The sequence below is a fragment of the Rhinichthys klamathensis genome, unplaced genomic scaffold, assembly GCF_029890125.1.
Source record: "Rhinichthys klamathensis goyatoka isolate OS25496 unplaced genomic scaffold, OSU_Roscu_1.1 h1tg000336l_1, whole genome shotgun sequence".
NCBI classification, from domain to species: domain Eukaryota; kingdom Metazoa; phylum Chordata; class Actinopteri; order Cypriniformes; family Leuciscidae; genus Rhinichthys; species Rhinichthys klamathensis.
This window is the reverse complement of record NW_026606850.1, coordinates 605,290-749,468: the sequence shown is the minus strand read 5'-3', so window position 1 is coordinate 749,468 and position 144,179 is coordinate 605,290. Positions and strand designations below refer to the sequence as shown.

Sequence of the window (144,179 nt, the reverse complement as noted above, 5' to 3'; positions counted from 1 at the left end):
GGAGGTACCCCGTAAGAGAGCATCACCCTCCAAGAAGATTTTCAGACTTTGTGGACAGGGGGAAAGGGGTGTAATGTATTGACTGTATTTGTATTTCATTCGAAATGGTGAATTATTGCATGATACCGGGATGTTCAGTCAGAACATATGCGGTGCGAAACTAGGATGGTCCACAACATAAACGTCCGTGTTCTCGTCTGATTCAGAGATTTCGTCCAGGAGAAATTGGCATCGTTTAAATTCTTTGCAGCAGACAGACTCTATCTGTGTCCGTAGGCACGAGAGCACAAACACCACAAATCCGCCCCAGCTCGAGCCAGTCCGGGCTCCTTGTCCTGCTTCCGCCTCCTGTTCCTCCATTAGCCTCAGCTGCTCTTCGCTATATTGCGACTCGTAAAAGTAGCCACGAACATCTGATTCGAGCATCAGACTTTCGAAATCTTCTTCTTCCATATACATCTGGCGCTCCACAGCGCCTGTTAGCTTAGCTTCCAAACAAGATGGAGGATATTGCTTTTAGTTTCAGAAAGTGAAGTCCCACCCACTGATCTGTAATAGGTCTGTAGCGTGAGTGGGTCCCACCCCCTGGGAAAATAAGGAACGAGTGTTTGTAGTCTCAACCATGGGCGTAGATTACGCAGGGGACGGGGGGGACGTGTCTTTTATACAATGTAAATTCGTCCCCCGCACTTTTTCATAGGGCAAGTGTGTCTACGACAAGCTGAGGTTTTCGTGGGTGTGTATACATCGAGATTTAAAATCCAAAGAGTCAAGGATAGTCTATCTACATACGTGACTTTCACGTTTCCATGGTAATCAGTCACTCGTGCATTAGCCTACGACACGCCCGTGCTCGCACCCGCGTCGAATCCATCAGTTTCATAGAGTTCAAAATGGCAAAAAACTCTTCACTCCTTTTTCACGAAAAAGTCAAGCACTGTAAGTAAGATGTCATGTAGTATCCGAATTGCAGAGGTGGAAAGTCCAGGGGTCAGAAAGTAAAAGTCCTGCCATATTTTTATTCCACCCATGAACTCACACAGCAAAAACTTCAGTTAAATTAACTTTCCTAAGAGGTCATTTGGCTCCAGACTCAAGAGTGTTAAAGTGTTAAAATGAGTGTTAAATTAACACTCAATAGTGTTAAAGTTAATGAGCTAATTAAGTGATTGATTGAGTGATGATTGACCATTATTGAAGACACCTGATGTTAACAAGCAGAATCACTGAAGGAGAAAATCTCAAATTGTAAGCCACCGTTATGGCGATCAATGTTTGCTTTAGTTGGGCTCTTAACCTTTATACATTCACTTTAAATTTGTTTGTCTGCTGTTATTTAATTATAACAATCAAATGAACAAAGAAAAGTGTGATCTGATAGTGTTGGTTGTGTTCTGGCATAATCATGCTGTGATCTGAAAATGAAACTTATTGAAATAGATTGGTTTAACTTATTAGCAACAGTTTTGTGATTCTACAGCATATATGAATATCAGTATGTTTTTTATAATCCAAAATATTTAATAAACATTGTTCTGATCAAAACACTTTCAAATTAATTTGTTTAGAAACACAGACATCAATAATCAGCCTGTGAATCTCAACAATGGTGACAATAATAAAGCATGTTGCAGTGGCTGCCACCAATCACAACTCATTAATGGCTCCCATCATGCATTGCGATATGAAGAAATTATGATCTGAATTGTCTATGTAATTTACTTTTCCTAATTGAATATTCTGCTCGTCACCATTGTTGAGATGCATAGACTGAATCTTGACGTCTGTGTGTGCCTAAAAGAACGATTTTTTTTTTTTTTTTTTTTTAGAAAACAACTTTTAAGATTATCCTGTAGATATCCTTTTATATTATATCTAAAATTCTGGATATTTTTGCAGAATCACAGTTATGCTGTAACCAACAACATAAATCAAAAACATAAAGTTCAAATGATGATTGTCATAATATAACCAACACCATCAGATCACTTTTTTTCTTTGTTCATCTGGCAGTTATAACTCATATACATCAGCCAAACAAAATCTAAAGTTAATAATATAAGGGTCAAGAGCCCAACTAAAGCAAACATTGATCGCCATAACGGTTGCTTACAATTTGAGATTTTCTCCTTCAGTGATTCTTCATTGATTAACATCAGGTGTCTTCAATAATGCTCAATCATCACTCAATCAATCACTTAATTATCTCATTAACTTTAACACTATTGAGTGTTAATTTAACACTCATTTTAACACTTTAACACTCTTGAGTCTGGAGTCAAATGAACTCTTAGGAAAGTTAATTTAACACTGAAGTTTTTGCTGTGTGAGTTCATGGGTGGAATAAAAATATGGCAGGACTTTTACTTTCTGACCCCTGGACTTTCCACCTCTGCCGAATTGTGTTGCACAATGATGAATAACTCCGCCTATTTCTCTTGTTGAATAATTAACAGGTTTTGTTGTAAATTCACTACCCGAACAAACATGCAATATTTTCAATCTTTTTTTACTCGTAATGCATTTTATTTTCACAGATATGTTATCAAAGCCCTTCAAATTAGATTAGAATAAACATAGTGAATGTTAATGCTGAATTTGTATTTTCATGCATTAACAGCCAAAATCTGCTTGAATCAGGCAGCGTTGTAACATGTGGCCTACATGATAATTTGGTAACACTTTACAATTATAAAAAAGTTTTTAGACAAACTTTAAGTTCTCTTGAAAAAGCCTAACTAGAAAGTTTGAAGTAGTTTTAAAAGCTTGAAGTTTGAAGGTTTTCAATTGGAAAGTTTTAGTTTAGTAAGACAGACTTTGTTTAGGCTAGTAAGAAAATGTAATTTTGCCAAAAGAAGAACTTTTATTTCAAGTAAATGTTATTTTTAAATCAGCTTCAGTGTGATATTTAACCATATTATCATGCTTAACACTGAAATTTGAATAATTGTAATGCGATGATCAGATATCTAAATCAGAGAATATCATATGTTTGGGCGGTTGACGGGTGGATTATTTATTTTTAACAGCGGATTCGTGGGACTCAAAGTGCACCAGATTAATGAATTTATCTTTAAAATGTACAAAATTTTCTTACGTGGGGGGCATGCCCCCGGACCCCCCTAGAGGTACCGAGATCCACCTACAAAAATACTGTGGGTAACACAGTAGACTATATGATGGTCTACGAAAAATACACATTTTATTATCTTATTAAAATACATGAACAGGATTTTACCACCTCCGCCTCATTTTAAGCCAGGAAAAAGCCTGCATGTGCAGTATAAAGTAGCTACTGCACTGTAAAAAAATGTTTGTTGACATAACTCATTATTTTGTGTTATCTTTTTGCATGGGTTTTTTTTAGTTTAACTAACTTATTTCGAAAAGTGTACCTGACAAATTTGGAAAGGTTTACCTGACAAATTATAAAGTACAATGAACTGATTTAATTTAGTTAAGTAAACTTTGAATCTAAGTTCGGCCAACTAAAGTTAAGTTTTCTAAACTACATCCAATAAGTTCAGCCAACTAAAGTGTTTTTTTGAAAATCGAATTTTAAGCCACCATTATGGTGATGAGTGTTTGCTTAGTTGGGCTCGTGGCCCTTAAACTGATAACATTAGATTTTATTTGGGAGTTGTTTCTGAGTTATAACTGGCAGATGATCAAAGAGAAAAGGTGATTCCTATGGTGTCGGATATATTTTGACATAATCATCACTTGAGAATTTTTTGTGATTGTATAGCAAACGTTTTTCAGCATTTTCAATATAGTCCAAAATATTTCTTAAAAGTTTTTCTGATCAAAACACTCTGAAAAATCATTTTATTTAGACACACTGACATCAATAATCAGCCTGTGAATCTCAACAATGGTGACAATAATAAAGCATGTTGCAGTGTATTTTGGGTGCCACCAATCAAAACTCACTCATGGCTCCCATCATGCATTGCGGTATGAATAAATTATGATCTGAAATGTCTTAGTAATATCCTTTTCCTAATTAAATATTCTGTTTGTCACCATTGTTGAGATTAATACACTGATTCTTTATGTCTGTGCTTAAAAAAAAAGAAGTTTTTTTAGGCACAAAATCTTTTTCTTTTTTTTTTTTATTAAAACAACTTTTAAGAAATTCTTTGGATTGTGTAGAAATTTCTAGATCTTGTACTGTAGAATCACTGTGATGTTGTAATCAACATTACACATTTAAAGTCAGAGATTAGGCTCTAAATGAGTTTTGTGATGCAAGTCAAGTGATGATTATGTCAAAACATAACCAACACCGTCAGATAATCTTTTCTCTTCGATCATCTGGTAGTTATAACTCAAGTACAACAGCCAAAACAAAATATAACGTTAACAGTTTAAGGCGAGACCAACTAAAGCAAACACTAATCAACATAATGGTGGCTTAAAAAATAGATTTTCTCCTTTGGTGAATCTGCTTGTTAACATCAGGTGTCTTCAATAATGGTCAATCATCACTCAATGAATCACTTAATTAGCTCTTTAACTTTAACACTCCCAACTTTAACAAGCCATATAAACTCCCAGGAGAGTTCATTTAACACTGGAGTTTTTGCTGTGAATAATTCTGAAAAAAATAATTTTACTAATGTTCATTTGCACTTATGAATTTAATGTATGATTTATTTTGATATTATTTGTTAACACAAGACTATAAACGCTTATTATGAACTAAAAACTCGCAATATAAAATGTCACAATTACTCTGTATCAGTCTATTTCTTCTGAAGACACGTGTAAGGTCCAACATGGAAAATCATCCGGTTTCCACTGGCTTCTCTCGAAAATTCTCAGAGAAAAAAATGATTCAGCGAATCATCTTGAGCGGTTCATTTTAACGAATCGCTCAAATCCGCCCATTATGGATTAAATCTGACCATGAATAAAAACTAAAGCGGCTAGAATTTTTTTTTTTTGTGTAATTTAATGAATCTGTGCTCATATTGTAAAAACATTGTTGAAGTTGAGGATTTATTTTTGAAGCGGTTTTAAAAGCTTGAAGTTTAGGTTTTAAGACCATACAGTCTACCAGACAGCAAGATAGATAGATAAATTAAGTTTAGTTTAATATCAAAGCATTAGAGTATAATTGAAGTAAAACCTGCAGAAATTGTAGTGCAGTTGTTTCAACTTACATTTATAAGTTAAAATAACAAGTATATTTGTTAATTCAACAGAAAAGCTAGTGCAGTTGTTTAAACATACATTTTTGAGTTAAAATAACAATCTGACTTGTTCATTCAACTTTCAGTCTAGTTGAGAACAAGAAAACTTAAAATTTCTTGTTGTCTGGACAATCTAGTTATCTCTACTCAAAAAAATAAGTTGAAATAACTAAATTGCTAAAATATTTTTTACAGTGTGGACAACTTTCTGTTTCTTTCTTTCTTTCTTTCTTTCTTTCTTTCTTTCTTTCTTTCTTTCTTTCTTTCTTTCTTTCTTTCTTTCTTTCTTTCTGTTTTATTGCTTTTAAAATAAATAGCATATTAAGCCAATTAAGCAAAAACCTGTCAACAAAAGTCTGAAGAAAAAGAACTGGTATTACACTTGACATTCTGTCCCCCTCACTTTTGAAATGATGGCTACGCCCCTGGTCTCAACCCCATACCAAGATATGGGACTTCCTGCTGAGAATGATGCAAAATGACGATTTTTACATCATTGTAAGCAGGAACTGCAACACTGAAATCCTTATTTCTCCCGTCTCAGGGAAAATGAAGGAATAATGCACTACCATTTTACTCTGAAAGCTTCTTTCACGGTTTGAAAGCGATTACAGCACAGAAACTATTTGTAGTGACATGTCACTTTGAATAAGTGCTAAATGAGGAATAATGTAATTAATATCACAAATGTTATCAGTCAACAAAAGTAAAAAGCAAAAGTGTCCAATTACACAGGGTTAAAGAGATTGAGTAGCATTTAACTGATTTAAATTTAATAATTTGAAACGCTTTTATCCAAAGCACCTAATAAAAGAACAATAGAAGCAAATGCAGCATAACTGCATTCATGAGACCGGCTACATGCAAAATACAATAACTTTAACTAGCCTCCTAATATGAATAAATCTACAGTGAATGGATGTGATTTGAAACAAATCGTGATATTTTATCACAATAAACGGCATAATACAATAATGCATAAAATAATGCAAATAATATTATTTATAATATTTTTTTTTTTTTAAATACATGATTAATTAAATAAAAAACTATTTAATGAGGGGAAAAAATTAGGCCTACTGAGCACACCTTTAAAAATCTCTGCATGTGAGCGCATTAAATGACCACATGCTTTGATGTTTTTATTATCAAGTGCAACGAGTTTCAGACCTTTTTAAGTGTGACTACAGTGTCTAAATGATATTTGAGGCTGCTGCTGCTGCTGTATACTTGACATATGAATGCTGGAGCAGAAAGGGTTAATGTTGTACCTGTACAGTGACTAAGACGATCTTCAGCAGCTGAAGGACCAGTTTGAAGGGTTTGCGGCCTTTCGCGTGGTATTTATCACAGGGGCTCATGAAGAAGTACTTCAGCTTCCTCCTCAGGGCTTCCTCCTCTTCCTCCGGCCCCCGAGGGCCCGTCACACACACGTCCAGGGAGGGGGGGCTGCGGTGACACCCGCCGTTCAGGTCGCCGGAGCCGTATCCCATCACGGGACTCAGCAGCCGGTCCTTCTCTGAGGAACACACACAGTGCAACGGGTCATTGGCTACAACAACAACTAATGGGTAACCTAAATATATATTTTTTATTATCTTATATAAATATAGTAGGGCTGTGCAACGATTAATCACATCCAAAATGTGTGTACTGTGTATAATTATTTTTTATATATAAATACACACACATGACATGCATGTATTTGAGAAATATTTGCATGTATATATTGTTTATATAATTTATATCATGTATAAATATAAATATTTGATATATCAATATTTTTTTCTTAAATATATGTGCATGTGTGTGTTTTATATATACAAAATAATTATACACAGTACACACATATATTATGCAAACACAATTTTATTTTGGATGCGATTAATTGTTGCACAGCCCTAAAAAATAATATTAATAATAATAATAATAATTATATAGCCTAATTATTACAATTTTGCCATTTTGTTTCTTCACTGCTCTTAGTTTTTGTTTTACTGTTTATGAACCTGCTGCTAAAACATGACAATGAGGCTCGATAAATGTAGTCGAAGCAATCATTTAACCTCAGACACATGAAAATTAAAACGACAGGCAAAGTACAAACACCTTCATCAGATGCTCTCACCACAAGCGCTGTCAAAATAAAAGTCCCAAAATGACCCAAGCAGGAAGCATGTATTTTTGACTGTCCTTGCATATAAAAATACAATGTATTTAGTACCATAGAAAAGCAATTTAAAATTATCACTTTTTATTTAGCATTAACCCTACATAACGAAAACATTCATGATTCATAAGGAGGTTTTGTTGAAATAAGTAAAAACACTGTCAGTCCCACTGTTTAACACAGATCCCAGATAGCAACATTGTTTCGGCCCAGATCCGGCCCACATCTGGCACTTGTGGGATGCGGATCTGGCCCACATGCAGCGTGGAATGACGGCCCTTGGGTGGCCCACTCCTGTTTGCCAGATCTAGGCCACAAGTAGGCCATAGCAATGCCACATGTCAGCCAAGAGCAAAGAAATAAACCAGAACTGGGCCTTATCTGAGCCACAAAATCTGTGTATATTAAATATTAAGTAATTGCAGCCTTAATAAGCCTGTTAACAAGCAGAATCACTGAAGGAAAGAAGAGAACAGAAAAAGAGACGAGCAGAAACACAAGAACTACAACTGACTTCAGACACAGTCTTAGATGAAATCACTTGAAGATAAAATAAGACATTAAATCTGTGAAGATCTCAGCAGAGGAGGATTAAACAACTCCACAAACAGCATTACCAGCTTCACTTATTACTAACCAGACTGACTTTTATGAGAAATAACAGAGGTTTAACTATAATGTGTTTAATTTGAAGTCACCATAACAGTGATTAGTGTTTCCATTAGTTGGGCTCTTAACTCTTAATATATCTTTTGTCTTTTTTTTTTGGCCGTTGTGACAGTATGTTTAGTCAAACACATTTGCAGCAGCAAAGAAAGATAAGGTGAAATAAGATCAGGTTATAATGGTTACCTGTTGATGGTTTAATAATCATCATGGAATAACTTGATTCACTGATGTCTTTGGAATCTAACAATTGTGTTGATCCATTAATACACAGCATAATCCCCAGTTTTAAATTAACACTGCTCAGTGTTTATATGAGTCCTCACTCAGAGAGTGTTAAATTAACACTGAAGCGGTGCTGAAGTTAATGAGATCATTAAGTGATTAATTAAGTGATAATTGAGCATTATTGAAGACACCTGATGTTAACGCAGAATCAATGAAGGAGAAAATCGTAATTGGTATGTTACCATTATGGAGATCAGTGTTTGCTTTAGTTGGGCTGTTGCCCCTTAAATCATTAACTTTAGATTTTGTTTGGCTGCTGTACCTGAGTTATAACAGCTGGAATGAACAAAGAGAAAAGGTGATATGATGGTGTTGGTTGTGTTTTAACATAATGATCAAATCAATTACAAAAAAAAAAAAAACTTCTGAAAATATTTCAGGTAGCCACATACAGACATCAAGAATTAGCGTATGAATCTCAACAATGGTTACAAAAAGATCACCTCTGAACATAAGCTCATTATTTATTCATGCAGCAATGCATGATGGGAGCCATGAATGAGATTTGATTGGTGGCTTCCAGAATACACTGCAAAATGCTTTATAATTGTCACCATTATTGAGAGTCACAGGCTGGTTCTTGATGTCTGTGTAAAAAAAAAGAAGAAAAAAACAGTTATGTATGTGATTAAGTTTTAAGAAAGTATTTGGATTACATTGTAAAAGTTACAAACATTATGCTTTTCAAGGACAGTGCTGCTATAATCAATAAAGCAAACGTAACTCAGTAATTGGGCTCTATATGAGTTCAGTGATTCAGGTCAAATGATTGTGAAATAATGATAATGTTAAAACACAACCAACACCATCATATCACCTTTTATCTTTGTTCATCTGGCTGTTATAACTCAACAGCCAAACAAAACTACAGTTAATAGCTTAAAGGGTCAACAGCCCAACTAAAGCAAACACCAATCTCCATAATGGTAACATACCAATTACGATTTTCTCCTTCAGTGATTCCGCTTGTTAACATCAGGTGTCTTCAATAATGCTCAATTATCACTCAATTAATCACTTAATTATCTCATTAACTTTAGCCCTGCTTCATTGTTCATTTAACACTTTCTGAGTGAGGACTCATATAAACACTGAGGAGTGTTAATTTAACACTGGGGGATTTTGCTGTGTATTAATGGATCAACACAATTGTTAGATTCCAAAGACAGCAGTGAATCAAGTTATTTCATGATGATTATAAAACCATCAACAGGTAACCATTATAACCTGATCTCCTTTCACTTTAGCTTTCTTTGCTGCTGCAAATGTGTTTGACTAAACACACTGTCACAACGGCCAAAAAAAGACAAAAGAAATATTAAGAGTTAAGAGCCCAACTAATGAAAACACTAATCACTGTTATGGTGACTTCAAATGAAACACATTAGAGTTAAACCTCTGTTAATTCTCAATAAAAACTTCTGTAGAAGTCTGACAGAAATAAAGTCAGTCTGGTTAGTAATAAGTGAGGCTGGTAATGCTGTTTGTGGAGTTGTTTAATCCTCCTCTGCTGAGATCTTCACAGATTTAATGTCTTCTTTTTTCTTCAGTTGATTTTATCTAAGACTGTGTCTGAAGTCAGTTGTAGTTATTGTGTTTCTGCTCGTCTCTTTTTCTATTCTCTTCTTTCTTTCAGTGATTCTGCTTGTTAACAGGCTTATTAAGGTTGAGATGACTCCATATTTAATTTACACAGAATTTGTGGCTCAGATAAAGTCCAGTTCTGGTTTATTTCTTTGCTCTTGGCTGACATGTGGCATTGCTATGGCCTGCTTGTGGCCCAGATCTGGCAAACAGGAGTGGGCCACCCAAGGGCCGTCATTCCACGCTGCATGTGGGCCAGATCCGCATCCCACAAGTGCCAGATGTGGGCCGGATCTGGGCCGAAACAATGTTGCTATCTGGGATTCCTCACTTTCCTTCTTTTTCACTGATGAGTGATGTTTAATGGTATATTTATCACATGTAATAATCACACACACACACACACACACACACACACACACACACACACACTTAATATATCAAGATTTAGGACAAACAAATGTAAAAAATCCACACTTACATATATGCATTTGTCAGACACTTTTATCCAAATGTATATATTTTATCAGTTTATGCATTCACTATCAAACCCATGACCGACTGTTTGAGATGCTTCTAAATTATAATTATATTTCCAACTCCAAACATTTCAGCATTTCAGTGAAAACTATAATCTAAAAATGTACATGATTTAAGAGCGTCTCAACAAATATATATTTTGTTTTAACAACAAGTGTTTGTTTCTTTTATTGCCATTACTGGTGTTTTTTTTATCATTCCTGCTTCTTATTAGTCTTTTTGGGACTGATCTGTTGGGAATGTTAGCTATATGTAAAATAGGCACCTAAAACACTTTAAAGATAAAAATCGCGAGCTAACCAACACCCAAAACTACCAACACCCGCCTTTTATTTTGTATTGAATGCCAGTCACATACAAATAATAAACATGATAATAATCCAACATTTAGTGTAAAAAAATATTAAACAAATATAGACTACAACAAATAGGAAAAGAAAATATACAGTGTAATTTATCAAAAAATAATACAAGTAAAAATGATATCATCATATAAATAGCATAAAAGCTTCACAGAGACCTCGTGCATTTTGCTTTATTTTTCAACCCAAGTAACTCAATATAATTTTTCATATCTATCTGAAATAACAAAAAGTTGGGTTTTCCTTAAGCCCATTTTGTTTATGTATATGGTATTTCCCCATAATCAAACAAAAATTAACAATAAAGGCCATATTTAGTTGTAATCTTTGTCTATTCAAATAAAAAAAACATATTTTTCAGAAAAGTAAACTTTCATCCCTAAGCATTTACAAAGAAAACATTCCAAATCTACCCAAAAAGTTTTGGCTAAGATAATACACTCAGCTGAAAATTGCATTTTTAAGTTCACTTATCTGTTCTAAAAATCCGTTCAAAAAATGATGACGTCACATTTTCATACTGCATGAGGTGCTGCTTTAACGTTACGTCAATTCACTTCAGCACCAAGGGGGGAAATCCATCCGCCGGACACTGAAGCCTCTGGCGCCGCCCACTGTAATAAAAAAGATGCCTCTCCAACATAAATATTTGTAGTGACCCGTTGCACCTAAAATTTTTAGTTGGCCCAATTTAAGTTGCGGAAACCAACTTTTTGTGTTGTGCTGATACCCCTGCATGTAGACTGAACTTGAAATAGAATGTTGTGTCAATTAAATATTTTCTGTTGACTAAACATAGCTTGTTGGGTTTGGCCAACTAAAGTTAAGTTTTCTAAACTACATCCAATACGTTCAGCCAACTAAAGTGGTGTTTTGAAAATCGAAATTTTAAGCCACCATTATGGTGATCAGTGTTTGCTTTAGTTGGGCGTGTGACCCTTAAACTGTTAACATTAGCTTTTGTTTGGCAGTTGTATCTGAGTTATAACTGCCAGATGATCAAAGAAAAAAAAGATTCTGATGGTGACATAATCATCACTTGAGAGTTTTTTAGTGATTCTATAGCAAATGATTTTCAGCATTTTCAGTATAGTCCAAAATATTTCTTAAAAGTTTTTCTGATCAAAACACTCTGAAATTTTTTTTTTTAGATACTCTGACATCAATAATAAGCCTGTGAATCTCAACAATGGTGACAATAATAAAGCATGTTGCAGTGGCTGCCTCCAATCACAACTCATTAATGGCTCCCATCATGCATTGCGATATGAATAAATTATGATCTGAATTTTCTATGTAATTTACTTTTCCTAATTGAATATTCTGCTTGTCACCATTGTTGAGATGCATAGACTGAATCTTGAAGTCTGTGAGTGCCTATAAGAAAGATTTTTATTTTTTTTTAGGAACAACTTTTAAGAAATCCTTTTTGTTATAGCTAAAATTCTGGATATTTATTCAAATTCACAGTTATGCTGTAACCAACAACATAAATCAAAATCATAAAGTTAAAATGATGACTGTCATAATATAACCAACACCATCAGATCACTTTTTTCTTTGTTCATCTGACATTTATAACTCAGATACATCAGCCAAACAAAATCTAAAGTTAATAATATAAGGGTCAAGAGCCCAACTAAAGCAAACACTGATCACCATAATGGTGGCTTAAAAATTTGATTTTCAAAACACCACTTTAGTTGGCTGAACTTATTGGATGTAGTTTAGAAAACGTAACTTTAGATGGCCGAACCCAACAAGATATGTTTAGTCAACAGAAAATATTTAATTGGCACAACATTCTATTTCAAGTTCAGTCTACATGCAGGGGTATCAGCACAACACAAAAAGTTGGTTTCCGCAACTTAAATTGGGCCAACTAAAAATTTTAGGTGCAACGGGTCACTAGAAATTTTTATGTTGGAGAGGCATATTTTTTTTTTACAGTGTGTAGCAGACCATCACCTGCTGTTAGCATTACATTGACTCCCATTCATTTTGGAGTCACTTTGACAGCGAATAACTTTACATCTGAGGCGTTTAAAGACTCCATTTGTCCATTATTTATTTCTAAAGAAACACGACAATGTATAAAAGCCTCCATTACCTTGTATCTTACATTATGGCCCCGTAGAAGCAGTTTTTGTAAAAATAGGCTAACGATTGCGTCATAACCACTCGACTCTCTGTCGCACAGTAGAGAAATTACCGTATAGACAGAAGTAGAAGCTCGCAGGCAATCAGGGGGACGTGGAGGCATAAAGTCTGATAAAGTCGAGGGAGAAGCCCATAGAGAGTCATAAAGTTGCTCCTGCTGCTAGAGCTCATGGACAGCTAATACTCACTCTCTCCATCTCTGCGAGATTCGGAAGGGAATTATTCAGATTTATCTCGGCACAGCTACTAGAAGACAGACAGGTTGCTCACGTGACATTACATCGTCATTACGTTTGAGCCTGCGCAGTACGCCTAGCGATCAGCTTTTAACGGGCTTCAATTTTCTCCGTTGAAATCAATGGGGTCGCTGTGTCCATTTATTTTACTGTCTATGTTCAGCACTTATATAACGATGTGAAAATAAAAGTGCCTGCAGGAAAATATAAATACAGTAGGCTACACAAAAATTAACTTCGACAGAAAGTCCTCCTTAAGATAATGTTTCTGATTCTGCTTTAGCTTCAGGTGCCATCAAACGGGGTCTCTGGTCGTAATCAGTCGCAAATCCGTCTACACTCTTAAAAATAAAGGTGCCAGGAAGAACCAAAAAGGGGGTTTCACAGCGATGCCATAGAAGAACCTTTTTTGGTTCCCCAAAGAACCTTTCACTGAAAGGTTCCTTGAAGAACCATTCTCAAAGGTTCTTTAAAGAACCTATAACAGTTCTTCATGTCACTTTATTAGGTTCTTTGTAGAACCATATATGAAAAGGTTTTTTGACACCCATGGTAAACAAACATCACTAAGCAAAATGATGTCCAAAAGACGTCTTTTCAACGTCTTTGTCACAAAAGTCGGACGTTGAAAAGACGTCCACTGAGGAGCCAGAATGAAAGTTTTTATGACGTCTTTTTTTGACGTTTTGTGCACGTCCGATATAGACGTTCATGGACCCTCTTCGTACAAGTTTAAAAACTAGTTCAAATGTGGTCATTGTGGACATATTTTTTTACATCATTTATGGTCTCATTTAGACATAATTACTTTGACTATTGCTGTCAGATGATCTTAGTGAGAATTAGCAGAGGTTTAGATGTTGATATTTGTTTCATTTGAAGTGTCACCATTGTGGTGATCAGCGTTTGCTTTAGTTGGGCTCTTGGTCCCCTTTTTTTTACTTTAACTTTTCTTTGGCTGCTGTAACTGTGTGTTTGTATAACACAATTGTTGTGGCAGAGAAAGCCAAGATAAAGTAAGATCAGGTGTTATCAGCTCATTGTTGATGATGATGAAATCATCACAAAACAAGCATCTAATGTTGTCAGATACTTTGGCATTTCTAGTCGCCTATATCTTTTGGAACTGTAATATTGGCACCAATAGTGTTTATATAACTTATTTAGAGGTGGATAAAAATTATGTGCATACAATGTTTAGAGCAAATGTATCATCTTATCACACAGACATCAAGATTTTGCATATGATTCACAACAATGGTGACAATAAAAAAATTATTGTCATGCTGCAATGCATGATGGGTAGCTTTCATAGTTCAAAACTCATCATTGATTCCCAAGAATTTTTGTTTTTATTGTCACCGTTGTTGTGAATCATATCCAAAATCTTGATGTCTGTGTGTGACTACATGATACATTTGCTCAGAACATGTGCACATGCTTTTTATACTTTCAAAATATGTTTTATTCTATTGGCACCAATATTGCCGTTTCATAAGGTTGGTGTTTATGAATGCCAAATATAAAAAAAATTCAAACTAACATTTGTTGCTTGTTTTGTGATGATTATGTCATCAACAACGAGCTGATAACACCTGATCTTACTTTATCTTGGCTTTCTCTGCCACAACAATTGTGTTATACACACAGTTACAGCAGCCAAAGAAAAGTTAAAGTAAAAAAAAAGGGGACCAAGAGCCCAACTAAAGCAAACGCTGATCACCACAATGGTGACACTTCAAATGAAACAAATATCAACATCTAAACCTCTGCTAATTCTCACTAAGATCATCTGACAGCAATAGTCAAAGTAATTATGTCTAAATGAGACCATAAATGATGTAAAAAATATGTCCACATTGACCACATTTGAACTAGTTTTTAAACTTGTACGAAGAGGGTCCATGAACGTCTATATCGGACGTGCACAAAACGTCAAAAAAAGACGTCATAAAAACTTTCATTCTGGCTCCTCAGTGGACGTCTTTTCAACGTCCGACTTTTGTGACAAAGACGTTGAAAAGACGTCTTTTGGACATCATTTTGCTTAGTGATGTTTGTTTACCATGGGTGTCAAAAAACCTTTTCATAAATGGTTCTACAAAGAACCTAATAAAGTGACATGAAGAACGTCCTGGTTGCGTATGCAACCCACCGTTCCCTGAAGGAGGGAACGGAGGACGTAGTCGACGTCGACTGAAATGGGATCACGCTAGGGAGCCTATTGTCTTCGAGCAATTTAGAACGAGCCAATGCACATTGGCGTGCGAGATATGCATCTCACACTCCGCCCCGCGGCGCGGGTACAAATACGGAAGTAGATGCACGCACCATTGCTTTTCGCTGAGGAGCCGAGCGTAACTCGGAGTCAGCGGTGGTCCAGCGATAGTGGCAAGGGGACTACGTCCTCCGTTCCCTCCTTCAGGGAACGGTGGGTTGCATACGCAACCAGGACGTTCCCTTTCAGTCGTGAACGTCAGACGTAGTCTACGTCGACTGAAATGGGATCAACCATTGAAAACGCCACTAAAGCTGCCACCTTCCAGTGCCTAGACAAAAGCCTCCTGATCCTCCCGACCTTTTTACCGGAAGAGGATAGGGCTTAGGCCAGGAAGTCACTGCTGTTCCACAAGACCCACTCAGTTAGACTTGGATAACACTGGGAAAGCGTACCCTGTACATGGAAGGAAGGGACGCTGCGGAAGCCACATCCTGCCCGAAGGGAGGTAACCTGTGGAGAATACACATATGAACTGGGCAGAGACCGGGCAGTGCAACATATGGAAGGTCACTGGGGAGGCTCCAGCCTATACAAGGGGGGAGACTCAACCAGCCAATGACAGCAGAGCAGGCTCTGCCGAGGGAAGACACGGGCTCACCGTAGGGAGCCGTACCGTGGAAGAATACACATATGGGATCACCGTAGGGATCACAACATATGGACCCAGCCTAACACAGGTTCCACACTGCTTACGAGTGGTAGGCCTAACACCGGGCGTTCCGCCACGTCTGATGTCGGAGGGGTGCGGAGGAACTCAACAGGGTTCGGATAAGGGAACTCTACTGGAGCAACATGGCGCACGTATCCAGTCCATAGGAGGGGAATGGCGCAACAAGCCGACACTTCGAACCGGGCTCATGGTGAAACTGGCTTCATATGAAGGGAGCCCACGGGAAGCCGCGGTTCGACTTAGGTGTTGCCCAGCCCCCAACTCTAGAATATCTGTCAGCGAAGCACTCTGTGTCAACGCCTAGGTGGGAGCAACACTCATAAAAGAGGAGCTCACCACGTAAGTGGACATGAGTATCTCGGGATTTTCACCAAGATAAGGCAACCACATTCAGTGGGCCAACCTCGCTTGGAAACAGCCTTCCCTCTCTGCTGACTTCCTTAACAGATAAGAGCTGGTCTGAGGTCCTATGGCTTGCATTCTGTACACGTATAACCGCGATGAAGCGGACGGACAGAGAAAGCCAGGGCTGGGTCTGCCTCCTCCGGGGCAGTGCTTGCAGGCTCACCACCTGGTCCCAGTTTAAGGGAGAGGTAGGAACCTTGGGCACATATCCAGGCCGGGGTCTCAGCTAATGAGAGTTAGCCGGCCCGAATTCCAGGCACAAGTCATTGACCGAAAGCGAGCAAGTCCCTACCCTCTAGTAGAGACAATGCGAGCAGGAGAACTGTAAAATACAGATTTTTAACTCACTGCCCGCAGTGGCTCAGGGGTGGTCTCTGCAGTGCAGTAGCACCAGAGATAGGCCCAAGAGGATAAAGAGGGACGCAGGGATGACCCTTGCTCCCTCAGGAACCTGACGATCAGGACGTGCTTCCCATGCTTCTGCATATGATGTTCGTCATCATATTGAGGGTGAAGGAACAGCCTACTCCAACCCAACTTGCAGGAAAGAGAGCACTGAAATGACCGAACGCTCTCAGGATCTCCTCAGGAGAGAAGACTCATTCAATGAATAGGTTCCACTTCTAACTTAGCGAAGCACAACTGCCTTATCTTAAGGGGGTGCTTGCAGAAGTGATGGTCACTACCACATATCCTTGTGGTAACCACCTGAACCTCCACGTCCATTTTTTTTTTTTTTTTTTGAACGCGGGTGCCATCATGCCCCATCCCCAAAAAATATTCAGGGGAAGTCAGGAAGGCTGTCGAGGGAACTAGATCTGGTTGGGCCAATAAGGGGCAACTATCAGACCTGTTCCACTCCTGACTTAGCACAGTAGGTGCAAGCGACCTGCGCACTGCTCAACACTAGATGTGAAAGTCACTGAGCTTCAGGAGCATCTCTGCTCAACACTTGAGTGTGATAAGTTCACTGAGCTTCAGGAGCATCTCTGCTCAACACTTGAGTGTGATAAGTTCACTGAGCTTCAGGAGCATTTCTGCTCAACACCTAAGTGTGATAATTCACTGAGCTTCAGGAGCATCTCTGCTCAACACTTGAGTGTGATAAGTTCACTGAGCCTCAGGAGCAACTCTGCTCCACACCTAAGTGTGATAATTCACTGAGCTTCAGGAGCATTTCTGCTCAACACCTGAGTGTGATGAAATTCACTGAGTTTCAGGAGCATTTCTGCTCAACACCTGAGTGTGATGAAAATCACTGAACTTGAGCAGCGCCAAGCGATAATGAATCGCATAGTCGCTTTCTTAGAAGGCTCACTGGGGAACGCATTTCTGCGGGGCCCCGGGGTCAGCTGAGAGCTAGTGTCTGTCCAAGGGATGTCTGCTCAGACAGAAACACAACTGGCAGAGGGACGAGTCCGGAGAGGCAACAGATGTAACTGTGCGGCCCCGAAGTGGTCCCTGCCCAGCTGGACCGCCAGGGGATGGAGTCTCCACTCTCCCTGGCCATAGCTGTCGTGAGGCTCGTTGGCGGCACGATTGAGCAGGCCGGAAGAATTTTATAGTGGAAAGAAGCAACCTCAGAAGCTTCTGACTCCAAGGAGGAGGTGACAGGCGAGTTATGACATGCGAGGGAAGCTTAGCGCAACGGTCGCGATGTTGTCTTTTCAGACCAGTACCAGCTAGCTGAGCAGTGGTGGCTCAAAGCGAGGTGAACTGACAACTCGAGGTAACAAATACCAATGCAGTCGGAGGTCGCCCAGGCCTCCGTTAAAGCATGCCCTTTGTACATGGCTCCTCAGTCAGTGTTAGTGGACCTGAAGGTCTAAACACGGGCTGAGAGTTTGGCGGCAGGCCGGGGTGATCTTTTAATCACACAGGGCGTGCCGCTCTGCCACGGTCACCCCGGGACTCGATCATAAAACTAGTGCTGAAGCGGTCTTCATATGGAGGAAGCCAAGCGACTGCGACTGCCACATGCCCCAGGAGCCTCAGAAAATTCTTTCAGTTGAATCCTTTCTCACTTCTAGCACTAGCCTAACACACTCTTTTGAGAGACGTGTTGGACCGAGTCCCTCTCCTGAACTGAAAAGAGATACTCAGCCCGTGGGCGAGATTAATCTCTCCCAGTTGACCTGAAGACCCAACTGGCTATGGAGCACTCGAAGGGTAGGACCTGTACGGATACTTCGTACCCTCGACGCCAGACACAGAATGTTCTGTGGAGCGGAGGATAGAAATCTGAGTACTGTCCTTCAGGTCGAACGCCGCAGGCCATCCTTGGGGACGGAGCATTTGAAAATGCAACTCTGTGTTAGTAATTGAACGGAGGCTTTCGAAAAAGGGCCCGTTTCAACTGACACAGGTCCAAGGTGGCCATGACACACCACATATCTAGGGTACAATAAAAAACAGGTTAAAGAAACCGGTCTTCATATCGGCTGAGGAAGAGGCTACATCGCGTCCTTCGCCAGTAGGGCTATGACGTGCGCACACAGGCCAGGAGCAGTGCTCAACACGTAGGTGTGATAATTATCACTAATTCTAGGAGCATTAGCTGAACACCTAGGTGTGAAAAATATCACTGAGCCAGGGCGGAAGCCAAGCGAAATGAATCGCAAGCCGAGTCTGCTGGTAACTCAGGGCCGATGGAGCGGTAGGAAGCACTTTAGGCTTACACACACCATACCAGGGCCCAGAGACCACAGACGTACCCGAGGTGAGGCAGCGTGGTGGAGGACAGGGACCCGGCTCGGAAGGCCCGTGGGCGGCCCGAAGCGGGGTCTGAGTGTGCAGTGCAACACCTACCTGTCTCCACGGGACAGCAGGAGATGCGTGAGAAGGCGGATGACCGGGTCCTCGAACGCGTCGTGCTGCCGGCTGGCGAACAAGAGGGGGCTGAGGGGTGCAAGGCTGTTCCACAGGGTCGCACACCGCCAACCTCGCGCTCTTGGGACCCAGGGACGGAGGAATTCGCTCTTTGACAATTTGGGAACCACTGGACTCCGGGGAGCCAGTGGTGGAACGGTAACCATCTGAAGAGCTCGTCCCCCCAACCCTGGGTGGCCTGTCTCAGGGACGCTTCGTCTGACACTCGCCCCCTGGCTGGGCAGTGCCTGAGACAGACCGGGCGACCTGCCTGCTGCTGGCTCTACGCTGGGGCCTGAGTGAAGGCTGTTGCGGGGGCCCCGCGGAACCGGAGGCAGCGGCAGGGGGACGCCCTCGGCGACGGGCAGGCGGAGGAACTGTCACTGGCGGCGGGTGGAGGCAACAGCAGGCCGCCAGGACAGGGTGTGTCGAAAACCCTCCGTCTGCTCTTGGGCTGTGAAGAGCTGTTGGGTACAGCTCTCCACCGCGTCGCCGAACAGCCCAACCCGGGAAATTGGGGAGTCCAGGGACCGAACCTTGTCCGCATCCGCCATCTCAACCAGGCTGAGCCAATGATGGCGCTCCTGGACCACTAAAGTGGACATCGCTAGACCGACCGCGCACGCTGCGACACTCGTGCCCCGTAGGGCGAGGTCAGTGGCAGTGCGGAGCTCACTCATGAGCGCACGATCTAGACTACCCTCGTGCATGTCCATGCAAAGAGGAAGCAGCTTGCACGCCAGCTTTGTGAGCTCTGACCGTCAAATCTGACGCGAGCTCACAGGCCTGCGAGGGGAGACGAGGATCCCCCGTCCAAAATGCAGCGGCCGTTGGACACAGGTGTGTCGCAAAAGACCGCTACACTGGAGGGATAGCCTCATAACCCTTCACCGCTCCTCCGTCAAGGGTAGCGAGGGGGGGAAGAACCACTCAGGCAGTTTTCAGCAGTAAAAGGTGCCGTCCACGACCTAGTAAGCTCTCCATGCACTTCAGGAAAGAAGGGTACTGGGGCGGCGGGCTGAGAACCAGCACGGCCCGCCCCGAGATACCAATCATCCAACCGAGACTGAGCAGGACACGGTGGAGGGTTCTACTCGAGCCCGACAGCCTCGGCGGCCCGTTTCAGCATAACTGACAAATCTGGATCCGGCTCGGGCAACGTTATGCTCCCAGAGGAAGACAACGCAGTCGAGTCGTCATCTCCAGAGGCCAGCTCACCCTCCGATGCTGCAATCGGCGTCCTGTCCTCTGGGGGAGCCCCGGGTGAAACGGCTGGCCCACCCATTACAGATGGACCAGCACGCTCCACGGGGGACTCACACGGCTGCGGTGGAAAGGAGGAGTGAGGAGCCCACAGGGAATGGTTACCGGGCGAGATATCCACCACTATCCTCCTATCACCCATCTCACGCAGCACCCGAGGGCGGGGCGTGGTAATGGGGACTCGCGCTTTGCGGACGAAGGCGAGTCTCGATCTCAACACCGCGACAGTCATATTCCCGCAATGGAAACATGAACTGTCCACAAAAGCTGCTTCAGCGTGCTGTAAGCCCAAACACGTGATGCAACAATTGTGACCGTCAAAGAGAGACAGGGAACGACCGCATCCAGAAACGCACGGGCGGAATGACATCTTGAAAAAGACGCAAACGCACCCGTGTTGTTCTTTCAGGAAGTGAAAAACTCTCACCAGTGCCGGAGCACACAGGGGAATGACCGCGGCAACACTGATACAGGAATGGTGCAGCCTGTATCAGTGAAGCACTCACTTTCTTCGCCCTCAAACGGCCGTCAGACAAACAAACACAAACAGAAATTTGGTTGCTGTGACAACAGCAGTTGAGAGCTCGGAAGCTCGCGATCACCGCTGCACTCGCGCTGTAAACACCGACACCAGGAGAGACTTCCAGAAGAAGCACGACACACTCGCTCGTTGTATAACAAGACTCTACAGACCTGAACATGAAGCTCGGCTCCGAAGTGAAAGGCAATGGTGCGTGCATCTACTTCCGTATTTGTACCCGCGCCGCGGGGCGGAGTGTGAGATGCATATCTCGCACGCCAATGTGCATTGGCTCGTTCTAAATTACTCGAAGACAATAGGCTCCCTATAGCGTGATCCCATTTCAGTCGACGTCGACTACGTCTGACGTTCACGACTGAAAGGGAACTGTTATAGGTTCTTTAAAGAACCTTTGAGAATGGTTCTTCAAGGAACCTTTCAGTGAAAGGTTCTTTGGGGAACCAAAAAAGGTTCTTCTATGGCATCGCTGTGAAACCCCCTTTTTGGTTCTTCCTGGCACCTTTATTTTTAAGAGTGTAGCAGAATGATAGTGCACAGCAAAATCACCAGTGTTAAATTAACACTGCTTAGTGTTTATATGAGTCCACACTCAGAGAGTGTTAAATGAACACTGAAGCAGTGCTAAAGTTAATGAGATCATTAAGTGATTAATTGAGTGAAAATTGAGCATTATCGAAGACACCTGATCTTAACAAGCAGAATCACTGAAGGATAAAATCGTAATTGGTATGTTACCATTATGGAGATCAGTGTTTGCTTTAGTTGGGCTCTTGACCCTTAAGTCATTAACTTTAGTTCTTTGTTTGGCTGCTGTACCTGAGTTATAACAGCCAGATGAACAAAGAGAAAAGGTGATTTGATTGTGTTTCAACATTATCATTACTTCACAATCATTTTGACCTGAATAGAGCCCAATTTCTGAGTTACATTTATTTTATTTGGTTATAGCAGCACTGCCCTTGAAAACCATAATATTTGTAACTTTTACAATGTAAACCAAATAATTTCTTAAAACTTAATAACATACAAAACAGTTTTTTTTAAAACAGACATCAAAAACCAGCATGTGACTCTCAACAATGGTGACAATTATAAAGCATTTTGCAGTGTATTCTGGATGCCACCAATCAAATCTCATTCATGGCTCCCATCATGCATTGCTACATGAATAAATAATGAGTTTATGTTCAGAGGTCATCTGTTTGTCACCATTGTTGAGATTCATACGGTAATTCTTGATGTCTCTATGTGCCTACCTGAAATATTTTTAAGGTGTTTTAAAAAAAAATTTTTATTTGGATTTAATTGAAAAGGCTAAAAAATGCATATTCCACAATGACAGTGCTGCTATAATCCATAAGGTAAACTTAACTCTGAAATTATGAGTTTCGCTTAACGCTCTCAATGAGTTCAGTGACTCAGGCCAACTATTGATTATGTTAAAACGCAACCAACACAATCATATCACCTTTTCTCTTTGTTCATCTGGCAGGTGTAACTCAGGTATAGCAGCCAAACAAAATCTAACGTTAATGACGTAAGGGTCAAGAGCCCAAATAAAGCAAACACTGATCTCCATAATGGTAACATACCAATTACGATTTTCTCCTTCAGTGATTCTGCTTGTTAACATCAGGTGTCTTCGATAATGCTCAATTATCACTCAATTAATCACATAATGATCTCATTAACTTTAACACTGCTTCAGTGTTCATTTAACACTCTCTGAGTGTGGACTCATATAAACACTTAGCAGTGTTAATTTAACACTGGTGATTTTGCTGTGTAGTGAAAATGTAATTATTGATATCAAAAATGAACATTGTTACTAGTAGCAATTCAATTGTTGATATCAAGAATAGACATTTCAACTAGTAACAATTGAATTCTTGATATCAAAAATAAAGGTTTTTACTAGTAACAATTTTATTTCTGATATGTGAAATTGGAATTTCAACTAGTCAGAAATCAATTCTTGATATCAACAATTGATTTTGAATGGCAGCCTATGGTGACATTTCACTAGTGAAAATACAATTACAGATATCAAGAATTGTAGTTTTTACTAGTTGAAATTAAATTGTTGATATCAAGAATTATCATTTTAAATAGTGAAAAATTTATTGTGGATATTAAGAATTAGCATTGTTACTAGTGGAAATTAAATTTCTGATATCAAAAATTGCCATTGTTACTAGAAGAAATCTAATTCCTGATATCAATAACTTATTTTAACTAGTGAAAATTGAATTGTTGATATCAAGAATTCATATCCTGGAAATGAATAAAAGTTAAAACGGCTTGCCATACTCGCGGACATGTCGAGGACAACGTGCAATGCCAGGTTTTTTTCTCGCTGCCCATTAGCTGGCTTGCCAGTATAGATTTGCATATTATATGCATAACTGGTCTTAGCATCACAGGCTGCCCAGATTTGACTGGATTGCTTGGCATGCTTGAAGCTACAGCGTCCTCTGAAAGGTACCAGGCATTCATCTACTGTAACTTCTTGGCCTGGGTTGTACATTTTAGGCAGATTTTCGACCCATTTGTCCCAGATATTTCGTATCGCAGCCAGTTTGTCGTCTCTCCAACGGTCAGGTCTTGTGTCTCGATTGTCAAACCGGATGACCTTTGTCATGACTTCAAATGCACCCAGAGACATTGTAGCCCGAAAAATGGCTCTCCCTGTGTCTGCATTCCACAAGCTCCTTGTGGCCTCGTTGTGAGAACGATAAACACCGGCCAGCAATAGCAGACCAATGTAGGCCTGTAAGTCCACCCAGTCCACCTCTTTCCATGACTCCCCATACATTCCCCTCTAAATTTGTCATGTCAATCAGTGTCTTCTGAGTTTCCTCAGGAAAAAAGAGCTCAAAAGCTGACCTGATGTTCTCCACACATGAACAGGCATATCTGGTTGGCCCCGGGGTCCTCTTCATCACGGGAAGGTGTCCAGATGATTTCCCCATTTTTAGATGCATAAGTTACTACACCAGGATCCTCTACCTCAAGAGTCTTCCCCATCGGTGTCCTCATAATCCTGGTCAAACTCTATCTGACTATCCCTTTCAGATCCTTGATCACCTGATGACTCCAAACCACAGTCTGGCAGGCCTCCTTCCTCCCCACTGGACTCCAGTCGAACATCCAGGGTTTCTGCTGCACTAAACCTCTTACTCATTGTGCTGCTCGCAGTGAACTGATAAAATAACTGCCACTGAGATTTAGGTAGCATATGCTGCAGAAACGTTTCGTTTCGAAGTATCAACAAACCTTGCAGTAGCACTTTGATCTGACTCTGAAGTGTGTGTTTGCGTGTGTGAGAAAGAGTCTGATGAGCCAAGTGGATGATTGGATCTTACCAAAAAAACATGGTCAGACATTGGCTCAAATACAGCATCAAACCAGAGGAAGGGATGTGATTTCTTAAAACACTGATGTCTGGTGGGTGCAGTATGGACTGGATGAGCGGTTCAGTGTTGCCAACTTAGCGCCTTTGTCGCTATTTTTAGCGACTTTTCAGACCCCTTTAGCGACATTTTTTCAAAAAAGCGACTAGCGACAATTTTAGCGACTTTTTGGACAAACCTCAGTAACCTCCAAATGTTGCCAGTAGGCCTACTGTCCTGCGAGCGCGAGGTCTTGCTTTCTCCCTGTCGTCACTCTCTAGCTGCGTCTCCCCTGTTCAGTGAATGGCTGAGAGGAGCGCACGGCCGCTGACAGACACGAATGAGCAGTGTTTTTCCATGGACTTATCACTTATGCTTCTCTTTTTTTTTATATTTAAAGAATTTAGTTTGACCATTTAAATTGAATTTCTTTTATTGTGCTTATTACTTGTAACACTATCACAGAGCTTAGTTCATCCGGTTCCCTAACTCTCTCAATTCAGATAATGTTCCACAAGGCCTATACAAAATGTAATCATTCACTATATTACAGCTACTCGTTCAATTGTCTGACAACAAAAAAATAGGAAATGAGAACAGCTTTATTTGACATTCGGCTATATTATATTGAATAGACAGAGCATTAATTTAGAGAGAAAACGTACTAGGCTGACAGAACGCAAGTACGGCGCGATGACGTCATTAATATGCTAATTGACGTATGACGTCATCTAGCGACATTTAGCGACTTTTAGGGAAGGCCTTAGCTACTTTCCTTTGAAAATAGTTGGCAACACTGGAGCGGTTTGGTTTCCCTGTGAAACAGAAGGTGTGTTTGACATCGGCTGCGGCTGGATGTAACTGATCGGCGAGAGTAGCCGCGTGCAGGCGGGGAGGAGCTGCAAACGGAGACGTGAAGTCGGACACTTTCTGGTTCCCGTAGTGACCGCTCACGTGGTGTTTGTATACTTTACCACAGCTGAAGTGAAATAAATTCAATATTTGCCAAATGCACAGATGTTTCAGACACATTTTCATTCAATACTTTATGTACTGCTTCATACTGCATCTGTTTGAACAAGAATAAAGTTCAAAATAGCCACTATCAATGAAGTGCAGTCGACGTTTTTAATCAGTTTTATTTTGATAAACATAACACAAAACATCGCGACTACATGAAAAGAGTGTTTACTGTTATAAAAAAAACTGATTTGTGAGCATTAGTGGAACTAAAGGTGTGAGAATAAACCGAATAAACACGAAACGCACGTGATCGTTGTCATGCGGTGAATCCGGCCAATCGTGGAACAGCTGTGTCGTCATCAGAGCTCGTGCAGCCCCGAGCAGCCGCTCTTCAGAAGCTGCGCTGGCTGAGTTCTCCGGCTGCTCTCGAATCGCTCTCGCGGTATTTTGATGGCATACGTCACAGTCACGTGGCGTCGGCGCTGTATTTAGGCCCTGTCCCAAATCGCACACTTCATGAGCACTTTCGGTCTTGTGGACTTACAATGGCTGCCGCGTGCGCGTGTCCGTTAAGTCCGTGAGACCGCAGTGTGTCCCATTTGTCATTTTTAGATCTCAGAAGGGTGGTCGATTTGCGCCCTTGATGCGCACTTTTGCCGAGCCCGCGCTGATGCGGACTCCACAGCAGACTTCTTCCCGACATTCAAAGCGGCGTTACGTCGCGAAAGTGCGGACTCAGAGGAAGACCGCGAGTGCTTAGGGTTCCATTTGGGACAGGGCACAAGTCGGACAAAATTTCTAACCGGCATGCACTGCTTCAAGTCTGCCGCCGATCGATCTGCGCAGAGCTGCATGAAGTCGAACAAGCCTAGAAGGTTGAGCGTGTGAGAGTTGATCTGGACTGTGACAGAGGAATGGTGTCATTCTCTGATCCTGTAACTAACACACTTCTACACACATTCACAACCACCTTTAGGTCTGGATTGACCTGCTTTCTTCTTTTACAGTCATCATGTCTCCAATGTTTAATTCATAATATCTGATTCAAAAAACGCTGCTAGTCCCACTGTTCATCATAGATTCCTCACTTTACTTCTTTTTGTCTTTTTCACTCTTGTGGCGCGCTGTCAAAATAAAAGTCCCCAAACGACCCAATCCTGCAGCATATGCAATGCATTTTAATGCTATAGAAGGGTAATATAAAATTGTCACATTTTATTTTGCATTAAATTACGAACACATTCATCATTCATAATGAGTTTGTGTTGCTGCAAATTCCACTGGGTGATTTTCAGAAAACATTCCTCGCTTTCCTTCGTTTACACTGATATATGAGTGATGTGTTTAATGGTATATCACACACACACACACACACACACACACACACACATTTTAGGAGAAAACAATTGTAAAAAATTCACACTTACATGTGTGCATTTGTCAGACACTTTTATCCATGTTTATATTTTATCTGTTAATGCATTCACTATCAAACCCATGACCGACTGTCTGAGATACTGGAATGCTTCTAAATTATAATTATATGACCAACTCAAAACATTTCAGCATTTCAGTAAAAACTATAATCTAAAAAATGTACATGATTTAAGAGTGTCTCAAAAAAATATCTCTTTTGTTTTAATAACAACTGTTTGTCTATTTTATTGCCATTACTGGTGTTTTTTTCATTCCTGCTTCTTATTAGTCTTTTTGGGACTGATCCGTTGGGAATGTTTGCTATGTGTAAAATAGGCACCTAAAGCACTTTGAAGATAAAAATAAGTTGTAATCGCCTCCTAACAAATGATAACCTAAACATGACAACAATCCAAAATATAGTGTAAAATATTAAACAAATATAGACTACAACAAATAGGAAAAGAAACAGTGTAATTTATAAAATAATAATACGAGTAAAAAGAAAGAAAAAAGAACAGGTATCAGATCATCATATAAATGGCATAAAAGCTTCACAGAGACCTAGTGCATTTTGCTTTATTATTTGTCAGCCCAAGTAGTAACTCAATATCATTTTTTATATCTATCTGAAATAACATAAAGTTGGGTTTTCCTTTAGCCCATTTTGTTTATGTATATGGTATTTCCCCATAATCAAACATTAACAATAAAGGCCATATTTGTTTGTAGCTAATCTTTGTCTATTAAAAAAAAAAAAGATATTTTTCACAAAAGTAAACCAATAGCATTGCCATCAAGCCTATGTAAGCTTATGCAGAGAATGCTAATGTCAAGGTTAGTATATTTTATTGAGAATAAGGTTTTAGGAAGGGGCGTAGTGGATTCTGTAGTTAGTCTGGAGAGAGTGATAAGGAAGGCTCAAGTAAAGAAAGAGGTAGTTGGAGTGTTCTTCCATATAGAGAAGGCTTATGCTATGTTGTGGAAAGAGGGTTTGTTAATGAAACTTGATCAAATGGGAATCACTGGAAAGATGTATGATTGGATCAAGGATTTCTTATTGAATAGGGCAATATAAGTTAGAATTGGGACAACATATTCACATAGAAAATTGAACTCCCCAAAGTAGCGTTTTTTAACATTATGATTAATGATATTTATACACAAATTGACACAGGAATAGGGAGGTCACTGTACGCAGATGATGGCACACTATGGGAAAGGAGAAGATATGAAATATGTGTAGTTAAAAGTCGGCAGTGGGCAGTAAATAAGGTAGAAAACTGGGCAAATGAGGGGTTTCCGGCTCTCAATTGCAAAAACGAAGGTAATTTGTTTCACAAGAAGGAGAAAAAACATTAAGTATAAAAATGTATGGTCATGTTAAAATGTTAATATTTTCAGGTGGATGGACTTTTAAATTAACATTTGGTATTCACATTCAAAAGCTAGTAGATAAATGCAAAAAAGGAATAAATGGAAAGAGGTGCTTGGCTGGGGTTGAGTGGGGAGCGAGTAGACAGTCTTTAATGGGACTGATCTGGCTCTATATCATGCTCTATATACTTACCAAACTTTCTTTGCTCTCATCACTTCATCATTGTGTATCAGACATTGCCATCTTGTGGAATAAAGGTTCATTGCATTTATTCCATCATCAAATATTAAATTATTGGTTTGCAGAAAAAAATATATGAATGCCGGTTCGTGAATGGGAAAACATGCATTCTTTTATAATTGTATGCTTTTTTTTTTTGTTGTTATATTGTTTATAAGGAATTGATTGAGTAATAGTTAGAAGGTTGATGTCTAACAATGAAAAAATAATGAGGAGGAGGGTAGTGAATGACACCCCAGGTTGATAAAGTGTTAAAACTATATTCTTCGACCCAGTTTCAACCTGCTATACAAAAATGTGCAATACTGTAAACGGAGCAATTCCAATATCTCATCAGTGCAAACATAGAGAGAACTAGATATGATATAAATATGAACAGAGAGGCACAAATACAGTACATCAAAAACTAGTGTTACACATTACAAACACCTGCTCATCAAAATACAAAATAATAGAGTGAGAGATTTAATTGTTACATTTATTTAAAATAGAAGAAATTTGAAAATACAAAAATGCATTCAATAATATATTAGCAATAATTTTAATTGAAAGAGACATTGCCATTACAGTAGGATATAACACATTTAGTTACAGTGGAGTTAGATACTTTCCTCTCCTTGAACAATTTATAAAACAACATATTATCTAACCCTATAAAAAGGGATCGATATAAGCATTAGCCAAAATTGAGTAAAAAGTGATTAATACGTAAAAATGCTTGCATAAACCCTAAAGCTTCAGTGAGCAATATCTGACAGTAGATTTTACTGCATACTTCAAAGCAAAGCAACTTCTTTTATAGTTTTCTTTTTACATGTTGGATCCAACCATGGATGAATTAAGATTATGATTAATCCGCATATAAATTCAAAAAAGATGTGTTACATGATTTACTTGCATCTAGCAAAAAAAAAAAAAAAAACTGTGATAGGATATGGTGATCCTGTTAACACTTGTGGAAAGAAATACAGTTATTGAATTAATTGATAATAAAATGGCATATCTGATTAAGCCGTTTAAGTATTTCAAATGCAAAATACAGCCTCTCAATGTACATAATTACAAATTACATCTGACAATGTTCTATGCAGCAAAATACAAATGACAAAACAACCAAATGTTTTTTAATACATAAAAAACTTTTAAAATTGAATTTTAGATTTACAGTAAAGTCATAAAAAATGTCATAATATTTCCACATGATATTTTTAAACAATATTGTCATAATCTAATTTGACTTCTATTGTAGCAGTACGTAACACTTCTTCTCGATCTGTTCCCTTCAATTCTATCTTTCTTGTTTGAGTATATGTCACATTGGGTCTGGGTTTTGTGAAAGTCAATTTAGAGACTTTCTCAATCTCTTTAATGCTCTTCTTAAATAGTGCCAAGTCCGGACTGGGATTCGATGGGTATTCGACATTGGGCATCAGATAGCAATCCGGCTCTTCTACTGTCCCATTCTTATTCTCCACAATTATCACCTTGAAGAAGTCACTTGGCACTGTTTTCTCTTCAATCTTCTCAGGATTCATAGGTTTTAGGTAAAGTGGTCCAGAGTACACATGGACATTGTTAATCCTGTTTTGTTTTCTGATGAGATCTCGACACCTATTCTCCGCCGTTTTCCACAGGCCTTTGTTTAAGGTCTCATGCTGTGGTACTATGTTACTGTTCAGATTAACATCATCAAGGGCTTCCCGACACCACTTGTGATTGGCAACCGCAGCAAGATGACCTCTTTCATAGGGATATCCAAATGCTGTTTGCTTCATTTTGTCAGCTATTATTTCCTTGTTCAATATCTCATACACCCATTCGGCATTATTGGTTGTTTTGTTGAATGACATTGTATACGATTTTGTTTTCTTTAAAACAGCATTCTTAGCTGAAGGAAGTTTAGCTGAAGGAAGTTTATCTAGTAATTTATAGTGAGCTACTGGTTGAGCTACTGGTTGAGCTACTGGTTGAGCTACTGGTTGAGCTTGTCTTGTTTCATCGTGTAACTCACTGAATGGGATGCATATGTAGAGGTTTTCATCTTCATTTTGTAATGCTTCACCAGGCCTGTCCTGGACATCGGGAGCACCGGGATAATTCCCAGTGGCCTGACTACAGCCTGGATCAGTGTTGTATTTTGGGCATTTTTGTGGTGCAGCTGCCTCCTGTTCAGCATTGCTTTGACCTGAACTCTCTTTTGATTTTCTTTTAGTATTTTCAAGTTTACACAAACCACAAACAAAACTTCTTTTTAATATCTGCAAAATTATAACAACTGACCAGCCTTTTCTTTTATCTGAGTTTATATCCATTCTTTGTATTTCCTCCCAAGCTCGTTTGATATCATCCTCCGGCCAGAAATTATGTTCATGCTCTTGTTCAATGCCATATTTCTTTTTAATCTGTTCTTCAGATTTTTTTAAGCACAAAAATGATAACAAACCCTCAGCTATTTCATCTAAAGTGACATCGGGTGGGTCTCTTCCCCCTTTCTCACGAGTGGTTTTGGCATTTCTGTCAGATGCAGGAGTACTCATATTTAATGAGATTTAAGAACAAATAAGGAACAAATCACTCTTGACTCAGTGTGGTGTTATTACTTCTTCAAGGTCTTCTCATCAGGCAGGGCTAATATAATGTGCGGTTCTGGAAAAACAAAATCATTGTGTAAAAATTTGGCTAAGGTGAGTACATAAAGAAAGACTCATATCAACATAAACACACACAAAGTGAATTTGTTTAATAACTTATCTAAACAGAACTATTTCAAGACTTTTTTTTTTTTTTTGTAAAATGTAGTTTAAAACAAAAGCCATTTGCTTTTTGGCTACAATATGTCCAACTGCTAAAATGTCACTGTAAAAATGAATACACTATATCTACTCAATAAAATTGTGGCAACAGATTACAAACAATATTAATTAAACTTAACAAATATAGAATTGAGTAATAATTAATCAAATTTATTCCTTAAAAGTTAACCATTGAAAATTTACAAAAAAATGTTTTAAAACAAAAATATCTGAATAACAGACAGACGTCAAAGATTAAGTAAGAACTTTTTTCTTTTTTATTGGCAACATCAGAATCACTGAAAGAGAAAACTGTAATTGTAAGTCACCATTATGGCGATTAGTGTTTGCTTTAGTTGGGCTCTTGACCATTAAATCATTAACCTTAGATGTTGTTTGGCTGCTGTACCTGAGTTATAACAGCCAGATGAACAAAATAGAAAAGGTGATCTGATGGTGTTGGTTGTTTTTTAACATAATCATTATTTCACAATCATTTGACCTGAATCACTGAACTCATATAGAGCCTAATTTCTGAGTTAGGTTTACTTTATTAATTACAACAGCTTAATATTTTTACATTTAATTAATAATATTGCATGTAATCTGTTGCAACAATTTTATTGACTAGATACAGCGTATTCATTTTTGCAGTGCAAGAAATACATTTAATGTAAATTCTATTCAAGTTTATATAACTTTCTTATATAAAACTATATACATATATACATACTTCTAATGCTTAGGGTATGTTTACATTATTTAGCAATTTATGGTTTCCTTTTATCATCGGGAAATTATTGTTCTGTACTATGCACTGTATTATTAATTACCAGGATATTTTTACAGTGTTCACGTAGCTATACTGTTATTATGTGTTTAATATGAATCATACGAGTTTGGCTGTATGGCAGCAGATTCGAGTGTCGCTGCTGTGGTCTCATGAATGTCTGCAGTAGTTTTCCTAAAGGCAAAGTGATTTGTACATTTTTTTTCAAAAAGATAAAGGCAAGTACAAAAAATCCCACGTGTGAGTGTGTCTTTTCCACATGCGTTACAAACAAAGTAGATATTATAGTCTTTGAAAAATACAAATGGAATTAACGTGTTATTAAAATACCTAAAATACACACATTATTAGGATTATACCTCTGCCTCGGTTTGAGCCAGGAAAAACCCAGAATTCATTTTTGTATTTTTTTTATTTTGCTTGTTCTATTCGCATTCAGTTTGCGTATGCCAAAATGAAGCAAAGCACAACTAGTCCACACATTTATTTTCGCCGTTTCTGAATTTGATGTTAACAGAGGCAAAATGCAAACACAATTGCATTATTATTTTTATTTAGGCTACTTTTGAACAAAGTCTTATTTAATGCAAAGTGATAATATAATTACACTTTCTTTTTCTCTGTTCGAAAGTATTTAATTCTGTTATTTGATATGTTTTTAAAATGTGATTATAATAAAATGCATTTTAACAGTTAAGTTTAAAGCCTAGTTTATTTTTAAAAAATTGGGGCGATTGGGTACAGCTGGCGCTCTGAACACTTCCCTGCCTCCAAAGTGAGAAACACTGCTCTAACATCAAGAAAACTGGACATTTTTTACATCCCCAGAACCAACACTAAGTATTTATAACATTCTTATAACAGAACTCTGTTAGCTGGGTAAATCATGTGACATTAAGGAAACCGCTGTGGTCTATTTCAGAAAGCCACCAACTGACAGGAAGTGTTTGATGAGAACAGAAAGTTTCAAATATGAGACAATTTGAACATCATCTTACATGTTTGACAATATGACTAACTGTTATGACACATTATTGATGAGTCCACAGTCCCATCTGCATATATTCAGTCAGATCTTTGTTAATACATTTGCAAATAAAAAGTTTTTTTTTTTTTTTTTTACACATTTTGAAGAACACCTAACTCTGTAAATTATATTAATATCCTGTCTATGTAAATTCAAAACACTAGAAATTTCCTCATAATAAATTACAGCTATAATATGTTTACATTTATTTAGTTTATAAAATGTGTTTATTCTGTTGTTTTTATTATAAAAAAGTTGCACCTACAAAAATAATAATAATACTTATTATATTATATATAATAATGATATAATTATAAGAATAATTATAATTATTATAATTCTGAACTTTAAAATATATACAGACATTAAATTATTGAAAACAAACTAATAAATATCTTATTAATTAAGTCAAACCTTGATGTTGTTGATGTCGCTCTCTGTGTGGCATCTGTCCATTTCCTGAGTTCTCAATAGGAAGTGAATCTTCACTGCATGCCTTTATATAGACAGAAAAACAATGTCTGTTTTCTGTGAAATCACATGACATGCCTAAAAGTAAAAATGTCTCTTTTTTTTCTCTCTTCTTTTTTGTACACATTTAATTAATTAATAATTGCATTCTTGTGTGTGCAAACTTCAGAACTGATATTTTTGTCAATAAATTGGTTTTAATTTTGTTCTAATGATGACTCTATCTGATGTTGGTGAATCTATCGACGCTTTCCACACATTTCTAGACAGACATGTTCTGCAAATATACTTGCTACCATTGAAGCGTGTGCTAAAGACCTATAATGACTGGGATTTCAGGCACCTTGACCTCAGTGAGAAGTTCTTTCTGATGTCCTTTTAAAGATGCTAATGATGAAAATAGTTATATAAAGATACTTGTTTGTGTTTTTTTTTTTGGCTGTTTTTAACCCAAACTCATGCATTCTGTGTTCAATGGTTTTGGTCTTAACTGGCACAAGAACACAAAATATGAGTCATGGCACAATCCTGTGGTGTAAGTGTGACTGACGTGTTATGCCTGTTTCACACACAATCCGTGTATGCGGTGCAGTACCAGCTCACGCTATCGTGCTTTCACATATGCTGTGTTTGCAGTGTGCAACTGATCCGCGGCTGAGCCACAAACACATTTACTCACTGTTTGCATTTCAAATCCAGAAGTTATCAGCAACTTTTATTTAAAAAAGGTTTTGTCAGCATTGCGATTCTCTTTGTACACATGCACTCTTTAATAGACATATTCACGTTTAAAAACAATTTAAACAACGTATTATTCAATGCATTACTTCTAGATAGATTTATATATTAAGAAAATGGTCAAATATTTAACCATGTACTTATGGGTCAATGATGTGGCATGTCAATTCTAGTGTCCAAAGCATATTCATAATATTGAATATGCACTTCATTAAGTGCAAAGCACTTCATTAAGTGACTCAACTTCCACCTCTTTAATGTGAGAATTCATTATAAATAATTAATCTTCAAGGAACTATTGAGCTCAAAAGTCCCAAAATGTCATCAACTGTCCCGGCTTAAAATCTGAATACAAAAATACAACAAGAATTTAAAAACAAAAGTATTTAAAATCTACTTGGGCATAATTGTATCGATGTTTTCAACGACACCTACAAATAAAGTGATAACAATAACATTTTTATAACAGAAAGACGTTTGTCTCCTAATTGTGATTTCTCTAATGTCATTCCAGGATAACAGACATCAATGACCATAATGCATTTTAGTATGTCATGTGACATAATATTGTATCAAAAAGAAGACCCTGAAGGAGCAACAGAACATGTGCAAAGGTCAGTAAGCCTCTTTCAAAATGATGATATTTTGACCTTTTTGGTCACTAATAAAACATTTATAATGTTTTTATATTAAATCTATTTGATCTAAAAGATTACCTTAAGTGATGATAGCTAAGTTGAAGTTTTCCATAGGTGGTTGATTATAAAGATTCTTTATTTTTTTTTTGTCATTCATGTCTCGAAACTCTCGAAGGTGATTGGCCAATTTCAATTTACGCACCCCTGCAAACAAAGTCTGTTTTAACTACGACCCACATAAAGCACATAAATGGCAAATTTCCTCTTCCAAACACCTGGGCGGCCGGGTCCCCGATATACGGTGGTCCGCCCCCAGACTTCATTCAACCCCTACACTGTAAAAAAAGATTAGTTGACTCAACTTAACTAAGTCAAGTCATCTTTTTGCTTTGACTGAGTTAATTTGAGTCAACTTATAGTGTCAAGTTTATTACACTTCAAAACACGAATTGATGCAACATGCAGTCTGTTGAGTCAACTTCCTGTATCAAGTAATGTGGACTGGAAAACATTACTTAAGAGAACTAAAAAAAAAGATGTTGGTTGAACTTATGTTGGTAAATGGACTGCATTTATATAGTGCTTTAAACAGACCCATGGCCACCAAAGCGCTTATAGACAATTATAGCGGTTAAATGATCATTTGTTCATTGAAGTAAATGGAAGTAAAAGGTTATTTCTAATCCACAACAATGTTGAATAAAATATTATTACACATCTGATTCATAAAAACAAATGCTAAGTGTCTCCGGGAATCACTGAAATCTTTTAGTCTGACAGTTTCAGACCAAATTTTAATGATCCGTCTATAAATTAACAAATGTGGGATTGCTTTCATTGTCATTTAAAAAAAGAAAGATAACATGTTTGCCTTGATAATTGTTTTAAAGCGTGGTAAAAAAAGTGTAGGAACCCTGAATTTTGTTTATTTTTAAATATTGATTCGTGTATAAAAATAGAAATAAAAAAAATGAATGAATTCATGTCACCTCAAGTGCCATTTCATAATACACCACGATTATAAAACAGAACATGCATGTTACAGCTATACATTGAATTTCCATGTTTGCCTGCATTCCCTAGTTTATTCCCTTGGTTACTGATTATGTTCATCTGTCAATCATTATGTCTCCGTGTATTTAAGCCTTGATTATCTCTAGTTCTGTGTCCTGTATCATCAATGTTAATGTGGTTGAGTTATTTTCCTGGGATCTCCTGAGTTTTCGGTTTTTGATTTGTGCGCTTTATTACACCCACACGTGACATCAGAATACTAAGCAGAAATGTACATTTTAATGCACTAGTACCTATTAGGTTCAGGATATCTTTGGTCTAAAAAGTTACTAGGAACTAAAAAATAAGTAGGCTTACTAGTTCTAATTTGTCTTAAGTTTAATTAAATATAAACTATTGGAATAAGAAGTAGTATCTAATGAATAAGTAGGCTACTAGTATCTTTAAAAAGGCACTAGTACTTAAAGAATAAATACTAAGCACTAGTAGCATGAAAATAGATACTAGTTATGAGGGTTAAATGTTAAAACGGCTTTAAAAATGCAGGGTTGTTTCAACCCAAATTTGGGTGAAATATGGACAAACCTTGCAACTGGGTTACATTTTTTTTAACCCAACAGTTGGGTTTGTCCATATTTGACCCAAATTTGGGTTGAAACAACCCTGCATTTTGAGAGTGTAATGATAGTGGTGAGACCCTCACACAATATTTATGCCCTATATGCCTTAACCCTTTTAGTTATTCTTTGTGGGTGTGTAATTTAAAGGTGCTCTAAGTGATGTCACGCGTTTTTTAGGCCAAAACATTTTTTGTCACATACAGCAAACATCTCCTCACTATCCGCTGGCTGCCTGTCCCCTGAACACACTGTAAAGAAACACGATCTCTGTAGACAGCCCAGGCTCCACAAACAGCAACAAAAACAAACTGGGCTAACCCGCTCCACGAAACATAAGAAACAGTTCCAGCCAATCACCGACAAGAAGGACTTGGGGGCGGGGTTTGGGGGGTTAGTGCACGGATGAGGAGGAGGGAGGGTCTAGCTAGCCTCCGTTTTGTTTGACAATACTTAAAACGTCAACAAGAAATGACGTCACCCGACATCACTTAGAGAACCTTTAAAGGGATACTCCACTTTTTTTGGAAATAGGCTCAATTTACAACTCCCCCAGAGTTAAACTGTTGAGTTTTACCGTTTTTGAATCCATTCAGCCGATCTCCGGTTCTGGCGGTACCACTTTTAGCATAGCTTAGCATACATAATTGAAGTGGACAAGACCATTAGCATTTCTCATTAAAAAATGACCAAAGTGTTTTGATATTTTTCCTATTTAAAACTTGACTCTTCTGTAGTTACATCGTGCACTAAGACCGACGGAAAATGTAAAGTTGCGATTTTCTAGGCTGATATGGCTAGGAACTATACTCTCATTCCTGCGTAATAATCAAGAAACTTCACTGCTGTACCATGAGAGCAGCAGGCGTAATGATATGACGCAGCGCCTGAAAATAGTTCCGTTGTGTTGACGGAAGGTGGCCTATTTTCAGGCGCTGCGTCATATCATTACGCCTGCTGCTCTCATGGTACGGCAGTGAAGTTTCTTGATTATTACGCAGGAATGAGAGTATAGTTCCTAGCCATATCAGCCTAGAAAATCGCAACTTTACATTTTCCGTCGGTCTTAGTGCACGATGTAACTACAGAAGAGTCAAGTTTTAAATAGGAAAAATATCGAAACCCTTTGGTGATTTTTAAATGAGAAATGCTAATGGTCTTGTCCACTTCAATGATGTATGCTAAGCTATGCTAAAAGTGGTACCGCCAGAACCGGAGATCGGCTGAATGGATTCAAAAACGGTAAAACTCAACAGTTTAACTCTGGGGGAGTTGTAAAATGAGCCTATTTCCAAAAAAAGTGGAGTATCCCTTTAAGGGAGATTGCATTAACTACATTCTGATACGGACATAGAAAACTGGATTCTGCCAATATAAAATTGCCCACATAGCTTTAATATTACTTTTATTGATTTGCAATTCAGCAATTGTTACTGACAGACAACTGACAGCAAGTCATGAACAGATTAAAGCACACAAACCAACATCGAACCAAAATCAACATGTTGCTGAAATAAAAAGTGTAAAATCTTACATATTAAGATAAAGTAAGCGCCCTATTTAGAAAACTTGAGAACAAAGGGTCCAATACAGTGATAATAACAAATCAAACTGCTCTCATAATTCGCAAGATTATCATAATGGTACATCTGAATGGAAAACCCTAAACAGGCGTTTCCTTAATCTGTGCCATGCGATATTCCTTCACAGCCTTCTTTGTATTCAGATCTGGCTTTAAGTGGGATATCTGTAGCACATCTTCCGTCAGTGGATCAGTACTTCCATGCCTGAAGTAATAATGACAGTCAAAAATGTCACATAAAACCATCCATTTTCCCTCCACACACTTATATTATATCTGGTAAATTCATCCATTTTAATCCTGAGAGAATTTTTTTCCAGAATAATCTGCTTTATATTTAAAGATAATGCTATCGTTAACATTTTAGTTGTGGATAACTTACAGCTTCAAATGATCCTCAATAGCGCTGCGCTCATACACCATCCCATCTGTAGTTTTCACTGGATCAACAAACAACTTGTGTGACAGAGGACAAGTTAAAGTAGGAGGAGTGACAATTTTCTGCAACTCTGGACCTACATATTTCTAAAAAAAAGAGAGAAAGAAAATTATTTAGAATATACTTATATATATATATATATGTGAGTAAACAATTTCAATGAACTCAAAAATTAAGGCAACAGGCAACCAGGTTAACTTGCCTTTTTAAGTTAAACCAACAGTACTTTTATACAGTGTAGGAAGGAGGCGTTTGTAAACTTCATGAAATTACCTTTTCCAAGTCATCCAAGGAGGAACTGGCATACATCTTTGTACTTTTCTTGGCTTCTTCCTCATATTTGTGTTTGTTGGACTGGAATTCTTCAGCCAAAATGCTTTAAAAACATAGCATAATGTTTACATTATGACTTTTTGACTACTTTATTAAAAATCTAAAAATCTCAAAACTAGAAGACTATATGTTCTGTTTACCTGTCAAGAGGATCCTCTGGTTCTGGAGCGATCAAGAGCCCGAATATCGCATCCAGAATCTCTCTCATGGTAATGTGGGCCGAGTAATTTCGATCAAATATGTTGTGACAGATTCTTCCCACATTGTTCACATTGCAATGGTAAACCTTTGTAAAAAAGTAGTTAAGGGACTAATAAAAACGAAATGTGGAGAAAAATGCAAGTAATTTATGTTAATTTATTGTTATGCTTCATTGAAAATTCTCATTTTGTGGTGTTTAAACTGGGTGAATGTCTATGTCCCCTATCTGTAACTGCTGAAAGACTCAAAATCAATCTATTAGTTCATCAGATCTAGAATGGATGAACCACATGTGAGGAGAGTAGTGAAAAAAAGGATACAGGGGTGACGAATCTCATGAGAGGTGGTTTCACTGGGTATTCAGGACCGAACTCACAGTACAGCTCAAAGACTCCGTCTTCATACGGGGTATCAGGTGGACCTTTCATGAGCATCTTCCAGAAAGCTGAAGAACAAAACTATTATTTAACAGCACACTAGCTGATATTGAAGGTATATGAATACAAGCATTTGGTGGCCTGTCTGGATATTGTCTTTTTGATTTGACACATTAAAACAAAAATTGTTAAAGATCACACACTGTGTTTATTACTGATATTGGTTATCTTTACACAGTGTTTGAGTGAAAGCACACACATTTTTTTTTATTAGTCGTTCTAGAAAAAGACTACATGGTGAAGACACCTGATGGTAACGAGCAGAATCACTGAAGGAGAAAAACTTAATTTTAAGTCACCATTATGGTGATCAGTATTTGTTTTAGTTGGGCTCGTGACCCTTAAATCATTAACTTTAGATTCAGTTTGGCAGTGATTACCATAATGGTGATTTAAAATTATGTTTTTCTCCTTAAGTGATTCTGCTCGTTACCATCAGGTGTCTTCAATGTTGGCACTAAAAAATAAAAGACTTCTTACTAATTTGACGTTAGTCTGTTATTCAGATATTTTTGTTTAAATTTGTTTTTTTAAATTTTACTCATTTTAAATGGTTAACTTTTAAGGAATTAATTTGGCAAATTTTTACTCAATTCTAATTTGTTAAATTTAATTAATAATATTGCTTGTAATCTGCTGCCTCAATTTGATTGATTAGATATAGCTTATTCATTCATATTCATTTTTACAGTGTATGTGAAGTCACATTACTTATTTTTATAATTGATATTATTCAATCATTTAATCCATGCAAGCCATAAGCAGTAAATTCATTATTATCAATATTAAACATTAATTTCTTACCCACATCTGCCTCGGAGGGCAGCACTGTGCAGAACGGATGAGGGTCACAGTGGAGATTCTTGAGCTCTTCCAAGATCCTCTTGTCCTTCTCCAGAAAGATGCCCGTCTTGGACTCCAAGATCCTCTTTTTCAAAGCACTGCAATAAGTTTTGCATAGATGGTGAGACACTTACATTTTCAATATTATTAAAACAATATTATTTGCAACCCATGATGAACATCGCAATCCCATTAAGTTTATTTGACTCAGTGTAAAGAAATAAATCACTAAATTACAGTAGTCAATGAAGTTTAATGTTTGGTATCTGAACAGCCTTAAATTTTTAATTAAAAGAATACATTCAGACAAAAAAAATCTAAGTTTTTAATCAAGTAAAGTACGTTTAGTGCCTTTAAATGTTGAATGGACTTTTTCTTTAACAATTTCTTTCCAAATTTTTTATTTTAACTTGTTTCTAATTTAAAGGTATTGTAGGTAGGAATTTTATAAAAAAAACTTTTCCAAATTTGTTTAAACTTTCTGTATATATCCATGCATAATTAAAATGTAAGTACTCTGAAAAAGAAAGTATAAAAATCGAGTGTCTGTAGACCTCTCACGACTGTTTTAAAGACAGCTCATTATTTCCATTCACTCCACCCCCTCCCTTCTGGGCTCCTTCCAAAGCCACGCCCCCAAAACACATGAACGCGCGACTCCGACCGCTGAGCTGAAGACGCATTATTTACCTGAGACGAGCGGAGAGGAAGGAGCGCAGTGCATGTAGTGACATCATGTCAGAATCACATGTAATAAAAAAATCTAACTTTATCATTATGAAGATAAACAAATAAGATGTATTTTAAAATATATATTTATTGATTCGCTAACGAGCTAGTTATCTATAAGGCAAAGCTAAAAACAGGTTGCATGATACACGTTTTTCCATTACCATCATTTACACTGTGATGAAGATGAATTTCGTGTAACATTCATAACATGGTGTTCTGCATGTAAGAGTTTCCATGATGAAAGCATTGTGGACTCTGATGAGGACTACACTCCAGAGACAAGTACCGCATCGTCAGCTCGAGGACAGATCCGAGGTCGAGGGCGAAGCAGAGGAGGTCGTCACAAGGCGTCACTTTTAAGCCCCTTGAGGTCTCTCAGTTCTCGCCATCGCTGGAAAGCCACGCCGATATTGACACGCGTTTTATTTCGTTGGTTATCCAAAGACTTTTTGTTCATTACCTTTTCTAGTAACATTACTGTCTTCCTTTTTTTGCCTGGTTTGCCTTCGCGAACTGCATATGTGAATTTTGATTGGGCTTTCTCTGCCATTGTTTTGCTATTCCTAGGGTCCGTGCCTCTTGAATTCCTCAAATCAAACGGGTACGCGCAAGTGGGCAGGTCCTGTGTGTCAAAAGGGTGGTTGCCATGGTTGCGAGAGAGTGATAGTCGCCTAAGCCAATCCTTTGTTTCGTCCCGGATGGAAATAATGAGCTGTGTTTAGTGCAGATTAAACGGTCTAGAGTCACTCGGTTTTTATACTCTTTTTATCAGAGTACTTACATTTTAAAAATGCATTGATATATACAGAAAGTTTAAACAAATTTGGAGAAAAGTGTTTTATAAAATTCCTACCTACAATACCTTAATTTAATACTGATAAATCAATGTCCTTGTATATTAAGCTAAATTCTCCAAAACATCCTAAAGCTCTTACTTCTTTGTCAGTGTCACTTTGTTGTGTATCTGTGGAGGTAATTTAACCTCTGGTTTGATATCATAACCACAGGTCCCAAAAATGTTGAGGTCATCCTATGAAATACAGCAATAAAAACAATCGGTGACAGCTTAAAATTTTACTTTTTTGCATCATGTTTTCAGTCTATTGTCATACTTTTCCCACATTTTAGCAAACTACATGACAATCTATGACTAACATATAATCTTTATGACTCAAATATATACAGCGGGGGAAATAAGTATTGAACACGTCACCATTTTTCTCAGTAAATATATTTCCAAAGGTGCTACTGACATGAAATTTTCACCAGATGTTGATAACAACCCAATGAATCAGTACATACAAAGAAACCAAAACAAATAAGCTCAGAAATTAAGTTATGTGTAATAATATGAAATGACACAGGGAAAAAGTATTGAACACATGAAGAAAGGGAGGTGCAAAAAGGCATGGAAAGCCAAGACAACAGCTTAAAACTATTAGTAATTAAAAAGCAATCCAACCCCCTGTCCGTGCACATTAATAACAGCTGGTTCAGTCCCAACGGATGGCCTACAAAAAGGTCTCATTGCCAAGGTGTCACACAAGACACATCTCATGATGGGTAAAAGCAAAGAGCTGTCTCAAGACCTTCGCAACCTAATTGTTCCAAAACATAATGATGGCATTGGTTATAGGCACCATTCTAAGCTTCTGAATGTTCCAGTGAGCGCTGTTGGGGCCATAATACGGAAGTGGAAAGACAATCATTTCACCATAAATTTGCCTCAACCACTGCTCCTCGCAAGATTTCAGATAGAGGAGTGAAAAGAATAATCAGAAGAGTTGTCCAAGAGCTAACACCAAGGTGTATGGCGTTTTTAGGGTAATGTGCAGTGCCATTTCTCCTCCAAACATGGTGTGTATTATGGCATCCAAACAATTCAATTTTGCTCTCATGTGACCACACTAAATTCTCCCAGTATTTCCCTGGCTTTTCCAAATGTTGTGCAGCAAACTTTAAACGAGCTTCAACATGCTTTTTTTCTTCAGTAATGGAGTCTTGCGTGGTGAGCGTGCATACGGGCCATGGTGGTGGAGTGCATTACTTACTGTTTTCTTTGAGAACACAGTACCTGCTATCTGCAGGTCTTTTTGAAGCTCTCCACAAGTGATCCTTAGCTCTTGGACAACTCTTCTGATTATTCTTTTAACTCCTCTATCAGAAATCTTGCGAGGAGCAGTGGTTGAGGCAAATTTATGGTGAAATGATTGTCTTTCCACTTCCGTATTATGGCCCCAACAGCGCTCACTGGAACATTCAGAAGCTTAGAATGGTGCCTATAACCAATGCCATCATTATGTGTTGGAACAATTAGGTTGCGAAGGTCTTGAGACAGCTCTTTGCTTTTACCCATCATGAGATGTGTCTTGTGTGACACCTTGGCAATGAGACCTTTTTGTAGGCCATCCGTTGGGACTGAACCAGCTGTTATTAATGTGCACGGACAGGGGGTTGGATTGCTTTTTAATTACTAATAGTTTTAAGCTGTTGTCTTGGCTTTCCATGCCTTTTTGCACCTCCCTTTCTTCATGTGTTCAATACTTTTTCCCTGTGTCATTTCACATTATTACACATAACTTAATTTCTGAGCTTATTTGTTTTGGTTTCTTTGTATGTACTGATTCATTGTGTTGTTATCAACATCTGGTGAAAATTTCATGTCAGTAGCACCTTTGGAAATATATTTACTGAGAAAAATAGTGACGTGTTCAATACTTATTTCCCCCGCTGTATTATCCAAAATACTATACCACTTTGTTAATTGATGATACATCAAAGCATTTCTTTTCCTTCCTCAGCTCCATTGACAAGACCGTCTCCATCTCGAAGAGTTGCAAGGCAGCTTTACTCGTTTCAGGCTTAAAACAGCAACCACCTCAAAACAAAACATTTAGCCAATGAAAACAATATTAAGTGCAGTTGTATAAAAAAAGCCTAGTTACACCAAAGTTACCTGTAACATTGCTGATCCCATGTAACTCAGTGTTATCCACTGCACCGATCAGCACAGCATCAACAACAATTTTTGAATCCATCAACCTTTTTGCAGTGGCAACCGGCATACACATCGATCTGTATTTTGTAAAAATATGATGTCATTTAAAATATTATACTTGTTAAATTCATTTTAACATCTTGCTCTTCAAAATGCATCTTATTCAGTTAAATGTTGCTTATTGCATACAGAATAATTATATAAGTAGTGCACACATGAACTGCAATGTGTTTCGATTTCGACCTTCCCCCATGAGATTCTCCATATGGCTTTAGGAAGATGATTGGTAACACTTTAGAATACATCAATAATTAATAACTACACATGAACTAATGAGTGATGCACTATTAAAGGATGATTCCAGTATTTAGCACTTTGAGTCTATTTTCTAGTTTGTTTTGGATGAACTAGAGTGGTGGACACAAATCTTGACGATGGGTCCTGTCTCGACTTTTTGACTCTTTTAGGATCGCCTCTGACCGCTTCAGAGTGGCTGTCTATGGGCATACTCAAACATCCTTAAAACAACCCTTAACGGTTGTTTTCAAAACTGTGCAACTCACCGAGTGGTTAGTGGTGTATATCGGTGCAATGTATGATTTCAATCCGTGTTATTTGCTATAGTGGAACTATTTTTTCAGATACCTCACAACCGCGTATAAACTTCCGCTCGATATTTGAGTCTGAAGCGTTAGCCCACTCCCGACCACTTGATGGCGACAACCAGTGGTGGAATGTAACGAAGTACAAATACTTTGTTACTTTACTTAAGTACATTTTTCACATATCTTTACTTAAGTACATTTTTCACATATCTTTACTTTACTTAAGTAGAATTAATAGTGCATACTTATTACTTTTACTTCGTTACATTTTGCAGCAATTATTCTACTTTCTACTCCACTACATTTCTACAACGTTCTGTTACATTTTCGTTCCATTTTCTGATCAGTTTTCCCCTGCCAAAACGTCACCCTGACCGTCCGTACGTCGCACGTTTGTCTCACCAGTGAAGTTTGGTTGCCATATCAACCCGGTCACACTAAATCTAAATGCGTCTCTAGCACGCAGTGTGTTTATCGTGCAATTTATAGGTGGAAATTTGTTTTTACGTGCATAGGATACGCATGGGTAGGTTTAGTAGTGGTGTGGGGTGCGTGTGTAGCCTATTATACGTTTGGTTAGGATTAGTATGGCAAGCCAAGAGGTTCAGAATTACGCCATAAATTAATCGCGTTTACAGCCAAGCCCCGTCAAATTAAGCTTGATGTGTATATTGCCTAATTGCAAGCTTGTTCAGAAATGGTGACAAAAACTTAAAAAATAACGGCTTTTCCATCATTATTGAACATCATTATAGGATTATGAGGTTGAATGAGTTAGGATTAACTGTTTTATTAATCATTAGAATATAGAATAAATTGTTATGCAAGTACTTTTACTTTTAATACTTAAAGTACATTTAAAATCAGGTACTTTTTACTTAGGGTTGTCATTGTGGTACTTCTACTTTCACTAAAGTAAATATGTCTCTGGTTATTTGTACTTTTACTTAAGTACTGAGATTCAGTACTTCCTCCACCACTGGCGACAACCACTTTGCCGCAGTTGCTCAGCTCACGCTAGCCTTCTGAGAGACGGAGAACCGAGCGAAAAGACTACAACCAAATGTCCAGACCCCTTTCCGTTTCCGGTAGCGCAGTAATATCAATGAGCACTGAGTCCTCCAGCAGACATCAATGCGATTTTTTAAAATGCCAAATAAAACACGACAGAAACTGTATTTCACTACGCGACTTGTTTTGGAACATCAACAAACACCACAAACCACTCGGTGAGTTGCACAGTTTTGAAAACGACTGTTAAGGGTTGTTTTAAGGACATGTTTGTGCATGCCCATAGACACCCACACTCAAAAAAATGATATGTTGGCTTTACTTAACTTTTTTATGTAAACAGGTTCCACCGGTTCCACATAACTATGTTTCGTTAAACAAACATAATATGTTCATGTAACTTCAACATCATGGAATTTGGTCATTTTAAGCGACCCAATTAAACTCTGAGCTAATGAGTTAATTAAGTGAATAATTGAGTGATGATTGAGCATTATTGAAGACACCTGATGTTAACAAGCAGAATCTCTGAAGGAGAAAACCGGAATGTTTAAGTCACCATTATGGAGATAAGTATTTGTTTTAGTTGGGCTCTTGACCATTAACTTATTAACTTTAGATTTTGTTTGGTTGCTGTACATGAGTTATAACAGCCAGATGAACAATGAACTAAGGAGATCTGATGGTGTTGGTTGTGATTTAATATAATCATTATTTCACAATCATTTGACCTCAATCACTGAACTTATATTGAACCCAATTTCTGAGTTAAGTTTACCTTACTTTCATTGTAGAGCTTACTATTTTTAGGCTTTTCAATGAAATTCAAATGATCAAGTCAAGAAATAAAAAATAAACTTCTTAAAAAATATGTTGAGTAGGCACACACATACATCAAGAATCAGCATATGAATCTCAGCAATGGTGACAAACAGATCATAAGCTCATTATTTATTCATGCAGCAATGCATGATGGGAGCCATGAATGAGTTTTGATTGGTGGCACCCAGAATGCACTGCAAAATGCTTTATAATTGTCACCATTGTTGAGATTCACAGGCTGATTCTTGATGTCTGTGTGTGCCTACTCAATATATTTTTTAGGAAGTTTCTTTTTTATTTATTGATTTGATCATTTGAATTTCATTGAAATGTCTAAAAATAGTATGCTCTACAATGACAATGCTGCTATTATTGGAAAGGTTAACTTGATTCAGAAATTCAGTTTAATATAAGTTCAGTGACTCAGGTCAAATGATTGTGAAATAATGATTATGTTAAAACACAACCAACACCATCAGATGACCTTTGTTTATTGTTCATCCGGCTGTTATAACTCATGTACAGCAACCAAACAAAATCTAAAGTTAATAAGTTAATGGTCAAGAGCCCAACTAAAACACACACTTATCTCCATAATGGTGACTTAAACATTCCGGTTTTCTCCTTCAGAGATTCTGCTTGTTAACATCAGGTGTCTTCAATAATGCTCAATCATCACTCAGTTATTCACTTAATTAACTCATTAGCTCAGAGTTTAATTGGGTCGCTTAAAATGACCAAATTCCATGATGTTGAAGTTACATGAACATATGTTTGTTTAACGAAACATAGTTATGTGGAACCGGTGGAACCTGTTTACATAAAAAAGTTAAGTAAAGCCAACATATCATTTTTTTTAGTGCACTCTGGAGCGGTCAGAGGCGATCCTAAAAGAGTCAAAAAGTCGAGACAGGACCCATCGTCAACATTTCTGTGTCCACCACTCTAGTTCATCCAAAACAAACTAGAAAATAGACTCAAAGTGCTAAATACCGGAATTCTCCTTTAACACTCTAGTAACTACTAACTAACAAGAAACTCAGATTAACGAATTAGTAACGCTGCTATTGTAACAAATCGAATCATCTGAGAAGGATTAATAAAGTATCTGTCTGTCTAGTTATAGGACTCAGTTGAATGTGGTAGTTAATAATTAATGTGAATAATGCATATTTCATTAATTCTAAAGTGAAGGTCATGGTACCCACTAGTAATGCCTCAAGTATTACCAAATCTATCAGAAGGAATAACTATTCAAAACCTTACCAAAAAAAACTCAAAAGCACTTAAAATGATTTCAGTAGAGTTATGTTTTTCACATTAGAATACTGATCCAAATAATTAGCAATTCATTATGAAGGATTTGGTAATATTCGAGTCATTACTACTGGGTTACCATGACTATCACTTATAATTCATTAAATATTATGCATTATTCATATAATATATGAACCTGTATATATAGTCCTCTGGGAGTTATGAAAACAATAGTAGTTATTGATTAGTTAATAGTGAACTACCACATTCCTCTGAACGCTATTACTTACTAATTTATCAATCAGTTTCGTGTTAGTTAATAGTAGTTACTAGAGTGTTAATAGTGCATTACTCATTAATTATTCATTAATGATGGAACAGTATCTAAAGTGTTATATGATGAAGTATATATTTAAGGTACATAAAACTGGTATCAGAGTTCCTGAAAACGCACCCACAATCATTTCCATCTGTCAGGCATAAAATGCGACATCGGCAACCTGGAAATTTCTGTCTGATCTGGTTCAGTTCTTTGCATCCACGATTTAAAGCATCATACAATAAAGTGGCTCCAGACGGCTGAAGTGCATGAACATGCTCCTAAAAACAAGGAAATTACAATGTGTTAAATGTAATTAACTCAGTTTATCCTCAAAAAGGGCTTTTCACACCTAGTCAGCTGTCTAAACAGTTACACTTTCCTGTGTAGATTTATTTTTAAAATGAATATTTTTTTTTTAAATCAATATTTTCCTTTGTATTGTTTTGCTATAAAATTTTTGTTCAAAATGCTTCAGTTGTTACAACATATGGGTGTTGACCCTTTCAAATATATGGTGATAACAAAACAACTAAGATCTAAAACCACTGTACCTTGAAGGTTTCCACTGTTTCTGTGAATGTATGAAGAGTTTTCACTATGGAGTCAAACTTCACAAGGCAAATAACTTGCTCAAAATTATAAGCCATGCATCGGTTGGCAAAGCAATCAAATATTTCTTTGACGGCTTCAATTCTCGTCATTTTGCAGTCTTTGTCGAAACACTCCTCACCCATGGAGGAACTTGAATCAAGAAGTACCTTAAAACAATAATAATTAAATGTCACAGATTACATTAAGAACAATAATATATGAAACATTCTTTTTGACATTTCTATACAATGGTAAAGATACCACAATAGCTTCTTTTGGGGTCTTCGTGACTTTGAAGGTCAGATCATCTCTGACATCTCTCAGTCTAGGGAAACATAATCAAACCAGTCACATGGATATATTTGTAAAGCTTGCATAAGATTAACATTTACGCACGTCAGCACAGTATTGAATGTAGTATTTCTACAATGGATTACAATTTGAATAGGATTATGCATTGTTCAATACTATTGTTCCAAACCATTATAATATCAAAGGTTTACAGATATTTTTATGACCTTGTTGACAGTTATTGAATGTATTAATAGCGCATTATATATATATTAGGGGTTCAGACATCACGGTTCGGTACGATTTCGGTACAATGGAGGGAAAAGCAAAACAAAAATGCGGAAGGCATTGTATTTTTTAAATAAGTTTATTAATAAAGGCATAGAACCAGTTTATTTGTAGTGCACTGACAATAGTTTAATATAATTAGTTTATTAATTAAATTAATAAAAAGACCAAAACACCTTGCGATATGTTTGGTAACTCTACCTGAATTAATTTAAAATTATTTTGCTATTTTTAAGATCAATATATTTGTTTTCCTTAATTTTAATTAACATTATTAATTAACAATGTAACATTATTCTCATGTGAATTATAAATAATTGATTTCTGTATAAAATAATACTACCATTAAAAACACATTCGATTTTCTTTTTTAATCAATGTAGAATGTGTAAGATTAGTGCTCCGAGGACAAGAAATGAAAACCAATGTAATATGACGAATGTCCAAAAGATGGGACCCACAGACTGTTTTGAAATGGAGTTGGATAAATATGTTGTGCTTTTAAAACAGTGTGTGTGTGTGTGTGTGTGTGTGTGTGTGTGTGTGTGTGTGTGTGTGTGTGTGTGTGTGTGTGTGTGTGTGTGTGTGTGTGTGTGTGTGTGTGTGTGTGTGCTTTTGGTTGGGTGACAGTTGTAGTAGCTTACACTTTGACAAGAGTTTACAGTGTGACAAAAGCACAATGTTGTGTTTTATCGTCAAATTCGCGTCTAGTTCGACGCTAGTCCAAAGCGAGCTAAGCCGATGGTACATATTATGTGTCCCTAGAGAACCCGCGTATCTAACAGTAGTTCTGCATTACATTAATTAATTTGCACGCGAGTTTTATTTATTTTTATACCGTGTATTCTCCGTGTAAATTCGTGCACCGAACCATGACGCCCGTACCGTTTCGGTTCAATACGAATACATGTACCGTTCCACCCCTAATATATATATATATAAAATAATAATCATTATATGTATTTGTTACACAGCTCTTTTGAATACTTGATTCTGATTGGAAGCTGCTGTATTTAGAATTATTTTATTAATACAAAATTCCCTGTTAACAAATATGACCCAGCAAGATTACAGTACAAAAATGAGCTCTGGCAATATTCAATTGTGTGACTTTTTATACTTGCACAAAATATTAGATTAAATGAAGATTATATCTTAGATTAAAAGATTAAATGAAGATAAAAATTAAGATAATATGAAAAATGTTTTTCAAAACATTTCATTTATGTGACCATTGAATTCCATTTGAATGGACAAAGAAATTCTCAAAATATCTTCGTTTTGGAACGACTTGTTTGTTTTATAAACAATTTTTGGGGTGAACCAAGGACTATTTCTTGACTAAAATGATGAATAAAGAAGAATACTTACTTATTAGCCAGTTTATCTACGTTCACTGTGATGTACTTTCCAGCAAGAGGGTCAAAAACAACAATCTTTTGAGGACCCCCTTTATCTTTGCCTCTGTACATACCATATTTTTCTATAACAATAAAACATTAGTATATCATTAGAAGAACTGATAATATTCCACACTATATTACTGGTAATACTATTAACTAATAAATGTGACATCAGTTACCGTGACTGAGGAGGATCAAGCGTGGTCCGTCAACTCCAAACTCCTTGAGTTGTAGCGGAGGAGTTACAACCAAATGAGAAAACTCTTCCACTTTCTTGTTCATTTCGGCAAATGTTTCCTCTGGATTGATGTTAAAACTAAAAGAGCATATTTGTCATCAGGATTAGCATTATAGATACCAATAAATCTTTATTTTGCTGAAAAACACAAACTCAATTTCATTAATAAAAAGACAAGGCAAGATAATGTTGACATGATTGATAATGTTGTCTTGTTTTATTTGGAGCATGTTCAAAAATGAACCAATGAATTCAAAAGGGAGATTCAAAAACTGCATTTATTGTGAAAAAAGAACATGTACAAAAAGTCAGTCTAAAAAGAAAACCAGGTCTCAGTGGGATAGTCTCAGGCATCCACAATTTAGTCCAGAAGTGTCTAATCTGCTCCTCGAAGGGCACTATCCAGTGTCATTAAAAAACGACTTTACATTACATGTAAGTGCTGCATTGCTGCATGTGGCCAATCAAATAGAAGCATAAAAGTGGGGCTCTTACTCCATAATTTACTCTCATTTTATTTCACAGACATTATTTTTCTACTAAGTACAAGGGATTTTAATATCTGAGTGGAATTGTCTTTAGTAAATTTGACTCTTAGGTTTTTATAGTGCATTGCTTTTTTCTTCTTGATATTGTGGGAAACTACTGGCAACACTGTTTTTGCATTAAATGGGAGTTTTTATAAAACTGACATGTTTCCATTGGCCTAATTTTCTATTCGCAATTTGTGCAGTTTGAAGGGTAATGGAAACACAACTAGTGACGCCTGTGTGACGTCTTTAGAAAACAATAATTAACATTAACTACTAGGCACTAGCTTAATAACTGCTGAAATGCTGCAAAATAAATGACTTTATTCTATTTATGTATAAATAAGTTAGCATTAGTAATGAATTATTAAAATGTTGGTGTTGCAAACTTTCCTCTTAGGATTGTTTCATTATTCCAAATAAATAGATTTAGATTCACAAATAAATGTAAAGAGATTCACAAAAATGTATAAAATTCACAAATCAATAGATTAAGATCCACTAATAAATGTAAAGAGTTTAACAAAAATGTATAACTCACCAATAAATAAAATGAGATTTGCAAATAAAAAAAATATTTATAAATGTGTGTTGTCAAAAACTCTCTCCCTGGCATATACTTGTGAATCTCTTCTTGTGCATTTGTAAATCTCCTCATGCATTTGTGGATTTCGTAACACGTCGACGTACAGACAAATCCACAAATAAGTGGACTCCACCCACCGTTTACCCAAGCCAATCAGATAACAGCCACATTGAGCTGACCAATCGTAGCACGTTCTCGCTACAACCAATCACGTTAGGCTTTACACTCGGGGCGGGAACTGAATCTGATCAATTTTGCAGATATTTTCACCCCTAAAAGGAGATTCATTCAAATTGGGCTGTTTGTGTGGTTAAAACACCGTTTCCAAAAGATTGTTGGAGTTTAAAGGGATACTCCACTTTTTTTGGAAATAGGCTCATTTTACAACTCCCCCAGAGTTAAACTGTTGAGTTTTACCGTTTTTGAATCCATTCAGCCGATCTCCGGTTCTGGCGGTACCACTTTTAGCATACATCATTGAAGTGGACAAGACCATTAGACTTGACTCTTCTGTAGTTACATCGTGCACTAAGACCTGCTGCACTCATGGTACGGCAGTAAAGTTTCTTGATTATTACGCAGGAATGAGAGTATACCCACATAGCAACATTATTTCGGCCCAGATCCGGCCCGCATCTGGCACTTGTGGGATGCGGATCTGGCCCACATGCAGCATTGAATGACGGCCCTTGGGCCCTTCTCTAGAAGTCTGACAGAAATAAAGTCAGTCTGGTTAGCAATAAGTGAAGCTGGGGCCTGTACCATGAAGGTAGCTGAACAAACTCGGAGTTACAGGATTAGTTTTGAGTTGACAAAACCAAACCGATGCAATCAAGCTTTATTGGTACCATGACGCAGCTCATCAACTTTCTCTGTCAACTCAGGCTTTGATCTTAAGCTATGATTACTCCACGAGCGCGTGCACATCATCATTCAGAATTACGATGAATTTAAATATGTATTAAAAGCTCGAAACAATACGGTCTCTGCTGCCAAAGCAAGAGAAGACTGTTGGAGAAAGATTGCTGATTGTGTTAATGTGTAAGCTAAATAAATACGTTATTTATTCATGTAAAATGATGTATATATAGGCTATGAATGTATGTGTGTGTGAAATATAGCCTATATTTTTATAATATATAAAAAATGTGCATGTATATACTAATAAAGATTAATATTTATTGATTTTTAGATGCAACTCCAAACGTTCTTGGCAGCTGATAAAGACAAATTATAAAAATATAATTCAAAGTAGCCTAGTAAGTATTTACACACAACCTTTTATTATTTTTTTATTAACACTTGTTTGAGGCAAACCGAAAAAAGAGTGAAATTCAGAAAACCAGTGGAGGGCCACTCCTCCAGAATACACTGAGTTGGCTCTGATAGGAATAAGGGACGGCCGATTATGGATGGGATTACAGGTGCTGTACAATCTGACCCTGGTGCCGGCTCCTCGAAGCAAGTAACACTGGGTACGTGTGCGATACATTACTATTTTAAGTTTTAAATATTGCTGACTGTCTCTGCAGTCGAGGGAAATGCAGTGTCCCTGTTGAAGCCATCACACACACACACAGTCTCCCACACAGAGGTCAGTATGCAGCAGACAGAACACCAGAAACATATTGGCCTACTTTTATTTATCAGGGAGGAGGAAATGATGTTCTGGGACAGTTGCTGAGGTGAATGCACTGGGCTTTTTATTAAGGCAAACATTTGAATGTGTGGCATAAAACAGGGACTGGCCCAAGTTACACATCTCTTTTATTGTAGGATTTTTCACAACCTGTCCCAGAAACTGAAGCCTCTACTCAACAGGCTTCAAAAGAAATGTAAGGATTTAAAACCCTTGACATATATTACAGGTGTTTGTCAAGGAACTTTCAAGGAACTTTTTGTGAGTTGATTAGCCTCCCAAAAACTTGTAATGATGCTTGTGGTGGAATTATGTTTCAGGTGGAAACAGACTCAGTCAGGGCCCTTTACAAAAGGAGCCTATGGAGCTAGACTGCACACTAAAGGAGCCTATGGAGCTAGACTGCACACTAAAGGAGCCTATGGAGCTAGACTGCACACTAAAGGAGCCTATGGAGCTAGACTGCACACTAAAGGAGCCTATGGAGCTAGACTGCACACTAAAGGAGCCTATGGAGCTAGACTGCACACTAAAGGAGCCTATGGAGCTAGACTGCACACTAAAGGAGCCTGACTGTGAGCCGAGGAGGCTCCACATTTAAAAAATAAATGCAACAGCTGGATTAAACTGATCTCAGCATGTGAACTTATTTAACCAAGTAACACTTTAGCATGAATATTTATTAATGCAACTTTCTATTGCTTTCAATGCTGCATGTGGGCCAGATCCGCATCCCACAAGTGCCAGATGCGGGCCGGATCTGGGCCGAAATAATGTTGCTATGTGGGTAGTTCCTAGCCTAGAAAATCACAACTTCACATTTTCCGTCGGTCTTAGTGCACGATGTAACTACAGAAGAGTCAAGCTTTAAATAGGAAAAATATCGAATTTTTTTTGGAAATGCTAATGGATTCAAAAATGGTAAAACAGTTTAACTCTGGGGGAGTTGTAAAATGAGCCTATTTCCAAAAAAAGTGGAGTATCCCTTAAAGGCTTCTTTATATTTCCATCAGAATAAACTCAGGATTACACACAAATTATGTTCACTGATCCCGAGCATCCTAACACCCTCTTTACACCGGACTCAAGCAGCGTAAAAAGCAAATAGCCCATTATCTCCCGGCTGCCGTAGCGGTTTCAAGTGTAAATCTAACATGTTTGCAATGTTAACACATTTTGCCCATGACCTCTCATTTCTTACCAAGACCACCCTGACTGTAAAGCCAAACGTGATTTAGCTTTTCTAGAAGATCTAGAAACATTGATGATATGTTGCTTTATTTAACAGACAGTGAGTGTGCAGTTGCTGATGATTTGATGATCTCTTTATTTACAATATTTTTAGGTGGACTCAAATCAAATCAGTTCACAGTAATACTATGCTCACATTATAAATGGTTTTTAAGTTTAAATGGCAGTTGGTCAATTTAGGCAGTCGGTTTCTGCAAATGAAACAAATTAACTCGTTTTAATTTAGTGCATGGTATTTTTACAGTGACACACACTGCAGTGCTAAGCTTACAAACCGACATGAGTGTCATTCTTGTCTTGTAAAATGTATTTGTACAAGGATATCATTGTATAATGTTACCGGTTGTTAATGTTCTTAGGTTGTTGTTTTATGATTAACAAAGTGTGTTTATTGGGTAAAAGCCTGTTCTGGAAGAATGAGTTGATTTGCGACATGAATTAAGTGTTTTTGGTAGTTTTAGTGCATTTTTAAAGTGAAATTAATTGCTGTGCCGAGCTGAAAGTTGGTTAGGAAAAACTTCTGAAGAGTCTTGAAAGTGACCCAAGTATTGAGAAACGTGTCCCAGCGATTGTAAAAATAAATAAATAAAAAGCTTCAGCAGGTGAAAAGTGTGATACCTGGACTCGGGTGTAGTGCCATCATAGTCAGTCCAGAGGGGGACGTATTCAAGGAACGGCGGGAAACTGAGCAGAATCTTTTCAACATCACTGGCTTTTTTGATTGAGGTCTCTTTAAGATTCAGTTCAGTGCAGTTTGGAATAATTCTTCCCTCTAAAAAAATACAAAAATAAAAACAGAATAACACACAAGTATTGTGATAGGGTAGACTGAGTTTACAGAGTTGGGACTATTTTCCTCATTAAGCAAGTTTGAGTCCATATGGCTCCAGGAGTTAATAAAGGCCTTCTGAAGCAAAGCGACATGTTTTTGTAAGAAAAATAAAATTTTATTTTAATTTAAATTCTTGATGCAATGTGTGAACTAGGTCCCTATTGTGTTGAAGAGTAGAGCCTGTGCTTCAGTCCAGGATGAGCAGAGAAACACTGATGATACGCTGCACGATGATTTATTTCTAAAGTTCTTTAAAATAACCCCAAATACTGTAGATGTTTTGTTTAAAAGTAAAATGTTCTTTGGGGAGCTTAAAGGTTAATTCCACCGGTGGAGAGGAGACATGAATTTGTATTGAAAGTGGGTCATATATGTAGTAGAATAGTATCATACATTTCTAATTTGGGTCCTTCTTGGCCGATAAAAGGCAGAAAATGACTTTAGTGCTTGTGGATTGTAGACAACAATCCCCATAGTGCATTGCAATGCTCGGCTCCGCAGGCCACTCCCATTACTCCGCCCATCAATGTAGACTAGAGTGGAGCTCCACTCTACGCTACCGCCTGGAAATCATTTCGCACAATGAAATCAGATAATGCGCGCTAATATAATATGACGACGTAAGAGCGTCAAGGCGGCGCCCGCGCCATCAGCCAATGGATTGGCGTGATTCTATATGGGCTTCAGACAATTGGCACACTTACTCTGACGTGTAATTTTACACGTGAAATGCAGCCAAACCATGGAGCGTTTTGTCTTCGGCATCTTCATTAATCCCCTAGCTATCAGACGTTCTGGGAGTCTCCCGCATATTGATAACGGCTCCCTGATGCGTAAATGAGTTAAAATCTCCCGGAATCTAGAGAGAGTGAGCAAGAGCGCGCATGCGAGACAGATCAGACGAAGGTACTGAATACGCAGACGGATGCATTATGGATAGGGTTGGGTACCGAAACGCGGTGCCAATAGGGAACCGGTTCCGACATAAACGGTAATAACCAGACCGAATAAGAACGAACATTTGGGTGCCTGAGTCTCTGTGTCATGAGGCGCACACACGCAGTGTCTCTCGCTCTCTCCCTCTCTCTCGTGCGCGCACTATACGGTTTGAGGCACAGTCTCCATATTTTCAAAACTGCCGGTGAAATCAAACGCAATGGCACTGATCTGTGATAGGTCTGTTAGCGCATTAGGTCCAACCCCCTATGGACGGGTTTGAAAGGGTGGGATCTAGTGCTTGTAGTCTTTACAGAAATCCCCCCCTCTTACACTTCCTCCTACAATGTCTGGTTATTACCGTTTATGTCGGAACCGGTTCCCTATTAATGTTAAAATTACAAATGATTTACTTTTAGCTTCTGATCAAGGCTGTATCTCAATACTAGTTCTACTCGATCTTAGAGCTGGTTCGACACTATAGATCATAAAATACTCTTGGATCGACTACAAAACTACACTGGTGTTCAGGGACAGGCATTAAGCTGGTTCAGATCGTACTTATCGGACCGTTACCATTTTGTCTGTTTAAATGGGGAAAAATCGAAGATAACGTCAGTAGACTATGGAGTGCCGCAAGGATCGGTGTTAGGCCCTCTGCTATTCTCAATATATATGCTGCCACTTGGTAATATTATAAGAAAACATGGAATTGATTTCCACTGCTATGCTGATGACACTCAAATATATATTTCATCACGACCAGATGAAAACACTAACTAATTGACAGAGTGTCTTAAAGATATAAAATGCTGGATGACCTGTAATTTCCTGCTATTAAATCCAGATAAAACGGAGGTATTACTTATTGGTCCAAAAAACTACCCACAAAATCTCTTACAATACAACTTTAATTAAGAAGGATGTCCTGTTACCTTATCCGCTACAGTAAAAGACCTGGGTGTTATAGTAGACTGCAACTTGTCTTTCGAAAATCATATTTCATATGTTACAAGAACTGCCTTCTTCCACCTTAGAAATATCGCTAAATTACGTAACATGCTATCAGTTTCTGATGCAGAAAAGTTAGTACATGCATTCATGACCGCGAGACTAGATTACTGTAATGCTTTATTAGCTGGTTGTCCTGCATCCTCAATAAACAAGCTACAGTTAGTCCAAAATGCAGCTGCTAGAGTTCTTACTAGATCAAGAAAATATGATCATATAACACCGATTTTATCATCTCTACACTGGTTACCTATTAAGTTCCGTATCAATTACAAAGTACTACTACTGACCTACACTCACCTAAAGGATTATTAGGAACACCTGTTCAATTTCTCATTAATGCAATTATCTAATCAACCAATCACATGGCAGTTGCTTCAATGCATTTAGGGGTGTGGTCCTGGTCAAGACAATCTCCTGAACTCCAAACTGAATGTCAGAATGGGAAAGAAAGGTGATTTAAGCAATTTTGAGCGTGGCATGGTGTTGGTGCCAGACGGGCCGGTCTGAGTATTTCACAATCTGCTCAGTTACTGGGATTTTCATGCACAACCATTTCTAGGGTTTACAAAGAATGGTGTGAAAAGGGAAAAACATCCAGTATACGGCAGTCCTGTGGGCGAAAATAACTTGTTGATGCTAGAGGTCAGAGGAGAATGGGCCGACTGATTCAAGCTGATAGAAGAGCAACTTTGACTGAAATAACCACTAGTTACAACCGAGGTATGCAGCAAAGCATTTGTGAAGCCACAACACACACAACCTTGAGGTGGATGGGCTACAACAGCAGAAGACCCCACCGGGTACCACTCATCTCCACTACAAATAGGAAAAAGAGGCTACAATTTGCAAGAGCTCACCAAAATTGGACAGTTGAAGACTGGAAAAATGTTGCCTGGTCTGATGAGTCTCGATTTCTGTTGAGACATTCAGATGGTAGAGTCAGAATTTGGCGTAAACAGAATGAGAACATGGATCCATCATGCCTTGTTACCACTGTGCAGGCTGGTGGTGGTGGTGTAATGGTGTGGGGGATGTTTTCTTGGCACACTTTAGGCCCCTTAGTGCCAATTGGGCATCGTTTAAATGCCACAGCCTACCTGAGCATTGTTTCTGACCATGTCCATGCCTTTATGGCCACCATGTACCCATCCTCTGATGGCTACTTCCAGCAGGATAATGCACCATGTCACAAAGCTCGAATCATTTCAAATTGGTTTCTTGAACATGACAATGAGTTCACTGTACTAAAATGGCCCCCACAGTCACCAGATCTCAACCCAATAGAGCATCTTTGGGATGTGGTGGAACGGGAGCTTCGTGCCCTGGATGTGCATCCCACAAATCTCCATCAACTGCAAGATGCTATCCTATCAATATGGGCCAACATTTCTAAAGAATGCTTTCAGCACCTTGTTGAATCAATGCCATGTAGAATTAAGGCAGTTCTGAAGGCGAAAGGGGGTCAAACACAGTGTTAGTATGGTGTTCCTAATAATCCTTTAGGTGAGTGTATAAAGCCCTAAATGGTTTAGCTCCTGTGTATTTAATGGACCTTCTATCGCCCTACTATCCATCGCGTTCTTTAAGATCACTAAATTCGAGGCTTCTGGTCATTCCTAGGATATCTAAGTCCACTAAAGGAGGGAGGGCGTTCTCACATTTAGCTCCTAAACTCTGGAATAGCCTTCCTGATACTGTTCGTTGCTCAGACTCACTCTCCCAGTTCAAAACTAGATTAAAGACGCATCTCTTCAGCCAGGCATTCACATAATGCTTACCTTTTATACCACTGTTGAATCAGATCGAATGCATTAATATTATGAACAGCAGCTACGCTAATTATTTCCCATCTGCTTTCCTGCTGTTATCTCGGGACGCTAGTCCCGAGGTAAATAGCGTTCGTCAGCTCCAGTTTGTATCCAGCCTCTCACGGAGACTTCAGATGCCCCAACACCTGCGATGAGACGACTCGACGCCGGCGATATGTTATGCCCTAAATTAATACATGATGATTAACTAACTGTATTTTTCTATGTACATTTCTGAAATGCACTTTCTGTAAAGCTGCTTTGAAACAATATGTATTGTGAAAAGCGCTATACAAATAAATTTGAATTGAATTGAAATGACGTAAAATGACGATTTTTGCGTCATTGTGGGAGGAAGTGAAAAAGGAAAAAGGATTTATCTCGTCTCAGGGGAAAATGAGAATGTTACACGACCATTCAATAGTATGACTGGATTTCTAACAATGGAAATCATAATGCAAATGGGTGGAGTGTCTATGACATCAAGCCGAAAAACCCTTTTTCGTACTTGACACCTTTATTTTTAACAGTGTATATAACCTGCCATGCAGCTAGGATTGCCAACTGTCCCGAATTAGCCGGGACGTCCCGATTATTGGGCATAATTTATTTGTCCCGTTTATTGAGTGCTACACTGATCTGACTGATACAACAGCAACACGACCCTTGAGAATGACCACGAAACCAGTCATCATCTAATCACGCGCTTCATCCAATTTATTGGACCATACTAATAAACTCTAAATTGAGAATTAATTATTCTTTTGGGACAAATTATTTGATTTGCGAACAATCCTCAGCTGTCTGGTCGCTCCCAGTTTGATCCGGACTCGCGCTAACGGCAAATCCCTTTCACTGTCCGGCCGGGTTTTGATTTCAGCAAATCAGTTTTGGTGAATTTAAACAACGTGATTATTGTTCATGAGTCCAACATCCAGCCACGCAAGAAAACATGAAATATTCTCGAGGGAATAATATGCTGATGTGATTTGCTGCCCAAGAAACATGTCTTGTCTTGATGATTAATGTTTAAAAAAAGAAATCAGGATTATTTGATGAATAGAAGCTTCAAAGGAGATTTATCCGATATAAAAAAGCTTTTGTAACATTATAATGCGTCCCTGCTGAATAAAAGTTGGCTATTACTTTCTTTAATTTCTATAAATTGTAGTGTATAATGTTACAAAAGCTTTCTATTTCAGATAAATGTTATTATATTGAACTGTTTTGTGTGACCTTAATTTCTTTTTGAATTAAATTGTACATAACAGGTTAAGCAAAACAAATGTGTTTATGTCTGAGAACCTTTTAAACACACACAAACCTGAAATGACACATACTGTGTGATACAGTACAAATATTTTGAGTGTCCCTTATTTTCCTGAAGAACCTCGATTGTCCCGCATTTTTCTTTTCAGAATTTGGCAACCGTACATACAGCATAAATAAGCAATCAAATGAAAAGTGAAGTCTTTTACCTCTAATGACATCCAGCACATACTCTCTCTCAAACACTTCAGGCACGCCTGGTACACGCACCGGCTCAGAGAAACGCTGATTTGTTGACTTTGCCTTCATGCAAATTGAAGTATAGTTCTCATGCTCTGTGCTCACATCCTGTGAGGAGAAATACTGAAATCACTGAATGATCTGATGCTGTTAACGGTCATTGTTTTGTTGAAATATTGGCATCAAGTAAATGCTGTTGTTAACTTGAAATGCTTTTGGAAAAAAAAGCCTTTTTTTTGCATGGCCTTTTAACACCAATCGTAAAACCTGTCAAAACACTTATTTGAAAACACCTGCACACTATACAATGCAATTATACCTTTGCTTGAGACATGAGGTAGGCCCAGCAAACTGGGGTATACTCAAAAACATCCATGTCCTCAATTACCCTGTCATCAGATCTTTTTGTATGGCTGGGTAACAACTCTCTGAAGAGATAGTACAGTCCTTCAACTATGGCAATCTGTAAGTAGAGGCAATATAATACATTAAGACATTACATAAATGTACATATACAGCATATTTATAGAAACAATATTTATGTAAAATTTTATTTTACCTTCTGGACCCGTGTACCAGTCTTGTTTTGGCAGATAGTCTGATACAAGCTCTGGGCTAAGGCATTGCATCCACTGATTTTCCGAATGTATGCAATCACATTCTTGAATCCCTCTCCTATATTTTTAATTTTCTAGATGTTCAGAATTAGATTGAGTGGAAGCATAGTATTAGATTTACAAACACATTTTTTTAGCCCATTCATGATACATAAGTATAGCCTAATATGGTTTAATGTAGGTCATCTGTTTATGAACCATGTATCAGGTTAGTATAAGATAGGAGAGTTTGCTTTGCTATGCATGCCAGAAGTACGGTGGCCGAGAGCTCAACACACTGCAACTGAAGAAAACGCACGCAAAATAAAAAAAAACAACAGCAAATTAAGAAAACATTCATCAGTTTGAAAACACATGCTGAAAATCCTCACAAAGGATTTGAAACGCAATGGTACAGAAACGCACTGCAATTACTCACTATGCAACCAAATACAGAAACGCACTGCAAATACTCACTATGCAACTAAATACAGAAACACACTGAAATTACTCACTATGCAACCAAATACAGAAACGCACGTATTATCAAACTGATGTTTTCTTAATTATGAATCGCTCCCTATCATCTATATAGTACACTTTATTTGCCATATATACACTATAGTAAATGTGTGATTATGATTCTAGAGTCGAGAGCATTTGACAAACTGTCTTGCCAAAGAAACTATAACATAAGAGCTGGTGTGTAAAGCCAATATTTTGAATGTGATGTGAAGTAATTGTTTTAATGCTGAAAAAAAGTCAAACGAGTAATCAGCAAAGGAAACTTACAATGGCATTCAAAACTGAGAAAAAGGCACTGAGGCCCTTCTCTGTTTGTTTCACTGATGGTGTGACATCACTTTGGCAGAATATAGTCCTCTGCGGTGCTTCATCGTGAAATGAGGACAAAGAGAATTGCAGCACCTCGTCTTCACTGATTGCAAGATTACGTAGTGTATCATTGACTTTACATGCATAGTCTCTGTAAAAGAGAGAAATGTAAAGTATTGATTAAAATTAATAAGATTTAAAATATAGTATTTAGAGTGTTTTGATCTGATATTCCATATTAAAATGAAGCAAATTACTTGAGGTAAAGCACGTGTGAAGGTATTCCACTCTCAAGTGAAAGCCGTCCTCTCAAGTCAGTCAATGTGTCACAATCCAAGTTCACATGGATTTCATACTTGCCCTGTTTATTAAAAAAAAAAAAAAAAAAAAAATTGTATATACCGGTATATATAGTTTTCTGTGTGTACATGTACAATAGTTGTCCATATCTACATGCCTAAATTTAGCCCATGCATGTGCAGAAGTTTAGAGTCTAAAAGTTTTTAGAGACACAGTTGACAGCATTAGTTATAAGTTTTAAATGTATGGTACCATAGACCATGTGACCAGCGGTAACATTTATAAGGGGTTATAAATAGATTTCAACCTCTACAAAATTTGACTTTTGGGGGTTGAATAATTTTGTATATTGGTTAAGGCTAATTAGACCCAAATTTAAACTCTGTAACTCAGCTTTACATTCTCAGAATCACTCGAATGTGTGTAAATTACCCTTCTATGAGGCTTACTAATGGCTGGTACCCTATTCTTAATAAACACCCCAATTAGGTACAGTCCTCCAAAGAAATGTGTATTTTAAATGACTGATGTGTACTTTAAATGACTGATATAGTGCATCTAAAAGGAAAGATGTGAAAATGAATTACAACGAATTGTGCTCACGGTAGAATGACATTAAACCAGTGGCTCATGGTCAGACCTTTCAAACCCAAAGAAGGGGTGATAGTTAAAATAGTGAAACTTTCAATAAGTGAAATATAAAATGTATTGGGGGAGGGGAAAAGCTGCATTTAAATAGATAACATTATTTTTGTCTTGTTACTTTTAGCATCACATGACAGAAGAGACTGTTTGGGCCTTCATTTCTCATGTTGTTTTCCTGGGAGGGTCTGGCAGTTCCTCGTAAGTTTTCTTTTGGTGTAAATATGGCGTAGAGTTCACTCCCATTTTCAATGTGCCTGTCTTTCAGGGACCCTGTGAGGATAAACAAAACATGCAAAGACAATTTCAGTTACATTAAATAGAGAAAATCAAAGCTGTCTGAACACACTAGATAGAGATATCAATGATTAATCAGTGAACAACGATTTTATTAAATCACTTCGATTGTCGATTAATCAGTTCAGCACAAATGCGTTCAGTAATCATTGAAAGCAGATGCTGAAAACACTTATAAGATCAACAGATGCTGGTGCACATATTTATGTCCGCTACACAAATGCTCGGCTTGCATGAAAAAAGTAATAGGGGCTGAACATCACGAGTGCAGAAGCGCTTTAAGGAAAGATTATGTTCCATTTACAGTTGACAGAAGTATTACAGTAATAAACAATATATTATATTATATACATTGTCGGGCTGGGGGAATTAACGCGTTAATCTTTGCGATTATATTATCTTTGCGAAAATATAACGCAATTGACGCAGCACTTTCAAACGCAGAGTTCAAATTTCCGGCCGCCGATTTTCTCCATTTTGGGGTTTTGGCCGAAAGAGAAAAAGGCCGAAAATATGCTGCCCCGCCCCTCCGTGTTCGGCGATCAGGATCCATGAGCGGGTATTTTCCGCTCCGTGTGTGCGCCGTGCTCTCTGTTCCGTGTGTGTGTGCGCGCCGCGTTCTCCGATCCGTGTGTGTGTGTTGGGCTCAATGTTCCGCTCCGCGTTTGTGCTGCCGTGCTCTCCGTTCCGTGTGTGTGTGTGCGCGCCGCATTCTCCGTTCCGTGCGTGTGTGTGCGCGCGCCGCGCTCTGTTCCGTGTGTGTGTGTGCGCGCCGCGTACTCCGTTACGTGTGTGTGTGTTGGGCTCAATGTTCCTCCCCGCGTTCTGCTCTGTCGTTCACGGCCCAAACGCTCCAATCATGAACCGATCAAGCACTGGAAAAGCAAAGTCTGCTCAAATAAAGTGATATTTCTCAGTAGTGGACTTCTGTTTGCAAGAGCCCTTCTGAGCTGGTATAGCCATGCTGGGCAACATTGGTAAAATGACCTCCTCTGATCACATGCTCTGGTAATAATTAGCTTTGTAGCACTATACTTTATTTTGATCATTAGTAAAAAATAAATAGAATAAAAACCAGTTAAATCTGAATGCATAGAACTGAATGAATAATAATATATTGATGTTAAATATTATTTAAATATAGGGCTATTTTCTGTTCCTTTTTTTTCTGTGTTTAATTTAATTCGGTGATTCTACGTTTAAATATTGATGATTACAAGCTTGGGGGAAATGCAATTACTTGCAATTAATCACAGCAAATTGTGCAATTAATAAGTAAAAAAATTTTATCGATTCCCAACCCTAATATATTACTACTGTGTCATTATGGTTGATGTGCTGAGATGCCATATTGGAGTCAGAAGTCGGGGTTGTTGCGGTTTCTCAGTCCCAACTCTGACTTGTTCCAGTTAAAAGTTCCCACTGGGAACTAGGAATTTCCCACTTCCAAGGACAAATGGAGCGCACCATTATGCACACTACAAACACTGCGATCAAGTTCAACATGTCTTTATTTACTGTAATTCTGCCTCTGTCAATATTTCAAATATTTTGTTTGTTTTAATGAGCACCATGAGGGAGTTGCATCAGGAATTAAGATCTGATCACAAGCGCCCAGCCAACCCTTACAAATATATAAGTCTACTTCAAGTTAATTTTATTAAGTATACTTAAGTAAAGGTCAAGTATATTCCGGGATCCACTGCCGCTTCAATGTATATATATGTTTTTTTTATTTTTTTTTTATTTATAAGTTATTGATCAATAATCAATATTTTTTTCCTTCTACATATTAAATGAGTTGAACAACTTCTTCAAGCGTATGTTATTAAAGCACTAACGGATAATAATGAATATTGTCTGCACCTCCATAGAGAGAAAGAACATGCATTTGGTCATGCTCTGCTCTAAACTAGAGCCCGACCGATATGGATTTTTGGGGGCCGATGCCGATAAAAAAAAGCCAGATACCGATATATCGGCCGATATTATTTATGTGTATATTATAATACAGTAGCAATATTATGTATGTGTATTATAGTACAGTACCAGTCAAAAGTTTGGACACACTTTCCTATTGGTGTGTACAAACTTTTGATGGGTACTGTATATAGAATACACAGTATAAACAGAATAAATATATAAACGTTTTGCAATGATCACTCAAATGTGGTGATCAAACACTTGTGTGAAACAGATATGTAATGGAGACAGGGTGAATGATAGAATGATACATTTGAGCTGTAACCAAACTAGTTTGCATTGCATGTTATATTATATTATATTATATTATATTATATTCTTAATACTGTTGCATAATCTTTACTAACGACTTTGTCTTTTAATTTAGTCACGTTATATAAAACATAACATATCAATAAATATATCAAAAGTGTCACTGACAAAACCTTATTATTCAATTCAATTCAAATGCATTTGTATAGCGCTCTTCACAATACATATTGTTTCAAAGCAGCTTGAAGGCTCGTACACACCGGGACGAATATCGGCGCGCGTTATTCGGCAGCGTTATTCGGCAGTGTTTTTCAACGCGTTTTTTGTGTTCACACCCAAGCGATTTTCGCTGACGCTGAGCCGAGTGAACATGCCAATTCATTCCCTGACATTAGATGGTGCCCATTTGCTCTGCAATACCACTCCATAACAGTTCTCTTTTATCAAGATTTTTGTAGTCGCTGTCGCGTTTGTCATATAGTTCTTTATGTTCCGACACCAACGAGACCAGCAGCTCTACATTCATCTTGCCTTGCATCTTCCTCGTCTTATTTCTTCCCGGCAGTGTAGACGCTACTTGGCGTATATCTTCTTCGCCGTTATGTGTGCTCGGCAAGACCGTTTTGTGTTTGAGCGCCCCCAAGTTGTGTTTTACTGTAACTTCAGAAGCTCCAGACACGTGAGCAAAAGCGCCAATCTCATTGGTCGGATAGTTTTTGACGCGGCGCGTCAAACTAAAAAAACGAATCCGAGGCGTTTTTTAAAAAATGACGCTTTTACGCGTGGCGTTTTTCGCGTCGGTGTGCACACTCACTTTGGCCCCCTTTGTTTAGTCAGGAGGCGTTAAACGTCGGCGAATATCGTGCGCGAAATTCGTCCCGGTGTGAACAGGCCTTTACAGAAAGTGCATTTCAGAAATGTACAGTTACATACATTTAGTTAATCGTATTAATTTAATGTAAAATATTATCTTCTATTTTTAGTCGTAATTCCTCTAATCTCTACCAGTGGAGGAAGAACTCAGATCTTTTTACTAAAGTAAAATGATTTCCATTACACGAGAGTAGATGTTAAAACTTCATGCTGATTTGTACTCGGCTTTCGCCAAGATAAGCAACACTAAGACGTAGCTTTACAGTAAACTATGCTTCTCCATCCATTTACGCTTCTTTCCATAAGGTAGTGTGACTCCCCTTCTGTCCGGCGTTAACGGCAGCAGTGTACTTGGCACGTTAGCGCACGCAACGGCTGCAACTACAGGACCAGCACGACAACCGTCTGGATTGAACCGAGTAGGGGACATCTCTAGGGTCTTCAAGTGGGCACCTTCCGTCCTCAGTGTTTCGTCGACTAGCCCACGACACCTCAAGAGGGCTCGACAGTGACTCTGGCGTCCCAGAGTCACCCCCCTCCATCCCCCACTCAACTCAGCCCAGCTTACTGACCTCTACATCCCTCCTGCTGCTGAGACCTAACCACAATATCACAATCTCTCCGCGACCCAACCATACGCGCCAACCCGTTGACTAAGGCTGTCGAGCCCCACTGGTGCGTTAATATGCAGTTTCAGTGGACAACGGTTCCGTATGGCATACCACCTACCGCAAAACACAATATCTACCCAACCACCCCTCATTCACGCAATATCCACAGGAACGTATACAAACAAACCAACAGACTCTTCAAGTTTTCAAGAACTCTACGAAACCGTAGCGTGGCGGCCTGTACACAGCCAGCTAGAATCTTTCCGTCTCAACCACAGCCAGTTGCTGCTCCTTTCTGCTGCTTCAGATAAGTTCTTTACTGTGCGACGCAACTCTTGGCCACTGAATCCGACGTCTCTGAGGAACCGGGTTGTAGAGTGTGCCACAAAACCTCGACAACCCACTTCCACTGGATAAACCTGGACTCTCCATCCTCGCTGTTCTGCTTCAGTGGCCAGATGAGCATACCGCAGTTTCTTCCTCTCATATGCCTCATCTACCGCATCCTCCCATGGCACTGTTAACTCTATCAGTTGAACAATGCGTGCTGATCCAGACCACAAAACAATATCTGGTCGTAGGTTAGTGGTGGCAATCTCAGGTGGAAAAATAAGCCGTTGGTCAAGATCAGCCAGCATCTTCCAGTCCCTAGCAGCTTCCAGTTGTCCTGGGCGAGAATTGGTGTTAACACCTTTTCTTGGTGGTTGCTCGCCTGGGCGGAGGAATATTGTCTTCTGCGTGTAATGTTTTGCTAGAACAGGTGGCAACTTATTGGTCATGTTACGCTTGCCTTCTAATGCTAAAGCCAAACATCGTAGTACTTGGTCATGGCGCCAAGTAAACCGACCTTGGCTAAGAGCCACCTTACATCCTGTCAAAATGTGCCTTAATGTGGCAGGTGATGAACACAAAGGACAAGAGGGATCCTCTCCTACCCAGAGGTTTAGGTTCTGCGGTGATGGGAGAACATCATATGTTGACCTAATAAGGAAACTGATCCTACTCTCTTCCATTGACCAAAGGTCTTGCCAGCCCATCTTACGTTGTTCCACACTCTCCCATCTCATCCACTCTCCCTGCTTGGCCTGTGAAATGGCCTTTATACACCTCATCCTCTCCTCCTGCTGTCGCACCTCGTTGACTACCAGCTTCCTCCTTTGAGCTGGGCCTGCCTTGTGCCATTTAGGAGGAGCTAAACTGAGCCCAAAACCCCCTCTTCCATGCTGTACCTGTCCCACGATATCCCTAATTTGAAGGGCAGCCTTTGCCTCTACTACAGATTTCTTTGCTGACCACTTTCTACCAGTTTTTAACACAGGGGCTGCCTCCCTTACACATTTGTCGCGTGACTCTACTAAGGTCATTTCCAGTCTGACCTTGGCACACTTGAACTCCTCGGTTAAAGCAGAGACTGGCAGCTGCAATATTCCTTTACTATAAAGTCCTACTCTGCTGAGGCAGCGTGGAACTCCCAACCATTTCCTGATGTATGAACTTACCAACGCTTCCAGCTTCTCCACTGTTGTCAAAGAAACCTCGTACACGGTCAGCGGCCACAGCAACCTCGGCAGTAGACCAAACTGAAAGCACCAGAGTTTTAGTTTACCAGGTAGAGCACAGCTGTTTATGCTCTTCAACCCTTCCACTGCTTGTCGTCTAACTTCTCCCACCCGAACTGTGTCCTTTAGATCCCCATCGTACCATCTCCCAAGACTCTTCACTGGCTTCTCAGAAACTGTTGGTATTGCCTCACCATTAATGAAGAATGTTTTATCTACTACCTTTCCTTTAACTATCGAGATGCTCCTTGATTTAGAGGGCTTAAATTTCATTCGTGCCCATTCAATATTATCTGTTAACTTCCCCAATAACCGATTAGTGCAGGCTACTGTTGTAGTCATGGTTGTCATGTCATCCATGTATGCTCTGATTGGTGGTAGTCGCATCCCAGAAGCCAAGCGCTCTCCTCCTACTACCCATCTTGATGCCCTCATGATTACTTCCATCGCCATGGTAAAAGCCAGTGGAGAAATGGTGCATCCTGCCATTATTCCAACCTCTAGGCATTGCCATGCAGTGCTGAATTTTGGAGTTGAGAAACTGAATTGCAAATCTCCAAAATAGGCTTTCACTAACTTTGTTATTGACATTGGTACTCTGAAAAAATCAAATGCTGCCCAAAGAAGCTCATGTGGCACTGAACCATATGCATTAGCCAAATCCAGGAATGTCACATGGAGCTCCTTCCTCTCCTTTTTAGCTGACTGAATTCGTTGCCAGATAACATTGATGTGTTCTAAGCATCCTGAGAACCCTGGAATACCCGCTTTTTGAACTGAGGTGTCAATAAAGCCATTCTTTAACAGGTAGGTGGACAATCTCTGGGCAATAATGCTGAAGAAAATCTTACCCTCAACGTTTAATAGTGAAATAGGACGAAACTGACTGATGCTTGTAGCATCTTTTTCTTTAGGTATAAAGACTCCACCTGCTCTGCGCCATGCTCTAGGTACAACCTGTTTTTCCCATGCCACTTTCATCAATTTCCACAGAATTCGCAGAACTCCTGAAGCACTCTTGTACACTCTGTACGGAACTCCATTAGGCCCTGGAGCTGATGAAGCCCTTGCCTTTCTCACAGCCTGCTCTACCTCTTTCCACTTAGGTGCACAGACCTCCATTTGGTATTCTGGTGGGTTGATAGGTGGTATGTCTGATGGAATTGACATAGGCTCATGCCTTTTTGCATCTGTATGCGTGTCCTCCAAATATCTCTCTAGCTCAATCCTAGATGTTTTTAAAGTGCCATTCTTCTCACTGGTGAATAACTTCTTTACGAATTTGAATGGGTCTTTATAGAAATTAGCCCTCGCACGTTCCTTCTTTTTGTAGCGTTTCCGTAGGCGCTCAGCTCTGCGTAATGTTGCCAGCTTATCTTTTATGGCCCTTTGTAAGAGATTGAGTCCCTCCTTCTGACTTTGTTCTGCTCTTTTCCATTGCTTCCTCAGCTGTCTCCTTTCTCTAACTAACCCTTCAATTTTCTGCTGCCGTCTAGACATTCCAGGAGTAGTTTGTACTTTTTCCTTCCTTTTTTCCACACCAAACCTCTCACTTCCATATGCGTAAATGATGTCCCCAAATTTATCCAGCTTCTTTTCAACTGTACCAGTTAATCTTTCCAATGCAAAGCATAGATCTGTGTTTACCGTGTCCCATGCAGTTTTCTCACAAGCTCTTGGCCATCTTACTCCAGGCCTATGCCCGTTGAGGTTCTTTTCTCTCTTATGCTGGTTAGCCTGACCGGGTTCACAAGTATGAATATGTTCATCACTAACTGTGCAAGCCCTCCTTTCGTCAATGACAGGGGTGCTGATATCCTGCGAGCCGTGGTTTGCTTCCTGTCGCTGGATTTCATTCGACTGACTTGACTGACTTCGTAAGAAGTACTGATCAATGCGAGGCCCTTGTCCCTTCTCCCTCAAGCATTTCATTTTCCCTTGATGAACCTTCAAACCCCTGACCGTTGTCACCTTGCTCCAGCCACAGACACAAACTTGGAGTTCAATGACTTTACTTACTGCAGATCTTGAACTAGTCTTACTCTCCATACTCATAAATTAATAATATCATAATGAAAACGTTTTTAATTACATAGGCCTACAGTACTTTTATACTATTTTTAAATAAGTAGTAAGCAAAATGTACTAAACGTGAAACATAGTGTTTTAATTATATACATTATTTCTTGTGTATGTAGCGTTAGGCAGAATGAGCTTCAACACTGTCTACACCGGACGCGGCCGTTATTGCTCGCAACAGCTGTTTACCCGAGACGCGAAAAAGCGCCCGTTACAAAGCAGAATGGGGCATCAGTTTACTGTCGGAGATCTGTCGCTCGAGCGACGCATTTTAATCAATGTTTCATCAACCAATTGCCTGAATTTAATACATAAGAAGTAGCCTAAATATAGCAGACAATATAATCAGGACTTCTCCGCTGCGCCCTTGCAATAGTCACAAGCTCACACAATACGTGACAGAGGCTGGTAGCAGAGAAATCAATTCTGTGAATTACACTGCGCAAATCAAAAGTAATAGGCTACTACCCACCGGATGAAGAAGGGTTGGCTCTCAACAGAACATAAAATATTCATTTTATTTTATTTTTCGTGTTCGCATTTATGAGGGAAAAACAACGGATGTGACAAGCCAACGCGCGGCACTAAAAGACTTTAAAACTTTCACAGAGCCCTCAAAACAGAAAGCACAAAGCCTTTCATTAAAGTGAATTTCGTTTTGTATTAATTGTATCTTAATTTTAATCAATGTTTCATCAACCAATTGCCTGGATTTAAAAAAATAAGAAGTAAATATAGCAGACAATAGATAATCTCGACACGGAGCCGCCCGTGAACTGCAACTCGTCTCATATATTAACCGAAACTCAGCAGAAATATATCTATATTGAAATGTCTACTTTTAAACAGAACAATTCAAAACGAAAGACAGACTGCTCTCTGCTGTAATCTGTATATGAAATGTGCATTTCTCTCTGGCGTGTTCACTGAAGATCGCGAGTCAGCGTCGTCAACTTTGCAGCGACACTGACTGAAAACACTTGTTTATTAATAAAAAAATAAAATGTCTCCTTGCTATATTTTATGTATTCACAGTCATTACTTTTGCCAGTTCTTTGTGACAGCTTTTATGTGCTTTATTGGCAGCGCCACCCTTACATGAATCACCGCACCAGCATTTTTTAAAATATTAATTTATCGGCCATTATAAAGGCCTATGCCGATAGTTAGGAAAATGCCTAATATCGGCCGATAATATCGGCGCGCCGATATATCGGTCGGGCTCTACTCTAAACAAGAAACTTTCCCAAAACATACAGATAGAGTGTTTTGGGAAAGTTTTTTTTAGAGCAGAGCTCGACCTTGACGAGGCTGGATTCTGTGTGTGTGTGTGTGTGTGTGTGTGTGTGCGCTAATATTCTGTTTCACAGGTCAGTATTGGTAAGATGAACGACTGGAGAGATGGAATAATTAGTTGTTCTCGACATGTTGGCGCCAAGATATTGTAGTTCTGTGAACGCAGGGTTCAGGTGTCATCAATGAAGATACGCTTTTGTCTAACACTCAATGAGGACATTTCCTCTTTATAATTTTTGTGTACCATTTCAAAACTACTTGGGACTAAATTGGCCTTTTTTTTGTGTAAAAGTATACTTTTTAGTGTAACCGTAGTAAACTGTGTACAAAACTAGTTTTGTACTGCAACTGAAGGTATATATATATATATATATGTAATATATATATATATATATATATATATATATATATATATATATGTAAACTAACACTATACTGTTATAGGTATAGTGATAGTTTACTAGTCAAATGCTTGTTGCACAGTTTATAAAAGTACACTTTGAAGTATACTCTCAGTATAAAACTACTAAACTAGCAGTTTACTGACAGTATACCTGTAAGTTCTTTAAGTGAACATAACATTATACTTATAATTTACCATTTATATTACTTTAGCACTTTTAGTATATTATCCATGTTCCTATTTAGGTATTAGTGTTTTATACTCGAAATATACCTTTAGGGATGTCACGGTACCAAAAATCCAGTAGTCGGTACCGATACCATTAAAATTTTACGGTTCTCGGTACCAATTTCGGTACCACAGGAAGTTCATGGAATGTAGAGAACCACTCGTTATACATAAATCAGGTAACAGTTCATGTTTTACATTACTTACATATACGATTTAGTTTTCATCCAAATAATACGTGCCGAGTGAACGATCAAGAGCATTCAACAGAACTGCGCTCTCTCTCGTCAGTTAACGTTAATAATAAGCTACATGCCTCTTTTTATTTTCTTTGCCATTGACATCCGACAGAACTACAAACTTTCCACTGACGTCTGTTAAAAGGGATGTGCTCGACCAGCTCGCGTGTCTGTGCCGCTGCGCGCTCAATCCACTGCGAGGTTTCCTCTGATCAGCTCGCGCCCCACAGCTATGTTACTGTACACACGCTGCCTGGTAGGCCAATCGGTTGTTGGTATTGGAGCATTTTTACGAGTACATGAGCTCGTTATCGGTGCATCCCTATTTATAATAATTCAAGCACTAGGGGTGTGCCGGTTTCAGAATTGGTGATGACGGTTATGACGCGAGTCAAATGTGACGGTTCGTAACATAACCGTCGTCGGGGGGGGGGGGTTGAATAACTGTTTGTCTGTTATAGGACAACTTAGTTTGAATAAACAAGCAGACACTGATTAGCTACTGGCGTTTATTTAACATGAACAGTAAGACAACTAGAAGTGAATGTGCTTTCCATTAAATGTATCACACAGAAAACAAAACCTTAACAAAAAAAAAAAAAAAACGTTGCAATGAACGTGCTTTGTTTTAAATAAATCACACACAGTAAACAAAACCTTAACGAAAAAACTTTGGAATAAACTTTGCAATTTAGACGCACAAACTGCGTGCCGGTGCGGTGAGACGTACGGCTCGGGCAGATTCGGCTGGAAGTCGGTCATCCTCGGACGCGGCGCCGCGCGCGCTGTTACAAAAAAAGCCGTGCACACAGCCAAGCCAAATGGGGTCTTGCTGGTCTTGTGCACCGAACGCGTAATTTTTGCCGCGCGCACCTTCGCGATCGTGCGGACGCGTCGAGTATAAACAAGGCTTTACTCCGTGTCAGCGCGCGCTCTGATCGGTAAAGGGGCACAGACCTCTCCCGAATCATCTCCAGCAGTAGCAGCCTCCGTTTCCCTCGTAAGCTGATATTAGTATTTAAACATTCTCTATGATAAAAAATGTTTGTAAAAAATATTTTAATAGCACGGTTTTGGCGGTTATAGAGTTCTAATGACGGTGTTCAACTATAACCGTCGGCCTCACGGTTATATAATAACCGTCACACCCCTATCAAGCACTTTGCTGAGAAAAAAACATTTTTGTAATTTTATGTACCGAAAGCCCTGACATGCATCCATTCAGTTCAGTATTTCGACTAGTTTGGCTTCTATGTGGGCATTTGAAGTTCTCTACATGCGTTTTATAGTATTAACGTTAACGATTATTTGATTAATTGTTTTAATAGAAATTGATTATCACAATTCCTGAAAATGTTCATCCCTAATTCATCCCCAATTCATTTTTTCATTTAGATTATGACTGATTTGCTTTTAGCCCGTGAGATCGTTACAAATATAAAGTATTAAAATAAATAAATCAACTGCCAGGAAAAAGACTGTATAATTGGTTAAGTACAAAAAAAGTTTCTTATTTCAGTGCTGTATACTGCATACTGTTACAGTGCCACATTATTAAATATGAATATCAATAAACACTCACATGTGTTGAAGAACGGGTCATCTGTCAAAGGCATCCCGTCAACAGTGAACAGACACACAGTCATGTGGTCACCGATGTTCTCGTGAATGCTGATCCTCAGAATGAGATCCTCCACTGTGTTCTGTAACGGGTCCATATCTGTGCGAAAAACAAACTCAAAATTACGATGACTTCATTTTTAGAATAAAAGTCATTATTGTCTTTCAAGTTTAAGGGACTCACCAAAATACATACCTTGTATTTCTTTGCGCCCTTGACATTTTGGGAATGAATAATAGAGGAAATATGCCTGAAGTGATTTCCTCAATGATGCTTTTGGTGGAGGAGCCAAACCGAGTCTCTGAATGTCCTCGATCATGTTCTTGAATTTGTTCTTCTGAACTTGCTTAAACTCTTTGGGAGACACCAAATAGAGAACGTCATTTAATAATAATAAAAAAAAATTTGTTTAAAGGTATAATTTGAATAATTGTTGTAGTAATAACGGCATGTAATAACTTTATTATTTAAAAAAATGTATGAACAAATTTTTCCAGTGAAATCTGTTGATAAATCTTACTCATGTTGTCCAAGTCCTCATCAGTCACACCGTCAATGAAATCCTTCACCTCCTCAATCCCAAGCTCAACAAACTGGTTGTAAAACTTCTCTAGTTTGTAGTTTTCTAAAAGCTTCAATACTTCATTCATCTGAAAACACATTCAATTTATAATGAGTACATTTTCTTTACAGAAAATACCAACGCTTCAATAAATATTGCATATTTTGGTATTAATGTTATAGCCTAGACAAAGTTTACTCGTTTAGCTTGGCTTCCAGAGAATATACACTCACCGGCCACTTTATTAGGTACACCTGTCCAACTGCTCGTTAACACTTAATTTCTAAGCAGCCAATCACATGGCGGCAACTCAGTGCATTTAGGCATGTAGACATGGTCAAGACAATCTCCTGCAGTTCAAACCGAGCATCAGTATGGGGAAGAAAGTTGATTTGAGTGACTTGATTTGATTGTGATGATTGTTGGTGCCAGAAGGGCTGGTCTGAGTATTTCAGAAACTGCTAATCTACTGGGATTTTCACGCACAACCATCTCTAGGGTTTACAGAGAATGGTCCGAAAAAGAAAAAACATCCAGTGAGCGGCAGTTCTGTGGGCGGAAATGCCTTGTTGATGCCAGAGGTCAGAAGAGAATGGGCCGACTGATTCAAGCTGATAGAAGAGCAACTTTGACTGAAATAACCACTCGTTACAACCGAGGTATGCAGCAAAGCATTTGTGAAGCCACAACACACACAACCTTGAGGCGGATGGGCTACAACAGCAGAAGACCCCATCGGGTACCACTCATCTCCACTACAAATAGGAAAAAGAGGCTACAATTTGCAAGAGCTCACCAAAATTGGACAGTTGAAGACTGGAAAAATGTTGCCTGGTCTGATGAGTCTCGATTTCTGTTGAGACATTCAGATGGTAGAGTCAGAATTTGGCGTAAACAGAATGAGAACATGAATCCATCATGCCTTGTTACCACTGTGCAGGCTGGTGGTGGTGGTGTAATGGTGTGGGGGATGTTTTCTTGGCACACTTTAGGCCCCTTAGTGCCAATTGGGCATCGTTTAAATGCCACGGCCTACCTGAGCATTGTTTCTGACCATGTCCATCCCTTTATGGCCACCATGTACCCAACTTCTGATGGCTACTTTCAGCAGGATAATGCGCCATGTCATAAAGCTGGAATCATCTCAGACTGGTTTCTTGAACATGACAATGAGTTCGCTGTACTCAAATGGCCTCCACAGTCACCAGATCTCAACCCAATAGAGCATCTTTGGGATGTGGTGGAACGGGAGATTCGCATCATGGATGTGCAGCCGACAAATCTGCGGCAACTGTGTGATGCCATCATGTCAATATGGACCAAACTCCCTGAGGAATGCTTCCAGCACCTTGTTGAATCTATGCCACGAATAATTGAGGCAGTTCTGAAGGCAAAAGGGGGTCCAACCCGTTACTAGCATGGGGTACCTAATAAAGTGGCCGGTGAGTGTATATGCACATGTTTGGTAATTAATTTGTTTGATCATTATACAATCAAGTTACTCAAGAATTATAAATTTGAAGAAAGGTTTCTTTTCTTTTTCTCATTGTACTCTTTTGTTCTCATGCAGGGGTTAACTTATTATTTGTGTTGTGTGTGTGTGTGTGGGGGGTGGGGGGTTACATGCCATGACCAAGTAACCAATGTAAATAAATAAATGTAACTTTTTTTTTTATTATAATACTGGAATGCATAAATATTACACAGAAGTGTGATATTTAAAAAGCATGTAAAAAAAAAAAAAAAAAAAAAAATAATTATCACACTGTGTGTGCTTATCAGCTGGTGTCAGGTTATATGAGAATGTGCTGAACGCATGTTTCTTTTTTTATTCATACCACAACGGTATAGAAATGTTAAAATATGTATTTTCCTCAAAAGGCAAATAAAATTGTTCATTTAAAATGGACAGCAATATATTTAATCATGTCTGGTCATTTGAAAAATGTTTTTTTTTGGGTATACAGTGCGTGCAGAATTAATAGGCACGTTTTCTTTTACAGATAAAATAAGCCAAAAAAGAGATTTAACTCAGACTGAAAAGTAAAAAATTATTAGATGCCCAAGAAAGGACTGGTTAAGGCATGACAGTCCTTGCAAATGCAGAATGCAAATTAATTGATTACAATTAAGCCTAAAGGAAAGAGGTTTTTTTTTTTGGAGAAAAGGTTGGATTATGGTTTAAATTACTTGAGTGAGCTGTTTGATTAAACACTAAAACTTTATCCTACGATTCTTTTATGATCCGTTCATTGCGTCTGTCACGTGCCTATGGTCACGTCACGTGTGACACAGTGTTGCCAGATTGGGCGGGTTCCCGCCCAATTGGGCGGTTTTGAATTTGATTGTGCGGGTAAAAAAGGGTTTGGGCGGGTGGTCAAAATTTGGGCTGGTTTGGGATCATTTCGGCGGTTTTCAAACATCTACATTTTAAAGTCTAATTGGTTAAAAAAACGAAACTAAAGTGCATGTAGTCCATAAAATCAGTCATCATGACATTACTGTACACACACGCTCATGCAGAGTCAGCTGGCGTTAGTGTTGACATCACCGACGAGCACGCACTTTTAGCCAATCAGCGATCCGCAGGCAGACGCGATTGAGCGCGAGAAGTTGTAGCTGTATATTCAAGTGATCGCTAAGGCAAAGTGACATAGGCTACTATACAGTAGATGTAGATGTTTGTGTTCGGTGAAATTTTGCCTGTTAAAAGTAAGCCATTTAAATGAACAAAATGACTCGAATAAAGATTCGTTCATTTTGATGAACGAGAAAGTCAGTAAAATGATCCGAACTTCACATCACCTGGACTTAGTAATTTGAATGAGGAGAGATCTGTCCTGTTATAAAGTAGACAATAAAACTGATCGTTTTCATAAGAAATAAAACCTTATAGCCCCGCCCCCTTTTCAGCGATCCGCTCGTTATATTTCCACATTTCTTACAGGTAGTTATGAATTAACAGCTCGTTTTAAAAGTGTCCCGGTCTACTGACATTTGTTAAGACATCTACTTTAAACATTACAATGCTCATGATAACTTTCGTTAACTCTACAATAAGTAAATCCACTTCACCTGCTAATTACTCTTCGACAGCGATGCCAGAGAAATACTGTTACCGAAAAAATGGAAGTTCAAAGACAATTTCCAAAGATGGCGGCGCGCATGTGTCTCTGGAGAAAATGGTAATATAAGACCTTATAAAATACAGACACAGTCAGTTTACTGAGAAGCGTGAAAAATATTCTTACCGTTGTCTCCATTCGAGCAGCCATCTTGTAGCCAGCATCTCTCTCTTCAGTCTCTTGAGTTCAAGTGCCACACTGCCAGGTGGACTCTGAGGAACAAGAAGGGGCGTTTCCCAAACTTTGGCGCATTTCCAAACTTTGGCGCTTCAAACCGGGAGAGTTGTTTTTAACTAAGATACGGAAGCCTGAGAGGCCATTCATTATTTTTCATGAGAAAATAACATGTCAAGATCATGAAATAAAGATAGGCCTATATAAAATGCTGCATGCTATAGGACTTCCATAAAACAGGGAGCTATGCGTTTTTCCCGAGTGCCTGCCTAGAAGTTGGCTATGGAAACATAATATTAGACTCATGAAAATCACAGACTTTGAAGAGCATCAATTATTAATACTTGTAGCTTATAGCTTGAGAAGGCAAAATATGGTTAATAAAAAAGATCTAATAAATAAAGATCACTCTTTATTTTTTTTTCATAGGCCCTTTTTTTTCACAGTACAGAATCTTTCTTTTGACAGTTTGTTATATTAACTTTTGTCACAATATAACTATAGCCTTTATTTTACACGTCTAATTAATCATTAATAGGCCTAATAGCCTAATAATAATAAATATAGCAATTTGCATACATGCAATGCAACTCAAAGTGCTTCACAGGCAAAACAACAAATAATGAGAAGACAATTTCACACAATATCAATATAAAATATTTGAAAACGTTTCACATAAAGAAATTGACAAGACTCCTCACTCTTGGCTAGTTCCTATCCCAGACAGGATTGATATGTAATTAATTTTATATTCAATAATACACTTCAAAATATATAGATGTATATGTGATCAGATATGGTACTGCATGTATATTGCAGATATATTTACTCATGCAACATAAACACATATATAGAGAAATATATAATGTAATATATTTCTTATATTTTTTCAATTATTTACATAATAAATTATTCATTCTTTTTAGGCTATTTGACAACAGCTCTACAACACCTGCATGCACTAAATAATTTATCCAAGAGAATATCACTGTTCTGAGGAGTAGACAGCCATTTTAAAATATAGTAATTATAATCTTAATGTCCTTCGACCAATCGTCAACCGAACCACAGGCTCTACTCTTCAGCAGTGACCCCAAAAACTCACACATACCAGAAAACATTTTTAAATAAAAAAATAATAGAGCATTAAACACTAACAGATCTCCTCCCATATTAATATTGAGCAAAACACATCAAATAACACCTAATTTTAACATTTGCTCTCCTTTAACAGTCAGAAGCAAACCCAGATAGCAACATTGTTTCGGCCCAGATCCGGCCCACATCTGGCACTTGTGGGATGCGGATCTGGCCCACATGCAGCGTGGAATGACGGCCCTTGGGTGGCCCACTCCTGTTTGCCAGATCTGGGCCACAAGCAGGCCATAGCAATGCCACATGTCAGCCAAGAGCAAAGAAATAAACCAGAACTGGACTTTATCTGAGCCACAAATTCTGTGTAAATTAAATATGGAGTCATCTCAACCTTAATAAGCCTGTTAACAAGCAGAATCACTGAAAGAAAGAAGAGAATAGAAAAAGAGACGAGCAGAAACACAATAACTACAACTGACTTCAGACACAGTCTTAGATAAAATCAACTGAAGAAAAAAGAAGACATTAAATCTGTGAAGATCTCAGCAGAGGAGGATTAAACAACTCCACAAACAGCATTACCAGCCTCACTTATTACTAACCAGACTGACTTTATTTCTGTCAGACTTCTACAGAAGTTTTTATTGAGAATTAACAGAGGTTTAACTCTAATGTGTTTCATTTGAAGTCACCATAACAGTGATTAGTGTTTTCATTAGTTGGGCTCTTAACTCTTAATATTTCTTTTGTCTTTTTTTGGCCGTTGTGACAGTGTGTTTAGTCAAACACATTTGCAGCAGCAAAGAAAGCTAAAGTGAAAGGAGATCAGGTTATAATGGTTACCTGTTGATGGTTTTATAATCATCATGAAATAACTTGATTCACTGCTGTCTTTGGAATCTAACAATTGTGTTGATCCATTAATACACAGCAAAATCCCCCAGTGTTAAATTAACACTCCTCAGTGTTTATATGAGTCCTCACTCAGAAAGTGTTAAATGAACAATGAAGCAGGGCTAAAGTTAATGAGATAATTAAGTGATTAATTGAGTGATAATTGAGCATTATTGAAGACACCTGATGTTAACAAGCGGAATCACTGAAGGAGAAAATCGTAATTGGTATGTTACCATTATGGAGATTGGTGTTTGCTTTAGTTGGGCTGTTGACCCTTTAAGCTATTAACTGTAGTTTTGTTTGGCTGTTGAGTTATAACAGCCAGATGAACAAAGATAAAAGGTGATATGATGGTGTTGGTTGTGTTTTAACATTATCATTATTTCACAATCATTTGACCTGAATCACTGAACTCATATAGAGCCCAATTACTGAGTTACGTTTGCTTTATTGATTATAGCAGCACTGTCCTTGAAAAGCATAATGTTTGTAACTTTTACAATGTAATCCAAATACTTTCTTAAAACTTAATCACATACATAACTGTTTTTTTCTTCTTTTTTTTTACACAGACATCAAGAACCAGCCTGTGACTCTCAATAATGGTGACAATTATAAAGCATTTTGCAGTGTATTCTGGAAGCCACCAATCAAATCTCATTCATGGCTCCCATCATGCATTGCTGCATGAATAAATAATGAGCTTATGTTCAGAGGTGATCTTTTTGTAACCATTGTTGAGATTCATACGCTAATTCTTGATGTCTGTATGTGGCTACCTGAAATATTTTCAGAAGTTTTTTTTTTTTTTGTAATTGATTTGATCATTATGTTAAAACACAACCAACACCATCATATCACCTTTTCTCTTTGTTCATTCCAGCTGTTATAACTCAGGTACAGCAGCCAAACAAAATCTAAAGTTAATGATTTAAGGGGCAACAGCCCAACTAAAGCAAACACTGATCTCCATAATGGTAACATACCAATTACGATTTTCTCCTTCATTGATTCTGCGTTAACATCAGGTGTCTTCAATAATGCTCAATTATCACTTAATTAATCACTTAATGATCTCATTAACTTCAGCACCGCTTCAGTGTTAATTTAACACTCTCTGAGTGAGGACTCATATAAACACTGAGCAGTGTTAATTTAAAACTGGGGATTATGCTGTGTATTAATGGATCAACACAATTGTTAGATTCCAAAGACATCAGTGAATCAAGTTATTCCATGATGATTATTAAACCATCAACAGGTAACCATTATAACCTGATCTTATTTCACCTTATCTTTCTTTGCTGCTGCAAATGTGTTTGACTAAACATACTGTCACAACGGCCAAAAAAAAAAGACAAAAGATATATTAAGAGTTAAGAGCCCAACTAATGGAAACACTAATCACTGTTATGGTGACTTCAAATTAAACACATTATAGTTAAACCTCTGTTATTTCTCATAAAAGTCAGTCTGGTTAGTAATAAGTGAAGCTGGTAATGCTGTTTGTGGAGTTGTTTAATCCTCCTCTGCTGAGATCTTCACAGATTTAATGTCTTATTTTATCTTCAAGTGATTTCATCTAAGACTGTGTCTGAAGTCAGTTGTAGTTCTTGTGTTTCTGCTCGTCTCTTTTTCTGTTCTCTTCTTTCCTTCAGTGATTCTGCTTGTTAACAGGCTTATTAAGGCTGCAATTACTTAATATTTAATATACACAGATTTTGTGGCTCAGATAAGGCCCAGTTCTGGTTTATTTCTTTGCTCTTGGCTGACATGTGGCATTGCTATGGCCTACTTGTGGCCTAGATCTGGCAAACAGGAGTGGGCCACCCAAGGGCCGTCATTCCACGCTGCATGTGGGCCAGATCCGCATCCCACAAGTGCCAGATGTGGGCCGGATCTGGGCCGAAACAATGTTGCTATCTGGGAAGCATGCTGGGAACTTGAAATCTGTTGTAACTCATTCCGTGAATGTGTGTGTGTGTGTGTGTGTGTGTGTGTGTACATACATTCACATTTATATGTGAACATGCATGTGCAATATATGTACACAATAAAGGATACAACTTTGTGAATATTACATACAGTATAATGCTATTGTTGTCTTATTTGTGTGTATATTTTATATTCACTAATACACATGGTCAATGCATATATTGCAGTGTATTAAAAAAAAAAAAAACACTAGTTTTCCATATATGAAAATGTATTATGTAATATTGCATAATATTTTGCAGTATATTCCCGTATATTTTTGTTCCGTAAGGGAATCTTGTGTTAAAGAACTTGTGTGAGTCGTTCCTGAAGGAGAGAGATGAGAGGCGTTCATCAGTGTCTGAGGAGATCTGCAGTTTACACAGTGAGAAACTCAAACTCTTCTGTCTGGAGGACAAACAGCCGGTGTGTGTCGTCACGTGTGTGTTAACTCACAGAAATATGTCAATCACACATTCAGACCCAACAGTGAAGTTGTTCCATCATATAAGACGGATTTACAGATGAGTATAAACACTTATGCTCATGATATGAATATATGAATATAATATATAAAATAATTTAATGTAATAGATTATAATTTAAATTTAATTCTCAATACAGCACTGAAGTCCTTATAAGAGAAACTTACACACAAAGAAAACATAATTTCCTTTCGATTTTACTCTCAATAAAACAATAAAAGGTGTTTTATCTTGCTAGGGCTGAGTTTTTGTTGCATTTACATTGTTCTGACCAGCAGAGGTCACCAACGTGTGACAACAGTGAATCATTTTGTGAAGCAAAAAAATCGAGAAGCACCTGGCTGAAGCCTGCAGATTTGGGCGGGGGTGCACCTGGGGAAGCCCAAATGTATCATCGTATAAAGCCCGCCCTGGCAATTTGATTGGCCAGACCATTTCTGGATCGAGCATACCTCAACGGATCAAGTCCAGACCGAACTTCCCGACCAAAAAATATTGTGGCCGGGGTTTGGTCTGGCATCCAGGCTAATGGTCAGTAGCACAAGATTGAAATTTAAAACCACAATTCTGAACAGTGACTACACTTCAGATGTCATCAGTGAATCAGACCACTTCCTGATGATGTCAAGTCACCTTTATTTATATAGCGCTTTTCACAATACAGACTGTTTAAAACCAGCTTTACACAGATAACAGGAAAATAATGAAACCAAGTTTGTTTCTGCTCTACAGCAGATCTAGAAAAAAGGAATTGTCCGGTTTAAGTAACTTCAGTGTTGATACATTTTTAGTTGTAAAAATTGCCAGAAAGTTGCTGTAAATTTTGCAGCATTTTTGACAGTGTAGTTTTCATATTCAAAATAAAAAAGTGTATCAAATGATGAATTCATATAGTCCACATTGTCAAGAGTATAATAGAGAGTCCCTTCATTCGAAGCATTCCTTCATTTTCTGTGGGCATCAACTCCCTTCTAGAATGTTTACCGACGCATTCCCATTGTTCAAAGAGGAAGTTGTGTGCAACAGATATTCAGAAACAGCCCATTGCTGACTCATCCCCATCATAACTGTGCCTATATACCCTTATGATAAGAAAATATATTTCCCATATATGAATGATCAATATATTAAATGGTTTAACAGTGTATTTGAAAATATATTTGTGCTCATATATTACAATATATTGAATAAAACATATGTATAGCCATACATGGTCAATGCACATATTGCAGTTTATTAAGCACTAGTTACCCATATATGGAAATGTATTATGTAATATATATCATTATATTTTGCAGTATATTTTCATATATTTTTGTTCCGTAAGAAAGACCTTATCAAGTCTTGCATTTGGAATGATTTGTTTGCATTTGTATATTATAGCTGCAAAATAAACACATGTAAAAATGTATACATCAAGATATAACTTTCTGTTTACACTTCAGTCTGCACTGAATCCAAAAGCACATTTCTGGCATCCGCTGCTATAGTGTCGGCTGCAAAGATGAAGTTGACGATGCTGAATCGCGATCTTATGGCTGTAACAATATGCGATATGAAACCGAAATCGCGACACTCAGATCCACTAAGTTGTTGAGGACTTGCGGTGTGAGAAGGCAGAATTGCGACACATCCCTTCCAACAACCAGAGTTATAAGGGCTCCAGACATTAGAAAAATATCAGTCTACACATGCGTTTTATATTTAATATATTAAATATAAAACGCATCACTCAAAAAAATGATATGTTGGCTTTAATTAACTTTTTTATGTCAACAGGTTCCATAAATTAACTTTTTTATGTCAACAGGATGCACATAACTGGGTTACGTTAAACAAACATAATTTGTTCATGTAACTTCAACAGATTAAAATAAATGATATGTTGGTTTTAATTAACTTTTTTATGTCATCAGGTTTTGCTATGTTGGCTTAAATTAACTTTTATGTCAAGAGGTTCTGATATGTTGGCTTAAATTAACTTTTTTATGTCAACAGGTTCTGATATGTTGGCTTAAATTAACTTTTTTATGTCAACAGGTTGCACATAACTGGGTTACGTTAAACAAATGGAATTAAGTCATTTTAAGCGACCCAATTAAACTCTGAGCTGAGTGTTAAATGAACACTGAAGCAGTGTTAAAGTTAATGAGATAATTAAGTGAATAATTGAGTGATGATTACGGAATTTGAAGTCACCATTATGGAGATCAGTGTTTGCTTTAGTTGGGCTCTTGACCCTCACATCAATAACATTATATTTTGTCTGGCTGCTATACATGAGTTATAACAGCCAGATGATCAATTAGCAAAGATGATCTGATGATGTTGGTTGTGTTTTATCATAATCATTATATCACAATCATTTGCCCTGAATCACTGAACTCATATAGAACCCAATTTCTGAGTTAAGTTTACCTTATGGATTATAGCAGCTCTGTCATTGTAGTGCATACTATTTTTTGTCTTTTCAATGAAATCCAACTGTTCAAATCAATAAAAAAAAACTTCTACAAAAAAAATTAGTTCATGTAGGCACACACAGACATCAAGAATCAGTCTGTGAATCTCAACAATGGTGACAATTATAAAGCATGTTTCAGTAGGGCTGGGCGATATATCGCACGATATTGTCATGCGCATCTCGTCAGTAAAGCCGGTTCCTTGATTAGTAGTAAACCGCCTTCACCTGCTTTCAGATGGAGCGGCATTTACTACAAAGAGCCGTAGGTAACTGACAAGCTGAGCCATATCGCATTAATATCGCGGACGTAACGCCAGTTTATATTTAGAATAGATGTACCAAGAGTAACTTACTTCTAAGCAGTTCAAGCAAGCAATCTGTTAATAATAACTTGTTCTTGTCTTGAGTTCATCATGCAGGTTATAAAATCGCAAGCAGTTTTGAGCAAAAAAAATCTAAAGAAAACTCACTCTAGAGATGAACATCAAAAAATGAACACACCCTGAACATACTTTTTCTGAGATATATATACCTTACATTGTTCCTTTCTAGGCTGCTTTGGGTTTTAGAGAGTCTGGGGAAAACACAGTCTTGTGACTTTAATGCTTAGCTTACATGTCTGTGTAAGAGGTGTCTGTGTAAGATGGCTTTTATGTGTGTGCATATGTCTGAGTGTATGAGGTACATTTAATTCCATATTGAAACATTTCCCTACAACTCTTAAGTCAATTCTTAGCAGTGTTCTTGTGAGTAACTCTCAGAGGCTTGATAAATACGGGCCCAGAACTAATTGACGAACTGACTGCAGAACACTAGAACAGAAAGACAATCATGAATCAAAACATGTGACTAGTAAACATGGTATGGTTTTAACCACTAGTGAGAATAATGCAGGCTTAGTCAAACAAATGTTCCCTCTTTTCATCTTCAGATGGTCAGTTCATGAGGGAAGATCAAACACAACTCAGTGTGTTTCAGTGTCATAAACACGTTAGACATCGGCACAGTATCATATCACTGTGCTTACTCTGACATTTGATTTAGCTTCACATGTTTTTCCATGTTGGTTTTCTCCTTTCCATGTCACTGTCTGCAGACTGTCTCCCTCTTCCTTGTACAAGCTTTCTATGAAGATCAGCCCAGAGACTTGCTCAATATAGTTAATTGGCTGTTTGTATTGTTGTATGTTCACTGTTATTCCCTGATTGGGCACCACATAGCTCTCCAGCTTTACTGTATCATCTATGTTCTCCTCAATTACCACCTTAAAATAGTGAGTCGGCACTGCTTTGCCATGTTTCATCAAATAACTCACTCTAGTTCTATTGGGCACGTAAAGTGGTCCAGTGTACACATGGACATTACGGATATGTGCATTATTTTGAATTTTATCTCGCAAGTCGTTTTCAAATGTTCCCCACTCGTTTCTGTTTAAGTTCGAATCCTGCATTGTGATGTTGCTGAACACATTTGTGTCATTAAAGGCTTCCTCACACCACTGGTGATTGGCAGCCGCAGCAAGATGACCTTTATCATGAGTATTACCTTGTAGATTGTTGACGTCAGATGTTTGGAAGAATGGATGAATTGAGTCATCCACTTTATAAACTCTTGTAAAATCCTTCTCTTTTTCCAAAGTACTCTTGTTCAATATCTCATACACCCATGCAGCATTCCTGGTTCGATTGTCGTATAACATAGCATACGATTTTTTTTTTCTTATTTCAGTAAGATTAGGAACTCGGTCTATTAATTTATAGGTAGGGTTGACATTTGTAACTTGTTCTGGCTTACAGGTTGATTCATTTCCAGACATGACTGAAAGTGGAATCCGTATGTAGACGGTTTGAGAACTAGATTTGTTTAAACCTCTTATCCGTTATCCATCCTCCGTCTTATTTCTCAGATTATATGGATATATCTCTTCATTATTTCTTTCAAAAGTATCAGAATCCTGACTGCCTGATATTTCATTGAGCGAGCGTTTTGTGGGGGGTTGAATGCTGAGTTCTGAATGCGGCTGAACCATCACTTTATTTTCTCCGCCTGGAGGATTTTCTTTCATTGTTTGTTCTTTTACATTCTCTTTATTGCTCACACACAATTCCTTGATAGTGGGTCTAGTATTGCTGTCATCATTTCGCGTTGCTTTGGTAACCATATTGTTCCTCGTCTCAGAAGATGAGGGGATTTCAGAAGGCACTTGTTCTGTCTCAGAGGGTGTGATTTCTTCTGCCAGTTTTGAGGAAGTTTCAACCTCCTTCAGATCAGACTGTGCTTCTATTCTATTAAACCCACCATAATACAAACATCTTTTTAATGCCTGCAACATTATCACACGAGCCCAGTGCCGTCGTGTTTTTGATTTGATGTCCATTCTTTGTGTTTCTTTCCAAGCTCGTTTGATATCATCAGCTGACCAGCAATCACCATGTTCCTTTTTAATGTCACATGTGTCTTTAATCTTTTTTTTTGTTTCACGTAAGCACTCAAACCCATTAAAAAACGATAACAAATCCTTAACTATGTCATCTAAAGTGGCATCAGATGGGTTTCCCCCCCTGTTCTCAAGAGTGGTTTGATTATTTGCAGAAGATCCAGGAGGCCGGATTTGTGGGCAGAACAAACTCATCATGATGCCGTTCATGATCAAAAAAAGTTAAGGACTTATTCACCCTTGATGTGCCAACCCTGCTTCAGTTTCATAAGTACTCTATACTGATATACTTCTATAAATGATGACTGCAGACCATCTTATGGTCCACACTGCACACTACACACATTGCATAATGCTGTCTTTTTTTCATATCAGTGCCTCTTTACATATTCTTTACAAATTCAATGAATTGTAAGTTTGAAAAGCTTGATTAGTCTTTTCATTGGATACTTTTTTACTCTTACTCAAGTAATTATTCAAATAGTTAGTTTTATTACTTGAGTAATTATTTCTATAAATGCTGGTACTTTTACTTGAGTACAGTTTTTGGTTTCTCTACTCAGCTCTGCTTGTGTCTCCAAACACTGACAATCAACATGATAGGCAAACGTGAGTTTATCACTGAAACTTCAGAATGTCAAGAACTCATTTTGACAGAGATTTGTTCATGACAGACCCTGGAGAAACTCTGTCACAAATAAAGAGCAATAAAGTGCCTTTATCAATTTTTGTGTGTTTTCATTGTTCTTTTGTGTTTGGTTCAAGGTTTTTTTTTAGGATTATGCTTGAGAATGTTTCAATGCAAGTTAATTTTGAATCCATTTTGTTAAAATTTAACCTACAGAAATCCGGAAGTTCTTGTTTAAACACACGAATGGTGATCAGCCTTTTTCAACACTTACCAGGAAGAGATTGACTTGTTATTTTTCCATTCTGTCAAACTGACTCTCTTCTCTAATGACAAAAAGCAAAAAAGATTCAGTGATCAATGAAGAATGAAGAAAAATGAGGAACTATTTTTGAAAAGTTTGTTTCTGAACAGACAGCAGATCTTTGTGATTCTCGTGGTTATTCATATTTGAAAACATCATTCAGAAAGTTAAAGTCAAGTTTATATTGCTGGAGCTCAAACAGTGAAAATGGCTTCATCTGCAGAAGAGCTTTCTTGTACCGTGTGCTGTGAAATCTTCAAGGCTCCTGTTGTTTTATCATGTAGTCACAGTTTCTGTAAAGAGTGTCTTCAACAGTTCTGGAGAACCAAGAAAACTCAACAGTGTCCTGTCTGTAGGAGAAGATCCTCAAAAACTGATCCTCCATGTAATCTTGTGTTAAAAAACGTGTGTGAGTCGTTCCTGAAGGAGAGAAATGAGAGGTGTTCATCAGTGTCTGAGGAGATCTGCAGTTTACACAGTGAGAAACTCAAACTCTTCTGTCTGGAGGACAAACAGCCTGTGTGTTTAGTGTGTATTAACTAACAGAAACACGACAATCACACACTCAGACCCATCAGTGAAGTCGTTCCATTATATAAGGTAAGACGGGTTTAAATATAGGGCTGCTCAGTGGGTAGCATTGTCGCCTGAAGGCAAGAAGGTCCCCAGTTCGAGTTTCAGTTGAGCCAGTGTGTGTGAAGTTTGCACGTTCTACCTGTCCCTGCGTTGGATGGATGGGTGGATGGATGGATTTATTTCAGAACACATTGCAAAAATCTCTAGTATCTTATAGATTTTCTGTTGGAATTCTAGGAGGAGCTCAATACAGCACTGAAGTCCTTACAAGAGAAACTTCAACACAATAAAAACAATAAAGAAGAGTTTCAGAAAACAGTTCGACACATCAAGGTGAGGATTGATATATCAAAATGATTTATTCTTTTGATATAGGTACTATATCAAGGTAGGATTAGAACAGCTGACATGTTTTTGACATAAATCCATGTTCCTTTATTGACTGAAAAGTTAAAGTTGTAGTTAACTAACCCACATTTCCCCACTCACTCTTCATGCTGCTCCAGAATCAGTTGCATCTTTGAGATGATTGAAGTGAATGTGATTTGATTTCAGTCTCAAGCTGAGCGCACAGAGCGTCAGATTAAACAGCAGTTTCAGAAGCTTCATCAGTTCCTCAGAGATAAAGAAGAAGCTACAATCACTGCACTGAGGGAGGAAGAGGAGCAGAAGAAGCAAATGATGAAGGAGAAGCTTGAGGAGATGAACACACACATCTCAGATCTTTCACACACAATCAAAGACATGGAGGAGATGATGAAAGCCAATGACGTCTGCTTTCTGAAGGTCTGATTTCACATCATTGATTGATTGATTGATTGATTGATGATTGAGTTCTTGATGATAAATGGTGTGTTTGTTCTGCAGGAGTTTCCAGTCTCAATGGAAAGGTGAGTGATCTGCTGGTGTCTCTGGTCTCTCTGGTTCTGATCAAAAGCCACTGCAGTTCTGACTCCTGAATGTTCCTCCAGAGTCCAGATCTCACAGCCGGATCCACAGATGGCTTCTGGAGCTTTGATTCATGTGTCACGATACTTGGGCAACCTGCCGTTCAGAGTCTGGAAGAAGATGCAGGACATCGTCCAAAACAGTGAGTCTGCAGAAGATCTGTGATGTTACACACTGGAAATAATATGAAGGTATTTTTGGTGCAAAACAACTGAACGCCTGTGACAGTGAAATCTGTAGTTGTAGAGAATAGCCACACATGTGTATCAGTACATTTGAAGTCACAGAGAGAAATGTTTTAAGAGTTGCAAACCTGTAGACTTTTTTTCTCTTCCACAAAGATGCATTCATTGACGAATGCACAAAACGTGCAAACTAATAAAAACATTGTCAACTTTATGACATGATACACAATTGTATTTTAAGTTGAAAATACACTGAAACTATATTTACCTTTTTTTAAATATTCCATTAAACCTGCTGAGAAAAGAGGAGCGTGAACAAAAGCGAGCAGTTCCACGCGCATGCCCAGGAAACTCATGAATATTAATGTAGGCTCCGCCCACTGCCTCTACAGATGCAAAACTCACTTTTGCTCCACATTTCACATAGATCAATGGTGCAAAAGGGAGAGCGCGCGAAACTTGTCACTTGAACGCGAAAAACAGTGTTTGAGATTGGTCGCAGCAGATTCAAGCAGTTGTAGTTATGTTACTTGTGTTTGTGCTAGAAAAATATACAAGACATTTGTGAGAAAATATTCTACAAGTGTGCAACTCTCATTGCATGAATTCACATTCACATTTCTCCGTGACTTCATTTTTTAATGCAGTTGTGTAAATGCGTTTTGCACCATATTCATTACAGCAACCAGGGCCGGACTGGGACCAAAATTCGGCCCTGGCATTTGTGGTTTTCACCGGCCCAACTAATTGATGACGTTAAAAAACGTCCCCAGAATCTGAACATTTTTCCCACTGAGACACACCATACAAGGCAGCAATTTAGGCGCGTTTCCATTACAGATTTGCGCAAAACTTTTGCGATTTTTTCTAAATGTCGATAAAAAACTATTGCGAAATGACGGCGTTTCCATTAACTGATGTTATGCGATACAACGTCCTTTTTTTTCTCTCGCGATAAGTCATTTAAACATCATGGCAACGGGTCTATCAGCCACCACCACACTAGACATTAGGCTTGTTTGAGATGCGCCTTGCCTCGCCTGATATGTAGTCGAGAGTAGGCGGCTGCAGTGAGAGGAGGAGTGAAAAAAGCGCAGGCAAGCCGGACAGATCGCTCTTCTCGCAGTGGATCTGACACCTGTGAGATCAAAGGCGGATATCGCGGGATTCACACTCGTGCACGGTGTTGCTAATAAACTGGATGTATTTTAAGTTTTGTTGCTTGAATATGAAAATAAATATAATGAACAAGACACCCAAAGTACTTATTTAATTCCATTTTAAATAGGCCTATATGTTTATGAATCATTTTTTTTCTTTACAGATATGTGTTTTTATTTTTTATTTTATTTTTTTAAATTACATCACATAGATCGCACTGTCAGAGAGTTTGGGGATATCCACACATAATCTATACACATAAAACATGATATCAGAGTTTTAAAATCAAACATTTTAAAAGAGAACAATACATCACGGTTGTTTAAACCAATGAGCATTAAGCTGTGCCGTCAGCAAGTCGTTTCCCATCATGCTTTTGATCAGCGCAGTCGCTGGAGAGCAACTGCGCGCGACTGCAGAATCCGACACGTGCGCCTTGCGGTCGCGAGAGTTTTTTGACACACGTCAGCATGACATCAGAGCAAGGCGGACCGCACTCGGACACATTTCTAACCGGCATGCATCTCGCGCTGATCACCGGTGATCGGTTCTGCGCAGATTTTGCTCATCTCAAACAAGCCTATTATTATTATTATTAATGGAATGAGACGTGGTGTGTTATCCAAGCATTAATGGCAGGGAAAGACGCATACTGCTAAGGAGTTTCTGGGTGTTTCTCTCTCATTTCTGCCCCGAGGTCTTGATTGTGGCATTTCTTTGAGGTTTAGAATCCAGTATTCCTGAAGCCTAATTATTGTTTATTTTATGAATTTAATAAAGAACTCTGTCCAAACGGTCAGTGTACATTTGTGTCCATTCGTTTTTCCTTTTTTAACCCGTATTGCAAAACGAAAAATGAACGGTGATTTTTTAATTTAAAATGCAAAGTTAACCAGCAATTTTTTTTAAAATTTGAACTGTACACAAATGCTGTGCAAAAATAATAATATATCGACTAAATTTCAGATGTTTCTTTGACTTTTTGCCCCTTTATTAAACATTTAAAATATTTACAACTTAATACGAAAAAAATGTAGATTTTAATGGTTTTCTAAGGGCAAATTAGAACCTGGAAATTATATTTTTCCCGCAGTGCTGAATGAGAAGAGCCATATTTATGTCTCTGGAACCACAAGGTGATGTAGGTGAGTTATAAGCTAATGATAATAAATCTGTCTGAAAAATAACGAGGCATTTTAATTGTTTATTAATAAACTATTGTTTTCTAAATCAGTGTCGGCTAAAAACATATCTCCATCTCCGCTGAGGCGCGCCGCGCGAATGCACCTTTAGAGAGAAATAGCCTACACCTTTCATAAGGATTACATCATCAGAATGTATTAGCTTTCGATTCGAATTTGTTCGTTTTAAAGTGGACACTTCAAGCTTTAGCCTACATAGGCTATACTTTGTTTCAGTTCTCGCGCTCCAGTTCACGGAGATCATGAAAGCGCGCATGATTGTTTTATTTTATTTTACAAAAGCACAACGTTTTCTTGTTATTGTGAGTTTACACAAATAAAATCATAGTGGCGAATAATGTATTATTATTTTCTGTATGACCAGAAATTATGGAGTAGGCCTATTTTAAGTTGTTTCTACTGTTGATAGGAAAAAGCAAGTGTTCGCGGCCGCGCCTCCGTGCCATGTGCGCTCAGCAAACACTTGGATATGCGTCAAAATCTTGTGTTTATTTGTGATAATCTTAGCCCTGTATTATTATTGTCTAACCATTATGAATGACATTTGACGAATTGCTTTGTTCCTTTTTTTTGGATAAAAGCGTCTTCTAAATATGTAGCCTAATAACTGCTATAATAATGATGATATTTATTAGCCTATTATTTGCGTAGCCTATATCACGGACCCCAAACACACCGCGTCTTCAGGTGACTGTAAATGCGCAAAAACTGTTTCCATTGCAGTTTTGCGAAATATTCCTTTTTCGAATTGCCTGAAAAACCTCCTCATGCGAGCGTAAAAACTTTTTTGCGATAACGGTGCAGCAACGTGGTCAGCTTGGCCCAAAACAATAGAAAATCACACCGGCCCTTCTGGCATGTGCCAGAATTGCCAGATGGCCAATCCGGGCCTGACAGCAACTGTGGCAAAAATGTGAGTATACGAGTTTCTTATTTTGTGATTTGTAGAATAGGATTTGTCCACCTGCAATGAAGAATTTGAGAAAGTGTTTGTGGGAGAGAAAAAAAGTCTACAAGTTTGCACCTCTTAAAACATGTGTGGCTATTCTCTACAACTACGAATTTCACTATCACATGCGTTCAGTTGATTTGCACCAAAAATCAGTCATAAAATCACATATGAGGGAAGATTTACATATTTTAGCATTATGTTTGAATTACCAAATTAGATGCACTAAATGAGCTGTAAAAAAATAATGATATTTATCAGTTACAGTGATATAACAGATCTATACAGTTTACACCGCAAAATCCCCAGTGTTAAATAAACACTGCTGTGTTTATATAATCCACACTCAGAGTGTTATAAGTAACACTGAAGCAGCACCTAATCATCACTCAATTAATGACTTTTTTTTAAAGTCACCACTATGGAGATCAGTGTTTGCTTGAATCACTGAATTATAGCAGCTAAACTAAATTTTAAGTTAAAAATATAAGGGTCAAGAGCCCAACTAAAGCAAACACTGATCACCATAATTATGACTTAAAATTTTCTCCTTCAGTGATTCTGCTTGTTAACATCAGGTGTATTCAATAATGCTCAATCATCACACAATTTATCACTTAATTATCTCATTAACTTCAACACTGCTTCAGTGTTACTTATAACAGTCTGAGTGTGGATTATATAAACACTGAGCAGTGTTAATTTAGCTGTGTAGAATGATTGATTGTTTTTGTCAATATCAGCTCTGTTGACATTAGATGAAAATCTGAAATTTCTCAAAGACAAATGTAATACAGAGCAAAATCCCCAGTTAATTCAACACTGCTCAGAGATAAGTATGCTCCGATCCGTTTTTTCCTCCTCTGATACAATACCTGGGATTCAGTATTGGCCGATACAGAGTACCGATCCGATACTACAGTACTACATAAAACAGTAATACACAGTAGAAAACAATGCATTCTGGGTAATATTTGACGTTTTCGAGAAAGTAGCCTACAGGAATATACTGTGAATTAACAGCGCTCAAAGACGACACTCAGAGTCTGTGTTCCAAATCACACCCTATACCCTCATTCACTATTCCCTACATTAGTTCACTAATATAGTCCAATTGACTGAGTGAATAAAAACAGGTGAGTTAATTCGTATACTGATGAACACCTGCTGTTAACAAGCAGAATCACTGATCAAGAGAAACAAAAAGAACTGAAAAAAGATTAAATCAACTGAACTTAGTTGATTGTCAGCATTGTTGAGATTCATTTGCTGATTCTTGCTGTCTGTGTGTGTCTAAATCAGGGGTGCCCAACCCTGCTCCTGCCGATCGACTGTCCTGCACAGTTCATCTCCAACCCTAATCAAACACACCTGCCTTTAATTTTCAAGTGATCCCGAAGACCTTAATTGGTTGCTTTAGGTGTGTTTGATTAGGGTTGGAGATAAACTGTGCAGGACAGTCGATTGGCAGGAGCAGGATTGGGCACCGCTGGTCTAAATGATGCTGTAGTTTAAAGCTTTTAGTGAATGATGAGTTTAAAAACTGATTGCGCAGCACTGCTTGATCAATAGGACGAGTGTCGTAATTCATAACAATCTGTGTGCATTATATGAACAACAGAACAAAAGTACCTGTTGATTGTGTCTCATCAGCTCCTGTGATTCTGGATCCAAACTCGGCTCATCCACGTCTCGTCCTGTCTGATGATCTGACCAGTGTGAGATACAGCTGGGACGAACAACCTCTTCCTGATAATCCAGAGAGATTTGACATCTTTGATTGTGTTCTGGGTTCAGAGGGTTTTAACTCAGGAACACACAGCTGGGATGTGGAGGTTAAAGAGAGTGAATGCTGGAGTCTTGGAGTAACTACAGCATCAAACCAGAGGAAGGGACGTGATTTCTGTAACACTGATGTTTGGTCTGTGGAGTACGATCCGTACAGACTTTCTGGGTCTGGTTTTCCTGTTGAACAGGATCTTGAGCGTGTGAGAGTTGATCTGGACTATGACAGAGGAACGGTGACATTCTCTGATCCTTTAACTAACACACATCTACACACATTCACAACCACCTTTACTGACACACTCTTTCCATTCTTCTGCAATCTTGATGAAATTAAATGGCTAAGGATTTTACCAGTTAAACTGTAACAACAGAAAATTAATGAAACATAATCTGATCCTGTCAATAAATGACTTGTGCCATCTTATATATTTAGCATGTGAAAGTCTAAATTTCCTAAAATGTAACTCAACATATTCAGAAACAGACAGTTAAAGCAGCAACAGAAAATGATTTCAAGATTTAAAAAGATTTACATAAAAAAAAGTGTCAAGAGTCCAAATAAAGAGAACACTGATCACCATAATGGTTTTTATTTTTCAATTTTTTTTTTCTTCAATAAGACACCAACAACTAAACCTCTCAATAAGAAGTTTTGTATGAAAGAAATAAAGTCAAGCTGGATTGTACCGAGTGAAAATGCTGAGATCTTGAGAGATCTGTTAGTGTTTAATGTTCTGCTGCTGCCAGTCACTTCAATTATTATTTTAGGAAATACAAGTAAAATATTTCTGTTAAAGTTTTTTGCACTTTATTTAAATTAGGATACAATCATTTGTCCATTTTTTTTACAATCAGTATTGAGGAACGAGAAAAATACAAAAGCGCCGGCGGGCCCATTTGCCATTGCATGTTTAAAACAATAATATCTTAGTAAAAACCTAAAGTAATATTGCCAAACTATATATCATTTGAAAGCTTAAAATCTCTAGTTTTCATATTTGGTGGCTGTTATCTAAAATATATTACAGAGGAGCAGAAATTTATCAATTTGCAACAAGAATATTTCATATTCATTAGGAGTATTTAGGCCTTTATTTTGAAATAACAATAAACATGAAAAATCATGAAAGATTGGTAGAAACCTCCGTTTGTTTTCATGCCATGAGTTCAAAAGATAACACCAATTCCATTTTATGAGAAAAAAGGTCTGAAAATGTTTTAAATATAAAGAAAAATGTATGGATTCTCAATTTGTAATGCGGCTGCGAGCTATAACGCTATAACGTAGTCTTTATGCATTTATTAGAGGTTTAATTCAAATCAAATACTGCCAAACCACCCCTACTACTTCTGAATAGGATGTCTACTTCATAAATTGTATGAAAATTATGGAAATACATGGTTCAGATCACTCAAAACATATGAAAATGGAGGCGCCCTTATATGGGCAGTAATGGAGTCTGGTGTTCACCTAGTGAAAAAGTTGGGTACTGCGTCCGAATAAAATCTTACTGAAAGCTCATTTTTTGAGATATCAACCTAAAATTTGGAATACAACTTGTTCAGATATTTGACTTTATTTTTCTTGCAGTTTTAGAGTAAAATATATTTTGTAATATATATATTTTATATAAAATATTAATCATTATATTTGTACATTACACAATTTCATAAACTCAAACTTATATAACTTTTTTTCTGTTTCATTTTTTACAATTTCTGGACTTCTACAATAATCTGGAAAATGTCTTCTTTAAAACAAGACCAGCCATAAGTCTATATTCCAAAGCATTCCTGAATTACAACCATTTAAGTTTGGATAGTGATTTTTATGTCTATGCAAAAAAAAGGGGGGTGCCAGTTAACAGGTTAAACTTTTCATTCATCAAAGAATCCTGAAATAAAAATGTAAATACAGTATATACTGTATATATGCATGTGTGTGTCATCATGATAGAGAAAGCAGATTTCTGTTAATCTGGTTTAAAGGGCCATTTTAGTCTAGGAATAGGCCTAGTCTTTGTCCGGGAAAATGCCCCATAGAGAAAGTAGGTGATGTGTATTGTATATTATCATGCATTTGTATATTATGAGAAAATGAAAGTGTTTTTTGAGCTTGGATGCACATGGTAAATGGACTGCATTTATATAGCGCTTTCACAGACCCAATGGCCACCAAAGCGCTTTACAATTTGCCTCACATTCACCCATTCACTCACTCATTCATACACCGACGGGCGACGGCAGCCATGCAAGGCGCCATCCAGCTCGTCGGGAGCAGCTGGGGTTAGGTGTCTTGCTCATGGACACCTCGACACTTGGTCAGGTGGAACCGAGGATTGAACCACCAACTTTCCGGTTTGTAGACAACCCACATGAACCACTGAGCCACTGCCGCCCACATAAAGCAGATGGTTTCAACGGCAACAATATAAACAAACGTTACTAAGCAGGCACGCTTTTGTGGCCCAAACTTACGGTAGACTTTCGCAAAGAATCAATAACAATAGATGCTGCGTTATCTTTCTTATGCGTTATCATCTTTCATTTAAACTGCACTGTTAACCCTTGCTGAAAAAAAGGTCAAATACTTACAGTATCATACCATTTTCCATTAAAACAGTAATATACCGTAGAAAACAATGCATTCTGGGTTATATTTTTCATTTGAAAAAAAAAAAAGCCTACAGGAATATACTTTGAAGATTAGTGATGGAGATCAGTATTTGCTTTAGTTGGTGTCTTGACTTTATAACGTTTCTCTCTGGCTGCTGTAACTGTGAGTTTATAAAACAAGAAAAAGCCAAGAGGAAGATGATCAGGTGTCTTTGCTGTTGTGATGATGCCATAATCATCCTGGACATGTACGATTCTCTGATCTCACCCTGTGTATAAGCTTTGAATTTTATGGGTATTTAATATTCATTAATTCTGTGTGCAGAACAGAACAGATCTGGCGTAAATCAGAAAAGCAGAAGTTCACAGTCTGGTGACGTAAGTATGTATATTTTTCTGTCTTTTCTGAACAAACATAACTCTTACATTAAGCAGAATTTTGACTATTATGGTTTTGTTTGTTTGTTTGTTTGTTTGTTTGTTTTTGTTTAAAGAAATTGACTATTTTAGCCAGACCTAAAGAGAAGTTCCTTGGTTGAAGTCCTTCAAGAAGTGATAATACCGGATTGAGTCAAGCCTGATTTGTTCCTTAGTCACTGTGTTACAACAAAATGAATTTGAACCTCTTTAAGAGTTGTACAGCAAGACAACTTTCTGAATATTCTGTAAATGATAATGCCACTCTCGAGGAAGGGGAAACAAACCCCACAGATGACACTAAACATATAGTTATGGGTTTGTTAACATATTTTAAAGGGTTTCAGTGCTTGAATGAGGCTAAAGAAAAGATTGAAATTAAATGTCACATTGAAAAGAAGCTTAAATTCTGGGAAATTAAAAAAATCAAACAAGCTTGGGATGAAGCCAAAAATATAAAAAATAAATCTGATAAAAAACACTGGGCTCGTGTGATAATGCTGCAGATGATGGCTCATTTGTATAATGAGTGTGCAGGACAAGCTACGCAGAATTCTAGAACTGGTTCATCTGAACACACTCAAATAGAGAGTATAGGTGCAGAATCAGGAGGTCAGCATTCAACTTTTAATGAAACTGATGATATGTCTGAAAATCCTTCAAAAGAAAAGCTTCAAAAAGACAATGGAACAGGGAAAATGGATTTAGAGAAATCTAATTCTCAAACCCTCTACATAAAGATCCCACTATCTGCACTGTCTCACGGTGAATTGGAAGATGCAGATCATGTTAGCTCTAACTATAAATTTATAGATGGATATCCTTCAGATACACTGTAAAAAATAAAATCGTAAAAAAACGGTCAATGACTGGCAGCTACGGCTGCCAAACAAAAACCGTAAAAATAAAGTAAAATATCCTAATTTAAATTGAGTGCAAAAAACTTTTCCAAACTTTGTCCTTAAATGTTTTACAGAAAAACACTGTTATTTTACAGTTATTTCCTGAATTATTATGATCAAACACCTTCACTGTGAAAAAAGGTCAAATGACTGTCAGCAATGGCTGCCATACAAAAACCATAAAATGAATGTAAAATATCCTAATTTAAATAAATAAATACTATTGCAGAAATCTTCATTAATCTTTTTAACGGAAACACAGTTATTTCACACACATATATATATATATTTACTGAATTTTTATTAAAAAACATAATCACTGTAAAAAGTAAATATCTTGCTATAAACTACATGCATGATTTACTGTGATTATATGTCATCAGCAACTACACAGTTACTGTCTGTTAAATAAAACAACATGCAGCATTTCATCAGTGTTTCTCTGCTCATCCTGGACTGAAGCTCAGGCTCTACTCGTCAACACAATGGTGACAGACAAAACACACCATACAGAAACACTTTACATCCCAACAGAACATTAAACACTAACAGATCTCTCAAGATCTCAGCATCTTCACTTATTACAATCCAGACTTCTTTCATACTAACATTCTTATTGAGAAATAACAGAGGTTTAGAAGTTGATATTTTATTTAAAATAATAAAGTTTGATGTCACCATGATAGAGATCAGTGCTGGCTTTAGTTGGGCTCTTGACCCTTCAGATATTAACATTAGTTTTTCTCTGGCTGCTTTAACTGTGTGTCTCTGATACATATTTGTTATTGTAGGAAACCGAGAAAAACTCAGATCAGATGATGTTGGTCACTTATTAGTGATAATAAACATCAAGCAGTTGTCTGCTTTATTGATACCACCTGATTGGCATGACTTATTACTAACTGAATAAGTTGTAAAATATTATGTGTTAATTTAGAATGCCAGTATTGCTATAGAAGATCCTGCAATTCTGTGATATTAAGGTTTTATGAAGTTATTATGCAGGAAATGTTTTGACAGGATCTTACAGACTCACTCAGACATCAAGAATTAGCGTATGAATCTCAACAATGGTGACAACTAAAAAAATTCGGACCTATTATAAAGTCACAAAAAGGCTTTGTTGATTGTCACCATTGTTGAGATTCATATGTTGATTCTTGATGTTTCTCTACTCCTAACAAAATAAACCAACTCAAAACATTTTATGTAGAATTTTTATTTTTTTTATTTGAGATTGCTATAATACTGATGCCACAATATAAAAAAACATGTGAATAAAGTATGATATTAATAATTGCCTTTGTATAACACTAAAGTCCATCTATATATAATTTATTCACAGCTAATAGAGATTTGACTGTCATATCAGTGAATCAGATCATCACATAATGACTATAAAATCATCAATAAATGACCAAGATCATCTGATATTTTCTCTTGCAATTATTGCCATAATAAATGTGCATCAAAACACAATTAAAGCAGCCAGAGAAAAAGTAATGTTAAAACTCAAGAGTCATGAGCCCAACTAAAGCAAAGACTGATCTCAATCATGGTGACATCACATTTCTGTTAAAGTTTTTTACACTTTATTTAAATTAGGATATTTTACTTGAATTGTATGGTTTTTGTTTGGCAGCCGTAGCTGCCAGTCATTTGACCCCTTTTTTTACGATTTTTTTTAAAAATGAAGGTATATGATCATAATAATGCAGGAAATACCTGTGAAATAACAGTTTTTTTTTGTTGTTTTATTTGAATTAGAAGATTTTACTTTCATTTTATGGTTTTTGTTTGGCAGCCGTAGCTGCCAGTCATTTGACCCTTTTTTTACGATTTTTTTTCAATGAAGGTATATGATTGTTATTTTACAGGTATATCCTGAATTATCACAGTGTTTTTCAGTTTATTTAATTTAGGATGTTTTACTTTAATGTTACAGTTTTTTGGGGGCTGCCAGTCATTTGACCGTTTTATCATTTAACTGTTTTGTTACTGTTTAATTACAGATTATATTTGTAATTTTACATACATTTTTATGTAATTTAAGAAAACAGAAAAAATACTGTATGAAAAATACAATAAATTTTCTGTATAAAAAATGTGAATTACTGCAATTTGTCATTAATGTCGCAATACCTAAAATAACAGCTGAATTTTTATTTTACAGATATTATTTGTAATTTTACAGTGTTTTGAGTACAATTTAAAATGAAAGAAAATGATCGTCAAAAAATCACAGTTATTTTCTGTAAAATTAGGATTTTTTTTTACAGTGTAGGCCTACTGATATAAGGGAAAAAAAACATTATGTCACGTCATACAACAAAGAAACCAAGAATGCTGAATGGGTGTATGAGATACTGAACGAGAGGACTTTAGCTAGAAATCACATAGGTCTAGGGTTAGGCAAATTCATGCAGATTGGAGATGATCAACAAGAACTTCAACAAGGTCATCTTGCTGCCGCTGCCAATCACACACAGCAAAATCCCCAGTGTTAAATTAACACTCTGAGTGTGGACTCATATAAACACTGAAGAAGTGTTAAAGTTAACACTGAAGCAGTGTTAAGGTTAATGAGATAATTAAGTGAACAAGTGAGGGATGATTGAGCATCATTGAAGACACCTGATGATAACAAGCAGAATCACTGAAGGAGAAAACCGTCATTTTAAGTCACCATTGTGGTGATCAGTGTTTGCCTTTGTTGGGCTCTTGACCCTTTAATCATTAACTTTAGATTTTGTTTGGCTGCTGTACGTGAGTTATAACAGCCAGATGAACATATAGAAAAGGTGATCTGATGGTGTTGGTTGTGTTTTAACATAATCATTATTTCACAATCATTTGACCTGAATTACTGAACTCATAAAGAGCCCAAATTAGGTTTAGTTTTTCAATTATAGCAGCACTATTCTTGCACAGCATAGTGTTTTAAACTTTTACAAAAGTAATCCACAGAAATTTATTTTATACACGTCTCATATATATATATATATATATATAAAAAAAAATTTATTTGATACAGTTTTTAGACACAAAGACATCAAGAATTAGCCTGTAAATCTCAACAATGGTGACAATTATTAAAGCATGTTGTTGTGCATTCTGGTTGCCACCAATAAAAACTCATTCATTCAGCTCCAATCATGCATTGCTGCATGAATAAATAATGAGCTTATGTTCAGAAGTGATCTGTTTGTCACCATTGCTGAGATTAATATGCTAAATCTTGATGTCTGTATGTGCCAACCTAAATCATTTTTGACATTTTTTTTTTTTTTTATCATTTGGTTTCATTGAAAAGGCTAAAAATATGATGCCATACAAGGACAGTGCTGCTATAATTAATAAAGTAAACCTAACTCAGAAATTGGCCTATATATGAGTTCAGTGATTCAGGTCAAATGATTGTGAAATAATGATTATGTTAAAACACAACCAACACCATCAGATCACCTTTTCTATATGTTCATCTGGCTGTTATAACTCACGTACAGCAGCCAAACAAAATCTGAAGTTATTGATTAAAGGGTCAAGAGCCCAACTAAATCAAATACTGATCACCATAATGGTGACTTAAAATTACGGTTTTCTCCTTCAGTGATTCTGCTTGTTATCATCAGGTGTCTTCAATGATGCTCAATCATCACTCAATTATTCACTTAATTATCTCATTAACTTTAACACTGCTTCAGTGTTAACTTTAACACTGCTTCAGTGTTTATATGAGTCCACACTCAGAGTGTTAATTTAACACTGGGGATTTTGCTGTGCAGCTGGTGCCAGGAAGCCTACAATAGCACGTTTTGTTTCAGCAACATTTCACCACAGGTTAAGATATTAAACACTCACATCTGGAGGACCCTGGAGAATGTTTGTCGAAAAAAAACAGAAACAAAAAAAAATGTCCATGTGTACACTGGACCAGTGTACACTGACTCTTTTTATCCCCTGACTATTCTGAACCATCCTCTGTTAGTAAAGAGGAAAAGTAAAGACTCAACAAATTATAAGAGAAAAAATGCATCAATAAAGAAATCAAAAAATGCATCAATAAAGAAATCAAAAAATGCATTAAAAATGCATCAATAAAGAAATCAAAAAATGCATCAAAAAAGAAATCAAAAAAGATATCAGAAAATGCATCAAAAAAGAAATCAAAAAAGATATCAGAAAATGCATCAAAAAAGAAAAGAAAAAGTGATGGTGGTTCAAAGAATGTGAAAGCAGTGCCAACTCTGTTCTTTAAGGTGATAATTGTCGAGAATGATGATGGGACAGTAGAAGTGCCAGTATGCTATCTGATTCCTAATGAGGAATATATATTATCATTCTTTAAAGAATTCAAGGAAGACGAACAAATGAAAAACGAAGAGATCCTGAACACCTCTTTCAAGGCAACACTTGAACATATTGAGACATTATCTGGGCTGAAGTTCACAGCAGAATCATGCAAAAATGGAGAGAAGGACAGTATAAAGACAGTGGAATGGAAGGGAGAAGGTGGAAATGGAGAGTTAACTACAGCTGCGATAAATGTCAGAATAAGCACACCACATACTTAATGATAATATTGATGCCTAAATCTGACATGTGTTCAGTAAATACTGCCCAAATATCAGTCACTGGGGGGGCATTCTAGTGACATCACAGTGGTCTCACATGGTGAGCTCACAGTCAGAGGGACAAAGCCTCAAATGAAATCGGCTGAAGATAAAAGACATTAAATCTCTCAACGTCTCAGCAGAAGTTCTTTTTGAGAATGAATAGGTTTAGATGTTAATATTCTATTGAAAATGTTTGTCACCATTATATTGATCGGTGTTTCCTTTATTTGGGCAGTTTGACTCGTGGCTTTTTTTTTAATGAGTTTGTTGTCTTTGAAACTGTGTTCACCCAAACACATAATTTATTACAAAAAAATTCTGAAACAAAGATGATCAGTTGATTTGGTTTTCAGCATCATATAGTAGAATAATTCACTTATCTTATCCCCAACCAAATGCTGTTATTTTTTATTAATAGATTATTATATTTATCTACAATGCTTTCTTACAGCTTATCAGAACATCTGATTTTTGATTTTTAAAATATATTACTGGGAAATAATTATTTGTATACACACACATACACACACACACACAGAGAGACATCAATAATCATCATATTAATTTCAACAATGGTGGAACATTGGCTTCATGCTGAAATGCATGCTGGGAGCCATGAGTTTTATACTATTGTGGCTCCCAGCAGTGGCACAGATAGGATTTTTTAACTGGGGGGGACCAAGCTGTCAGCAAATGATTTAAACTTTAGTTATTTTGCGTAATTTGGGCTTTAACTAGTGCTCAAGTGCGTAATTTGAGAACGTGGCTAATATACATAGCGAAAACACTGGTTAATCCTCGGTTTTACCGATTTTTGTCGTCTTGTGAGGGCGGGGGACGGATCGGCTCACTATGAATCTGGGGGGGTCGTGTCCCCCCCGTCCCTAGTGCCATCCACTCAAAAAAATGATATGTTGGCTTTACTTAACTTTTTTTTGTAAACAGGTTCCACCGGTTCCACATAACTATGTTTCGTTAAACAAACATAATATGTTCATGTAACTTCAACATCATGGAATTTGGTCATTTTAAGCGACCCAATTAAACTCTGAGCTAATGAGTTAATTAAGTGAGTAATTGAGTGATGATTGAGCATTATTGAAGATACCTGATGATAACAAGCAGAATCTCTGAAGGAGAAAACCGGAATGTTTAAGTCACCATTATGGAGATAAGTGTGTGTTTTAGTTGGGCTCTTGACCATTAACTTATTAACTTTAGATTTTGTTTGGTTGCTGTACATGAGTTATAACAGCCGGATGAACAATAAACAAAGGTCATCTGATGGTATTGGTTGTGTTTTAACATAATAATTATTTCACAATCATTTGACCTGAGTCACTGAACTTATATTAAACCGAATTTCTGAGTTAAGTTTACCTTATGGATAATAACAGCACTGTCATTGTAGAGCATACTATTTTTAGATTTTTCAATGAAATTCAAATGACCAAATCAAGAAATAAAAAAGAAACTTCCCAAAAAATATTTAGAGTAGGCACACACAGACATCAAGAATCAGCATATGAATCTCAGCAATGGTGACAAACAGATCATTAAGCTTATTATTTATTCATGCAGCAATGCATGACGGGAGCCATGAATGAGTTTTGATTGGTGGCACCCAGAATGCACTACAACATGCTTTATAATTGTCACCATTGGTGAGATTTACAGGCTGATTCTTGATGTCTGTGTGTGTCTACTAAAGATAATTTTTAGGGAGTTTCTTTTTTATTTATTGATTTGATCATTTGAATTTCATTGAAAAGTAAAAAAAAATAGTATGCTCTACAATGACAGTGCTGTTATTATCCATAAGGTAAAGTTAACTCAGAAATTCGGTTTAATATAAGTTCAGTGACTCAGGTCAAATTATTGTGAAATAATGATTATGTTAAAACACAACCAATACCATCAGATGACCTTTGTTTATTGTTCATCCGGCTGTTATAACTCATGTACAGCAACCAAACAAAATCTAAAGTTAATAAGTTAATGGTCAAGAGCCCAACTAAAACACACACTTATCTCCATAATGGTGACTTAAACATTCCGGTTTTCTCCTTCAGAGATTCTGCTTGTTAACATCAGGTGTCTTCAATAATGCTCAATCATCACTCAATTATTCACTTAATTATCTCATTAGCTCAGAGTTTAATTGGGTCGCTTAAAATGACCAAATTCCATGATGTTGAAGTTACATGAACATATTATGTTTGTTTAACGAAACATAGTTATGTGGAACCGGTGGAACCTGTTTACAAAAAAAAGTTAAGTAAAGCCAACATATCATTTTTTTGAGTGTGAGGAGATGGGGTGGTGGAGGGATGCTGTTAAACTGTCAATGAACGGAGGTAAGTTTGCTGTATATATACACAGCGCTTAACTCGTTGATTAAGCACCACTCGTGTCTAATTAGGTTTGATTATCTGAATGTGCTCCACGTGTGTTAATTAGGTTTAATTATCTGAACGTGCTCCTCCCGAACTTTGTTAATAAAACATCATTTGTTTGTTTTTCTGGGAAATATAAAACAGGGTACAGTGATAATAAAATAAAAAGACAGAGTAAAAATAAAAACTTTTTTCATAAAAAAGGGCTATCTTCAACTCCTCCAAGATAATAAACGGAAAGCGCGCTGACGGGAAAAGGTCATATTTATTAATAACTCTGAACAGGAAGAATGACATGGAGTTTCCTGCAATATCTGACCCAATGGGTCAAAACAGCTTTCAAATAAATGTTTAGACCATCAAGATCAGGCTAGAAGAATTTGAATACTGTTTTTTTTTTTTTTTGTACTCAGTTGAATTTTGTTAATTTATAACCAAAAAATCTTATGTGGCGCAGCTTTCAAATGGAAATAAACATTTGGTTTATTGCCAGAGAATCAAGCATGACCATTATGTTTAAATGATAAATAAACCTTCAATTACATGTATTTTTGTAGTAAATTAGCATGTATCTTGAATCAGTCTGAATGAGAACATTTGTGTGTTTGTACATGAGCAGATATTGTTTATGTGATGTCTTTCTCCTGAGTATTGAATATTTTGTAACTGTAGATACAGTATTTTTGACAGTGACTCAGTAATAACATGTCTTGTACAGGCTTGTGCACAATTCAGAATTGAATTGATGTCAAAAACAGGATCTAGAATTATCATTCGAATTTGAATTAAAGCACAATTGTAATTCTGTAACAATCACTTAAAATATCTATATGAATTTCTTTAAATTGTTACTGAATTACAATTGCGCTTCCTTTAATTCAAATTCAAATTGTAATTCTAGATCCTGTTTTTGACATCAATTCAATTCTGAATTGTGTACAAGCCTGTGACAGACAGAGAGAGAGAGAGAGAGAGAGAGAGAGAGAGAGAGAGAGAGAAAGGCCTCAAAATGTATTTAAACACATTTAGAAATGCAACCTACACATAACATGTAAAAGTATTTACATTACATTCAAATAAATGCCTCGTGATTTGATATTCTATAAAAAAATTAAATAAAGGGAAAGTTCACTTTTCAGAACATAACAGAAAAAAACTCAAAGTCCACAGAAGACACATTCATTCAGTCAGTTACAAGTTTAGAATAACATGAGGAAGAGTTAATGGGCTGTATGAGGCCACTATAGTCTAATAAAGAAGAGAACCAAAGCATACATTAATTAATGATCAATAATAATTGGTAAACTTTGGTATACTAAAATGTAAACGCAAGGGTCATGCAATTATAATGAGGATCAAATATCACTGACGCCATGATCAAATACATCAGACACGGAGCTTTCGTAGTTTACTGCTGATCTCTGGGATGTTTTCATCCACTTGTGTCTCTTCCACCTCTCGTCTCACATTCTTGCGTTTTAGCTCATAAAAACGCTTAGACTCTTTTAAATGTCTGTCATTCTGTTTCAATTTCTCTTCCAGCTCTTTAATTCTCTGGTCTTTTTCCTGGCCGGATTCTTTCAGTTGTCTAATGGTCTCTTTCAGTTTGGTCTTTCCTTTTTTAAATGTATCTGTTAGTGCCTGTATCTTCTGACTGTATTCCTTTCTAAGCTCCTCCTCTTTCTTCTTCAGCATTTCTTCCACATGATCAAACATGTCACTGGTGTAATAGTTACCATCATTCATGTGCAACATGTCATCAACCTTATCCAGGAACTCTAAGACCTGTTTGCGATCATCAATTTCTGTGTTGTTGAAAACATGATACCGTCCTCCACATGACTCTACGAGACGTTTTAATTCAGGTCCTGCTTCATATAGTGTTTTCTCAATGCTTTCTGTCAGTTTATCACCGTGTGTGAAGAGGATGAGTGTGTGTTTATCTGCTTCTTCTCCAAATATAGCCCTGATCTTCTCCACTGAAAGTCTCTCTTCTTCAGTGAATGGACCGAGCTGAATAACCAGGATGATGGCGTGAGGTCCAGGTGCCATCATGTTTATACATTTACTCATCTCCTTTATGGTTTCATTCTCTGAGAGTGAAGTATCAAAGATCCCTGGACAATCAACCAGCTCCAACTGATGGTCTGCAACTTCTCCGGTCTCCTTACAGCATTCTTTAGTTACAGATGAAGCACTTTCTGCTTCTCTGAAGACTCTCATGCCCAGGATTGTGTTTCCAGAGGAGCTTTTACCTGCTCCAGTCCTTCCCACCAGCACCATCCTTCTCAAAGACACTGAACAATACAGTAAAAAAAAAAAAAAAAAAAAAAAATGTATGTAAGGAATAATTGACGACAGGCCGTTGGATTATTAGAAAAATAATGCACACCCGAGGTGGTAATGCGGTCACGACGCGAAGCGGCGTGGCCGTTACACCTCGGGTGTGCATTATTTTTCGAATAATTCAACGGCCTGAAGTCAATTATTCCGCTTATACTACAGTTACCACACCCCGAAACATTGTTCAAATTATGTATTTCAAGACGTTTGTAAAGTTTTTGTCATTAAAACGCTCTTGTATGTAGGACTAATTTCCCATGCCTACGTTGCTAATTCCAAAACGTCATTTTAGAGTTAGCAACGGAGGTTTGAGCCACGTACAGACTAATGCTGGACACACTTAAAGTGTAAATTGCAGGTTATTTTTTTTACGAGATAATGCAATGTGCTTAAAGATAAGAACCGCCCACCATTGTTTTGTATGTTTTTTATACCAAAATGCTGAATATAATATGAAAAGTTGGTACTTTTACAGTGGTTTTTAGCACTCCGCCTCCCTTCCGCTAAGCTGGGCGTGACGTCATAACAGGGACTCCAAGCGGCAAGCAGCCTACACTGTTAGCAATTGATGTAATTTTTACAATAAATTTTACAACAACATATTGTATTCATGTTTTTATTGTAAATGCAAATGCATGATGGGAAATGTGTGGACAGTCCTGTAATTTTATTGTAACTACACTGTAGAAGCATTATTTTACAGCCACCGCATAGCATTGTGGGATCGCTGCTGTTTGAATTTTGAAATTGCCCGGCGGCTGCCAACGGTACCAGAATCAAACATTTTAGGAAGAATCAGGTGTGAAACATTAACATGAAATCTATTTTATAAGTCTATGGATATCCAGTCACAGCTTTAAAATCAGATATAGATAAAAAGAAGACATTAAATCTCTGAAGATCTCAGCAGAAGAGGATTAAACAACTCCACAAACAGCATTACCAGCTTCACTTATTACTAACCAGCCTGACTTTATTTCAGTCATAAGTCTATGAACGGAGGTTAGATGTCGATGTTTTAAAATGTTTGGTCACCATTATGGTGATCAGTGTTTACTTTAGTTGGGCAGTTTGACTCTTAGCATTTTAAGTTAAATTTTGGTCTTTGTAACAGTGCTTACCAAAGCACATAATTTGTTACATAGGAAAACAAAACCAAAGGTGTTCAGGTGTTATAGTTTTCATTATCAAAAAGGAGAATGATTCACTAATCTTATCCTGGACCCTGACCAAAAGTTGTAATTTGTTATTAATAAATAACTTTAACCTTACTTGACACAGGGCAGACATTCTGAATTTTTGTATACATTTTTTGATTTTTTTTTTTAAATCATTATAATTTTTTTTTTAGAAACAAACAGACATCAAGAATCAGCATATGAATCTCAACAATGGTGACATGCTACATGCTACAATGCATGCTGGGAGTTTTAAACTATGTAGCCTACCAGAATGCATTGCGGCATAAAGCATGTCACCACTGTTGAGATTCATATGTAGATTCTTGATGTCTGTGTGTGTGTCCAAATATTACATTCCCAATTTTAGAAAAAATATCAGCTTGATGTCTGATCTGTATAAAAAAAAGCATGTTGTTGAGAAAAAAAATCTATTAATAACAAAACCACTTTCGGTTGTTTTTTTGTATTTTATTATGTTGTAAATTATACGCCTATCACCAGACCACTTTTGTTTCTGACTTTCTTTGCAACAAATGATGTAAGATGACCATAAATTCACATAAGAAGTCTAGAGTCAAATTGCCCAACTAAAGGCAACACTGTTCACCATAATGGTGCCAAAATTGTACAATGGTAAATTTGTACCATTGTTGTGTTTTTAATTGGCTAATATGGAACTTAGTAAATGTACAGTAAATTGTAATAAATTACAGCATTTTACTGTAATAATGCTACTATAATCACAGTAGCACTGCTGTATAAATACAGTACTTTATTGTACTTTTTTTTTTTACTGCAAACAGTAAAAATCCTGTATATTACTTGCTGTAAATTTACTGCAATTAGTTGCCAGGAATTTCCTGTAAAATTACAATAAATTGTTAACAGTGTAGAGTTACCATCTAACGGCAAGCTTTCTTTTTAGATTCAGCCGTGATGAATGAAATAACTCAATTGTAAACATACTCGTGTGTGCTGGCTTCATGAGGACCGTGATCCTGCCTGAAATGAGAGTAAGCTATTCGCAAAACAAACGGGCATGCGTCAAAATGCTGCGTGAGGCTTGTCAGATTTGCCGGTCGCGGGTCCCAAACGCGTTCACCTCACGGCAGCACACCTCCACTGCTGGTCCATTGGGTGGCATAGCCCACACAAACACCTGTCTCTGTTTCTTTCTGACAATGAGCATCACTAATTAGTAGCGTTTTAGCACAGGCAATATATCGCGTTCTGTCAGCAGATGCCAGCAAAAGCGCCATTGTGTCTGTGCATCTCTACAGCTCTGATTAGGACTAACGTTATTAACACCATGTAAGTAAATAATGTCTTCAGTCGTTGTCCCTCCTTGCTATTCTACATGACGGCAAGATTTTGAAAAGACTTTGGCTTGTTCCCTAATGTTATCCGGGTTAGCTCCAGGCTAACCTAGGCTAGCTCTAGCTACTCACCAGGACACCTCATAGATATATACACTAGATGTCGCCTTGGCTACGGCAGTTCATTGGAACGAATGCGTCAATAGAGCCGCCATCTTGGAACAGGGGACCCCCTCCACTTTAATGCATCAGCGTCAATGTAGGCAAAGGTCTAACGGAAATAAAATCATCATAAATCGTCATAAATATACGATTTTATAGTTTTTTTGGTTCGTCCTAACGGTCGGGCATGTATTATCATTGAGTACAGAGAAAATATTTTTTTTATATATTTTTTTTAAAAACGTTCTTCCTAGTTCAGAATTCGTTCGTGTGAACATCCATAAGCAGCACAAGTCCGACATCATCCATGCATTCGAAGTACAGGCAGAGATAGCAGCATTACCTCGCTACTTCCTATGACAAGACCCCTGTTCAAAGATGGCGGCGGTTTTGACGCATGCTTAGAACCCCAAGGTGACGTCTAGTGTATATGTCTATGAGGACACCTGACCAACCCTCCACTCATTTTCTTCACACCAAGCATTTATTAGTTACTCTTTGAGGGCCATAATTTCTGGCAATTTCCTCCCCTCTCTCACGCCTTACTAGTTCAAAATTATAAGGCTGTGGTCCATCAAAAATGTGATGGTTTTCCACCTCCTCGTTCTCCATAGTCAAGCCACAAACAGTGGTAATCTAGCAGAGTATGGGTTGCGACTCCCTCTTATGACGTCGCAAAATCGCCAGTGTTAAATGAACTCTCCTGGTGTACATATAGATCCGTGGACAAATCCGTGTTTCCATATGTACACCAGGAGAGTTCATTTAACACTGGCGATTTTGCTACTGTAAAAAACACGCTACCTTTGAAGAAACCCCAATAAATGTTATTTTAACGCATTTTAAGACAGAAATGTTTAAATATATACATATTGAGCACTTTATTTACACATTATTGATTGTGGTGGTTAACCTGCAATTTACACTTTAACGACTGGCTGAAACATTCTGTTTCCATCGACTGCAGCAGATTTTCAACACAGACTGAACGCGCTGAACACGCGTTTGGGCATGATCAATCATAACAAAGTATCAAATTACATTCATAACCGGCCTTACAATAAGAGTGTTCCCGGCTTTATGCAGTTATTAATGCAGTTATTAGAGAGAGAGAGAGAGAGAGAGAGAGAGAGAGAGAGAGAGAGAGAGAGAGAGAGGCATGCTTCAATGTTATTTATTAATTAATTAATTCAATTCATTTTAATTAGTTCTTTCATGTTTTTTTCCTATTGACAGTAGCCTAATAAATGAAACACAAAGTCCTATTAACAAGTATAGGCCTATCAATAATTATTTATTTGCTATAGCCTATCTGCAATAATTACGAAAACCCGTGCAGCAGGACTATCAATTTATTTATAGGCCTATTCAGTTTAATTTTTTATTGACTATATAGGCCTACTTTATTTATTAAAATTAAACTGCATGTGTCCATTGATTGTGAAGTTAGACATCGAAAATTGCAGATCAAGCGCATGGGCTGCATGTTTTTTTCTTGTTATGAATTGTATCCTATTTTCCGTTATTACAGTTAACTATGCGAAGTGATATGGAACTGTAATGCGGGCAAGACCTGCCTGGAACTACGTTAGCCGTGCGTTTCCCTGAAAATAATTGCACACCTTAGAACGTTCTCAACCAATCAGAATCAAGCATTCAACAGCCCTGTAGTATATATATATATATATATATATATATATATATATATATATATATATAGAGAGAGAGAGAGAGAGAGAGAGAGAGAGAGAGAGAGAGAGAGAGAGAGAGAGAGAGAGAGAGAGAGAGAGAGAGAGAGAGAGAGAGAGAGAGAGAGAGAGAGAGATGCAGAATTTAATGATTCATCAATAAAATAAAAATACTTTTCTAAAAGTTTATTTTTTTAGTAAGATGTTTCTAAAATAATTAAAATGAAAAGATGACGTTTATTAAATCCAGATAAATTAAGAAAAAAAATCTGTATGATTTGGGCAAATACTTACTATTTGGACGGTTAAATTCAAAACTATCACTTCTTTTTCTTGTCCGAATATCATCTAAAAAAGAAAGAGAATGAATAGCCTATACTGTGAATTGAATACACAGTCATACTTGCATTACTGCAGGAAAAGCTTAAAAGCATTTATATATTTTATTAACTCAAGATGTTACAAAGTAAAGTTAAGCATTAATGGCAACTTCGTTTAATCTGCTAGCCTAATTTATTTTTTATTTACATTGTTTTACATTTAAACACATACTTTCATTTTTTGGTGGACATTATACTAACTCTGAACATGATTCCACTTTAGTTATTTGCTCGAATTTTAAAGTGTGGTCTATAATTATGTTCAGATTTAGAAAGTAAACATCTCAGTCCACAAGAAAACGAAAGTAAAACAAATAGGCTATGAGCAAACAGAAGAACAAATAATCGGCTAAATTATCTTATTTAAATCACTAATGAAATTTACCATTTGTCGCTGTTGTAGTACTTGAAGACGACATGTTTTAAATGATGTGTGAATTACAGCAACATTCCCCGCAGATAATGGCCAAAGCCCGTTGACGGAAAGCCTGGCCACTCCCTATTAAGTCCCGAATTTTTGGTTGTAGTTCCACCAGAGTTCCACTGGGGGCAATAGTCCGAGTGCAAAATGAATGGGAGTCTATGGGGCTAAACGGCCCCATAGACTTTCACCCGATTGTCATTGAGAAATCTCAGATTTGAATGTAGGTTTTGCAAGTCCAACATGGGTTATAGGTCGAAAGTTGAATGAACGAGTACTTATGTCCTTTCGATTTCTTACAGGTTGAGTTGTTGTTGCCCATAACACGCTAGCATTCTGCTAATGGACGCTGATTGGTCAGTGAAGGACTGATTACGACCAGAGATACCGCTTGATGGTAACTATCCAAAGCGAGGCAAATGTTAATAGAACTCTCACACATGTATTTACCTGTGTCAGCTGTGTAGTCGATGCCTCGAGAGAAAAGAAAGTGCAGAACGCAGAAACATAGACATAATAAATACATAGACGCCCCATTGGCCGCTTTGGAACGTTGCTGCGATAGTTTTCTTATTGTGGAAAAAGCATTTTCTTTGATTGACCCGATTTTAGCAATAACAAAGATAACTGATGGATCCTTTATCTATGGTAATACGATTTGGAACTACAGTGCAGTGCAAATAGTAATTATAAGATAAAGTGATAAGTAAATAGTTTAGTCAATAAAATAAACAAACAGTATACAGCAAATAAAATAGTAATGAAAAGGCTATATAAAATAAAATGACACAACCCTGTCTATTTTTCAGTTTTATTGATCAGTAAGAGACATTATAACATTATAAGTAGCCGCCCTAAAAGGTATAAGAAGAGTTATACAAGACAACAAATAAAGTAAACGATTCAGACACAGCAGGATACAACGTTAAATAGCCATAATATAAAGTTATGAAACTTCACTTTGCCATCAGCCAAAACGATTTGCCAGGGAACAAGATTAATGAGACCAAAGATCGCCCGTTAGATATACACAAGACGAATTATATGTCATGTTTAACCACAAGACGAGACTTCAGAGCCAGCGGCAAACGTCAGAAGCATTAACCGAGTAAAGGCTGTTCCAGGCGGCGTGCAGAGCGCTGAGACCCCGGTAAAGGCTTGGATATCACAACACAACTCCGAAAACGTCAGATCATTTTTTTAAATAGGCGCTATCTTTATAAATAAACCACAGATTTGAGGTTTAAACAACCACATTGTCGACTGAAAAACTATTAAAACTACATTTCGTGACACAATAACAGTAGTATTTTGTAAATTTCGCGGCTTCTCTCGTCTGTCTATGCGCGCGCGGAAGCACCAGTGACTGAAGGATTGCCGTAAAGCAGAATCTCTGGTCGTACGATGTGTATGACGTCATTGACTTTTTAAAAGACTTTTTAAAGCAAATAAGTGACTCTAAAAAATCTAACACCCAGCAATGTGTAATTTCTTTACATCTTCTTTCGAATACAACATTCAAATTACTAGACAAAAAATTATATCCTGAGAAAAGTGGATTTTTAGGGGTATTGCTCTATAGACCTCCATTCATTCTGCACTCCGCCTGTGAGCGCCCTCACATGGACCCAGAGTGGAACTGCAACAGTTCAGAACCCGGAAGTTTAATGTGAGTGGGACTTCTCCCCATATTAGACTAAAGGCCCTGTCCCAATATCCGCACTTGCGCCCTTGTGCCCCTCAAATGCGCGTTCTCGCTAAGGGGTGCAAGGCCGTAGGGTGTCCCGATCCTCTAATGTGTTCTCCAGGGGTGATCGTAAGGGCACTTAATGCACCCTTTTCGCAAGTGTGCATCAGACCTCACTTTGCTGTGGGCTATTACCCAGAATCCTTGTAGTGTTGTGACGTTTCGAACAGCTAACCAATGGGGGAGAACAAAGCAGAGGTTAAAAGCATAATTTAGGAGAAAATAAATAAAAGGTGGCAAGAGAGGTGGGATAGAGAGAAGAAAGGGAGGCACTTATACCAAATTCAGAGAAATGTAAAAGAGGATAGGGTGGGAAGTGGGAATAGGAGAGAAGAGGCTGTGATGACGAGGTTAAGGTTGGGACACTGTTCGCTGAATAAAACACTAAAGATGATAGGGAAGCACCAGACAGGGTTGTGTGAGGGATGTCAAGAAGAGGAGACAGTGGAGCACATAATTATGAGGTGTAGGAGATATGAAATGCAGAGGGAGGTGATGAAGAATAAGTCGAGGCAGATTGGGGTGCAAGAGATTACATTAAAAGGGTTATTAAGAGCAGTAAATGGGACGCAGAATAGAATATTGTTGTCTTTTTTAAGGGAGGCGGGAGTTTTCAATAGGATTTAATTGATAAATAAAGTTTGTTGTGTATGTGAGAGTTTTATTTGAAGGGAATTAAAGATGAACTGAACTGAAATTTGAAAAACGGTGATATAACAGATCTATTGTATTTATTATCATTGGTACAATTATTAAAATGGCAGAATTTGTTAAAAGGGATAAAAATGTACTTTGAAAATGTTGTTTTTGTTACACGGGCGCCGCCATGTTGGATTTCAACATTCGGCTACGTCACTGGCATGGTAGGCTACTCCGTTGGCAACAAAGTCAAACACCAGCAGAGCAGCCATTAGCATGTAAATAGTCTGAGGCTAGCTGACATGGCTGGGGAATCAGAAACGTATCTCGATAATTTTTCCGGCCGCGATAATTTCCATATGCATGCTTGTTTGTTTTCCTCGTCTCTCTCTCTCTAGCAAAGAGACTGGATGACAACTCTCGGTTCCTTAGCGTAGGAAGAGTGAACTAGAGCATTTATTCTGAGCGATATTTCCCGACACTATCCTTGAGACGTGCACTCCCAACGCAATAGAGTGCTGCGCGGCACTAGATCTGATGGCCGAGACTATAGAGTGCGAGCGCGGGCGGTAATGCACTCACTCTGTGTGTGCGGGTTATAAATAAAACGATTCGCGGGACTCCCGCGAACTAGAAATATCTATGAATAAAACATAAAAACTACTAGATTTTTATTCATCTGTTGCAGAAAAGCAACAAGAACAACTAAAACAAAATAGAAACGATTTACAGGGCAGAGTTTCTATTCATATTCATAACAACGCTATAACATCGCGTTGAGTGATGTAGCCAATCACAGTTATATGTGTTGCTTCTGATTGTGTCCATGCTCCGGCAGCTCACACACCCACACCAGTCACTTCGCCCCAAACGATCCTGTGCTGTAGGCTATGTGGAGCCTGAAACTGATCCTCCATGTGGTGGTTGTAGTCAGAAACTACTGGACTGTCCCTCACAGGTTCAAATGTGTAACCCATGCCGTTAAAAGTGCTCATTTTCGTCTGTGTATTAGGACCTGCAGCTGTTGCCTATGCACCTTTGCGTGTCCTACCATGCCAGTGACGTCATCGAAACTGCCAGCGTAACAAGCGCAATTTTTGTGTTGCTTAAAAAAAGCTATATTGATATTTTTAATTAAAATTTTTAGTGTAATTTACTTTTAATTGTCATAAACAACACGTTATCAACGTCGATTTTTTTCAGTTAAGTTCATCTTTAAGGTTATGTAAGTGTAGGAAAGAGAATGGACAATGATGTTTTGTAATTATAGTATCTGTATAGAAGCAAAAAAGAGACATAACTATTTGAAATTTAACAGCCACTGAGTTTTGAAATATTTTATTTTGAAAAACATTTATCTGAATTTATTTGCTCTGAATTCACCCCCTTTATAATTATTTTACTTTGTAAACCATGTATCTGAATTTATTTGTTTCGAATTTACCTCTGAAATTTAAATAGGCCTATGAAAATTCTTGATTTCCATTTTAAAAACTTGAATTTCGATGAATATTTTTCAAGGCTCACAAATTCAGATAAAAAAAAATAAACTTACAGAATTTCAGATTAAATAGATTCAGGTTGATCAAATTCGAATCTCAAATTCGACTGCTCAAATTCAGATCGAAAAATTCAAGTTAAATATTCACATGGTAACATCCGGGCTACTCAGGATAGGCCACGCCCACACTGGGGGAAAAACAATCTTTGAACCGTCTCCATTGACTTTGCATTGCGAGAGGCTGCCTCCTTGTCATTTATGACTTATAACAAAAAACAAAACAATGTCTAAAAGCTGCTGTGAGGCAAGGTGTACAGCAAACAAGCTAAAAAAACAGAAATATTTTTTTAATAAGCTGTCGACTCCAAAAAACGGTTTGTTTCAGGACATAAAAGTAGATCAATTGAGAAAGAGCGCAACTAGTTCTCGAACTGAGAACTACACCCACTGGAACGCGACATGATATTGTAAAAAAAAAAAAAAAAAAACCTTCCTAATTTTAACCATGTCGACTGCTTATTTCACCACACTATGTGAACCTGAGAAGAGGAGATATATTCAATTTACCCATTCTTCCTGCTGATGCTTCACGTCTTATTGCCTGTATTTACTTTTGTCTCCTTAAAGGCTGGCTTTTACGGTTCGGAAGCTTATAAAAATGTATTTCTGTTTTTTTTTAGCTTGTTTGCTGTACACCTTGTCACACAGCAGCTTTTAGGCATTTTCTGTCTTTTGTTATAAGTCATAAATGACAAGGAGGCAGCCTCTCGCAATGCAAAGTCAATGGAGACGGTTCAAAGATTGTTTTTCTCCCGGTGTGGGCGTGGCCTATCCTGGGTAGCCCGGATGTTAGATGTTACCATGTGAATATTTAACTTGAATTTTTCGATCTGAATTTGAGCAGTCGAATTTGATCAACCTAAATCTATTTTATCTGAAATTCTGTAAGTTTATTTTTTTTTGTATCCGAATTTGTGAGCATTGAAAAATATTCATCGAAATTCAGGTTTTTAAAATGGAAATCAAGAATTTTCATAGGCCTATTAAAATTTCAGAGGTAAATTTGCAACAAATAAATTCAGATACATACATGGTTTCCAAAGTAAAATAATTTCAAAGGGGTGAATTCAGAGCAAATAAATTCAGATAAATGTTTTTCAAAATAAAATATTTCAAAACTAAGTATTCAGTGGCTGTTAAATTTCAAATAGTTATGTCTCCTTTTTGCTTCCATCTGATCCACACTCCGGAGTAGAGGGGGCGGTAATGCACCAAAAAGCTGGTTGCCAACCGCCGTAAAATTGGAAAGAAGAAGAAGAAGAAGAATGGGGGAGAACCATAGATATCATATAGACGAATCCGGCGAAACTACCGGAAGTAAGCGGGCGCCATTACTGAGCTGTTGCTGGGTAGCGTTGCGCCATTGCCTCCTATTGTTTTATTTGCAACTTGCATCCACTGGAATAAACAGCCCGCGATTTACGACTGTCACTAACGTTACAACTTTTATAATGTCGAGTGGGAAAACATGTTGGCATTTTGAAAAATCATCGGATGCCAGGCGAAGTAGAAAATACTCTTGAATACCTTTAAAACAACAGAAGGGGCACATTGGGGTAGTAACGTTAGTAACAGTAGCAGCTACTGTTATGTCTGTTGTTAATGTTTTATTTGCTTGACTGTGACAGATTTTTTTTTAAATAAATTAAATTAAATATGCATTTTTTGTTATAATAACAATTATTTAATGACATAAGTAAAAAAGATATAATGAATATTTACATATTCATTATATTTTTTTTTACTTATGTCATTAAATAATTGTGCTTAATAATAATAGTGCTCAGCAAAATCTCCTCTCTAGCTATTTTTTTCTATTCAATTAACATGCTATGGTCATTAAATGGCTTTCCTGAGCTAAATGTAACGTTATGTGACATAATTGTTCTCCTGCTGTTATATTGACCTCTTTTTTCATGGTTTAAAAACACTAATTGGTCGATATTATGTATACTTTCTAGCTGTACCTTACCCTTGCCTTTTGCAATGTGAAAATGAGATAATGGACACAAATGAAAAACATGAATTCATTTATTTGATGTCATTCATTTATTTATTGTTGCCAAATGGACAGATCTTTTTATAATTTCCTCGTTAGCTAACGTTAGCCTAGCTAGCTTGCCAAGCTATTTTCATAAATAATCTGTAAGATAGTTTGTACCTTCATCTGTGACTGGAGGCCACTGTCTAACATCATCAACCCAACAAGTCATTCTGCCTGGCTGTAGCTGTCACATAGAGCTGTCATCGAGGGTGCGTTATCACCACAGTCTATGGTTATCATGGAGGTTTGTTTACATACCGGTAACAGCTCAGTAATGGCGTCGCCACAAGATGGCAGCCTACACAGAACGCTCGTCGGATTCGTCTATAGAGATGTCTATATGATGTCTATGGGGAGAACGGTTGCTATGGTGCTGCTGTTCGGGAGCGGAAACTCCGAAGATAAAGGAAGCCGGTGTGGTGAAGTGTTTTTCAAGGCCGCGAAATTTAAAAATATTTGTGTTATTGTGTCACGAAATGTAGTTTTAAGAGTTTTTCAGTCGAGAATATAGTTGTTTAAAGCTCAAATCTGTGGTTTATTTATAAAGATAACGCCTATTTAAAAATTTGATCTGACGTTTTCGGGGTTCCAGGGATCAGCGGGCGCTCAGTGCTAATTACCCCAGCTAGAACAGCCTTACCTCGGCTAGTCATTCTGACGTTTCCCGCGGGCTCTGTGTCTAGTGGTTAAACATGAGATATAAATCGGCTTGTGTATATCTAACGGGCGATCTTTGGTTTCATTAATCTATGATTTGTTCCCTGGCAAATCGTTTTGGCTGAGGGCAAAGTGAAGTTTCATAACTTTATATATTTAGGCTATTTAACGGTAACGTTGTAACATTAGCCTATTGACTTATGTTTGACTGAATCTTTTAACTTGCTTGATTTCTTGACTTATATAGCTTCTTATACTTTTTAGGCTACTTATACTTTAATAATGGCTATTATTGATCAATAAAACTAAAATTTAACAAAAAGAGACAGGGTTGTGTCATTTTATTTCATAACCTGTGTAAGACTATTTTAATATATAGCCTATAGCCTATATCACCAACATGTCATGTATTTTTTCATGTATGGGATGGGAAGAATTTCATATTTCAATTTCCATAATAACATAATTAAAATTGTTTCGAATCGCTGCGAATACGGTAAGGCAGTATAAGCTCAGGTAAACCTCAATCACAATTTGTCTTATCAGTTATCACAATTTATCTTAGCCAAAAACTGTTTTAATATTAATAACATTAACAGAAAGGTTGGTAGCTAAGAGTAAAAAAAGATATTAATTTTTTCATTCAAAGGATTGTGTCATGTTACAGCTATTATAAGCAGCACAGCACACACATTAGCCAAATGAACGGTGTTTACTCCCCTGATCACAACAGAAGTGACGTAGATAGTGATGTGTGCAAAACTGTCCCAATTCTGCTCTTCAAAGCTTCGGGCCCTTGCACACTTAAGGCCAATTTATACTTCTGCGTCGGGTGCGCGCAGTAGGTACGGCGTAGCATACGCACAGACGCGTACCATACGCCGTAACCTTCGCCGTAACCTGACGCGCACCTCCTCAAAAATGTAACTACACGTCGCGACGACGCGGACCGCAAGATCTGTGATTGGTCGGCTTGGGAGCATCGCGTTTCCTCCTATGTATTTCCGGCGTGTTCTTCTGCACCGCCCGCCATTTTTAAATTCTAAGTACAGCGAAACTTAAAAAAAAAAAAAAAAATTACCTTTTCCACCTCGATAAGCTCCAACTCCAACATGATCTGCTCTCTTTCAGTCGACATTGCTTGTATAACCTAAACTCAAAACAGCCGCGAGGAATCTTCTTCTTCTTGCCGCGAGGAATCTAAACACAGTGGAACATTAAAACCCTCCGCCGCCAACTAGCGTTTCGGCGCTGTACTGCAGAGCAACGCAGACCTAAACGCAGAAGTATAAATGCTCATGACGGCGTCGCCTACGTGCGTAGCGTACGCCGTACACTACGGCGTACACTCGACGCAGAAGTATAAATTGGCCTTTACTCCGCTAAGTGCACTTTCAACAAGTGTCCACTTCCAGGAAGGCCAGAAGGTGACGTCACGCGTATCACTCCGTGTTGCATTGTGGGAAGGATTCGCCATCTTGGAAGGATACGCTATCCGTTGTCATGGTTACTTCGACCGTGAGACCGAGAGAAATAGTGACAGAGAGAGAGAGCAGCTTGATATTTGTTTGCATTTTTGCGATAAGGCACAGTTTCTTGGGAATAAATGAAGAAGGGGGAAGCAAAAGGAAAGGCGCTCTATCGGGAGAGACTAAATAACAACACAAAGCAGCGTTATTTAGAGAAACTACTTGACATCAACATGGACCCGTTCGACCTGCTACAGAATGGACGAAAGACCAAAGCACTACCACCTTTTACATACGCTGACAAAGTTAATTACCTGGTTTGTTTATGGTATCAGTGACTAACGTTACTGCCTACACAATGCAAGAGGATTAGAAGCTGAACAAGTCTGTTGCGGCTGCGGGTGCAAGACTTAGAAACCCCCAAACCTGTAACGTTAAACTGCGAGAGTTCAGTCATACTTGATGTTTCATTCAGGCCTCATTCATATGTGGAAATAAATCTGATATGAATCAGATACGTGCATTTGCACCTGCCGTGCAACGTTAAGCGAACAGATCGGACATTCCACTGTCAATGCGAATCGTACGTCATTAAAAAAAGTGTATTTTTTAAACATTTCACGGTACAGATATATCTATAACAAATGAAACAACTCTAGTTGAATAACAGAGTATTAAATTCGTTCGTTTGTGTTAAATAAAAGGCGAACTGTGCTGAAATGTGTTGCTTTTGAAAGCAGGCTTTGCTCGCTTTTGCTGCTGTCAGTTTATTGACAAGCAGTTTCTCTAAGCTGGCTAGCATTGTTATTTACTCTCTCCCGATAGAACCCCTTTCATTTCTCTTCCTTCTCAATAATTTCCAAAGAAACTGCGGCGTATCGGTAAAATGTAAACAAATACTAAGCTGCGCTGTCTCTCTTTCGCTATTTCTGGATGAATGTTTAGTCGGGCCTCAGTGAAGTTCTGAAGGCGTTGCCCCTGGCAACCGATAGCGTCTCCTACCATCATGGCCGACCGGCTCAGACCCCGCCCAAATCGGCACGTGACTCCTCACTCTCAATAGGGCTCAAGTGAGTATTGGGACTGGGCCTTTCTCTGTAATGGCGAATCTCTCGACTGTGAGCGAAGACCACGTGACCGGGAAATGACGACTGAAATTTTAGATTGTGCAAATGTAAAATCAAAGTTGTATAATTTCAGTTATGTATTCTTATAACTGTTATGAACCCAGTATGGGTTATATTTGTGGTTTGTGTGTGTTTCTTTTTGTTTGGTTTGCAGGATGGAGTTAGAGTGAGTGACGTCATTATTGATTAAGGAGTTACACCTGTGTTGGAACTGATGCCGGCAAATAAAGCAGTTCCCTTCAGCTGTGACGGAGCGCGCTCTCACCATTCTCGTGCCGTTTGTGTCTTGGATCCGATTGTTGCTTTGCCTTGTTTTGCGTCTCGTCTCATTTAATTATTCTTACTTAAATAAATGTTATTCTTTTTGAGCATTATCCAACGTGTTGTCTCCTTCTTTGTTGCGGCTTGCGAGCCGGCCGTGACATAACAAATAACAATAAATTGTCATATCCCTTTTGCGTCTATTAAAGAAGAATAAAGAAGCATGTAAGTCTAAAGTGTGACTAACTTACTCATACAGTCCAATAGTATCCAGCTGCAGACCCGCAGCACCACCAGTTTCGGAACACCATGCAGCGCCAGAACCGAAAGTGAGGGGCGGAGCTTACGTTCTAAACCGAGTAGCGGCACCTAACGTTTTGAAGCGTAATTTGCTTTCACGAAACGGCATGCTTTTATTACACACGAAACGTCATACTTTATATCAGAATCAGAAAGAGCTTTATTGCCAAGTCCAGTGCTTGCACACACAAGGAATTTTCTTTGGTACTGAAGCTTCCAGTGCACATTAACAGATACAAATACAACAAGAAACAGTAATACAAATTATAAAGATAAAATTATAAAAAATATGAAAATACTATAAAATATAAGGCCACAGTTGGGTTTAGTCAGAATAAACATTTACAGATTATGAACATATTTACAGTATTTTGAATAGTATGAATAAATATAAAAATATAAATCTTGTATGTTATATGTATGTTATAATGATATATTAAATGATAGGCCAATATTAATGTTATAATGATATATTAAGGTACAGTACAATAAGCATTTTAAAACATTGATCCTGTGTAATATAATTGTATATAGTTATCCGTTTCATTGTATTATGAGAGTTACTTCCTGATCATGATGGTGAAAAATAATGCTTGAAACTTATGGGCATTTTATTTAAAATATAGCCTACTTGATTTCACAAGAACATGTGCAGCATGCATTTTTCTTTATGTAAAATAAAACATGTCAAAAATCTATAAAAGAGAGAGAAAATTCAGCATTTTAAAAGAAACAATAAAAATGTATACAGGTGAAATATCGTGCAAAAGTTATAATGATGATTATGGCTTACAGTTTATGAAAACCCCGAATTCAAAATCTGAGAAAATTAGAATATTACATGCAATCAAAAGGATTTTAAATATAGAAATGTCGGCCCTCTGAAAAGTAGCCTATAATCATGATTCATGCATGATATAGTTATATATTTAAAATATACTAACATTGCTCACAATATATAATATATACTCACAAACGATGCATATAACAGAGGAACGTGGAACAAACACATACAGTAAGTAACACATAACACCGTCACAAGATTTACGTCTTCAATAACTCCGCCCCGTTCTGGCGCTGGGGTTCTAAAACTGGTGGTGCTGCGGGTCTGCAGATGGATATATCTCATACAGTGAGAATTAAGACCGCCTCTGGGGTTTAAACATCATGAACATGTCACAGCAGGATCCGATTACACACAGATGGGAGATAAGGAGCGACAACAAGCAGGAGACTCGTAAAAATGAAACTAATCTCAGGAACATACGTCTGTAAAATAAGTCAGCTTTTGGTCAACTAATTAAGAGACCTATGCGCAATAATCTGCACGTTATTTAAGGTAAGTTTATTGTGTTAAATTAAGCAGTCTTCGAAAGAAAAAGACAAAAGAAAAAAACTAGGCCTGGCAGCTTTATGCAGACCACTGCAAGATATAAGACATTTTAGTATATGGGCAAAAATTATTTATATCTGTAATATATTTTCATTTTGAACACTTAATAAGTTCAGATGTGACAGTTCTAATAAAAATAGGCCTATTATTGAATGGTGACAATTCATCAGTGGTGGAGGAAGTACTGAATCTCAGTACTTAAGTAAAAGTACAAATAACCAGAGACATATTTACTTTAGTAAAAGTAGAAGTACCACAATGACAACCCTACTTAAGTAAAAAGTACCTGATTTTAAATGTACTTTAAGTATTAAAAGTAAAAGTACTTGCATAACAATTTATTCTCTTAATGTCTATATTCTAATGATTAATAAAACAGTTAATTCTAACTCATTCAACCTAATAATCATATAATGATGTTCAATATGATGGAAAAGCAGTTACATTTTAAGTTTTTGTCACCATTTCTGAACAAGCTTGCAATTAGGCAATATACACATCAAGCTTACTATATACCCTTACTATATACGGTATGTATATATATATATATATATATATATATATATATATATATATATATATATATATATAAATATATATATATATATAAACACTCATATTATGTTAAAACGTCGTATATGACGGCGTTTGGCTGTAAACGCGATTCATTTATGGCGTAATTCTGAACCTCTTGGCTTGCCATACTAATCCTAACCAAACGTATAATACACACGCACCCCACATCACTACTAAACCTACCAATGCGTTTCCTATGCATGTAAAAACACATTTTCGCGTATAAATTGCACGATAAACACACTGCGTGCTATAGAGACGCATTTAGTGTGACCGGGTTATATCTATGGCAACCAAACTTCACTGGTGAGACAAACGTGCGATGAACGGACGGTCAGGATGAAGTTTTGGCAGGGGAAAAACTGATCAGAAAATTTAACGAAAATGTAACAGAACGTTGTAGAAATGTAGTGGAGTAGAAAGTATAATAATTGCTGCAAAATGTTACGAAGTAAAAGTAAAAAGTATGCACTATTGATTCTACTTAAGTAAAGTACAGATACGTGAAAAATTTACTTAAGTAAAGTAACGAAGTATTTGTACTTCGTTACATTCCACCACTGCAATTCATGAACCAAGACGCTTTTGACAACAGGTTGAATAGTATTTTGCTGAACAATACAAACACTACACAACATACAACAGCATATATTTTCTCTGTAGACATGAACCAAATATGTTTTTTACTTGTTTCTTTAAAAAAAAAAATCCCTGCAGTAAAATGGGAGAAACAAAATGGTGCCGCTTTTTTTCCATTTTTTTATTCTTAAATGTTTCTCTGCACCAGCTAGCAGCTACCGCATGCGATTAGAAAGAAGACATTACTAAAGGGTTGCCTGTTTTGAATATGTTTGGAATTGAGTTGCCTACTGCAGCATGTACTGAGTATTTAAAAAGAGTGTAGGCTAGTATGTAAAACAATGATAAGCATTTCAATGCCTCGTGCCGTTATTAACAAAATAGAAAATACTTTTAGTGAGATATGTGCTAATTGTACTGGCTTTATGAAGTATTTTGTTAATTATTATAATCTCCTGAGCACTGATCCATTCTAAATGTTTTCAACAGTGCTAATTAATCAGTCAAAAACATACTAGGGTAACACTTTATTTTGATTGTCCCTTTTGAACATTCTAACTTTGAAACTATGTCAACTAACTCTCATCAGAGTATTAGTGTTTGCTTAATATCGGCAAACTCTTTATTGTGATGGTTCTCCAACAGACATTCTACTGACTATAAGTAACTTTGAAATTACATGTCAACTTAACCCTAATAGACTATGTAGGTACAAAATTACAGAATGTATTAAAGGGATCATCAAAATAAAGTGTAACCCATACGGGTAATATTTTGACTAAATTTATATTTAAAAGAATATTTTTAAAAATGCTTAATTTTATACACAGAAAACATAAATGCTTCAATGTGATGTCTGTAATTTAAGGACTGACACCCACATCATCATTTTGAAATATATCAACTATGGATGGGAGTGAAGAGAACTCATCGCCTGCTCAGCATTATCATGTTGTCTTACTGGGAAAAACAGGAGGCGGGAAAAGTGCTACAGCAAACACCATCTTGGGAAGAAAAGCTTTCGTTTCAAAGCTAAGTTTCAAAACTGTAACAAAAGAGGTTCAAAGTGAAAGCGTTACCAAAGATGGGCTGAATATCACTGTTTATGACACACCAGGATTCTTTGACCCTGAAAATAAACTGAGCCCTGAAGAGATGTATCAAGGGCTTCCAGAATTAGATAGAGCTAGACCGGACCCTCTGGTGATTCTGCTGGTCATCAGACCCGGCAGATTCACTGAAGAAGAGAAGTGCACTGTTGAGATGATTGAGGATTATTTACCGGACTGGCTCATAAAGAGCACCTGGATCATTTTCACCAGGGGAGATGATCTGGAGAGAGGAGGTTGTACCATAGAGGATTTAATAGGAGAGTCAGAGGATCTGAAAAAACTTGTCCAGAAGTTTGATAACAGATATTTTGTCTTTAATAACGTCACAGAAGATCCTGCCGTAGTGAACACGTTGATTGGAGCCATTAGAAATGTTCAACCTCAGAGATGTAAGTAGTACTAGAGCCAATATTAATTAAACACTATAATCAATAGTTTACTTTTGTTACGTATGTATTCACTAAGTCCAATATGAGAGCAATAACTATATATTTAATTTTATCATGACTATTTTCTTTCTTCTTTTTCTATGTGGAACAGCTTCAGTGATTGACACTGTCCTGGAGAGACAGTCACCAGCGGAGCATGAAACCAGCACTAATGAGAGAAGATTACTTCTTCTGGGGAAGACGGGCTCTGGAAAGAGTGCAACAGGGAACACCATACTGAGAAAACATCTGTTTAAATCTGAGCACTGCTTTAGCTCTGTAACACAACAGTGTGAGGTTAACAGATCAGTAGTTTCAGGGAGAGAAGTGTCTGCTGTTGATACTCCTGGATTTTCAGATCTAACTTCAAACCCTGAAGATTTAGCACAAGAAATGGCGAATAGTGTTGCCCTCTGCAGTCCAGGTCCACATGCATTCTTGTATGTGGTGTCACTTACAGGGAGAATGAAACATGAAGATGAAAATGACATTAAAAATATTGAAATAATTTATGGAAAAGAAGTAGCAAAGTACACAATCCCTGTATTCACCCACAGTGATCTGTTAGAGGAAAAGAGTGTGGAAGATCTCATCAGAGAGAATGAAACTCTTAGCCAGTTTGTTCAACAGTGTGGAGGAAGATTTCACATCATGAACAATAAAGACACGGAAAAAATAAAGCAGGTGAATGATCTACTGAAGAAGATTGACACAATGATAGAGCAGAATGGAGGACACTACAGTAACCAGATGTTTAAAGATGCTGAGAGATTCAGAAGAGAGGAAGAAGAGAGGGGACCGAGAGAGGAAGAGAGACCCAAAGAGAATGATGGAGATGATAAACCTGAGGAGAAAACAAAGGAAAGCTGGAATAAGAAAGCATCGAAGAGAGCTAAAGAATTTGTCTATATGAAATTCCGGAGTATTTTTAATGCTGCAGCGGAAAGGTTGAATTCATTAGATCGTAGGATTTGTAAACTTTTAAGTAGGGTGAAACTGACATGTATGGCAGGAGATGGGTCTAATGAAAGGGTTGACATTCAAATGAATAATGATCACAAACACACAGGCCAAACTAAAAGTGAAAAAGCTCAGCAACTATGATCCACTAAATACCTAAAAATGTAATGCTGGTGTAAATATTTAATTATATTTACTAAACTTTATATTTACTAAACATTTTAAATAAATCTGCTGCCTTCTAGGAATAAAAACAATCATTGTTTTACAATTAAAATTATTGTAAATGTCACTGCGCTTCAGCACAAAAGCCGTAGGGGTTGGGGTGCCACTTTTTCTTTGTTGTGAACATACGTTTTCTCTTGTTTTGACTAGAAAGTCAGTTTAGTATAGTTTTGTTTAAATGTTATAAGGGCGCAAATCGACCGCGGGGGGGGGGGGGGTGGTGGTGGACACACTGCGGTCTCACGGACTTAACGGACACGCGCAGGCGGCAGCCATTGTAAGTCCACAAGACCGAAAGTGCACATGAAGTGTGCCATTTGGGACAGGGCCTAAGTTGACTGACTCTTGAGTTAAGCGCGTGCACCACAACTATAAAAAGCCATTATCAATGGAGCGCAGATATTACGAGTCACCATGGCAACAGCGCCAAACAAAAAGAGGTGTTGGGTGTAATTAATTACCAAGTAATCTAAATATTGTAATTTATTTAAAGGGATTACTCTTAATTCTTCTGTAATTTAAAATAAAATCTTATATAATTACATTAAATAGGCTACTGTAGACTATACAATTCAGTATAAAACAATAGTGGATTTAACATACATTTTTAAAAGGTATATTTTTAATGTAACCTTCTCCCTCTACACACTTTGGTCAATTCAAGAATAATTCATGCAAATGTATATTAATTTAAAAGCATTAAAAGTGCAGTTTCTTGTCTCTCCTTGTATTGTTCAAGTGGTTCAGGTTGATATAGGATTTAGTAATTAGTAATAAGTAGACCAATACTTTCTAAAGATAGTAATTATTAGGCTACATTAATCTAATTACACTGTTGAAGATGCCATTTGTAGTTAGTAATTTATAACTATTTTAGAGTAACTTACCCAACTGTTATAATATCAGAGGTGAAACTGGAAGAACAGTATGTTATAGGCTAGGTGCAATCCTGCAGGCATTAAAAGAATGTGGCAGCAGCTGAAAATAAAATATATAAACATAATTCAATCAGGTAAGGCTTGAGCATATCATGGGTGTAGGCTACCCACTAAACACAATGATGTCCAAAAGACGTCTTTTCAACGTCTTTGTCACAAAAGTCGGACGTTGAAAAGACGTTCACTGAAGAGCCAGAATGAAAGTTTTTATGACGTCTTTTTTTGACGTGTTCTGCACGTCCGATATAGACGTTCATGGACCCTCTTCGTACAAGGTTAAAAACTAGTTCAAATGTGGCCATTGTGGACATATTTTTTTACATCATTTATGCTCTCATTCACCTGGTGTTACTTATTCTTGGCTTTCTTTGCAACATCAGTTGCAAATTACAGTGTGTTTAACAAACATACAGTTACAGCAGCCAAAGAAAAGTTAAAGTAAAAATAAAGGGGACCAAGAGCCCAACTAAAGCAAACACTGATCACCACAATGGTGACACTTCAAATGAAACAAATATCAACATCTAAACCTCTGCTAATTCTCACTAATATCATCTGACAGCAATAGTCAAAGTAATTATGTCTAAATGAGACCATAAATTATGTAAAAAATATGTCCACAATGGCCACATTTGAACAAGTTTTTAACCTTGTAGGAAGAGGGTCCATGAACGTCTATATCGGACGTTCAGAAACCGTCAAAAAAAGACGTCATAAAAACTTTCATTCTGGCTCCTCAGTGGACGTCTTTTCAACGTCCGACTTTTGTGACAAAGACGTTGAAAAGACGTCTTTTGGACATCATTGTGTTTAGTGGGTACCTGACTGTACAAACATTTGACATATTAAATAACTAAATAGCATCCAGTGTCAGTGCAACATCATTTCTGGCTGAGGGAATTCCTTCATCAGAGCCAGTCACTCCCGAAGATCCAAGGGCCTTCGTAAAATGAAAGAGGTCTACATATGTGTTATTTTTTATATAGGGTATATTTGATATTTCCATTTATTTTACTTTGGGTTGGGTTTTTCGTTGGTCCCAATTGATGGTAATATCTGTCTTTTGGATCCTCCTGTCCCAACAGAACCCCAGGCAGTTGTAAGTAGCTGCTCAATAACCCAGAAATTATGACAAATAGGCCTAAACTTCATAAATAGTAGGGAGTAGGGACACACTTCAGTGTGTAATGCCACAGTTTAATTCTGTAGAATTTGTTTAGAACTACCAGAGGTGGAAAGAGTTATAACATATTTTACTAAAGTAAAAATACTATTACTTTGATAAAATTTTACTTAAGTACTTTGGGGGGGGGGGGGGGGGGGGGGGGGGGGTACTTACTCTGCTTTCTCGGGTTTGATATACCTCCCATTCTGAAACGGAAAACCCAGAGTTTCCCTCATTTCAGGGTTAACCTACTCAGAGTTTTCACTTAACCTCCTTTCTGAAACAGGCCCCTGGTGTAAAGACTTTATTTATGTTATTCTCTTGGACCCTAGACCTGGGACGTAACAGTTGGATCACATATTCATCCACAAGAGCCATTGGGCCTTAGACAGTGATGATTGATGCTTGATTTATTTGTATTGTTAGCATAATTATTTTTTACCATCATTTTTTTTTGTTTCTGTCACTGCTTTTATTGTGTGTATTGGTGGTTTGGCAACATCATGCCAATAAAATACAGTAATATTGAAAATGACATAGTCATTTAAAACTTAAAAAGAGGAAAATGTAAAAGTGTATTCTTCATGTAAATGATATACTTACACCAGCAGATGGCGACCAGCGACTGTGTTTTGAATATGATGAGCGAGCTAATTCAGGAGCACATTCTTCCTCTGGCATCAAATCAAATATTGTCAAAATGACAATAACATATAACTGACTTAAAAAATATCCATTCAGTGGTCATCTGGCATCTGTTTTTATGTATGCATGACTGTTAACAGTGGAACACTTGTTCACTATACTGTACACACTGAATACTGTACACTGCACATTGTGATGATTATGGCTTACAGCTTATGAAAACCCCAAATTCAAAATCTCAGAAAATTAGAATATTACATGAAATCAATACAAAAAAGGATTTTAAATACAGAAATGTCGGCCCTCTGAAAAGTATAATCATGCATATTTATATCTAGTAATATATACTAAATATATTAGTTTCACCTTTAATTTGAATTACTGAAATACATGAACTTTTGCACAATATTCAAACTTTTCGAGTTTCACCTGTATAGCCTATATACACTCACCTAAAGGATTATTAGGAACACCTGTTCAATTTCTCATTAATGCAATTATCTAATCAACCAATCACATGGCAGTTGCTTCAATGCATTTAGGGGTGTGGTCCTGGTCAAGACAATCTCCTGAACTCCAAACTGAATGTCAGAATGGGAAAGAAAGGTGATTTAAGCAATTTTGAGCGTGGCATGGTTGTTGGTGCCAGACGGGCCGGTCTGAGTATTTCACAATCTGCTCAGTTACTGGGATTTTCACGCACAACCATTTATAGGGTTTGCAAAGAATGGTGTGAAAAGGGAAAAACATCCAGTATGCGGCAGTCCTGTGCAATAGTAACCAACTGCAGAACCGCAGAACCATACGTCATAGCAGTGTGAGGATGACAGTGCCAGCCTAACAGTCTGATGCCGGAAGTGGGCGTGGCCAGACACTGCGCTACTTCTGTGTTTTAGAACGTTTCAAAGTTTAAAACAATGCTATTATGAATTATTTTTTAACGATTTCATTAAAAATATATTTAAGAGATAGACCTAATATATATATATATATATATACATATATCAAATATTATAAAATATAATAACTATGTTTTGTCCTATTAACAAAAGACAGGCAATGTAGCCTACTATTAACAAATGTTAATAGTTTTTTTAAAGTTAAAATGATACTTTATGCATCTGTTTTGTGTCAAATGATTAACAATATAAATTGAACAAAGCTTAAAACAAACAAAATAGTAAAACAAAAACAAAGCTTGAGCATTTGAACATTTGATTTAATTGAAAAGCATTTTTTAAATAAAACGTGTTTCCCCCCCCTCTGAAATAGCAAAAGCATCACACACTAGCTGTACCTGCTCCAAATAAATAATAGTAATTAAATCAAAATATAAAATCAAAATAAATAAAATAAATAAATTATATAAAACAAAATCAAACCAAATAAAATAAATCTTATTAAAGTTATGCAGGCACACATTTAACAATAATTATCAAGTGACAAATAAACTAAATAAATCAAAACTCCAAACACATGAAGTTAATCCTGACGATTCCTGAGGCGCCTTTCGTCATGACACTCGCTTTTATAAGATTTATTTTCTTTGGTTTGATTTTGTTTTTTATAATTTAGTTCATTTAGTTCAATTTTGTATTTTTATTTAATTACTATTATTTATTTAGAGCAGGTACATCTGTGTGTGATGCTTTTGCCATTTCAGAGGAAAATTTATTTATTTATTTAATTAATAGTTTTTGTTTCAGTCCACCATAGAATTATGTTGTGTTTGGTCTATGAAAAAATTTTTTTTAGATGTGAAATGGTTGAGTATTAACAAACGTTAATAGTTTTTTAAAAGTTAAAATTATACTTTATCCATTTGTTGTGTCAAATGATTAACAATATAAATTGAACAAAGCTTTAAACAAAAATAATAATAAAATGAAAACAAAGCTTGAACATTTGATTGAATTGAAAAGCATTTTTAATAGTAGTATATTGTCTTTTGTTAATAGGACAAATAATCATTATATATATATATATATATATATATATATATATATATACATACAGGTGAAACTCGAAAAATTAGAATATCGTGCAAAAGTTATAATTTTGATGATTATGGCTTACAGATTATGAAAACCCCAAATGTAAAATCTCAGAAAATTAGAATATTAGCCTACATGAAATCAATACAAAAAAAGGATTTTAAATACAGAAATGTCGGCCCTCTGAAAAGTATAATCATGCATATGTATATAGTTATATATACTAAATATACTAGTTTCACCTTTTAATTTGAATTACTGAATTACATGAACTTTTGCACAATATTCTAATTTTTCGAGTTTCACCTGTATATAGGCTATAGCTATATATACACACAACTATATATATATATATATATATATATATATATACACACACACATTTTAAACATATCTTTAATTAAATCGTTTAAAAAAGTCTTTATAATAGCATTGTTTTAAACTTTGAAACGTTCTAAAACACAGAAGTAGCGCAGTGTCTGGCCACGCCCACTTCCGGCATCAGACTGTTAGGCTGGCGCTGTCATCCTCACACTGCTATGACGTATGGTTCTGCGGTTCTGCAGTTGGACCTATCTCGTCCTGTGGGCGAAAATGCCTTGTTGATGCTAGAGGTCAGAGGAGAATGGGCCGACTGATTCAAGCTGATAGAAGAGCAACTTTGACTGAAATAACCACTCGTTACAACCGAGGTATGCAGCAAAGCATTTGTGAAGCCACAACACGCACAACCTTGAGGCGGATGAGCTATAACAGCAGAAGACTCCACCGGGTACCACTCATCTCCACTACAAATAGGAAAAAGAGGCTACAATTTGCAAGAGCTCACCAAAATTTAACGGTTGAAGACTGGAAAAATGTTGCCTGGTCTGATGAGTCTCGATTTCTGTTGAGACATTCAGATGGTAGAGTCAGAATTTGGCGTAAACAGAATGAGAACATGGATCCATCATGCCTTGTTACCACTGTGCAGGCTGGTGGTGGTGGTGTAATGGTGTGGGGGATGTTTTCTTGGCACACTTTAAGCCCCTTAGTGCCAATTGGGCATCGTTTAAATGTCACGGCCTACCTGAGCATTGTTTCTGACCATGTCCATCCCTTTATGGCCACCATGTACCCATCCTCTGATGGCTACTTCCAGCAGGATAATGCTCCATGTCACAAAGCTCGAATCATTTCAAATTGGTTTCTTGAACATGACAATGAGTTCACTGTACTAAAATGGCCCCCACAGTCACCAGATCTCAACCCAATAGAGCATCTTTGGGATGTGGTGGAACGGGAGCTTAGTGCCCTGGATGTGCATCCCACAAATCTCCATCAACTGCAAGATGCTATCCTATCAATATGGGCCAACATTTCTAAAGAATGCTTTCAGCACCTTGTTGAATCAATGCCACGTAGAATTAAGGCAGTTCTGAAGGCGAAAGGGGGTGAAACACAGTAGTATGGTGTTCCAAATAATCCTTTAGGTGAGTGTATATATATACAACTATTTATATATATATATACATCTTAAATATATCTTTATTATAAATATTTTTTTAACGATTTAATTAATGTTGTTTTAAACTTTGAAACGTTCTAAAACACAGAAGTAGCGCAATGCCTGGCCACGCCCACTTCCGGCATCAGACTGTTAGGCTGGCGCTGTCGTCCTCACACTGTTATGACGTATGGTTCTGCGGTTCTGCAGTCGGACCTATCTCAACGAAGCAGCCACCACACAGTCCCTATAGTAAAAGCCTAACAGTGACAGAGTCTTGCTTCACGTGGTACGTATCAGCCACATAAAACATGATATCAGAGTTTTAAAATAAAAAAAATTAAAAGAGAAACAATACATCACGGTTGTTTAAACCAATGAGCATTAAGCTGTGTCGTCAGCAAGTCGTTTCCCATCATGCTTTTGATCAGTCGGTGGAGAGCAACTGCGCGCGACTGCAGAATCCGACATGTGCGCAATTAATTTCTTAATTATCTAATTAACTCTAACAAGAGGCTTGTTTGAGATAAGCAAAATCCAACCCGATCTCACGACCAATTCGTACTAATTTGTACGAGTGGCTAATTCGTAACAATTCATACGACCTGACTCGTATGAATTTGTACGAATTTGTAGGATTTTTGCTAAATCGTACATATTTTACGAATTCCAAATTCGTATGAATTCATACGAATGACCTACCCCTGACCCCGCCCCTAAACCTACCCATCACGTGGGTTTAGACAAATCGTACGAATCCGTACGAGTGAGTTTGTATGAATTCGTACGAATTAGCCACCTTTTAATCATTCGTACAAATTCGTACGAATTGGTCGTGAGATAGCGTTGGCAAAATCTGCACAGAACCGATCACCGGTGATCACAGCGAGATGCCGGTTAGAAATGTGTCCGAGAACGGTCTGCCTTGTTCTGATGGCATGCTGATGTATGTCAAAAAAACTCTCGCGACCGCAAGGCGCACGTTTGCGCAATTTTGACACTTTTTTTTTTTTTTTTTACATTATTTTAGCAGGAAGAAGAAAGGATCCTTAAAGCTCTTGAAGAAGTAAAACCAGATCTGAACTGTGTACAAACTGACCATTGCACCGTAGCATGTGTTAGGGACACCAAGATTCCCTCGTTCCCTCATTAAAAGAAATTTTAAACGGTTTGTAGAACAAGCCTTTTTACATGAATTAAACATCTGTGATTTCTCTAGAATCAGTCTTATACCGGATATAAATGTGGCATGGAACTATTTTCACTCACTCTTTCTCTCGATTACTGATAAACATGCCCCCCTAACATGCAATAGAATTAAAGGGCGTGATAACCCCTTGTTTTCCAATGAACTGTCTTCTCTGATTCATGAGAGCCTGGGTCTTAGCAAAGACCACAAACCTCCAATCTGACTGGACTAATTTTAGGTATCTTAGGAACAAGTGCACTTATCTTATAAGAGAGTGCAAATCTGACTTCTACCTCAAATCAATTTCCACAAACCTAATCCATCTAAATTTTGGAAGTCGATAAAATCCCTTGAAATACCTCCCAGTGACTACCATATAGCGTTTCTTTCTCAAAAAGAGTCTCTAATGAGGAAAGATGTGAGTATACGAAACTACAAAATAAATTAGATGACATTTATAAATCAAAAGCTAAAGGAGCCTATATAAGGTCAAGAAAACAAAGGATAGAAGAGGGTGAACAAAACTCAGCCTACTTCTTTAGACTTGAAAAGAGTAAAAATGTACTGGCTACTGTAGATCAAATTAAAGTGGAGGGAAAAATTATTGAAGATCCAAAAGAGTTAGCCATCCACTGCTATAATTTCTATAACAATTTATACACATCTAATTACTGTGAGGCTAAATCATTTATGACCTCTATTAGCCATTGTAGAACTATATCCCCAGAAGACCGAGACTATTGTGATGATAGCATCACCCAAGAGGAGGTGTTGAAGGTGATCAAAAATCTCAAAAACAACAAGAGCCCAGGGTGTGATGGTATAACTGCTGAATCATAAAAATGTTTTGATGAATTACTAACCCCCTTTCTAGTAAAAGTTTTCTCAGAGAGCTTAGAGAAAGAAGCACTTCCAACAACTATGACACAGGGTGTCATCACATTGATTCCAAAACCAGAAAAGGACAGAAACTGTCTAGAGAATTGGTGCACAGAATTTGCATGTCTAGTGTGTTTTAACAAGAACTGTAGTATGTCAGAAAAGGAAATGAAGACTATGTTATGGCAAAACTTCTGTTAAACATCATCACTGCGTAAGAGACACTCAGAGTCAAATTAATAAAAGAGAAGTATTTATTCTTGCAAGAATAGGTTCAGTCTGACACACAGAAGTTACGCTGTGCATGAGAGTGACACCCAACAGGAAGACATGAGACAGCCTTTATACTCTTTTCAAGGTTCCTCTTCACCCGCTGTACCTTTCACCCACTCAGATAAGGTCCTTACTGCTGTTTAGTCTCTTAAAGACACAAACTGGTACTGAAATAAACTGGCCAAAACTGGCTGTCCCTAAGGTCAGTTGTTCTGTCCCATATGTTCCTGAAATGTCACGCACAAGCACGTACACATATATTTTACATTGAATAGGTTCTCTCTCTTATGATATCTGTTAGGGATCAATGACTATTAAAATTTCCACAACAATTCCCCGCATTTTATCATTCAGATTACCCATAATCATAATAATAAACAATAAGACAAATTTTAAGTCATATCATCACACTTATACTCTTCATCTCTGATTTTTGCATAAATGATCACTCTTCTTAAACATTTGTGAAATAACATTTTGGAAAAGTAAAAAGCTTAGGCTGTTTTGTGGGGATAGTCCCTTAAGTATTAGCAAGCAAGTAAAGATTGTATTCGAAGCCGGGCTGAATGAATAAGCACTGTTATTGCACTCCTGACCTAGATCAGACCCTCAGTCACCTCAGAATAAACAAGAAATAGTTTACAGATTAGTAGGAAAACCATCAATCCAAACATAATGAATAAAAGTAGAATAAAATCCCTCATTTCAAACCCTGTCCTTGTATGCCACCTCGTAACACGGATGACCGCTGTTTGTAACCTCCTTTAAAATCTTTGCACTTAATCATTCTCAGAAAAGGAAAAATAGAAGAGAAACAAACAGAACATACATTTACCACATATCTCACTGTAGCTCCCGCTACCTGTATCGTCGCATAATTTTGTTCATCCTTGGGACAGACTGTCATTTTTTACCAATTGAACAGACAGCAGGTTTTCACCTGCCTCTGTAATCATATTCACCCATGAATAACAAAATTATCAGAATAACACACACAATCCTAACTCCTACCATTAAGCCTTTCCCATTAATCTATGCCCATCTCCATATTTTATTCACTTCTAATTCAATTTAGTAAGCTCTATTGAACCCAGAGACCAATGTAGTTTGTTCAAAATTAACTCTATCTCTAGTACGGACACATCAATCAATAGATTTTCTACATTTACAATCAAATCAATACCTAGTTTGATTCAATCAAACAAAATCATCAAAATCATCACAAAAAAACAGATTCTTCTGTTAAACTTAAACCATCAGTTGGCATTGTTGATCATCTCGTTCGACCCACACGGACGGTCCGTGTTCGCCAGGGTGACACTTTGCATGCCGTTGCAATGGTCTTTCCCTCGTAGCCGAGGCAGACAGTTACTAGCACAGTCTTCTTTAAACCTCACTTTGTGCTCTATTGGATGGTTTAGGCCTGTTGGTGTTGTCTAAGGTGAGAGGCTTGGACCCAGGTGTCACATTCTCCAACCATTTTCTGATCCTTATAAGGTTTTCCCTTAAATCACCATTTCTTGCCTGCTTTCACCTGTGAATGGAGACCTTAAGTATTTTGTTAGTGACCGCTTGTCTAGCTGCTCGTCCCTTTTGGTGTGACCTGTGGAATCAACAACCTGAAACATATTATCACCGGATAATTTCTTGCTCACTTAATAGCACAGGGTTCCTTTTTCTCCTGAAAAAACACTCAACCCACTTTGCTCATGTCCACAACACAATATTTATACATTTGGACCAGAATCAGTTCTGTTTGCTGCAATCCATCCTGACATTCTGCAAAAGGAAAATCTTAAGTTATGCGCTGCGCAGGTGTGGCATATTTCTGCTACAATAATAACCCAGGCCAGGATAGTTAGCCAAATTCATCCATAGCCATCATTTTATTGGGCACATTCTGCCCTGTATCAAAAGTCTGCATGCTCTGTAAAGAAAAACAAATGTCGAGGTTATTTTCAGATAGTAAAATTCACGTAGTTTCTTTTGTCTGCTGTGCTGCCACGGCCTTCGCTGCTACTTCTGCCCTGGCGTCTCCTGTTGAAACAGTCCTGCAATTTTGTTATCAGCGTGTGCGGCACACTTACAGACAGCAATATTGCCCCACCCAGTGGCGGTTCTAGCCCATTTCAACTGGGGGGGCCAAGCTGGGGCCAGTTGTACTGTTAGAGGGGCCAGTTACATTTAGACCTTATTGTTGTCATATCATTTTCTGCGCTGCTGCAGGCATTAACAGGGAAAATACCGTGTTTATAATCATTCAACAATGTATTTGCATTTCCATTATATTTTTACATTTGCATTACATATTCAGTATTAGTCACAGTAACTGTAATAGACATGATGTCCTTCTTTCTCTTCATTTTGAGAACTATAGAGCAAAAGCAATGGGGACCAAGAAGCTTATTAATTCATTTACTGAAAATAACTGACTTGATATGTCTAACCGTTTACAGGGTTCCTGCACACTTTTTAGAGTCCAATTTAAGGCTTTTTAAGACCTAAAGAAATCAAAATTAATACCGTACATTAGAGGTGTGCAATATTGACAAAAATATATTTCAACATTTTCAACATTTTGTTAATAATTAGATAATATTTTACTGATTGTGTTTTTGTGCTGGTGCCATGGCTGGTTTAGGCCTGTTGTTGACAGCTGACTCACGAAGATATTCATATTTTTCATATTCTATGCAGTGGTCGATTCACAGCAGTGACAGAAATACATTTTTTAATTAAGGGGCAATATTTGCCACCTTAAATTGATTTCCAGGGGCATTTTCACCTATATATGGACATTTTTTCTAAACTTATTTAGAGTTATGCATCACCTTTTATGTCAAATACTAACATTCAAATTATACAGTAATTATACTTATTTATACAATAATACTTAATTATACAATAATTATACAGTACCACTGTTACCAGTCAAATTAATTAATTCAATCAAAATCCATCTTTGCAGTGCAGAGGTGACACAGAAGTGGCATTAATATATACACTCCATTTACAATTGCATAAATAAAGCTATGAGATTTTTTTCAAATCAATATTTAAATATGAAATTATTTCTAAGTTTAACGTTTTAATTAAAGGATACTTTAAATATGAAACTAAAACCGCCAGTAGGCGGCGGCAAGTCCCTGTAAGAGGGATTCATTCATTCAAACGATTTGTTCAAACGGCCGATTTATTCGGGAAAGAAGCAAGTGATTCGTTCAAAACGCGGATTTCAGTCAAGAAATCATCGCTGTGTTGCATTGAGACTCACTACGGTTTCATTATGAAATTCTAGTCGGCGAAATAAAGGGAAAACAAACAATATTGACAATATTGTGTCTAAAAAGTAACTCCCAATGTTAACTTATTGTTAATTTAACTGTTGTATAACATAAATATCACAGTTGCAATTGTGCACGGGAAAACGGCACTCTTGCTGATGTGATATTCTAATATAAGAACATAATATGATATAAATATAAGACAAAAACTAATTTGGGGACATAGCCTACCTATGAACTGCACACAGCAGTGAAAGGACGATAGACAAATGCTATGTCAGCTCACAGTGCCTCGTACATACCGTGAAACTTCAAATAATAGCCGAGTCCCGAATAGACGCCTGTCTCTTTTACACGCCTGGTGTGGCGACAGGTTTGGGTACATAAAGGCCGGTCTCAAATAGAAGCCGGGTCTGTTTTTAGTTTCGGGTTGTATTTTATCTTCTAAAACCCGTCAGAGCGTCCGCTTGCTGCGCTTGACAGTGCATAACGAGCAGAGAGAGAGAGAGAGCGCCCCGGCCGCGCGCGCGCACTCACCTCTTCAAACATTCTGCCGCGATTCCCGCGAATGTGATGCGAATTGTCACGTGAAAATGCAAATCCACAAAGATAGAAAAATAAAAAAATAATACACATACAACGATAGCAAAAAACAGTTTTGTAAAAATTATTTCAAACTCCACATTTAGGGGGGCCACAAGGGGGGCCAAGCTTTTTGTCACAGGGGCACTGGCCCCCCTGGCCCCCCCTCTAGAACCGCCACTGGTGCAATGGCTTTCAGCAAATAGTAAACCATATTTGGCAATTGTTACCATCCCCCTTTTGATGCAAGACCCAACTCGTGCATCAATTTAACATAATACAATTGTCCTTCACCCAAATTTCCTCCAGACATCTTTCTCTGCCTCTGAAACAAAATATTACATTCTTCACTTAAAGCCCAATCTCATCTTCTTATCGAAGTATTTGAAGGGCAACGGCCCTCAGTCTCACAGCGAATCTTGCTTTTCAGGCCTGTTGTTTGGTCTCTTAAGTCAGTCATCTACAAACATTTTCCAAAGTCATCAATTGTTTCTATCAGGTCAGGTCGTGCTGTACAGACTTGGTCAATGTCAGTCAATAATTATTCCCCCTTTGTTCACAATAATTATAAATGTTAAGGCCTCTCTTGATAATTCGAAATTGACTTAACCAATGTGTCGCTTTGTTGTTGCCATCAAATCTATAACCTTTTCGTTTATCTCAACCCATGACGGACGCGATCTACGAATTCACAGTTCCAATTTTACATCAATACTTAAACTGATCTTCAAATCTACATCATGTATGACAAAAGTATTACTACCAGACAGAGCTTGATGACCAATCAACTTAAAGCTCGTCCCATGTTCTGTATTGTCTTTTCATCAGAATTATCAGCTTCTTTAAAGTTTGTCCTTTGCCTTAACCCATCTGTGATGATAAAACACTCAAATACATCAAATACACACAAAACCATCAAATACACACATTCATACCTGACACATGTTAACTGCTCATTCTCAATGTTCACTTTTCTTAATTATTGCTAAAAGATTTAAATTTTAAATAAGATTTTAAACTTCCCATTTTCCTGTAGCTTCTACCTAATTTTACATGGTCTCTTAACCAGTTTCAAAGCATGTCTGTTCATTATTCATTAGATTTTTAGACAAGTCAGCTGGGTTGTTTTGTTTCATTATCATTATTTTGCTTCAGCTTGCTCTAGCAGGCCGAAAACAGAAAGACAGACACAGTTACCATCCCTTCCTCCAACTCAGGCAGTCTCTCTCACTATAAACAAATAATATTTTCAACAGCCTTCTAAGACTGTAACTTAGACAAAATTTAAATTCATTACAATAACCTTCGACCATTTCTCCTTTGTTATCCAGACTTTTCAAATCTACCAAAGCTGTCTTCATCTTTAGCCACCACCATGTCTAACAACCTTCAGGAGTTAGAACTATGTTATAGACTAGTTCTAAATCAACACTATAATTTGCCTTGCCCATAAGGCAACCAATACCTAAAAAGTTTTATTACTGTCTCCACAACAACTAATGGGAAATCACTTCATGGCCCCGACTGAACCCCGAAAGCCCATTCCTGTTAGCTCTTTATCTTTAATCTCCATCAGGGTGTTGTCCCCTGGCATATTTGCAGACGCTTGTCACGATGAGAAAAACAAGCCATACAATTAATGCGGTTTCTTCTGGCAAGTGGTAAAGAGGAAACTCACATTTTCTTGGGTCAGACTGCCGTAACTCCTCACAGCGCATCTCACCTCTCAATGCTCTGCTGACCCCGGTGGCCTCCAGTAATCAGCGCTCAACTCTCATACCTTTCTCGCATATAAAACCTCCATCCGGAGGTGCCCAATGTTCGTGACCCCCTGCGTTGGGCTGTCCCCTGGCCAGGAAGATCATCCCGTCATTGAGTAGCCACGTACACACTGGTGACCGCTCTTTCCCATCACACAATCAGTTTTCTCCAACAGAACTCAGCTGTTTTCTGGAGCTTAGGAAAGGCACGTTCAAGAGTCACCAGAGCCATTCCGATTGCCTAATAGTGTTCACACAATGGAGACAGGTTAATAACAACAGTATTTAATCACTTAAATCCATTAACCATCTTAACCCTTTGACACGTACGATCACACCGGTGTGATCAGTCTAGGCTGGTCCCTGGAGTGTACGATCACACCGGTGTGATTAGAACGTTCAGTGAATCACGTGATCAACTGCTAAATTCAAAATTTCAAACTTTTGCTTTTACTGCTTTCCCGCTTTGACTGGCACTGAGCCAGAGACGGACGT

General features: G+C 37.5%; 5 protein-coding genes and 1 pseudogene across 5 annotated transcripts in view; 3 read left to right on the top strand and 3 right to left on the bottom strand.

The window, feature by feature from the left end:
* mcoln1b (mucolipin TRP cation channel 1b) overlaps positions 1–6,717 on the bottom strand; it is a 329,868-nt gene extending 323,151 nt beyond the window's left edge. Inside the window, exon 1 of the mRNA XM_056272388.1 lies at positions 6,470–6,717. Within this exon, the coding sequence (XP_056128363.1) occupies positions 6,470–6,691 (222 nt within the window). The 5' untranslated portion in view covers positions 6,692–6,717. The remainder of the gene's footprint in view (positions 1–6,469) is intronic.
* Positions 6,718–38,096: 31,379 nt separating this feature from the next.
* Positions 38,097–78,856, bottom strand: LOC130106303 (uncharacterized). The gene is made up of 25 exons (XM_056272372.1): positions 78,833–78,856; positions 75,540–75,669; positions 75,215–75,373; positions 74,981–75,118; positions 63,700–63,851; positions 62,894–62,997; positions 62,595–62,787; positions 61,766–61,897; positions 61,526–61,669; positions 61,176–61,314; positions 55,726–55,879; positions 51,043–51,179; positions 50,832–50,943; positions 49,143–49,206; positions 48,842–49,048; positions 48,423–48,568; positions 44,232–44,350; positions 44,029–44,153; positions 42,211–42,305; positions 40,505–40,641; positions 39,584–39,708; positions 39,203–39,348; positions 39,003–39,105; positions 38,673–38,815; positions 38,097–38,495 (listed from the first exon to the last, which is right to left on the bottom strand). Exons 1-25 carry the CDS (start codon positions 78,854–78,856, stop codon positions 38,372–38,374), a joined length of 3,252 nt encoding a protein of 1,083 aa, XP_056128347.1. The 3' UTR covers positions 38,097–38,371.
* Positions 78,857–89,365: 10,509 nt separating this feature from the next.
* On the top strand, positions 89,366–96,362 carry LOC130106302 (nuclear factor 7, brain-like; annotated as a pseudogene).
* Positions 96,363–99,704: 3,342 nt separating this feature from the next.
* LOC130106301 (uncharacterized) lies at positions 99,705–104,655 on the top strand. Its single transcript, XM_056272371.1, has 3 exons — positions 99,705–99,841; positions 102,208–102,365; positions 104,148–104,655. The coding sequence occupies exons 1-3, from the start codon at positions 99,705–99,707 to the stop codon at positions 104,480–104,482; spliced, it is 630 nt and encodes a 209-aa protein (XP_056128346.1). The 3' UTR covers positions 104,483–104,655.
* A 3,650-nt stretch (positions 104,656–108,305) lies between these two features.
* LOC130106320 (GTPase IMAP family member 7) lies at positions 108,306–114,453 on the bottom strand. The gene is made up of 3 exons (XM_056272393.1): positions 114,376–114,453; positions 113,905–113,958; positions 108,306–109,217 (listed from the first exon to the last, which is right to left on the bottom strand). Exons 1-3 carry the CDS (start codon positions 114,407–114,409, stop codon positions 108,307–108,309), a joined length of 999 nt encoding a protein of 332 aa, XP_056128368.1. The 5' UTR covers positions 114,410–114,453; the 3' UTR covers position 108,306.
* A 13,191-nt stretch (positions 114,454–127,644) lies between these two features.
* Positions 127,645–131,891, top strand: LOC130106300 (GTPase IMAP family member 7-like). The gene is made up of 3 exons (XM_056272370.1): positions 127,645–128,265; positions 128,417–129,251; positions 131,879–131,891. Exons 1-3 carry the CDS (start codon positions 127,671–127,673, stop codon positions 131,889–131,891), a joined length of 1,443 nt encoding a protein of 480 aa, XP_056128345.1. The 5' UTR covers positions 127,645–127,670.
* Positions 131,892–144,179: the final 12,288 nt, after the last annotated feature.

Bases quoted from the DNA above. Each gene is read 5' to 3' on its own strand.
- LOC130106303 (XM_056272372.1), bottom strand. From the start codon at position 78,856: ATGGCTGCTCGAATGGAGACAACG. The intron at 61,898-62,594 runs GTAAGTTTCCTT...CTGAACATCTAG, and splicing joins TCTCAGTTTTGAATGCCATT to AAAATTAAAAATATAGGAGA. The intron at 39,709-40,504 runs GTAAGAAATTAA...TTTGTTCTTCAG, and splicing joins GCCCTCCGAGGCAGATGTGG to CTTTCTGGAAGATGCTCATG.
- LOC130106301 (XM_056272371.1), top strand. From the start codon at position 99,705: ATGGATTTAGAGAAATCTAATTCTCAAACCCTCTACATAAAGATCCCA. The intron at 99,842-102,207 runs GTAAAAAATAAA...TACTGATATAAG, and splicing joins GGATATCCTTCAGATACACT to GGAAAAAAAACATTATGTCA. The intron at 102,366-104,147 runs GTCATCTTGCTG...ATGTGAAAGCAG, and splicing joins TCAACAAGAACTTCAACAAG to TGCCAACTCTGTTCTTTAAG.
- LOC130106320 (XM_056272393.1), bottom strand. From the start codon at position 114,409: ATGTCGTCTTCAAGTACTACAACAGCGACAAATG. The intron at 113,959-114,375 runs GTAAATTTCATT...TTTCTTTTTTAG, and splicing joins TACTACAACAGCGACAAATG to ATGATATTCGGACAAGAAAA. The intron at 109,218-113,904 runs GTAAGTATTTGC...TGTATTGTTCAG, and splicing joins TGAATTTAACCGTCCAAATA to TGTCTTTGAGAAGGATGGTG.
- LOC130106300 (XM_056272370.1), top strand. From the start codon at position 127,671: ATGGATGGGAGTGAAGAGAACTCATCGCCTGCTCAGCATTATCATGTT. The intron at 128,266-128,416 runs GTAAGTAGTACT...TATGTGGAACAG, and splicing joins AAATGTTCAACCTCAGAGAT to CTTCAGTGATTGACACTGTC.